The 101493-nt window shown below is 51.1% G+C and overlaps 6 protein-coding genes across 15 annotated transcripts; 3 read left to right on the forward strand and 3 right to left on the reverse strand.

The window, feature by feature from the left end:
* The first annotated feature begins 40849 nt into the window (after positions 1-40849).
* Positions 40850-43426, forward strand: LOC110304399 (carbonyl reductase [NADPH] 2). The gene is made up of 8 exons (XM_021175764.3): positions 40850-41063; positions 41811-41908; positions 42014-42168; positions 42253-42295; positions 42390-42489; positions 42592-42656; positions 42884-43001; positions 43089-43426. The coding sequence occupies exons 1-8, from the start codon at positions 41012-41014 to the stop codon at positions 43190-43192; spliced, it is 735 nt and encodes a 244-aa protein (XP_021031423.1). The 5' UTR covers positions 40850-41011; the 3' UTR covers positions 43193-43426.
* Positions 43427-45798: 2372 nt separating this feature from the next.
* LOC110304398 (L-xylulose reductase) lies at positions 45799-47675 on the forward strand. Its single transcript, XM_021175763.3, has 8 exons — positions 45799-45945; positions 46027-46124; positions 46534-46688; positions 46787-46829; positions 46910-47009; positions 47091-47155; positions 47243-47360; positions 47491-47675. Exons 1-8 carry the CDS (start codon positions 45894-45896, stop codon positions 47592-47594), a joined length of 735 nt encoding a protein of 244 aa, XP_021031422.1. The 5' UTR covers positions 45799-45893; the 3' UTR covers positions 47595-47675.
* A 1449-nt stretch (positions 47676-49124) lies between these two features.
* On the reverse strand, positions 49125-51793 carry Rac3 (Rac family small GTPase 3). 2 transcript variants are annotated; one of them, XM_085829347.1, is made up of 6 exons: positions 51511-51793; positions 50850-50921; positions 50526-50643; positions 50284-50346; positions 49812-49911; positions 49125-49673 (listed from the first exon to the last, which is right to left on the reverse strand). In XM_085829347.1, the coding sequence occupies exons 1-6, from the start codon at positions 51543-51545 to the stop codon at positions 49543-49545; spliced, it is 519 nt and encodes a 172-aa protein (XP_085685473.1). In that variant the 5' UTR covers positions 51546-51793; the 3' UTR covers positions 49125-49542. The 2 variants fall into 2 exon arrangements, with proteins under 2 accessions (XP_085685473.1, XP_021032631.1); XM_021176972.3 differs by having other exon boundaries at positions 49130-49673; positions 49812-49971.
* A 230-nt stretch (positions 51794-52023) lies between these two features.
* Positions 52024-59211, reverse strand: Lrrc45 (leucine rich repeat containing 45). Of its 4 annotated transcripts, none has more exons than XM_029483660.2 (18): positions 59082-59210; positions 58607-58967; positions 58149-58210; positions 57908-57978; positions 57529-57707; positions 57193-57321; positions 55972-56084; positions 55602-55660; positions 55233-55310; positions 54963-55098; positions 54814-54891; positions 54582-54693; positions 54411-54481; positions 53989-54081; positions 53566-53658; positions 53019-53192; positions 52793-52940; positions 52024-52520 (listed from the first exon to the last, which is right to left on the reverse strand). In XM_029483660.2, exons 2-18 carry the CDS (start codon positions 58824-58826, stop codon positions 52324-52326), a joined length of 2013 nt encoding a protein of 670 aa, XP_029339520.1. In that variant the 5' UTR covers positions 58827-58967; positions 59082-59210; the 3' UTR covers positions 52024-52323. The 4 variants fall into 4 exon arrangements, 2 of the variants coding, with proteins under 2 accessions (XP_029339520.1, XP_021032628.1); XM_021176969.3 differs by having other exon boundaries at positions 58607-58862; positions 59082-59209; XR_015044903.1 differs by having other exon boundaries at positions 52384-52520; positions 53019-53287; positions 59082-59211.
* A 148-nt stretch (positions 59212-59359) lies between these two features.
* On the forward strand, positions 59360-62193 carry Cenpx (centromere protein X). Of its 3 annotated transcripts, none has more exons than XM_021176833.3 (5): positions 59360-59442; positions 61244-61295; positions 61378-61431; positions 61637-61748; positions 61832-62193. In XM_021176833.3, exons 1-5 carry the CDS (start codon positions 59416-59418, stop codon positions 61983-61985), a joined length of 399 nt encoding a protein of 132 aa, XP_021032492.1. In that variant the 5' UTR covers positions 59360-59415; the 3' UTR covers positions 61986-62193. The 3 variants fall into 3 exon arrangements, with proteins under 3 accessions (XP_021032492.1, XP_085685475.1, XP_085685474.1); XM_085829349.1 differs by having other exon boundaries at positions 61662-61748; XM_085829348.1 differs by lacking the exon at positions 59360-59442 and adding an exon at positions 59735-60719.
* Positions 62194-63893: 1700 nt separating this feature from the next.
* Aspscr1 (ASPSCR1 tether for SLC2A4, UBX domain containing) lies at positions 63894-100326 on the reverse strand. Of its 4 annotated transcripts, none has more exons than XM_021176863.2 (16): positions 100149-100326; positions 99239-99294; positions 95298-95412; positions 94391-94491; positions 85619-85676; positions 83781-83854; positions 83025-83454; positions 71764-71903; positions 71487-71568; positions 70489-70555; positions 69565-69627; positions 69106-69158; positions 64628-64679; positions 64338-64407; positions 64091-64266; positions 63894-63997 (listed from the first exon to the last, which is right to left on the reverse strand). In XM_021176863.2, exons 1-16 carry the CDS (start codon positions 100248-100250, stop codon positions 63984-63986), a joined length of 1653 nt encoding a protein of 550 aa, XP_021032522.1. In that variant the 5' UTR covers positions 100251-100326; the 3' UTR covers positions 63894-63983. The 4 variants fall into 4 exon arrangements, with proteins under 4 accessions (XP_021032522.1, XP_021032526.1, XP_021032524.1 ...); XM_021176867.3 differs by lacking the exon at positions 100149-100326 and adding an exon at positions 99531-99937; XM_021176865.3 differs by lacking the exons at positions 99239-99294; positions 100149-100326 and adding an exon at positions 95626-95819.
* Between the last annotated feature and the right edge of the window lie 1167 nt (positions 100327-101493).

Genomic DNA, 101493 nt, shown 5'->3' on the forward strand with positions numbered 1-101493 from the left:
GAGTTCCAGAACAGCCAGGGCTACACAGAGAAACCCTGTCTCGAAAAACCAAAAAAAAAAAAAAAAAAAAAAGAGCCAATGAGAAGGAGTGTGCACACACATGTAGAACGTCTGACAAAGCAGTGGAAGCATGTGTGCACACGCATGTGCCTGTGAGAGAGTCTGACACAGCAGTGTAGCGGGATGGAAGGGGCAACCTAAGGAAGGAATCTGAGTTTTCAGCAATGAGATGTGGAGTCTTGAACCCAGGGCCTGAGAGCATACTAAGCCAACGGTGCCCCATCAGTGATGCTCAGTGATGTGAGCCACACCCTCGGCCCAGGGCAGTGAGATTGCTGGGTTTGGAATTATCTAGACAGAAGCATTAGCTTGGGACTTTTTGTTTGTTGTTATAAATGAAGGTAGTGATGTGATCTAGCTGGAGCAGGTACACTGAATTCCAATGCCCAGGGACCCAATAACTCACCATGCCTGCAGTGTGTCTAGAGTCCCCTGGCTGTCCCCTCAATCTGTTCCTCCCAGGTGCCCCTCACTTGCTGCCCCGTACCAGCCAGGAACTCCGCCTTTGGCAGAGACACTGAGGCACCGTCTCTTGTAAATCTAAATATGGATTCTGGGGTTTCCTGCCCCAGTAGCAAACCCTGAGTACCTCTGTGTGTCTCCTCTTCTCTGAGCAGAGACCTGGTTCTTTGGAGCCAGTTAGAAGTAATCAGAGAATATCGTGTCTGGCGATTGTTTGAAGTGTACAGAGGGTCTCTTATCTTGTGTGTCAGGGTTCATGGAACCTGATAGTACTCACTATCTAGCGAGTCATAGCAGGTCACACGGCATCTGGGCCGGGCAGAAGGCTCTGATGCCTCATGAACAGCCCTGGGGAGGAGGTGTGCTCAGACTGTCTGCCACCTTTCCCTTGCTCAGTCCAGGCTCTGCACTGAGACCATGTGAGTCGCTGAAAGGAGGCAGCTGTATCCAGTGCTCTATAGTGCAGGGACAGTAGTATCCTTCTTCTGAGCATTCCTCCACACTGGTCAGAGGGTGCTCTGGGACCTTCCTGTGGCTCAGGGGACAGCGTACACAGTGGGGGCCCAGAGCCCAATGATTTGCTGCTGCCTGGCAGTTTCCTCATAGCTAACAGGGACAGATCATGCCTGCTCACTGTGTCCTTGATCCCAGTCTGAGAAAACCACCAAGTCCTATAGCCAACCTCCAGGTGGCACTGAATACTGGGGTCTGGCCTGATCTATCCAGTAAGATCAAAGCCCTTCCCCTTCTATGACGAATGCTGTGGATTGTGACCAACCTGCTGTCTGGTGGCCATTGGAACTCCTGGGAAATGGTGGCCTTTCAGGGATGCCAGTTGGCCATCAGGCAGGAGGAAGTGGTTTACCAGGAAGGGAGCATCAAGCTCTAATGTCTTGGGAAGACAGTCCTCTGCTAGCCTCACCTTTAGGAGCGCATTTCTCCTAAGATGTCTTCACCCTCCACAGCTCCTGCTCTATCTCCTGTCACCTATGTTGTCTGAAGATTTTTCTATCCAGAGTCATGTGCTGAGCCCTAACTACAACATTATGTGAGGACTGTTGTATAACAGTTTCCTTTGAAATTAAAATACCCCATCCTGTATGGAAGCTCCTTAAGTAGGGATGCAAACAACTCATATAGTTTCAGGAAGTTCCTGAAACTGACCAATTTCACTAGGTCCCTCACTGTCAGGGTAAGCAACAAAAGCTGAGAGTCTCTCTCAGACAAACCAAGCAGCAAAGAAGAAAGACTGCAGATCAGAGCCCAGAAGATGCAAAAGTCAGCTGAGTTACCTACTGTCATCATCTCCACTCCAGGCCGGTGGCGACAAGAACGACACAGACACCAAGTCAGGTTCACGCAGCAACGTCTTTACTTCGGGCTTTTTCTTTTACAGCTCTCTTCCCCAGCAGCTTCTTCTTAGGGCAAGGGCTAAACTACTCACTACTCTACTACTACTCATGACAAGGGCTAAAAAAACTACTCTTATTCACTACTTCTGGCTTCTACCTAGGGCAAGGGCTAAAAAACTCTCTTCACTACTACTGGCTTCTTTTACAACAGCTGGCTTCTACCACTTACAACAGCAGCTTTTACTACATCTTTCTTGCAGCAAGGGCTAAACTCTTCTCACTACTCGCGCCAACTCTGCCTTCTAGCTCCACCCCACCTCATCCAATCAGAATTCACACACACACCAGGCACGAGCTTAGGTCGTTCACAGATAGGCTGACAGGTCTGGATCATGAGGAACTGTCTAGCCTGGCAGGCAGCCCACGCATGCAGCCTCACTGCGCATGCTCGCGCAAGGCAGTAAACAGGTGGGTTTCATGGGGCCTGTGGCCGCACCGCTTCCCGCAACCTACAAGAGGTTTAGACCAACTAAACCACATGAAAGAGATACTCTCCCACCTGTTGAGCTGCTTTCAGGCTATGAATTGTGCTCCGGGTTCCCAGCCTTTGTGAGCTGTCACTGGAGCTGAGCTAGGGTGATTGCCGTCTGATCCTGTAAGAAACTCCTCACCAATACTCCCATAGGTAACCCCAATAAATCTCATGGCTCACCAAGCTGGACTTCGGTGGTGTCTGTACATTGGTCTGTTATGGGCTGCCTAATGGAGAGCGTGGATATGCATGTTGTGTCTCTCCAGGAAAAGTTTTGTCGAACAACAGAAGGAAAGGCCTTTGGGAGGAGTTTAGGGGAAACTAGACCCAGGAAGACAACTGACATTGACCTTTTGGCCTCCAATCATGAGTGCACACACATGCATCTGTCAGCAGACATGCTCACACCTGTGCAGATACACACAGACATTAAAACCCAGTGTCCCAGAGTGTAGTGGTTCCCCCCTACAATTTCAGCCCTTGGAGACAGAATCATAGCTTTAAGTTTGAGGCCAGCCTGGTCTATGTTGTGAGTCCTAGACCACCCAGAGCTACATAGCAATACCCTGTCTCAATCCCACTAGTGGTGATTTATATGAGAATGGTCCCCACAGGCTCATAGTTGAAAGCTTGGTCTCCAGTTGGTGGAACTGTCTGAGAAGGATTAGGAGGTGTGGCCTCACTGGAAGAGGTGTGTCACTGCTGGTAGGCTTTGAGGTTTCAAAAGCCCACCTCATTCCCAGGTGGCTCTTTCTCCCTCTGCCATCTGTGGATCAGATGTAATCTCTCAGCTGCTGCTCCAGCACCATGCCTGCCTGTTTGCTGCCATGCTTCCTGCCATGATGGTCATGGAAACTAACCTTCAGGAGCCATGATCCACCAATGAAATGTTTTCTTCTATGAGTTGCCCTGGTCGTGTCAACAGAAAGGTAACTAAGACACCATTCCTTCACACAATCATCAAACCATGAGTGGACTGTGCTTGGAGCTGACTGAAGCCATGTGCTCTGGCAGGCTGTCTGCCAAAACATGCCGGATGGCAAAGCAGCATGGGCTGCAGCCTGGACCATGCGTGTGTCTTCTCTTTCCCTTGGGCCAACAGAACTGGCACTGACAGGTAGTGTGTGTGTGTGTGTGTGTGTGTGTGTGTGTGTGTGTGTGTGTGGAGAGAGGCATAAGGACAAGGACAGTCTACAGCCCTGTACATGGGAGCTGGAGAGAAGGCTCCATGGTGAGGGCATTTGTTGTTCTTGCAGAGGACCAGGGTTCAGTTCCCAGCACCCACACAGCAGCTCACAACCATCTGTAACTCCAGTCCCAGGAGATAAAGCTCTTTTCTGCTCTCCATAGGCATTGCATCCATGTGGCCCACTAATATACAAGCTGAGAAAACACTCATGCACATCAAATCAAAATAAATAATAGCACATTTCTTTAAGCCCAACACTAGGGAGGCAGGAATAGGCAGATGTCTATGTGTTCGGGGTCATCCTAATCTATATAGAGGGGCCTTGTCTCAAAAAACCAAAACAAAACAAATTCAAAATTAATGTAAAAAATTTCTTAAAATCATGTTTATAATTCTCCATGATCCAAAAAGTCTTAAACAGCACCATTCCCTTTGCATGTTAAGCATTCAGAGGCAGCACCCTAGTTCTGACCACAGTAGGGACATCCCAATTGGTAGCGTCCTGAACATCTGTGGGATTTACTTATGTAATGCTTTGGAAGGCACTAACTATCTAGTTATTTAGTGTGCATGTGTGTGGAGGGGGTAATGTGGTACACACATACCAAAGCACACATGAAGGTCAGAGTATAACGTCAGGAAAGGCTTGGTTCTGTCCACCCTGTAGCCAGGCTGAGCAGCAATCTCTTGTATCAGGTAAACTATCTCTCTGCCCACAGCCAGGGGTGGGGAACCTTGTGCCAGCTCTGTGCAGGTGGTCAAGGACCAGCAGAATATCTTTACTCCTTAAGGCTTATTATCTATTATTTTATGTGTGGAGTGTTTTGTCTACCTGTATATCTGTGTACTCAAGTTGTGAGCTGCCGTAAGGGTGCTGGGAATCGAACCCACGTCCTCTGGAAGAGCAGCCACTGCCCTTAACTACTCTTTTTCAAAGTACATGTGACCATGAGGGTGGGTTCTATAGCTTCAAGGCCTATAATTTTGTGTAGCCTCTGACAGATAGCATGAAGGTTAGCTGGCCATAAAGGACATGTGACATCTCCCCTAAGGATAGTTAGCAGTGTTTTGTAGGAAAGAGTCTGAGATAACTACTCTTGGGAATTTGGGTAAGGTATGCCTCTATAGCCAAAGATAGGAGAGGTCTGCCTCCACAGATAGCAAACGGGTCACCAGGTCATTACGAAAATCCACTCTCAGCCTTGTGGATAGAATGCAGGTGTTTTGTCTCCTTCATCGAGAGGGCCCTGCAACCCTCCCCCCGCCCCCCTCCTGTATGGTTGACATTCCTGTTTTCCCTAGTGATCTGTGGGCACAAGGACCTTTGTGCCCGCAACGCTGAGACATCTCTGCAGCCTCTCCACTTTATCTTCATTAAGATTTATTTTCATAGCCGGGCGTGGTGGCGCACGCCTTTAATCCCAGCACTCGGGAGGCAGAGGCAGGCGGATTTCTGAGTTTGAGGCCAGCCTGGTCTACAAAGTGAGTTCCAGGACAGCCAAGGCTACACAGAGAAACCCTGTCTCGAAAAAACCAAAAAAAAAAAAAAAAAAAAGATTTATTTTCATTTATGTGTGTATGCAGGTGCCCACAGAAGCCAGGAGAGGGTATCAGATCTCTTGGAGGGAGATACAGGCTTTTGGGAACTCCCCTATGTGGGATCTGAACTCTGATAGAGCAGTAAGCACTCTTAACTGCTGAGCCATCTCCCCAGCCCCACTTTTGAATTCTTTAGGACACACAGAGAGAAAACCACATTCCTTTTCACATTAATTCCCGAATTGTCAGTGCAGGTTGAGTCCTGCTGTTTTACTTAGCGTCCAGTTGCTCTGGCAAACTTAGCTGGAAAGGAAGGAAGAGTGCTACTTGGAAATGGTAAAGCTCTGTCTACACAGCTGGCTCTACCCACATGGGTGTGTGTGTGAGAGAGAGAGGGGGGCAGGGAAGGAGAGAGAGAGAGAGAGAGAGAGAGAGAGAGGCTCCTTGGACATTTTGTTTCTAATTCAGAGAGAAACTGTTACAAAGTCTTGGTGTTTCTCTTGGCTTACTGGCCAGGAACTCTTGTCTGGTTTTTGGTTATGATTACAGAGATTTCGAACCAATAATTTTTCTACTTTGATCCAGTCACTCATGTGACTCAGATATTCTGGGAAAGGACTGTAATCATCTCATAACTGAGTCCCTGATGGTCTGGTTAGCTGATGTGGAGCACAGGAAGGCAGGAAGCATAGGAGGGAGACTAAAGGGCAGCTATACAGCCATACAGCTATACAGCTATACGCTTCGAGAGCTGGTAGAGTCTGGAGATGGGAAGGTGGGACTCCAGCTGGCACACCGGAGTAGCCAGGGTAGTGGAAGTAGGTGCTATTAAACCCCAAGGGAGCAAGATGGCTACAAGCATCAGTCACCTGAGGAAGGCATGTTCTGGATTGCCGCAGACCCTTTTGGGTCCCTATGTCTGCGTGGAACGGGTCTCTAGTCGCAGGTGGGCAAAGCGTTGGATGAAATGACAGACAGATGCACACAGGAGAGGTTGTGTAGAATCTGAATGTATTTGTCAGGTCGAGCATCAAACTTTTTATAGTACAGAGAATACAAGGGGTTGGAAATCACAGCAGGCAAGGTACATTGAAGTTACCAGGTACAAAACAAAGGAATGACTTCAAAAGGATTTACAAGAACCAGGTAAATGTTTACAGTAAAGATAAAGCAGTCCTGCCTAGGGTCAGCTTAGTGACAGGCAAGGATTTCACACTCTAGTGCTATACCTTTGAACCTTGTAAAGGCTAGCACCAGGGGGTTCTGCTCTTGGCAGGCCTCAAGAATAATGCAATATCACAACCCCCCTAATTTCCTAGGCCTTGCTAAATTCTTATATGAGTGTAACTTTTAAGTATCTGGAGAATCTCCATTTGTCAGAAGAATATACCAACTTGCTTTTAATATGCAATGTAGCCTTACTGAAGATTTCTATATCAGTGATTTCTATATCAGAAGATTTCTATATCACTATATCAGTGAGATTCCCTGGCTCTTTCTGTAGACCAGTTGAGCCACTGGCTCTGTCTATTGTAATGCTTAATTAGTTACTGAATAGGTTAACTTCCTTACTGCCTTCTCACAGGATTCTAAGCTCTGCGGCTTCTGGGATCTTGGAACACTGGGGAGACTAGCTATAACAGAATTTAATCTTAAAAGGCATTTATAATAAAATATTAAAAGAGAGCTCATAGATCCATACACCAGACTAATGTGGGAATAGAGTATGAGTATATGGATAAATGAGAACGCCAAAACTCCAGGAGGTGAGCTTCCTTGAAACTCTCTGCCTCGTGAGTGGCTTTTAGGCTACAGAGCCTGTCAAGCTGACTCGACCAGAGTGTGTGGCACTGGAAGCTTGCAAAAGTACGTCTGTGATCTTTGGTGACCTCTTTCTACATGTTAACAAGTCTTTTGAGCCTTCTAACAACCCTACCCTTCCTAATGTCCTGCCTTCCCACTACAGGGTTAAAAGGAGCAGAGGCCCTAGAGGAAGGAGTTTGACCAGGCTAATGATAGAGAGATTCACAGCTCAGAAATTGCCTATGGCTGGGTCAGAGCTGGTCCTCTCCACGTGGGGTGGGCACAACCTCCATCTCTGGAGGGAGGAAGGATGGATGATGATAGCACAGGACCATGCACACTGCCAAGAGAGCTGTTTAACCTGTGTTAACATTCCTTCCCTGGGAGTGGTGGCTCATGCCTTTGACCCAAGCACTCAGGGGGCAGAAGGAGGTGGATCTATTTCGAGATCAGCCTCCGATCTCGAGAACAGCCTGGGCTGCAAATCAAGTTCCAGGACAGCCAATGGCTTGAAAAAACTGACTTCCTTGGGGAGTGAGCTATAACATGTGCCCCTCCCCTCAAGGTCTCAACTGACCGAGGTGTGACTTCACCAAGTCCACCTGGGGAACCCCCTGAGCTTCTCAGGCTTACAGAGCAATGGTTGAATGACTCCAAACAGGAACATGGGGCCACACTGGAAGCTCCATACAGAGGGATGGTGGCTTTTCCCCAGGACTGCTCAGACTGAGCCCCTTCCCTGCCTGGGTGGAGGACACTCAGTTGGAGGGTCCCACGACCCACCCCTCCCCCTCCTTTTGTGAGAGACGCTAGACAGTCACTAGGCCAGCTGTGATTATCTTTTGAGGCAGAACTCCTGATAATGGTGGCAGTTAGGTTTGGAGGGTCGTTCAAAGCTTTATAGAGAAAGAGACCAGGAAGAAATTATATCCTCTGTCCTTCCATGATTGTCTCTGAGAAGCAAGAAATTGGTAAAATATTTTTCTCATTTTATTTTGCTGATTACCTGTAATAGACACGGTGAGCATATACTTAATATGTAATCACAAAAATTGAGATATTATGAATGAAAGTTAAATTTTAATTGTGTTGGGGCCCAGGGATGTAGTCCGGTGGTACCACACTTACCTGGCACACACGTCACCAAGAGAAAAGGGTAGTTGTGTACACATGGTCTGGTTCCTCATGTCATATTTTTGAGAATATTTCTTAGGCTTCTATATCTGCCTGATCACCTGGCAGGTGCTGAGGTTAGAGAAGCCACACGGGGCATATTTGGAGGATTGGGGATGAGAGTTTGTTGTTTCTGAGTGAGGGGCTGCTAATTGGCTCCTTCCCATTATTCATAGGTTATTTGAAAACTCACTTCATTCAAATGATAGTGCAAATGTGCAGACTGGGAAAAAAAAAAAGCTGGAGTAGTGGCTGATGCATCCAGAACTTCCCAGTCAGGCTCAGCTCTCGGTGGGCAGGCATACGTATGGAAGGTAGGGGGCGCTGCAATACAGATCGAGAACCTCTGGCTCAGGCCAGTAAGAATGGTTGCAGTCCCCAGTTCTTCCAGCAACGGGGCTGGGTCGGCCTCTAGAAAGTCCCCGAAGCACGTTACTGTCTCCTTTGTGGTTTATGTGAGTGTGTGTTTGAGACAGGGTTTCTCTGTGTAGCCCTGGAGACATGTCCTGAAACTCACTCTGTAGACCAGGCTGGCCTTGAACTCAGAAATCTGTCTGCCTCTGCCTGAGTGCTGGGATTAAAGGTGTGTGCCACCACTGCCTGACCTTTTTTTTTTTTTAAACAAAGAAAAAAAATAAACTGGGTGGTGGTGGCACACTCCTTTAATCCCAGCACTCAGGCAGAGACAGGCAGATTTCTGAGTTTAAGGCCAGCCTGGTCTACAGAGTAAGTTCCAGGACAGCCAGGGCTATACAGAGAAACCCTGTCTCGAAAAACCAAAAAAAAAGAAGAAGAAGAAGAAGAAGAAGAAGAAGAAGAAGAAGAAGAAGAAGAAGAAAAGAGGAGGAGGAGGAGGAAGAAGAAGAAGAAGAAGAAGAAGAAGAAGAAGAAGAAGAAGAAGAAGAAAAGAGGAGGAGGAAGAAGAAGAAGAAGAAGAAGAAGAAGAAGAAGAAGAAGAAAAGAGGAGGAGGAGGAGGAAGAAGAAGAAGAAGAAGAAGAAGAAGAAGAAGAAGAAGAAGAAGAAGAAGAAGAAGAAGAAGAAAAGAGGAGGAGGAGGAAGAAGAAGAAGAAGAAGAAGAAAAGAAGAAGAAGAAGAAGAAGAAGAAGAAGAAGAAAAGAAGAAGAAGAAGAAGAAGAAGAAGAAGAAGAAGAAGAAGAAGAAGAAGAAGAAGAAGAAGAAGAAAATGGAATCCATGGATAGGAGTTATGTGTATGTGTGTTTCCTAGCAACGATGATAGTAACTCAATGTTCTACTTAGTGGACACAACTGACTTATGCACACTCTCACAGTTAGTACCCCCATATTTTACGGAGTGCATTGACATCACAAGGAAAGATTTAAGCACCAGGTGCTCAGAACACAGGTTTTGTGGGACCTACAGTGTGAGCTCACCCAACAGAGAACCCAAGAGAAAGGGGAGGAGCCCCACCCCCAGCCCCACCCCCTTGGTCCCAGTGAGGTGTTTAGAAATGCAACATCTGTGAGAGATTAAGAAATTCTGTCTCAGGTTGGTCAAAGTCTGAGGCTGGGTTCAAACCTGCTGGGGAAAAGCCATAACTGGCTAGTCACAGTGAGGTCAAGGCACGATGGTTGTTAAGGACACAGATACGATGGATGTGGATGTGGTTGGGGGAGCTAGGTAATTCTCAGTGTCACTTGCCAGGGCCTCACAAGGGCATAACACCTTACTACTAAACTATACACAGCTACAAAAATTTAAATTTATTAATAACAAGCCTAAAGACCCGAGCGCTATCCCCCAAAATCCCCATGGTGGAAGGAGAGGATCAAGTTCTGCAAGGCGTTCTCACCTTTACATGTGTACAACAGCACGGGGCGGTCATTGCATACGTGTGCATAGTGTGCATACATGTGCGTATGCACACACAACTAACTGATGATTAATTAATGCATAACTAATAAAGATAAATGTGGAGAGTCTTTGGGGGAGCCACTTGGCAGGAGTGTGACATTGTCCAAGGACAGGGAAATGCGCTTCAGGCAGGAATCTGACATTAGGCCATGACAAGGAAGTAAGCTCAGGCAGGAATCTAACTTTAGGCTAGAACAGGGAAGTAAATTCAAGCAGGAATCTTAATCTTAGGGTGGAACAAAAGAAGTCGGCTTCTGGCAAGATTTTGGGTTTAGGCAAGGAAGTGGGTTTAGGTGTTTTGGCCACTCTGACACGCCCTTGGAAAACACAGTCCTGTCACGTGGCTTTGCTTACTGCCTTGCTTGTTCCTCGTTGTATTGCCCACCCTTAATGCCTGCATGTAATTAAAATGCTATAAAAGTGGATTGGGAAAAATTAAACTTGCCTTCAGTCTCAGACTTGACTGGGGTCATGCTGTAGCATGGTCTAACTGTCTCTTTTCCATCTTCACTCCTGCGCTGGAGAACTTGTTGACTGACTGAGTGGGTTTGGTCAGATAAAATACAAAGTGGCAATAATTCTTGTATTTATTATATGACTCATATTGGTGTGTTTACGGACATATGTGTGTGCATGTTTTGGTATGTGTAGACTCGTAGAGGTCAGAGGTCAACCTTGGGCATCATTCGTCAGAAGCGACTTAGCTTGTGTTTTGAGACAGGGTGGTTCATTGGGAGCAGGGGCTCACTAATTCAGCTAATTATCCAGCTAACTCAGGGGTCTTCCTGTAGCCTTCCCATAACCAGGATTGCAAGCTTGTGGCCTTACAATGGTCTTGGTACATGGGTTCTGGGGATCGAACTCAGAAATCAAGCACTTTACACAGTGATCTATCTCCCCAGGCAAGTGTATGTTTGTGCACACATAAACACAGGCTTTGGGATAGAACCAGGACCTCACAATGCTGCCTAACACCTCACTCCCGAGCTATACCAGAGCTGCAAAACTTCAAATTTACTAATAACAAATGTGTACACAGAAACCCCTGCGATGAACTCCTACTGGTGGCTTGAACCCAACTGTCAGTGAAAGACACTGGACGTTCCTTTTGCTAAAGCCGAGAGTCTTCTCCTGGGCCCACAAGGTGACTGCGTGCAGAATGAAAGTCTGACATGTTTCTGTTCATTGTGTGCCTTTCTCCTTGAATACATTACAAAGGTACCTACTGCCCAGCATGGTGGTGCACGCCTTTAATCCCAGCACTCGGGAGGCAGAGGCAGGCGGATTTCTGAGTTCGAGACCAGCCTGGTCTACAGAGTGAGTTCCAGGACAGCCAGGACTGCACAGAGAAACACTGTCTCGAAAAACAAACAAAAAACAAAAATAAACAAACAAAGGTACCTACCTACACCTTGGATTCCAGGAGCAACAGGACTGATGAACATTCCTAAGTGTTGGTAAACTGACTATTTCAAGTGAGAGCAGTTATCTTTTTTTTAAAGATTTATTTATTTTATGTGAGTACACTGTAGCTGTCTTCAGACACACCAGAAGAGGACGTAAGATATCATTGGTGGTGAGCCACCATGTGGTTGCTGGGAATTGAACTCAGGACCTCTAGAATAACAGTCAGTGCTCTTAACCACAGAGCCATCTCTCCAGCCTGAGAGCACTTATGTTTAGGGTGAGCTTGCGCCTCAGAGCCTGAAGTCATTTAATGAGCGTTAACTCTTCCAATTACCTCGCAGCCAGAATTAATATACAATCAACCAGACCACAGCTTGGCCAGGTCCCATAACGTTTAATACAGCCCCCGCCCCCACACACACTTGACATACCAGTCTACTTTGAGAAGCTGGTGGTGGTGTTTTTTAACTTATAAATAAATAAGCCATCACTTATCATTCTGAGCCTTGTGGGTGACACCTGAGATAGTGTCTACAAATGTCAAAGTACAAAGTCGTCTTTGACATCTGACCTTAAACTGGAGTCACCCAGGGCAAGGCACAGTCTGAAGCCACTGTGTCATACACTACACAGTAGCAGTACAGTTCAGCCATGTCTTAGGAAGCAGCCCAGAGGAGGAGCCAGGTGTCTGGAAGGATCTGATGGGGTCTGAGGACAGAACCAGTCTCTGGTGGAACAGTTTTTAGAAATCTCTGAGCCTCTGTCTGGTTGGAGGGAAGGGCTGCTCCTGTCTGTGTGTTGTAGGAACTGTGTTAGCAAACCAGCAGCGTTTGACAACACCGTGTGACCCAGCCTGCACAGGGGACAGTCCCCTCAAGAACACTGGCCCCAGCAGCAGGGCCTCAGCTCTGTCACAAGTTGGGATCCCACCCTGCAGTCACTGAAGCTTCCATTGCCCTGAGGACAGGGTCAAGAGTGGGGACTTCTTTGGGGCGGGTAATTTGACAATCCCTTCCTTCTTCTCTACCCTGCACTTGTTTGCCTCTCCAGCCACGCTTCTTCTTCTTTTTTTTTCACATTTATTTATTCTTGTCTCACACAATAGATCCTAACCATAGACTCACCTGTCTCACTTCTTAACCTGGAGACTATCTGGGCGGGCTTTTTCCAGCAGTATCTCCTTACTAAGCCTCTCTTGCCTGACACTGCACTGCCCAACCCAGAAGAGCTTAGATTTTGGGAAGGTTCAAGCTTAGGAAAGTCCTTGGTCATGTTTGTGAGCCAGTCCTCTTATAAACTCATTATATAATAAGAAGGTAGGGTACTCGAGGCACTCGGGCCAGTTACTGCCCTGAGGAGATAAAGCTAGATGCTCTTAACCCATTAATGCACAGGCAAAAGAAAATGCAAAAGAAAATGTGACCCTTGGTGTCTTTCCCAGGGCAGGGGCCATGCTCTGCCTCTACCTATTGTCACTACCAAAGGTTCAGGGATGTCTAAACTCCTGACCCTGGTGCAAAATCTGCCTTATCTGACAAGCAGAAGGCCACCCACAGAGTCAGATGGAGATGAGGGACCACCGTGGTGGTGACCCGCAAGTGGAAGCTGACTGAAAACCCATCTTTGAATTTGCATTTCCTTTTCCTGTTTGTTTGTTTTTTTAAAGATTTATTTATTTTATGTATATGAGTACACACTGTAGCTGTACAGATAGTTGTGAGCCTTCACCTAGTTGTTGGGAATTGAATTTAGGACCTTTGCTCGCTCCATTCAACCCTGCTCTCACCCCTGTCATCCCTGCTTGCTCAGTCCCTGCTCCCTCCAGCCCAAAGATTTATTTCTTAATATACATAAGTACACTGTAGCTGTCTTCAGACACATCAGAAGAGGGCGTCAGATCTCATTATGGGTGGATGTGAGCCACCAGGTGGTTGCTGGGATTTGAACTCAGGATCTTTGGAAGAGCAACTCACCAGCCCTTGTTGTTTGTTTTTAAGAGAGGAGGTTGTTGTTGCTGTGAGATGGGGTCTCATTATGCAACCCTGGCTGTCCTGGACCTCACCTTGTAGATTAGGCTGACTTTGAACTCAGAGATCTGCCCACCTCTGGTTTCTGAGTGCCATACTCAGCTCTGATTATTTTGCTTTCAACAACATGCCTCATTCCCACTACTCTCCTTGGTGAGTAAAGAGAACCCCAGGATTCTGCTCCCTGTTTGGGGTGGCCCTCTCCTCCAGTGTGTCATACCAGGATAAGTGTGGGCCAAGCCTGGATCTCCCCCACCCCACCCATGTTGCGCCTTTCAACACCCTGAGTTCAGCAGGAACCTTAGCTTACCCAGCAGGTGCCTCCAAGCTCCCTCCCTTTCTCCTCAAGTCTACTTGTCCCTAACTCTGAAGGGCAGCGCTGATCCAGCTTGGTCCACACCTGGCTGATGTACTTCCTTGTGAACCTGGGAGTCCAGTTTCAAGTTGTTTTGTCAAGGACTCTCTCTACATCTTGAGAGCAGGAAATTCAAATAAAAACTTCCCCCTACAGAGTTCTAAAGAAGGAATTTGAGAGGACTCAGAAGCTTCTAGAAGGATTTTCTTCACTCCAGCTATAACTTGTTTGTGTGTTGGGGGGGGGGGGTCATACTTCTACATACTCACCATGGAAGTTCAACAGACCCTAGGGGCCTCTTGTGACATAGAGTCTCTTTGCTTGTTTGCATACCTGCTGGCCGACCTCTCTGCCCTGACCGTTACACGTGCATACACAGGTGTTCAGAATGACTTTGCAAAGGTAGGCATGTGTCTATGCAGGTGTGTGCCCCCCCCCCTCCAAGCCTTCTCTCTAGGGTGACCCCAGGCTGGTCAGGGCACATTCTAGAGACTCACTCATCCTGCAAGTCAGGACAGGGAACAACACCTAGTTAGCTCAGTGTGACCTGACACAGCCTAAGGCCAACTTGAGTTAGCTCTGCACTGACCAGCAAGGGATTTCCCAGACCTGCTGCCCTTGTAAGGGATGCAGCCACTGTCCTAGTGGCTATCCCTCTGCAGTGGGGAGGACAACAGGAGGCAAAATCACAAAACCAAATGAAGAGCACAAGTAGTCAGCTGCGTGATGCTCCCTCAAGATGTGCTCCCTCAAGATGTGTGCCCTCGGCCCAACAGACACAATCTTACTCAGGGAAAAGGAGTTTGCGGATGAAGCTGAGGAAGGAGCAGATCCCAGAGCCCAGACACTGCCCTGTGAAGAAACCAAGCTCCAGCCGGCTGTCCCTCTTCCAGCTTCTCTCAAAGACACTTGCAGCTTACCTGCCAGGGTAACATGCTCTCCTAGAAGCCAACAGTCCCATTAAATTTCCCTCTGTAGATATTCAGAAGACAAAAATAGCAACCTCAGCTGCCGCTGCCATTGTGAACACCATTTCTTTCACAGTCCAACACTTCTGCTGCTCAGCTGTGGCCCTGCTGGAGGACTCTCCCCTCCGTGGCTGTAGTAAGATCACCAGTGGTGGCCTGTTCTCAGCGACAGACTCATTGGCTGCACTAACACATGTAATTCCTTTGAAAGACCCCCGAAGGGAGACCCTCACTCAAGTCTCGGGAACGTCGAGCACCCAGTAGGACACTGAGACCGACCTGCTGCAATCACACAAGGAAGTTTTATTGAAAGCGAGATAGAACGAAAGCTCAGGCCAGCATGCTGGGGTCGAGACTCATACACCATGCAGGGAGTAGAGGAGTTTTGACCCCGACCTGGAATTGTACAGAGTTTTTAAAGACAAAAACCACAAGACAGGGGGAGGAAAGGGGAGGGACTAGGGGAGGTCCAAAACCATAACTTTACCCAGTAGCTAGACCACATGCTAGTCATATGCTATAATAAGCAACACACCCAGGACATTGTGACATTCCATAGCGGTCAGGGCATTGTGACATTTTATGGTGGTTGGAACATTATGATTATTCTGGGAAAGGACAATTACTCGGCGGGGGGGGGGGGGCTGGTGCTGGAAAAGGACAATCATTTAGCAGGCCGGGGCCCGCGGGAGTGACATTTTTGATTCTTTTAGGCAGCTAGTAATCTTCTATATTTTCTACCCTTCATTCCCCACTTCTTCTAGTAAGTAGCTCTAATCTTAGAGCGATTGTTCTACCTCTTGTAGAGTCTTATATTGTTGTCGTAGGACCATAACTTGAACAGCACTCACTCTTTGTTTTATAAAGTCTACCAACTTATTGAGAATGCACGGCCCAAAGGTCAAAATCAGTATCAGAATGATCAAGGGTCCGACTAGAGTGGACACCAAAGTAGAGAACCAGGGTGACCGGTTATACCAGCTTTCATACCATCCTTGATACGCTTCTCTTTCTTTCTTTCGCTTCTCTAATCTTTCTCTCAGCTTGGTCATGGAGTCCCTAATGACACCAGAATGGTCTACATAGAAACAACACTCTTCTTTTAATGCAGCACAAAGCCCTCCTTCTTTGAGAAAAAGCAGATCTAATCCTCTCCTCTTTTGTAGTACAACTTCAGACAATGAGGTTAAGGACTCTTCTAATTTAGTTATGGACTGTTCTAATGCCCCCAGGTCGGCATCCATAGCAGCTCTCAGTTCATTGTAGTAATAGGGCTTCTGTATAAGGGCAGCCGCCCCAGTTCCAATCCCTGCCGCTACTCCTAGTCCCAGCAGGACAGCTAAGGTCAGGGTCACAGGTTCTCTCTTGTATCGAGTACGGTGGTCAAATTCATCTATAAAGGATTTATCATCATGGTAGATGACCCGGAGTACCAGTTGGATTAGAATGCAAAAATCTCTATTGATATCAAAAATTGAAATGTGAAGGCAGGGGGTCAAGCTGGTGCCACAAGCCCACCACGTATCTGGGGGGGGGCACTAGGTACTGGTCTGAGACATCTGGCAGGGTGTCAATAGTTTTGTTACAGAGGGGCTGGTATTCGGCAGGCACCCTGCCTATGCACAGTCCAGCACCGGATACTGCGGTGAGAGTCAGTTTTCGTTGACTCCCCCAGGGACAGTGTGAATAGTCAGAAGTGACATTATACTTCCGCACCTGAGCTATTCCTTCATAATAAGGGGGATTGGCAGCAAAACACAACCAGCACGATTGGGTAGCGGAAGGGTTGGTGCGGTTCAGGACGGTGAACGCACCATCGAGCAGATTGAATAGGCGGTCCTCTGTCCTCGTGGGGGAAGGAGAGGAGGGAGTGATCAGAGGAGGGTATGGAGCAGTGCTGGAGAAGGGAGTCTTCCCCGGAGGTGGTATATAACCGGGGAGCCTGGGAGTGGGAATAGGAGCAGGTGCGCCATCGAGCGCTGAATTAGGGCCCACAGCCAGTGTGGGTGGACTCTCTATCTTTAACCTGATAGTGAAAATGGACCCAGGGTCTCTTCCTCCAATATATATCCTCCACCCCCAACAGTTTCCTTTTAGCCACTGGCGATCTTGTCTCCCTTTTTCGGTGAACTTTATAAGTAAGGGGTTGCAGTATTTACCCTTGCATGGTCCTGAGGGACTGTTTTTATGAGCACACCCATTTTCTTGGTACTTATAGGGGTCCCTTTCTCCTTGGTTTGACCCATCATGGCCACTACCTCGTTTTACCGTGATTAGGTCCCAGACAGAGGAAGGATTCCAGTAGGCATCTCCCGTTGTTTCACATCCCCACTTGCTGCAAAAGAAACTTGATGCCCCTCCACACTCCTGTCGAAGCCTTCTGTTCTGAACCTGACCCGGGCAAACATAGAAATCTGCAGCTCTGAGATTAGCTCGGTAGAATTGCCCTGAACATCCATACGTACTCCCTATCCCGTTTGGGACACAGCGTTCTTCAGGGGGTGGGTCACTAAGGTCGGTATGATCAGGGAGGTCCCAAGTGAGAGACCCTGCCACTAACTTACAGATGTCAGGTGTGAGGTCAGGCCACCAAGTCCAAAGGGGGTGCACCGCGGTTTGTGACCACACGACACCGCCTTCTTCATTAAGCACCTCCCAACTTAGTTTTTGGGGAGCATGAGGGTTGTTCCCCAGGGTTGTGGCTACAGCAAAGGCGCAGCTTAAGAGGATTGTCAGTAGTTGCCACTGTCCACTCATCTTTAGGGTTGTCTTCATTCTGGACAGGAGCCTTCTTGACGTGGGAGGCGTGGATCCAGGCAGCGATTCCGTCTACCTTCACTGCTGTGGGGGTCGTTAACAGCACTAGATAGGGTCCTTTCCACCGAGGCTCAAGGGTGCCAGTGTGATGTCTTCTGACCAGGACCGAATCTCCAACCTGGAACCCGTGAGGCACTGCTGTGGTTCCTGGCTTGTAAGCTTCCTTAATCTGGTCCCAGATCTGTGTCCGGACAACTTCTAAAGCCTTTAAGTGTGCAAATAAAGCAGAGGGTGAGGAAGAGTCAGCACTGGGATCCAATATCCCACCAGACTTGGTCAAGGGGGCGGTCCCCCATGTAGAATTTCATAAGGAGTAAGGCCAAAACGCCCAGGTGTGTTTTGGACCCTAAGAAGCGCGAAAGGAAGGATGGTCACCCAGTCTCTACCGCCGGTCTCAATGGCTAATTTAGTTAGGGTCTCCTTTAGAGTCCTATTTATTTTTTCTACCTGTCCTGAACTCTGGGGTCTGTAGGCACAATGTAATTTCCAATCCGTCCCCAACTGTGAGGCCAATCCCTGACTTACCTGGGCAACGAAAGCAGGCCTGTTGTCTGAGCCGATTACCTTAGGAATTCCAAACCGGGGTAAGATTTCTTCAAGGATCTTCTTAGCTACCACCTGACCAGTTTCGGATTTTGTGGGGAAGGCCTCCACCCATCCTGAGAAGATATCTATAAAAACTAATAGGTATTTATTACCATATTTTCCAGGCTTTATTTCAGTAAAATCCACTTCGCAGTAGACTCCTGGTAGGTCTCCTCGCCTTCTTTTTCCAGACTCTTGATAGGGCCTAGCAGCATTGGTGAGTGTACAGGCCTGACAATATCTATCACTTGTTTGATTGTTGAGTTTAAATTTAACACATGATATTTAGAGACTTTAACTAGTTGTTTCAGCTTATCTGCCCCCAAATGAGTCAATTGGTGCAGTTTTTGAACATAATCTTTTCCTTCTTTCATTGGCAGGATCACTCGCCCATCTATAGTCTGTGCCACCCCACCAAAGCTGAATTCTTGGGCCTGTTTTCTGCAAATCATATCTTCCAATATCCTAAAATCATCTGCCGAATAAATATGGTTAGGGTTATCAGCAACTTGAGTTTCCACTGGAGCCTGACTCTTTTCTATTAATATTGTTACCTGCTGGGCTACCTGCTTCGCCACGAGTTCGGCCATCTGGTTCCCTTTTGTTATAGGGTCTTGCCCTTTTTGATGACCTGGGCAATGGATAATGGCCACTTTTTTCGGCAAATGTACTGCTTCTAGAAGAGCTAAAAATCTCTTCTTTGTTCTTGATGTCTTTTCCTGCCGAAGTGAGTAATCCCCTCTGCTTGTAGATGGCCCCATGTATGTGGGCTGTAGCAAAGGCATACGGGCTGTCGGTATAGATGTTAATGGCCTTACCTTCCGCTAGTCGTAGGGCTTGAGTCAAAGCCAAGAGTTCGGCCTTCTGAGCTGAAGTCCCCTCTGGAAGACTGCTTGCCCAGATTACCTGTTTTCCTTCTAGCACTGCCGCTCCCGCTCTTCTTTTTCCCTCCACCACAAAGCTGCTACCATCTGTGTACCAATCAGGCACACCTGGCCAAGGTCAATCAGTCAGATCCTTTCTTGTTCCAGTTTCTTCAGCCAGGATATCAGCACATTGATGTATCGGGGTGGAGTCGTCCATTTCAGGGAGGAGGGTGGCAGGATTGAGGATGGCAGGTGTTGCTAAAGTCACTTGCTCATTTAGCAACAAGCTCTGGTAGTGAGTCATCCGGGCATTAGTCATCCACTGGTCAGGGGGCTGCCGTACAATACTCTCCAGAGCATGGGGAGCAATTACAGTCACAAGCTGACCCAGAGTAAGCTTGTCAGCGTCTTTAACAAGCAAGGCTACTGCAGCAATGGCTTTTAGGCAAGAGGGCCAACCACTGGCGACCGGGTCTAACTTTTTAGATAGGTAGGCCACTGGCCGCTTCCAGGGCCCCAGAGTCTGAGTCAGGACTCTGCGGGCTACTCCAGCCCGCTCATCAACATATAAGGTGAAAGGCTTAGTCAAATCTGGCAAGGGGCTGGCAGGGGCTGCAAGTAGAGCAGCCTTTATGCTGTCAAAGGCTCTCTGGTGTTCTTCTGTCCAGATGAACGGGACTTTTTCTTTAGTGAGAGGGTACAGAGGGGCCGCTAGTGTTGCAAACCCCGGTATCCAAAGTCTGCAAAAGCCCACCGTCCCCAGAAACTCATGTACTTGTCGCGGAGTGGTGGGGGTCGGGATTAGCATCACAGTTTTCTTTCGAGCTTCAGTGAGCCACCGCTTTCCTTCTCGGAGGGTGTATCCTAGGTAGGTCACCTCGGTGCGGCATAGCTGAACTTTTTTTAGCAGATACCTGATACCCCAACTCACCCAGTTCATTCAGGAGCTTCTTAGTCCCATCAAGGCACAGTTCCTGAGTTGAGGCAGCAAGCAGTAAGTCATCTACGTACTGTAAGAGAGAAATCTGGGGGTTCTGCACCCTAAAGGGCGCAAGGTCGCAATGGAGCGCCTCATCAAAAAGAGTAGGGGAGTTTTTGAATCCCTGGGGCAGCCATGTCCAGGTTAGCTGGCCCATGTGTCCTCCTTCTGGATCCCTCCACTCAAAAGCAAACAGTGGCTGGCTGCTGGGGTGCAACCGAAGACAGAAAAAGGCATCTTTTAAGTCTAGGACAGTGTACCAAGTCCGCTCTGGTGGGAGGGAACTTAGTAGGTTGTAAGGATTTGGAACGGTAGGGTGGATGTCCTCCACCCTCTTATTAACTTCTCTTAAATCTTGCACTGGGCGATAATCATTAGTCCCTGACTTACGCACAGGCAGGAGGGGAGTGTTCCAAGGGGACCGACAAGGCACTAAGATCCCTTGCTGCAACAATCTCTGAATATGTGACCGGATGCCTTCTTTAGCTTCTTTACTCATAGGGTACTGCCTGACCAAGACGGGGGAGGCATAGGCTTTTAGTTCAACCACCACCGGTGACACTTGCTTGGCTAATTCCATTCCTTTTTTTTTTTTTGGTTTTTCGTTTTTCGAGACAGGGTTTCTCTGTGTAGCCCTGGCTGTCCTGGAACTCACTTTGTAGACCAGGCTGGCCTCGAACTCAGAAATCCTCCTTGCCTCTGCCTCCCGAGTGCTGGGATTAAAGGTGTGCGCCACCACACCCAGTTCGGCTAATCCCATTCCTGCCTGTTCCGCCCAGACTCCGGAAAAAACAGACAGCCATTCAGGGGCCGGCAGGCATCTGGGACCCTGCTCATGGAGGCGATATTCTTCTTCTAGGTTTAGAACCAAACATGCAACAGGGGCTTCTCCCCAGGTGACTTCTGGTCCCTTTGAAGTAAACTGGACTTGAGCCTTAAGCTTGGTCAGCAAGTCCCTTCCCAGTAGGGATGCAGGGCACTCAGGAATCATGAGAAAAGAGTGAGTCACTTGACTTTTTCCTATTTCTAAAACCCGTTTAGTGGTCCAGGGCTAAAATTTACTACCAGTGGCTCCCATTACCATGGTCTTCTTGTTTCCCAATTGTCCCAATGGTTTGGTTAAGACGGAATGTTCCGCTCCTGTGTCTACTAGGAAATTGACAGGAGTCCCCCCCACAGAGAGCGTTACCCTAGGCTCGGGGAGGGGGCCCGAGCCCTGACTACCCTAATCTTCATCAAGGGTCAGCACCTTAAGTCCTCTCTGTTTCTTTTTGGGGCAGTTTCTGGCCCAATGTCCCTTTTCTTTGCAGTATGCACATTGATCATTTCCAAGTGGTGGTCTTTTTTCTCCTGGAGATCTTCTTGCCCTGTTGCCCAGGTACCCTGACTGTCCTTCCTCTAACCTTCTTTCACCTACTACTGCGGCCAAAATCTTAGTTAAGTTCCTCTCCTGCCGGCGATCATGCCAGTTCTCTCTTTCTTCTGCCTCTTTCTTTTCCCTCTCTGGTTTCTCTTCCTCTGTCTCTCTTTTATGATACACTTTCTCAGCTTCCTTCACTAAATCCTTCAAAGTATAATCCTGGAGCCCCTCCAATCTCTGTAACTTCCTCTTGATATTAGAGGCAGACTGACCAATGAAAGCCATAGCTACAGCTGCTTGCTGTCCCTCCGAGGAGGGGTCAAATGGTGTATACCTCCTGTAAGCCTCCATCAGTCGCTCTAAGAAAACAGAGGGCGGCTCCACTGGACCCTGAAGAACCTCTCTTACCTTGGCCAGATTGGTGGGTCGCCATGCAGCCCCTTTGAGCCCCGCCACTAGAGTCTGCCGGTATATTGTGAGATGCTCCCTACCTTCCGCTGTGTTGAAATCCCAATTCGGGTGGACCAAGGGGAAGGCTTCATCTATAAGGTTGGGAAGACTAGTGGGGGTCCCATCTGCTCCTGGGACATTCTTCCTGGCCTCCAACAGGATCTTTTCTTTCTCCTCCGTGGTGAAGAGGACCTGTAGGAGTTGCTGGCAATCATCCCAAGTGGGCTGATGAGAAAACATGAGGGACTCAAGGAGCCCAGTCAGGCCCGAGGGATTTTCTGAAAAGGAAGGGTGATTAGTTTTCCAGTTATATAGATCAGCTGATGAAAAAGGCCAATACTGCAAAGGGGCAAGTTCATTTGGTCCTTGTGGGGGGGCCACCAACATAGGCACGGAGGGGTAAGGCAATGGTGGAATCGGGCCCATATCCCCCCTCCAGACTGCAACCTCTCCGACTCCGTGTTCCCGCTGCGGGCCCTCCCCCTTCGATTCACTCAACAGGGGCTTGAGCATGGGGTGCAGACGACCGTGGCAAAGGATAAGGGGGAAGCTGTGACTCTGCCCACAGGAGGTCTTCGACCTCAGGGTATATCTTCGGGGGTGCTGTCGGACCAAACGACGGTTGGGCCGCCCTGGGTTTGGTGTCTGCGACCGCTACCGTTGTTTCAGAAAGTCCTAAGGCCCAAGGCTTAACCCAAGCTGGGGGATTCTGGACCAAGTCCTGCCATACGATGATATAGGGGACTTGGTCGGGATGTCCTCCGGTTTCCTGAAAAACAAGGCGCTTGACAGCAAAAATGAGAGGCAGGTTAAAGGCTCCCTCTGGTGACCAACCCACCCCAAAGGTCGGCCACTCAGAGGAGCAAAAAGTCTGCCAGGGTCTCTTCTTGACATCTACTGACAGATTGTGGGCCCTAGTCCTTACTTCAGTCCAGTGATCAAGAGTCAAAGTCAAAGGAGTTGTCACTGTCTGTCCCATCTCGAGCTCGACAATACACACCACACAAGCAGACACAAACGTAAAAGAAAACGACGTCGACCAGAGGCACCGAAAAGAGTCAGCCGGCCTAGAGTTAGGACGCTGACACAGATCGTCAAGGAGAAAAACTATCTCTTGACTACCGCGGGGGTCCACCAGGCGTCCCTGGTCCTCCCCCTGTCTTCCCGGGATGTCTCCCAGGGTGAAATACGTCTACCCTTATCCACCCCACTCTCCTTCCTGGAGCGAGGTCTCACTGAGCATCTGCAAAACCAAAACTGCGATCGCACCGAACAGACTCAACACGGAGACTACACAGAGAATCTTACCTCCAAGTGGGTCTAGGACCCCTGGGTGGTCGCGCAAATCCCGGACGAGCCCCCAAATGAAAGACCCCCAAAGGGAGACCCTCACTCAAGTCTCGGGAACGTCGAGCACCCAGTAGGACACTGAGACCGACCTGCTGCAATCACACGAGGAAGTTTTATTGAAAGCGAGATAGAACGAAAGTTCAGGCCAGCATGCTGGGGTCGAGACTCATACACCATGCAGGGAGTAGAGGAGTTTCGACCTCGACCTGGAATTGTACAGAGTTTTTAAAGACAAAAACCACAAGACAGGGGGAGGAAAGGGGAGGGACTAGGGGAGGTCCAAAACCATAACTTTGCTCAGTAGCTAGACCACATGCTAGTCATATGCTATAATAAGCAACACACCCAGGACATTGTGACATTCCATAGCAGTCAGGGCATTGTGACATTTTATGGTGGTTGGAACATTATGATTATTCTGGGAAAGGACAATTACTGGGGGGGGGCTGGTGCTGGGAAAGGACAATCATTTAGCAGGCCGGGGCCCGCGGGAGTGACATTTTTGATTATTTTAGGCAGCTAGTAATCTTCTATATTTTCTACCCTTCACCTTGGCAGCTGTGTTGACTGTCCAGACTGTCCAGTCCTCGGCCACCTTAGGAACCTTGCTGTCTGTCACTCTACGGGACATCATGAAAGTTTGTTGCCACGGTGAAATCATGTTCACTGGACTTGTAGATGTGAAGAAACAGCTCTTCTCACTCCACTATTAAGACACAAAGTTTTTCAAGGTTGGTGAGGTGGTGTTGTGACTGTCCTCTAAGCTAAGTGACAGCCATCTTGAGGAATTCATCTGCGCCCCTTGGGAAGGGACCATCGTCTGGTCTTCATCGCTCACAGCCCCTCGTGGAGGGGTCGGGGAGCCATGAGAGCTTCAACTGGAGGTTGTAGAAGGGCAGGAATTATGTCAGGATGTACACTTGTCCCTGATTGGATGAACAACGCTGAAAGTGCATTGCCTTGGGTTTGGCCTTTATAGGCACCTGACTGATTTAATCCAGTGCCACTCTTTGGGAATCCAGTCCCAGCTAAGGACCTGGCCAGTGTCTGTCTTCCTGGACACTATCAAATAAAGCTTGCTTTAACTATATAGTCATGGACTTGGTCTTTCTTCTAGACAGCTACAGGTTTAACATTTGCTTGCAACTGTGTCTTAGTTGTATGTGGCCTAAGGGAGGGGCCATGGGAGACTAGGATTGGGGAGTGAGGGGATGAGAGGAAACCTCTATCTATGGAGCTACAAGGGAGCCCTCATTCCTGCTGGAGAATGGCCTGTTGCTGAGAAGCAACATCGCCCTATTAGTAACTTCTTGTCTGTGCTCTGGAAGGGAGCCCAGTGCCCTCATTGGTTCCCTGAAGCGTGCTTTGGTGAAATTATGAAATTATGACCTGGTGTGTCCTTGGGACCTTAGAAAGAGAGGAAGACCTTGTTTATGTCCCTTCCAGTCAAGGGCTTTTTTGGGGGGGGTTGTTTTTATGAGACAGGGTTTCTCTGTGCATCCCTGGCTGTCCTGGAACTCTATAGACCAGGCTAGCCTCAAATTCACAGACATCTGCCTGCCTCTGCCTCCTGAGTGCTGGGATTAAAGGGTGTGCCATCACTGCCAGCCTCCCCAGACTAGGAATTTTAGATGGTTTAGCAGGTGATGGTGCTTTCAGGCAAGCCTGACAACCTGAGTTAGATCCCTGGTGTGCACGTGGTAGAAGGGAGAGGGATCAATACTCACAAGTTGTCTTCTGACATCTGTGTTAGTACAACAACACGGGTGTGCAACTGCATGGACATGCAATGTAATACATAATAATAAATAAATGAAAAAATGAAAAGATAGAGAGCAATTGAGGAAGACAATATTGACTTCTGGTATCCACATGCACACACTGGCATCTGCACACACAAACGCACAAAGCCTGGAACATAGACAAGGCAGAGGTGGCCACCAAGAAGCTCCATGCAGTCCCAGCCTGTGCCCTTTATCATTAAATTCCTCACTGGATCTGCCTGCCTCTGCCTCCCAGGTGCTGGGATTTAAGGCATGCGCCACCATGCCCGGCGAGACAGAATTCTAGATTCTAGACCTGTTAAAAAAAAACAAAAACAAAAGTTAAAAAAAAAAAGTGCCATGCACCAGGAGAAAGACTGGATAGTGGATGGTTCTGGGTTTGTTCCCAAAGCAATGTTCTCCCAGGACAAAGGACACATGGTAATTTCACCTGAGAAGCCGACCCATGTTCACACGGGAAGGCACACGTGGAGACGGACACACTTCTGAACATGCTCAGTTGAAGCTCAGGCATCCCGTGTCTGTAAAGGAAAGATGACCATGCTCTGATCAGTAGTATGAGGAGCCAAGTTTGTCTGTTTGGGATGCTTAAAAGACTAAGTCAAAGGACGATCTGTGGGTGCCCAGTACACACCTGCAGCTTGGGGAAGCTGATCTCAAGCTGTAGTAGTCTAGAACCCGATCCACAGCAGCAACTGTTCTCACTCATAGACTCCCAAGGACGCCCTGGAGGGATGCCCATGATAAGAACTTATTACCGAAGTAAGATGTCACTAAGTTTATATAGGATTCTTGGTTGACTTAGATTTCACAGAGAGTAGCTGTTGGCCTGGAGACAGAAGGGGAAGGCTTACATACAACCTGTTTATACCCAGTCTACCCGCCTCAGCCATAACAGGATAAGGGATATCTAAAACATTGTAAAGTGGTCAGGTTTGCTCATGTCTTTACATTGGCCACAGTAGAGGCAAGCTGTCCAATAGTCTATCAGAAAGTTATGTCCAGACCCTCCTAGAAAATGACAGCTGTCTGTCATTTGTGAAAGCATTGTATACTGGTTGGCTTTTGTCAATTTGACACAGAGCTAGATATATCTGGGAAGTGGGATTTAAAAAAAAAAAAAGACCTTTTTTTCTTAAATGTGTACTTGCCTGCATGTATATCTGTGCACTACACATATGCCTGGTCCCTATGGGAGCCAGAAGAGGGCATCAGACTCCCTGGAGCTGGAGTCACCGACAGTTGTGACACACGTGGGTGCTAGAAACTGAATCCAGGTCCTCTACAATAACTGCTGAGGCCCCTGAAGACAGACTCGTAATTGAGAAAATGCCGTAGATTGGGCCGTAAGCAAGTCTGTGAGATGTTGTCTTGATTAATGGTTGGTACAAATGATTGATCCAAAAGTTTCTAGTCCATTTTGAGTAGTGTCATCCCTGGGAAGGTGGTCCTGGGTTGTATACTCAAACAGGTTGTGACAGCATATACCTTCAGTCTCAGCAGTTGTGAGGCAGAGGTTGGTGGATCTCTGAGTTCAAGGCCAGCTGGATCTACACAGTGAGTTCTAGGACAGCAAAGTATATATCTATATCTAGATATATCTATAGATGTAGATATATCAGATTATATCTATATAGAGAGATAGATGATATAGATACATATTAGATATAGATATAGATGCTATAGATAGATATAGGTATAGATAGATATGTATCAAGTAGGTTAAGCAAGCCATGAAGACTAAGCCAGTAAGCACTGTTCCTCCATGCCTCTGCTTTGATTTCTGCCTCCAGTCCTGCTCTCTTAATTTCTCTTAATGATAGACTACAAATGAACAATGAAATAAACCCTTTCCTCCCAAAGTTACTTTTGGTCATTGTACTGGCTAGTTTTGTGCGTCAACTTGACACAGGCTGGAGCTATCACAGAGAAAGGAGCCTCCCTCGGGGAAATGCCTCCATGAAATCCAGTTGTAAGGCATTTTCTCATTAGTGATCAAGGGGGGAGGGCCCATTGTGGGTAGTGCCACCCCTGGGCTGGGAGTCCTGGGTTCTATTAGAAAGCAAGCTGAGGCTGGGCAGTGGTGGCATGATCCTTTAATCCCAGCACTTGGGAGGCAGAGGCTGGCAGATTTCTGAGTTCAAGGCCAGCCTGGTCTACAGAGTGAGTTCCAGGACAGCCAGGGCTACACAGAGAAACCCTGTCTTGAAAAAACAAAAAAAAGAAGAGAGAGAGAGAGAGAGAGAGAGAGAGAGAGAGAGAGAGAGAGAGAAAGCAAGCCAGGGAAAGCAATCCAGTAAGCAGCACACCTCCCCCTCCATGACCTCTGCATCAGCTCCTGCCTCCAGGTTCCGGCCCTGTGTGAGTTCCTGTCCTGAAGTCCTTTGGTGATGAACAGAAATGTGAAAGTGTAAGCTGAATAAACCCTTTCCTTCCCAACTTGTTTCTTGGTCATGATGTTTTGTGCAGGAATACAAACCCTGACTAAGACAAACTAGTACTGGGAGTGGGGTATTCCTGTGACAACCTAATCATGTTTTGAGGAGGATTGTGGAAGGACTTTGAAACTTTGAGCTAGAGGAGCCATTGGATGTTAAGAGTTCTGTGAGATGTTGTGTAGGAGCTTGGAAGATAATGTTGAGAAGAGTGCAGAAGATAGAGGCCTGGCTTGTGAAATTTCAGAGAGATTAAAGACTCTTTTCAGGCCATTGCTATTTTGATTGTGAAGACTCTGTGGTTTTGGTTAGCTGGGACTGAAGAATCAGCTGTGATTAACAAGATACCAGAACTACTAAAACAAAACCTTTGTATTACTGGGACTATTGATGCTGGTTAGCTGGAGTTAAGAAATTAGTGTTTAATAGCCAGAAGCTGGAAAGAACCCAGATGTCCCTCAACAGAGGAATGGATACAGAAATTATGGTACATTTACACAATGGAGTACTACTCAGCTATTAAAAAGAATGAATTTATGAAATTCCTAGCCAAATGGATGGACCTGGAGGGCATCATCTTGAGTGAAGTAACACAATCACAAAAGAACTCACACAATATGTATTCACTGATAAGTGGATATTAGCCCAAAACTTAGGATACCCAAGATTTAAGATACAATTTGCTAAACGCATGAAACTCAAGAAGAATGAAGACCAAAGTGTGGACACTGTGCACCTTCTCAGAATTGGGAACAAAACACCCAGGGAAGGAGTTACAGAGACAAAGTTCGTAGCGGTGATGAAAGGATGGACCATTTAGAGACTGCCGTATCCAGGGATCCATCCCATAATCAACTTCTAAACGCTGACACCATTGCATACACTAGCAAGATTTTGCTGAAAGGACCCAAATATAGCTGTCTCTTGTGAGACGATGCTGGGGCCTAGCAAACACAGGAGTGGATGTTCACAGTCAGCTATTGGATGTATCACAGGGCTCCCAATGGAGAAGCTAGAGTAAGTACCCAAGGAGCTAAAGGGATCTGCAACCCTATTGTTGGAACAACATGATGTACTAACTAGAACCCCGGAGCTCTTGTCTCTAGCTGCATATGTATCGAAAGATGGCCTAGTCTGCCATCAATGGAAAGAGAGGCCCATTGGACTTGCAAACTTTATATGCCCCAATATAGGGGAATGCCAGGGCCAAAAGAATGGGAATGGGTGGATAGGGAAGTGGGGGGGGCGCTATGGGGGACTTTTGGGATAGCATTGGAAACGTAATTGAGGAAAATATGTAATAAAAATATAAAAAAAAAAAAAAGAAATTAGTGTTGATTAAGAAGAGACCAGCATCACTCAGGTGAAATCTTCAGGAAAGTATTTCCTGAGAGCACAGAAGCTGTGTTCAAGAGACAGCCATGGTTGTACCTTGTGTTAGCAGCCAGACTTGGTAATGAATGTGTATAAGAGTCACCCAGGCTGGGCGTGGTGGTGCACGCCTTTAATCCCAGCACTTGAGGGGCAGAGGCAGACAGATTTCTGAGTTCAAGGTCAGCCTGGTCTACAAAGTGACCAGGACAGCCAGAGCTATACAGAGAAACCCTGTCTCGAAAAACCAAAAAAAAAAAAAAAAGAGTCACCCAGATGGCACTGGGTTTGAAACATGAAGTGGTAGCATCTGATGCTTGGCACTGTGAGAGGCCAGGAGAGGCCATTGGTGAAAGTGCAGCCTCAGTGGCAGTAGTTAGTTGAAGGCCCAGAACTGAAGGGGTCATGCAAAGAAGTTGAGTTTTGGCGCCATGATGAGAGCCTATGAGAGGCTATTGGTGCAGCCTGTTTCAGCAGAAGACAGCAGTGTTTTGGAGATGCCAGTACCATGAGATGACCGCCAAGAACAGCAGCAGCAGTGGGGTGTAGTATAGACAACCTGGTCTCTAGTATAGCCTACGTCTTGAACCCTGGTGGGAGCCGAAGGGTGGTAATTTCCACTTACATGGGACAGAAAGCGTTCGACCATGTCTCCTGGACCCCTGGCTCCTGTTGAAGTTACCACACCCACAGCCCGCACAGGAGAGGCGCGTGGCTCATGTAGGAACAGCAGCAAGCCTTCCCACATGCAAATAAAGTTTCCCCCAAACTCTCAGTCCAAGCCATTGAGAGGTGCCTGTTGTCGAACCCTGAATCACCCCCAGAACTGTATATAAATCTATCCAGGGACTTAAAGGTGTGCAAGAACTATTCCTTCGTCTGAGTCTTTTGTTCCAAGAGCTGTATGTAACACTTGGGAAGAGATCTCTCTTGAAGAGCCACCTGAGGTCCTGTCACACTCCTCATTGGATTGTTGGCTTTTCCTTGGCCCAGCCCGACCTGACTCAGTTCAGAGTGGTCGGAGTTACCAAGCGACCTGGAAGGAGCAACCTGGAAGGCACAGCAGAGACTTCTTCCTGCCTGCACTCCCTTCCCTTCACTGGAACCCTCACACCCGGCCTGGACAGAGATCTCCATGGAAAACCTCGGGTACCCAGGCCCACAGTGGGGCACAGGCATCTGAAGTCAAGGTGTGTGCTACAGAGAGTAGAGTTGGAGGAGTCACCCAATCCCGATCTCATACATTGGATAGTTAGTTTGATTTTGCATTTGATTATGATTGTGTCCTGGTATTTTTTTCCTCTTTAAGAAAGTATTATAGTGGAGACCACAGTTAAGAGACTGAGTTGTTAAAAAGACTTTGAATTTCTTTTTTTTTTTTTTTTTTTTTTTTTTTTTTTGGTTTTCGAGACAGAGTTTCTCTGTATAGCCCTGGCTGTCCTGGAACTCACTCTGTAAACCAGGCTGGCCTCAAACTCAGAAATTCGCCTGTCTCTGCCTCCCAAGTGCTGGGATTAAAGGCGTTTGCCACCACACCCGGCAAGACGTTGAATTTCAAGATTGGATATTTTAAAGGGATTAAAATTTTAATATATAAGAATTTGTAAAGACTATGGGACTTTTAAAGTTATTTAGATCTTGGGATGAATAAGAAAGTAAGAGTTGAGGCTTAATAGTGATGTGTTTGTGTGTTCAAGTTGACACAAGCTGGAGTTATCACAGAGAAAGGAGCCTCCCTTGAGGAAATGCCTCCATGAGATCCAGCTGTAAAGAATTTTCTCAATTAGTGATCAAGCAGGTAGGGCCCTGCCCATTGTGGGTGGTGCCATCCCTGGGCTGGTAGTCTTGGGTTCTATAAGAAAGCAAGCTAAGCAAGCCAGGGGAATCAAGCCAGTAAGCAGCATTCCTCCATGCTCTGCATCAGCTCCTGTTTCCTGACCTGCTTGAGTTCCTGTCCTGACTTCCTTTGGTGATGAACAGCAGTATGGAAGTGTAAGCTGAATAAACCCTTTCCTCCCCAACTTGCTTCTTGGTCATGATGTTTTTGTGCAGGAATACATTCTCTGACTAAGTCATAATGTTCATCACAGCAATAAAAAGCAAACTAGAACGAATGAGCTTCTATTTCAGAAATCATCAAGCTTGCTTAGCTGGCCCCTCTCATAAGTTTTCTTTCAGAGTACAAGTAGAATCTATGCTGAATCTAAGTAGAATCCCAGGTAGAATTTATGATGCTAATGTGGGCTTGGCCAAAGATGTGTTCACATGGAGGAGCCTGTGTGCTGCCTCTGCCCCACACACAGCTGCCACAGGGAGCTCATTGTAAACAATCGCTTCTTTTTTTTTTTTTTTTTTTTTTGAGACAGGGTTTCTCTGTATAGCCCTGGCTGTCCTGGAACTCACTTTGTAGACCAGGCTGGCCTCGAACTCAGAAATCCACCTGCCTCTGCCTCCCGAGTGCTGGGACTAAAGGCGTGCGCCACCACGCCCGGCAAACAATCGCTTCTTTTCCTGATTCTAATAAACCTGGAACAAAGTTCAAAGTGTAAAATGCACAAGCGTATTCTAGGTGGCATTACTTTTAAAAGTCTGTTACTGATTCCCGAGCTCAGGAGATGTCAACCCTCTCTTCTTTGTCCCCATGGGGAAACAAAGGAAGATGCCACCCCAGTTCAACTTTGGGGATCAGTGAGTTTATTGGACTTACATATGAAAGTATAGCAAAGTAAAAACAAAATTCTAGGCCTTTAGGTCCAGGCTTGGGAATGTGACCTTTGTGACTCATTGCTCCAAGGTATGCTAATCATACCTTGATAGCAACATTCTTTCCTCCACCCACCTGCTTCCTGGGTTCAAAGAGTGTTCATTCAAAGAAAGTCACCCTGACCAACCCACTATGCAAATGTGCTTTTGTTAGGGGCTCTTAACTGTTAACTCTTAATTGTTAACTCAACTCTGTTGAGAGTTAACAATTACCAGGTAGTCCTTGTAACACTTGTGACTTTGCACTTCCTTGTGACTCTTAACTGGTTAACTGGTACCTTTGGTATTTTCCAACAACGCCCTCCCCACTTCCTTGAGTTGTGGTTTCTTCCTTTAAATACCCCCTTACTCAGCTACTCTGGGCGCTTTGGTCCTCTACCCCTGTGTGGTGTATGACCATGGGCCCGAGAGCGCTCTTGAATAAAAATCCTCTTGCAATTTGCAGCAAGACCGTTTCTTGTGGGTGATTTTGGGGTGTCGCCTCTCCTGAGTCAGAACGTGGGGGAGTCCTCACGTTGTGGGTCTTTCATTTGGTGCATTGGCCGGGAAGCGCGACCACCCCTCACACCCACGACCGAGGTATGGGGATCCCCTCTTGTGTGTGTGCCGGCCGGTGTCTCTGTTTTGAGTGTCTGTTTTCTGAAACGAACATTGGAACATGTGCTTGTTGTGTTGGGTTGTTTGTGTCTTGTCCTATGTTTCTGAAGCATGGCGAAGTCTGAGTTTGGATCCATCTGAGTTTATTGAATTTGTGTCTTGGTTTCAGGGTTACAAGATCGTGGGTTCGAGTCCCACCTCGTGCCTTGGTTTTACATCTGGCAGAGTGAGGAACAAGTGTGCTTCTCTGGTTTTGGTCGTCTAGGTAAAAGTGGACAACGGTGTTTGTAGACGATGGGGTGATGGGGTTTTCTGAAATGCGCGCGGTCGGTATTTGCAGCTGTCCTTTTGGGCCGTAAGGACCGGAGGACTGTGGTCGGCAGACATGCTAGGAGGACCACAGGCTGTGGCCCTGGGGGATGCCCTGGGAGGTAAGGAGAGCCAGGGACGCCTGGCCATCTCCGGATTGGTCAGAGGGACCGAGTTCTGTTGAAGCGGAAGCTTCCCCCTCCAAAATCGTCTAATTCTTTTGCCTGCTTGTGGAGGACAAGAACGGGTCGAGTGTGTCTGGATCTGTTGGTTTCTGTTTTGTGTGTTTTTGTGTATGTGTTTAGAGCTATGTGAAAATGTAGAAAAGCAAAGGTAATTCTCATAGGTGCTTTATACCCTGACTAGAGATAGTTTACACCTGAGATGTGAAAGAATGGGTTTTGAGAAAAGCAGTACTCTCTGACTATCTGGGGATAATTTGGTAAAAAATAAAATAAAATAAAATAAAATAAACAGTATTAATTGGTCTTTGGGGCTCTGCACCTGTAGTTAGGAATCTAGTGTGGCTAGAGAAGCCCTGCTAGGAGCTGATTATAAACGCTGCTCTTAAAGGGATCACCAGCTTCTCAAGTTCTTAAGTTCTATGGTAAGGGAACAAATGGCTGTTTTTCCTACAAAAATCTCTGTGCTTGTGATTATTGGATTCATCAGGTGACAAGGTGCTCCTCTCTTGAAATTATAGCTAGAAAAATTAAGAATTTTGTTTGGTTTAAATGAACAAATGTATGCGGCCATTTCATTTTTGTTTCTAAATAGTTTCAAAAGTATAAATATGTTTTATATGTCTTGGTTATAGATTAGTGGCTCATAAGTTATTGGTTATGATTAAAAATTTGTAACATTGGTAACAAAAAGTTGACTTAAAACTGGTAACTCTGGGTTAGAGTAATTCAGAACACGTGGCATGAGCCAACCCATGGGAACAGGTCTCTAAAGATACGCTTAAATTGTTTTTGTAGTTCATTTAAAAGAAAAAAAGATTGTTTACACTGTTAAAATTGGGTTTTGCTTCTCAAAATCGTGGTTGTACTCTTATGTTACAAGAGAAATTGAAGGCTTCTCCCAAATCGCAGCCACCAGCTAAATTGGCTCCTCCAAAATCTATGAAGCCTCCTGAGTGGCCTAGTCCACAACCTTTGAAGAGCAAAAACTTATAATTTTGGGTCTTATAACATTGTGGTATCTAAGTTCAAGAAATTCGGGGCTAGGGCTGGTGAGATGGCTCAGTGGGTAAGAGCACCAGACTGCTCTTCCGAAGGTCCAGAGTTCAAATCCCAGCAACCACATGGTGGCTCACAACCATCCGTAACGAGATCTGGCGCCCTCTTCTGGAGTGTCTGAAGACAGCTACAGTGTACTTACATATAATAAATAAATCTTTAAAAAAAAAAAAAAAGAAATTCAGGGCTAAAGAATGGACCCAGGCGGGTCCAGACATAGCCTGACCCATCCTGTAACTAAGAATGTCCAGCCATAAAAGATAAAAAAAAAAAAGAGTGCAGGAACTAGCCAGGGCTATCAGGACGGACCAAATGGCCATCTGGCAGGATGGCGCCTCCCGGGCAGCGCCTCCCTATAGCCCACCATAAATCATACATTGACCAGGTATCCTGCTGACCTCGAGAAATCCCAAGCCCTTGTACTGCCCTGTTAATTTGTAATCACCCCTCCGACATTTAAATAAGCCAATCATGTGTAACCGCAAAAGCCTCATGTTGTTACAGCAAGTACGGTCTAAGTGTCCTACTGGGTGCGTGCCTCCCCGAAGAGGGACACCCCGAGGGGGTCTTTCACCTTCCCCTTACCCACAGCCTCAACCCCAGCCGCCAAGGGAACCCCAAACCCCTCGGGGTGTCGAGTGGCGACCGCTGCGGGTACATGGAGCTGCAGAGCACAGAGTCTGGGCGGATTCTGGTAGACCTGCCCAAACTTTAACCCTTCAGTACTGGTCATTTTCCTCTGCTGGTATTTATAACTGGAAAACTAACCACCTCCTTTCTCGGGATCCCCAAGCCTCAAAGGGTTGGTGGAGTTCCTTATGTTCTCTCATCATTGGGATGATCATCAACAGCTGTTGCAGATGCTCTTAACAACCGAAGAGCGAGAGAAAATTCTGTTAGAAGCTAGAAAAATAGCCCGGGAGCCAACAGGCGGTCTATGCAGCTACAAAATGAGATCGACATGGGATTTCCTTTGACTCGCCCCAGTTGGGACTGCGACATGGCTGAAGGTAAGGAGAGCTTAAAAATCTAACGCCAGGCTCTGGTCTCTAAGGTGCCTCAAGACGGGCCCACTAATTTGGCTAAGGTAAGAGGTAATGCAGGGGCCAATCGAACCTCCTTCAATGTTCCTTGAAAGGCTTATGGAAGCCTTCAGGTAGTTCACTCCCTTTAATCTTACCTTGGAAGCCCAGAAGGCCTCAGTGGCCTGGCTGGCCTTCATAAGGCAGTTGGCCCCCGATATCAGAAAAAAACTTCAGAGATTAGAAGGAATATTGCGAGAGAGAGACAGTTATACAATTTAGTAAAAGAGGCAGAAAAAGTGTGTGTGTGAGAGAGAGAGAGAGGCGGGAGGCAGAAGAAAGAAAAAACAAGAGGGATTGTAGACAAGAGAAAAATTTGACTAGAATCTTGGCCGCAGTGATAGAAAAAAAAAAAAAAAAAGACAGGATCTAGACAGAAAACCTGGGCAACTGAAGACCAAGCTGCAGCTAAAAAGGCTCAGATGTGTCAGACTGAAGTTACTTATTTGAGATACACCCTTCGAGACGGGAAGTAGTGGCTAACTACACCAAGGCAAGTAAAAAAATTCTTGGGTACTGCTGGCTTCTACAGACTCTAGATACCCGGATTGGCGACCTTAGCTACCCTGTTGTACCCCCTAACCAAGGAAGGGAAAGTGTTTGTGTGGACCCCAGATCACCTGAAAGCCTTTAGAGAAATAAAAAAGGCCCTACTGATGGCCAGCCTTTGCCTGACCTAACCAAGCCTTTCACTCTTTATGTGAAAGAGAGATCAGGGGTTGCCAGAGGAGTCCTTACTCAGACTTTGGGACTTTAAAAAAGGCCAGTGGCTTACCTATCCAAGAAGTTACACCCTGTTGCCAGCGGGTGGTTTTCTTGCCTGTAAGCTATTGCTGCCATAGCTCTGCTTGTCAAGGATGCTAATAAGCTCACTCTGGGACAGCAAATAACTGTAATGGCATCCCACACTCTTGAAAGCATTATCTGAAAGCCCCCTGACTGATGGATGATGGCCAACGCTCCTGTGACACATCAGAGCTCTTTGTTGACTGAACGAGTGACCTTCACTTCATTCCACCTGCTGTCCCACTGCCTGAGACTGCACCTACTCATCACTGCACTGAGAAACTGGTACTTAAAATGATCTGAAGGATCAGATCAGCCTTGGCCTGAGGGTTCAAGCTGGTACACTGATGATAGTAGCCTCGAGGTTAAAGGTAAGCAGAAGGCGGGGACAGCAGTACGGTGGTGAACAGAAAGCAAGTGATCTAGACCAGCAGCCTCCCTAAAGGGACGTTGGCCCAGAAAGCTGAACTTGTGACAAGCTCTATGAATGGCAAAAGAAAAGTCTACACTGACAGCAGGTATGCTTTTGCCACTGTACGGAGCAATATACAGACAAAGAGGGCTGTTGACATCTGCAGAAAAAGATCTAAGATGCCGTGGCAAAGGAAAATCAGATAGCAGATCTAACCGCCAAACAGGTGGCCCAAAGAGCAATGATCCTGGCAGTCAAGGAGCCTAAAAATTATTATGATGTCAGAGAGACCAGCTTCAGATACACCCCTGAGCACTATCAAGTTATGGACAATATTTGACTCACCTGGGGGCCAAGAAATTAAAAGGTGTGGTTAGGTCCTTTGACTACTATGTTACAGGACTCTCTGACTTGACAGAAGAAATAGTCAAAAGCTGCAAGGCCTGTGCTATGACGAGGTAGAATTTCTAAAAGGAATCTTCCCAAGGTAATTGGGTCCAATAACGGACCTGCCTTTGTTGCCCAGGTAAATCAGGGACTGGCCAAGATATAAGAGATTGGTTAAAAGTTACATTGTGCTTGCAGGCCCCAAAGCTCAGAACAGGTAGAGAAAATAAATAGAACCATTAAGGGACCCTTACCAAATTGACAACAGAGACTGGCGCTAATGATTAAATAGCTCTCCTACCCTTTGTGCTCTTCAGGGATAGAAACACCCCTAGACAGTTTAGACTGACCCCCCCTGTGATGGTTTGTATATCCTTTGACCAGGGAGTGGCATCATCTGAAGGTGTGGCCTTGTTGGAATAGGTGTGACCTGGTTGGAATGGGTATGTCACTGTGGGTGTGGGTATAAGATCCTCACCCTAGTTGCCTGGAAGTCAGTCTTCCACTAGCAGCCTTTGGATGAAGACATAGAACTCTCAGCTCCTCCTGCGCCATGCCTGCCTGGATACTGCCATGCTCCCACCTTGATGATAATGGACTGAACCTCTGAACCTGTAAGCCAGCCCCAATTAAATGTTGTTTTTTTATAAGACTTGCCTTGGTCATAGTGTCTGTTCACAGCAGTAAAACCCTAACTAATACACCCCCCTATAAATTACTCTATGGGGGGCCCCCTCCACTGGTAAAAATAGCCTCTGTACATAGTGCTGACATGCTGCTTTCCCAGCCTTTGTTCTCTAGGCTCAAGGCGCTCGAGTGGGTGAGACAGCGAGCGAAGAAGCAGCTCCAGAAGGCCTGCTCCAGAAGACCTAGAAGCCCCACATCTCTTCCAAGTTAGAGATTCAGTCTACATTAGACGTCTCCACACAGAAAACCTTGAGACTCGGGTGGAAAGACCGTTATCTTGTACTCTTGACCACCCTACTTTCTACCTTTATGGGAGCCCTTTTGATTTTGCTTCTGCTTTTAATTATAGGTCCATGTGTGTTAAATAGACAAGTCACCTTTATTAGAACAAGAATTAGTGCAGTGTGGCTTTTGGTTTTGAGACAACAGTACCATGCCCTAAAGGATCAACTATGTCAGGGAAAAGATAGTGTCTAGTTCTAAGATTAGAATTACTAACAAGTAGAAGGGGGGAATAAAAGTATAGCAAAGTAAAAACAAAATTCTAGGCCTTTAGGTCCAGGCTTGGGAATGTGACCTTTGTGATTCATTGCTCCAAGGTATGCTAATCATACCTTGATAGCAACATTCTTTCCTCCACCCACCTGCTTCCTGGGTTCAAAGAGTGTTCATTCAAAGAAAGTCACCCTGACCAACTCCGGAACCCACTATGCAAATGTGCTTTTGTTAGGGGCTCTTAGAAACTGTGTTGAGAGTTAACCGGAACAATTACCAGGTAGTCCTTGTAACACTTGTGACTTTGCACTTCCTTGTGACCCTTAACTGGTACCTTTGGTATTTTCCAACAACGCCCTCCCCACTTCCTTGAGTTGTGGTTTCTTCCTTTAAATACCCCCTTACTCAGCTACTCGGGGCGCTATGGTCCTCTACCCCTGCGTGGTGTATGACCATGGGCCCGAGAGCGCTCTTGAATAAAAATCCTCTTGCAATTTGCAGCAAGACCGTTTCTTGTGGGTGATTTTGGGGTGTCGCCTCTCCTGAGTCAGAACGTGGGGGAGTCCTCACGTTGTGGGTCTTTCACATACAGAGCATAGGTAAGGGATTATTGACCCCAAAGAGCAGGTGACCCCAAAGCAGCCACACTGGAAAGTCTTCACCTAATACAGACGGCGGCTTTCCAAGAGCTCTGGGTGAAGCCCCATCCTCTAGTTGTTCCAGCTCCTGATTATATACACCTGCTAATGCTTCTGTCCAAAGAAGGCAAAATAGGAGCAGCTGTCTCGAAGATGGCAGCAGTTTGGCACAGTGCACAACACCTTACAACACAGCCCAAATTATGAGCCACTAATATTTAGGGCAGGAGTCTACATACCTTTCTTTGTAAAAGGCTAGAGAGAAAAGGATTGAGACAAGTCATTAGTAGGCCATACTGCCTCTTCTGTAATTTACCAACTCTGTTGTTGGTGACATGAAAACGGCTACAGTCACATAAACACACAGGCGTGACCGTGTTCAAGTACAACTTTATTTACAAATATAGGACCATTATTTACAACCCCCTGGTTGAGGTAGTGAGCAAAACAATATCTGTAAATGGTACATCATGTACTTACTAAAAGTTAATGGTTGGTATTGTAAAAAAGCAAGAAAATGATCTAAAAATGGTAAGACACAGAGTCTACGAATGTGGTCATATCTGCAAAGATATCAAAGTAGACAGTGAATAAAGTTACTAACTGTGGTCTTAGCAGGATAACTGGGCAGTGAGAAGATGTCTTTGTCTATGTTTTAGTTCTTACTAGCATTACTTTTATAATAAAATGTTTTAGTCAGGTGGTGGTGCACGCCTTTAATCCCAGCACTTGGGAGGCAGAGGCAGGCAGATCTCTGAGTTTGAGACCAGCCTGGTCTACAGAGTGAGTTCCAGGGCAGCCAGGGATATACAGAGAAACCTTGTTCTGAGGGGCAGGGCAAGACTAAGCCAATGTGACTTGATGACATTGCTGGTTCCTCCTAAGTTTCTCCTAAATTTTAGCTGAAAAGAAAAATCAGGGCCGAGGAAACGGCTCAGTGATGAATGCTTACTATGCAAGCATGAGGGCTGTCAACCATGTCAGCTTCTCCCTCTGGGTAGTCAGGCTCACTGCCAAGCTGGGCTGGAGGGAGGGAAGTTTAGGAGGGTGTGGTTGGGTTCAATGCAGGATCTTGGTCTGCAATGAGTGCTCAGGAAAAGAACGCACCAGGGCCAGCACTCGGGAGGCAGAGGCAGGCGGATTTCTGAGTTCGAGGCCAGCCTGGTCTACAGAGTGAGTTCCAGGACAGCCAGAGCTACACAGAGAAACCCTGTCTCGAAACACACACACACACACACACACACACACACACACACAAAAAAAAAAAAAAAAAAAAAAAAAAAAAAAAAAGAACGCACCAGGGAACAACCTTGGGGAATTGATTTGGTTTATTGAGGGAAAGGGAGAGATTTATCCCCATGGGAGGTGGTCAGGACGGGGGTGTTGGAGGATGCTGCATCTGCATACCCAGGGGCTTGTAGAGTTGTGTGTGTGCATGTGCCTGTGTGTGTTTGCTTGTGAATATATGTGTGTACACACCTTATAAAGTCAAACAAGGAGTGAAACCTTATTGGGGTTGACAGAGGGCAGTGGACTTTATGGCTCCAGGTTGGGAGGGAGGAGAGAGCCAACTCCTGTGGTCCTCATCTGAGATATTCATGGTTGAATCTCTCCTTGACCCTCCCTCCATAATCCTGAGCCATGATGGTTCCACCGAGGGCACCAAGAACCCACACACGTTTGTAACCCAGCTTCCCTATGGAGCAATGAAAAGCAGGAACAGTCAAAGCCTTGGCAGCTCAAGGGCTGTCTAGCCTGGTCTACCTAGTGCTGAGTACCACCAAAAACATGTCTGTCCTCTTTCTGAGTGTCACTCAGTCTCAGTGTGGAGCCTGGCAGTGGTAGGGAGCTGGAGCACTCCTTCTCCTGGGGCTCTCCCTGGGATGCTCTGTGCATTCAGACCTCCTGCCTTGTGCCCTGCCACGACTCCCCTGGAAGGAAGTGTCCCATTCATGGATTCTGTCACATTAGATCAGGAAGGGCTTGGCAAGGCCTCAGACAACTTCCTAGACACAGAATCAGAATGGACATTTAATCCTCTGGTTGTTTTGCAAAACTTCCCACAAGGGTCCATCCATCTGCTCTGAGAAGGGGAGGTCTACCTCAGAGTGCCTCAGTGTGGTCACCAAGGGCAGAGTCTCTGGGGCAGGTGGAGGTCACCTGGGAGAAGCAGGTAAAGAGAGTAGCAGACTTCAGAAATGCTGGGGTAGGGGTTGGGTGGGAAGAGACTTGCCTTAAGCAGTCTAAGCCACCTGCCCTAGCCAGCCTGGGAATCAGATACTATTCTTGTTCACTGGGTGTCTGCCCTTCCCCAGGAACACAGCCAAACCAGGGTGCTGGATTAACTCCGGGAGCTGCCAGTGCTGAGTGGCTGGCCACTGTCACGTCCATGCGCACAGCGGTCAGCCTGGAGCACCCTCACCTGACTGGAAAGTGCAGCTTCCCTTCCATTAAAACCGTTACCGGCTTATGCTTCTGTGCAAAGAAGGCAAATCAAAAAATCAAAATGTCTATCCTCCTAAATTAGGGGTGTGACCCAGTGGTACAAGGTTTGCCTTGCGTGCCATGAGGGCTCAAGACCAGGCACCAGCCCAAAGAAAACACAATTTCCTTCCCAGGTCTCCGGTTTCACAGCTCCACTGCTGTCAGTCCCTCTCACAGGCATGTTGTGTGCTCAATTTCTTATTTTTTCTTCAAGTCCTAACAAGCAGCTGGATGCCATATTTGGGGAGTGAGAGCTACCCTTGGAGGAAGCGGGTCATGCCACCCTGTCCAGGCCAGTTGGCTCCTAGCCCCACCCACTCCTGCCCCGCCTGCTGCCCAGCCATAAAAGCTGAGCCCATCTCTTGCTGCAGAAGAAGCTGGTGTCAGCAGCATGAAGCTGAATTTCAGTGGCCTGAGGGCCCTGGTGACAGGGGCAGGGAAAGGTGAGTGTGAGCGGGGAAGCGGGTGACTGTGAGCAGAGAAGTGAGGTGAGTGTGAGCAAGGAAGTGAGGTGAGTATGAGTGGGGAAGTTAGTGTGAGGAGGGAAGTGAGTGTGAGCAGGGAAAGGTGAGTGTGAACAGGGAAAGGTGAGTGTGAACAGGGAAAGGGTGTGAGCTAGGAAGTGAGGTGATTGTGAACAAGGAAGTGGGGTAAGTGTGAGCAGTGAAATGAGGTGAGTGTGAGCAGGGAAGTGGGGTGAGTGTGAACAGGGAAGTGGGATGAGTGTGAGCAGTGAAGTGAGGTGTGAGCAGGGAAAGGTGAGTGTGAGCAGGGAAGTGAGGTAAGTGTGAGCAGGGAAGTGGGGTGAGTGTGAGGAGGGAAGAGTGTGAGATGTGTACTGGGGAGAGGAAGGGGACAACTTCAACAATGAGTAGGGGTCCAAGGTGACCTTGTCATAGCTCAGTCCTTCAAAACCTGGCTCGCACTGACTAGGACTTCTGTCACCTGGCTGGAAACCCACCAGGAAAGAATGACAACCCCACCCTGGCCACAGTACCCCTGATGGATGGATGGGTTTAGGTTGGCTGCGGGGTAGCTCCTAGATCCAGGCTGGGCAGTCAGGCACCAGAGGCAGCCTTCCCGGGGCTCATGAGGAGCCAGCTGACCTCTAGAGTCTTTATTTCCACATGGGATCCTGACCCTAGCTGTGACCAGGCATGTAGGGCCCTTGTCCCACCATTCTCCTACAGGGATTGGACGGGACACTGTGAAGGCCCTGCATGCCTCAGGAGCCAAAGTGGTGGCGGTGACTCGGACCAATTCAGACCTGGTCAGCCTTGCCAAAGAGGTAAGGCACACAGCCCTGCCTTACCTGGGCCTGCTCCCCACACTCAGGGATACATCAGAAGGTGTCTAGAACAGTACCTCAGGCCGCCAAACAATGTCCCCACAGTGTCCCGGGATAGAGCCCGTGTGTGTGGACCTGGGTGACTGGGATGCCACAGAGAAAGCTCTGGGCGGTATCGGCCCTGTGGACTTGCTGGTGAACAATGCAGCGCTGGTTATACTGCAGCCCTTCCTGGAAGTTACCAAGGAAGCCTTTGACAGGTGGGCACCTGGAGAGAGTGGGCAGGCCAGGGAGGGTCGCTGAAGACAAGGTGTAGAGGCCATGTATTGTTTTTTTCCTGCCAGGACCTTCAATGTAAATCTTCGCTCTGTGATTCAGGTATCCCAGGTGAGATGGCAGGAGGGCTGTGGCCCATACAGCAACAATGGAGCGGGTGGGGTAGGGACACGCAGGATGACCTACCTGCAACCCTTTCTTCCAGATGGTAGCCAGGGACATGATTAATCGTGGCGTGGCAGGGTCCATTGTCAATGTCTCCAGCATGGTAGCCTATGTCACCTTTCCTAACCTGACCACCTACTGTGAGTGCACCTTCCAAAAACGACGATAGGAGTCTTCAGTTTTTGGTGAGCCTCACAGAAAGTGTAATTAAAGGGTCCTCAGCACTCCCCATCCCCCAACAGGCTCCACCAAGGGAGCGATGACTATGCTGACCAAAGCCATGGCCATGGAACTGGGGCCACACAAGGTAGGCACAGGGGGCCAGGCCACACCTGAGGGACAGGCGATGGGCACCTGGGGCAGGGCTGGGGTTGAAGGTGAGACCTGAGGACTATAGAAGGCTCTGAGCACTGGGCTCAGGGTTCATCTGGACAGAGTAAGCAAGCTCATCAGACCGGTCCCGGGGCGAGTCCTGAGCTGTGCAGGTAGGGCTCGCTCCTCAGCCATGCCACCAGCTGTGGCTTCTGGCCCCAGATCCGGGTAAACGCCGTAAACCCCACTGTGGTGCTGACTGACATGGGCAAGAAAGTCTCTGCAAACCCTGAGTTTGCCAGGAAGCTCAAGGAGCGCCACCCACTGAGGAAGTTCGCAGGTCAGCTGGGGACAGTGGGTGAGGGGAACTGTCTGGTTTGCCAGCAGCCAAGCAAGGGAGAGCCTTGACTGGTCTGTTCTCCTGCAGAGGTTGAAGACGTTGTCAACAGCATCCTCTTCTTGCTCAGCGACAGAAGTGCCTCTACCAGTGGCAGTGGCATCATGGTGGATGCTGGCTACCTGGCCTCCTAGTCTGCTCAGTTGCTGTGGACATCTGAGTGGCCTTCTTAGCCCCACCCTCAGCCAAAGCGTCTATTGATCTCGTGACCCCGCCCTCATGCTACAACCACGCCCACCACGCAGCTCACGGTTCCACCCCCATGTTACTGTCCGATCCCACAACCACTCCAGGCGCAGACCTTGTTCTCTTTGTCCACTTTATTGGGCTCATTTGCCTAAATAAACGGGCCACTGCGTTACCTTTAACTATTGCCATTGCACAGGACTTCTTGTGGGCGGGGTGGGATGGGGTTGGGAGGGGCGTTGTTAAGCTGGACCCTGAATCAAGTCCCGCTGCAGGCATTTTACCTCAAAGCCAGCTCTCTTCCAATACCTACTGAGTCTTGTGATCAACGATATCAAAGGACAGTGTTTTTCTGAAAAGAAGGGGTCTGTATAGTTGTGCCCTTTTCCCTAGCACCCGCACCGTTCTGTTACTGGATTCGGTGCCTCCTGGTGCTCTGACCCTGGCCCGGCAATCAGGGGAAGGGGACGGGAGGTATTCTGGACTAGGACACTCCTAAACCTGTGGTCTCTTTGTGCAGAAGGAGAGGAGCCATTGGGTGGGGATCGGAATCGCGCCTTCCTCTCCGGGGAGCCCACTTCCCTGGCCTGGTTCACACATAAGATAGTGCTAAGAAGGCCGCCCAAATGGGTTGAGGTTTTCACAGCTAGCTAGCTGGTCTATCACCCTGACCTGAAGCAGCACGACAACCCTGCAACCCAGACTCCTCACACAGCCTTGGAGGCCTGGCAGGGTCTCATGTGCTTGGTTATATTGGCCCATGGGATCTGGTAGTTTGTTGAGCTTGAGGTGGCCAACCATTTGAATTGACTGAGGTCCCTCTTAGGGCAAGTGGCAGAGTGGAGGAGTATACGCTCAGTCAAGACCTTCTAAGGAGAGCACAGGGCATAGGGCACAGGACATAGGGCACTTCTCTTCAGAGAGCAAGGCCTGAGCAGCTGTGTGCGTGCACCAAGGACCACAGAACAGTGACTGAGACTTGTACATGTCCTGAATCACTTAGCCACTAGTGAGCTCTAAGCAGCTGTGTCTAGGTGTCGGGCGGGCTGCCTCTGTCTCCTGGTTTCTTTTTTTTTTTTTTTTTAAGATTTATTTATGTATTACATGTAAGTACACTGTAGCTGTCTTCAGACACTCCCAGAAGAGGGAGTCAGATCTCATTACGGATGGTTGTGAGCCACCATGTGGTTGCTGGGATTTGAACTTTGGACCTTAGGAAAAGCAGTTAGGTGCTCTGACCCACTGAGCCATCTCACCAGCCGGTCTCCTGGTTTCTGGCAGAGTTCAGGGTTAGGAGGGGATGGCAGTATTCACAGAATGGCCTGACAGTGGTGGTGAGTGGATCAAAACTTCGGAAGGCACATTGGGCTGCCTAGTCTCCAGTGCTTTTCTTTCCATGGATTTTATAAAATTACTATTATTTTATATGTTTGGGTTTTGTCTGCCTGTATATCTGTGCACCATGTGTAGCCTACACAGGCCAAGAGAGGGCATGGATTGCCCTAGAGCAGATGGTTGTGAGCTGCCATTTGGGTGCTGGGGATCAAACCCATGTCCTTTGGAAGAGCATGCAGTGTTTTTAATCACTGAGTGTCCTGCAGTTGGTTTTCAAAACAGTCAGCCCATGGACGCACCTCTCCAAGCCCAAAGCCCCACATCACTCGGGGCCCTGCAATCACCGGATCCCTACCACTGGCCAGAGTAGGTCCTCAGAGCAATTGCTTTGGTCTTCCTCACCACGACTCTAAAAACAAAATATTTTTATAGGGAGACCCAGTGCACACGTGGACATTAATCTGTAACTGACTCTTAAGCCTTGGAAAGCAATGTTTGTCTGGCCAGTTCTCACATAGATCTCCAAATCCAATCCAACCTCTTATTGTTCTGCATACTATCTATAAGGGGCCACTCACCCAATGCAAGCTGGGTAAGGTGACCTTGGGCTTCAGGTTTCCTTGATGCCAACTTGGGGCTTTATTGGTAACAGTGTCTTCTTCAGACTTACCTGCATGTCTGATTTTTTTTTTTTTTCTTTTTCTTTTTCTTTTCGAGACAGGGTTTCTCTGTGTATGTAGCTGACCTGGAACTTTCTCTGTAGACCAGGCTGGCCTTGAATTAAAGAGATCTGCCTGCCTCTGCCTCCGGAGTGCTGGGATTAAAGTGTGTGTCACTATGTGTGTCACTACCATTCGGCTTTGAATGTCCATTCTGCGCCCCCCCCCCCAACCCCCCAGTATTACTTATTAGCTATCTTGATCCACTCCCGGGCCTGGGAATAGAGCACACAGAAACGGTTTTAGACATGTCTCTCAGGTTCACGGGTATCCATGAAACCTCTGGAATAACTACTATATGTTTTTAATGGAAATCTTGGTAGTAGAAACCATGCTGACCAGAGCTCGCTAAGCAGATTCCGCCCTCTATAGTTGGGTCAGTCTGGTGCAGTTTGGGAAGCTGTCCCTTGGTTAGGACAGCCTTTCCTCGGTCACGCCCACTCCCATTCAGCCAATCAGCACCACAGAAGGCACTTTTATTTTAATATCCTCGCCCTTTTCAAGACACAGCCCATGTGATTGGCTCTCCTCGCCACCACCCTCGATTCCGGAACTCCAGATCCATCTTGCCCAGGCAGGACCAGGCTCGAGCACCATGGACCTGGGGCTTGCAGGTCGGCGGGCGCTGGTCACCGGCGCGGGCAAAGGTGAGGCGGCAGGCGAGTGGCACTGTCGGGGTTGGGCTGGTTTGAAAAGGGGGTACCGGCACTAATCCTCGCTTGCCTCAGGCATCGGTCGCAGCACTGTGCTGGCGTTGAAGGCGGCTGGTGCACAGGTTGTGGCGGTGAGTCGGACGCAAGAGGACCTGGACGACCTGGTCCGCGAGGTAGGCACTGTGTCCAGAGGTGAGGAGGCGGTCGCTGAGGGAGACGCAGTGTGATCTTCACCTGCCGTGTCTGGTGTACCCCTTCCTAGGCCAGAGGCCCTGTGCAGTTAGTCGAGGGTCCATGAGGATACCCTGGCTCCCTGAGTTTGGAAGAAACGGCTGAGAGAGCAGACCTGGGTCTAAGAATGCTGAGCCGAGAGGAAGTGAACTGCTTGGGGGGCGGGGGGGGGGGGGCGGATGCTGTGTCTCTCTCGCAATTTGCTGCTGCAGCGGGAACTCTTGACCCTTCAGTTGAAAGTTCCTTTCCAGGTCCAGTTTTCCCAGACTGCCTTTCTTCTGCTGGCAGAGGCAAACAAAGCCACCTTAGGACACAATTGCCCACAGCCTTGCTTTCTTTCCAATAACGCAGTGTCCTGGTGTGGAGCCTGTGTGTGTGGACCTGGCCGACTGGGAGGCCACAGAGCAGGCCCTAAGCAATGTGGGACCCGTGGACCTTCTGGTGAACAATGCTGCTGTGGCTCTGTTGCAGCCCTTCCTGGAGGTCACCAAAGAGGCCTGTGACACGTAAGCCAGCAGGGGTTGGAGGAAACAAATCACACCCCCCACCCCCATTGCAGCCTCAGCCCTGCCCCTGACCAGGCCGTCCATTCATTCACTCCTAGATCCTTCAATGTGAATTTTCGGGCTGTCATCCAGGTGTCTCAGGTGAGCTGCCCTACCCGGCTGGCTGGCGCAGGAACTCGAAGAAGAGTGTTAGTTCTGCTTCATGTCCCTCAAAATTTCAGATTGTGGCCAAGGGCATGATAGCTCGGGGAGTTCCAGGAGCCATTGTGAATGTCTCCAGCCAGGCCTCCCAACGTGCACTGACCAACCATACTGTCTACTGTGAGTAATTCCAGCTGAGCCCCATCCCCACCCCACTCCCATTCTTGGCCAGCTTGGGCTCCACGACAACCCTCCTCACAGGTTCCACCAAGGGTGCTCTGGACATGTTGACCAAGATGATGGCCCTAGAGCTTGGGCCCCACAAGGTACACAAGGCTGGGGCAACTCCTCCAAATCTCTCCTTCTGCTCAGAGTCCCCTCCCATGTTGTTTACCTTGCTGGCATCTCTGCAGATCCGTGTGAATGCAGTCAACCCCACAGTAGTGATGACACCCATGGGCCGGACCAACTGGAGTGACCCCCACAAAGCTAAGGCCATGCTGGATCGTATCCCACTGGGCAAGTTCGCTGGTAAGTTAGGCAGGAGTCCAGACTAGAACTACACCACCTGCCCTGGTGCGTGCCTGGGCCTGGGGCTTGGCTGTGGTTGGAAGGATGAGGCAAGCCTCCCTCTATGCGTCTGACCTCTGCCTGTCTGCAGAGGTGGAGAACGTCGTGGACACCATTCTCTTCCTGCTGAGCAACCGGAGTGGCATGATCACTGGCTCCACTTTGCCAGTGGATGGGGGCTTCCTGGCTACCTGAGCCCCCTGTCTGCCAACACTCTGCTCAGCTCTCTGCTCAGGACACTGTGCCCTCCACCCCTGCAATAAAACTCTCTGCTCAGCCTGTGTGCTGATTCTCCAGGAGGCACAGATCTGCTATCTGTGACCCAAAGCAGGTTCCCACACTTTCAGCCTTGACAGCTTGGGGTGGAAAGTAGTAGGGGTCTTCCAGAAGGCTGGATCCTCACGAGGTTGGTCAACTTGTCTAAAGATAGCCTGTCCAGAAGTTGTGGATTTTTGGTAAGAACGAAACCAACAGCTCCATGTGTTTTTGACATGGCTTCCAGGTGACTCTGCTTACACATCAGCGACAACCCCACACACCAGGAGAAGATAGGTGGTAGATAATACTCATTTGCCAATGAGCTAAATAACTCTGTGGGGCTGGAGGCAGAGCTGTTTCGAACACGCGAACATTCCCACAACTTCTTTCTGTGCTATTTACAACATGGTGAGGGTCCTGGTGTATTCAGTTTGCAATCTCTCACTTCCAACAGCCTGGGCCACTGAAGGTCCAGCCCTGGTTGGTTTGCTGCACCCCACGGTGTGGAACTCCCACCAGAGCTGACTTTTTGTTTTATTTTGTTTTGTTTTGTTCGAGACAGGGTTTCTCTGTGCAGTCCTGGCTGTCCTGGAACTCACTTTGTAGACCAGGCAGACCTCGAACTCAGAAATCCACCTGGCTCTGCCTCCCGAGTGCTGGGATTAAAGGTGTGCACCACCATGCCTGGCCAGAGCTGACATTTAAACTGTTCATCTGACATCATTTGATGAGGAGTTGAGGGGGACATGGAGCTGAGGGGGTCCATAGTAGCACCCCATACACACACTGTCATGAGGTATAGAGGCTAGCGACATATATTAATCAAGGAAGTAAAGAATTTGTTAATTTTGTTCTCAGCACAACTAATTATAAACTGATATGATTTCATTATTAATAAGAGCTGTTTCACTGGCTGGCAAACTTCCTGAAAACAAACAAACATAAAAACAAACCAAAAACCTAACAACCAGCCCTCTCAGTCAGCACAAACCACTTGGGTACATCTCCGGGAGAAGAATGTCCCTGCAGGGCGTCCTCTGGTCCCATGTGCACTCCAGGGATGGCCTATAGCCTCTGAGATGAAGTTCGAGTTGCCAGACCATAACTTTGGGCCCTCCTGGGCTTCCCCCACCCCCGCCCACCCCATCTCATACTAGCCAGAGTTAGGTCAACCTCTTTACAGACTGGTCTGGTCAGCTCAATGAGAGGGGCTGAAGCCCCCTCCCCCCAGCCCCCACTCAGTTCCCACCAGGCCCCAGGTTTGCACATGGAGACCATCCTGTATGCAGCGAAGTATGCCTGCTCCCTCACCTAGGGTGTGTTAAGCTCAAGAGTTCCTTTGGAAATGTATAGTCCGAGGCACCGTTTAGGGATTCCAGACTCTTTTGCCCCCCACCCCTTTAGGGAAATGGCTGGGGCAAGCACCAGGGCAGAAAGTAGGGCAGACAGCGAGACAAAGGAGGTGGTGAATGTTTATTGTATAAAATAAGAAGGGGCCGCCCTTTCCTGGGACGTGATGAACAAAACCACCCCCACCCTTCCCTCCAGGGAAGCCCATCCTGGGGCTGCCCTGGACCCACCCCTGCAACCCTGAGGGAGACCCCGCTCCCTCCTGGCCTCCCATAGGGACCAGGGAAGGCTGGAGCTATATCCCAGAAAAAGGAGGCCTAGGGGACAGGACCCCATCACCCCAGCCTTGTCCTCATGCTTCCCCTGCCCACCCATACCACTCCCCACAGCAGACTCAGGGACATCACACAGCTCAACACGAGCGCATACTTGAGCCAGCGCTCTGCAGCCAGGCTGGCCAGGCAAGGCTCTAGAACACAGTACAGGCTCTAGAACACAGGCTCTAGAACACAGTGCAGGCTCTAGAACATAGGCTCTAGAACACAGTGCACTTCTTGCCTGGCTTTTTCACTGGAGGTGGGCAGAGCACAGCCCGGATGGCCTCGTCGAACACTGTCTTCAGACCTCTCTGGGTCAGAGCTGAGCACTCCAGGTACTTGACAGAACCTAGTAGCATTGTGGGGAGGGCAGACTGTGAGGAAGGGCACAGCAGAGGGGTAGCTGTGGATGGCGGGGGTGGGGAGGGTGGGGTGGGGAAGGGCATAAGAAAGGAATAATCCCAACCTTAGGTCCATGCTTTCTCACCGATCTCTCGGGCCATGGCCAGGCCTTGGGGGTAGGTGATGGGTGCCAGCTTCTTGTCCCGCAGCCGTTCAATCGTATCCTTGTCATCACGGAGGTCCAGCTTGGTGCCCACCAGAAGGATGGGTGTGTGTGGGCAGTGGTGCCGCACCTCTGGGTACCACTGTGGGAACGGAGGTTCTGACCCTACAGGCCTGGGGGCGGGGCCTCCAATCTGCCCAAAGAAGGCCTCAGCTCCTGAACCTTTTTCTCTGACACACTTGGCTCTTCCCGCTTTACAGAGTGACTAGGAGTCTGTAGGGTTTGGCAGTAAACAAAGATACCCACCCAGGGAGGCTTGAGACTGCCCACAGTTCCTGTCAGGGCCCAAGGCCAGAGGTGAGCTGTCCTCCCCAATACCCTGATGTTTTCAGTGCCTCCCTCAGCAGAAGAGATCCCTAGCAGAGGGGTGTGCCTTCTGCCTAGACCCACCTACCTTGGCACGGACGTTCTCAAAGGAGGCTGGGCTCACCAGCGAGAAGCAGATCAGAAAGACATCCTTCAGAGGGAGGGACAGACAGAACTGACCAAAGGATGTCCTTGCAGCTAGACAAGGCTAGCTCCCCATTCCATTCGGGAAGCACCCTACACCCAGAGTTCGAGGCTAGTTCCAAGGCTAGCTCCCGACTCCATTTTGGGAACCACCCCACTCCCAGAGTCGGCCCTCTTGCCACCTACTGTTTGAGGATAGGAGAGTGGCCGAAGCCTATCGTAGTCTTCCTGGCCAGCAGTGTCCCACAGCCCCAGGTTAACTGGCTTCCCATCCACCATCACGTTGGCTGAGTAGTTGTCGAAACTGCGAAGTAGAAAGGCTAGGCTGGGCAGGGATGCCAGGCTACTGGTGCCCAGACAGAACCCAAACTCTAGCCAGCACCCCACCTCACCACGGAAACCCAGAACCAGGATCACTTGAACCAGCCCTGGAACCTTGGGAGGTCCCATGCACGTGTGCCTGGCCTCTAGTGGCCAGCCCCGGCTACCTCCCGATCTCCATGCACTCACACTGTGGGGATATATTCTCCTGGGAAGGCGTTGGTCGTGTAGCTGATCAGCAGGCACGTCTTCCCCACGGCACTGTAGAAAGAGGTTCAGCCCACGTGGATCCAGGACCGAGCCTCCGCCCCTTCTTCCCCCACCCCCGGCAAGGACAGTACGCTCCTACAGAGCTAGAGGTTACTTTGGGTGACTGGGGTGGGGTGGATAGGTCGTAGCTCGGTAGATCTGCGGCCACCTGGGGCTAATAGAAAACGACCAGAGCAGACTAGCCTACGAGGGAGCACAGTAGTGGGCGCGGCTGCAAGGGCTCACAACCCTGGATAGGGCACGCCGCAACGCACAGGGGCGTCAGAGCTCCAGCACCTTGGGTGGCTGGCGCGAGGGTGGAGCCACCCAGGAATCAGCACAGGTGAGGCACCCGCCCCACCCACTGAGAGCACCGGGCAGAGGCCGGGCAGCATCAGGTGTGCCCGGGCTGGAAGAAGTGGACAGCTTCAGCTTGACCCCACCCCATCAGTCCCTGGACGCACGCGGCCGAGCTGTGGTGGGGGCGCGGCGGAGCTGCCTCGCCTGGACCCCGCGCGTCTGTCTGCCCCGCCCCGCCGAGCCGCACCCGGTAGCCGCCTACCAGCCTCTCCGCCCCTGCGGCTCGGGACAGCAAACTCACCCATCGCCAACCACCACGCACTTGATGGCCTGCATGGGCGCGGGGCCGGGCGGCGGCGGGCGCGGCCGCGAGCCGAGCTGCGGAGAAATGCCCGGCGCCGCAGCGGCCGCGGACCCGAACGCCGAGCGAGAGGCCGGAGACAGCCGAGCACCGCCGAGTGTCGGGTGCGAAGACAGCCGAGTGCGCGCAGGCGGGGCGGGGCAAGGGGCGAGCTGCGGCGGGGGCGGAGCCCCAGCCAGTCCTTGGACCCCGAAGGCTCAAGCTAAGGGTCCGCACCCAGGAACAAGAACGTGCCACGGTGTAGCTCAGGTTGGCGACGCCACAGAAATGGATGCGCCGGGGCGGCCGAGACTGATGCTTCCCAGGGACACCAGCCCACCCTGAAGCCGAGAAACCCTCGTGTCTACGACCCACTACAGAGGTGGTCTTCCTAGTTGTCTGATAGCACTCAGAGCGACCCAGTAGTCATTCTCGCGGTTGGGGCAACTGGTGCAGAAAGGAACTGGACGAGAATTTATCACCAAGTACAAACGTTCTGTATTTCCACCCTGCCACTGGGGAGTCTGCTCCCTCCCACTGCTGTCCTGTCCTGTTTGTGGTTCCAGGTCGCGATCCTGTATGCTTCATCGCGCCTATGCTAACGGTGAACTGTGGATGAAGTCCCTTGGACGGGCAGGTGTGCCGTTGAGCACCGATGTTGACAGAACCCAGCCCTGCAACTGCAGCTGATGTTTTTTGGACCCCGGGCCTGCCCTTGAGAATGGGATGCAGCATTTCTACCCTCGCTGGGCGCTTCGGTTCTCCCGCTTCCCTTCATTTAGGGGGACTCAAGGCTCTCAGAGGGGACCCCTGCACGTAAGCCAAGATAGCGTTTTGCAGGAAGCTTGCCCTCTGGGCCTCTTCGTCCCTGATACGGGAGATTTCTGCCTCTTTGAGCCGCAGCTTCTCTCTGAGAGATGCGTTCTCACTCTCTCTGTCCAACAGCGCCTCCCGGTGTTCACTCCCGATCACTGCAAGAGAGAGGCTCAATAAGTAGGTGTCTTGCCTTCCTGTAGCCATGAGGTGGTGCAGCACACCTATAATAATAATAGCTCTTGGGAGGCAGAGGCAGGCAGATCTCTGAGTTTGAAGGCCAGCCTGGTCTACAGAGTGTGTTATAGGGCAGCCAGGGCTACACAGAGAAACCCTGTCTCAAAAAAAAGGGGGGGGCTGGGTCTTTAGAGAGGAGATTCCCCCACCTTTACCCCTGCCAAACTCAGCTGCCCAGGTGACATGAGCTAACCTTTCAGTTGACGCTCCAGGGCTGCCACCTTCTCCCTCAGCGCTTCCTGGGCCACCAGGTCAGCCTGCATACGGCCCATCTGTTCCTGCAGGTCTACTCTGACCCTGGCCACTTCGGCCACTTTTTCTTGGTCTTTGTTGCTCAGCTCCTGGAATGGGGTTGGGGAGGGTGAGATCACGGCCTGGACGCAAACCCCTGATGTCTGTGCCCCTTGATGCATGGCTACCTGTTGCAGCTCCTCCAGACGCCGCTGCTGCCCCTCCATCTGCAGGTTCAGCTGGCTGACCCGTGCCTGGGACTCAGCTACCATCTGCTTCTGCTGCACGCAGGTGCCCTGAGCCTCGTCCCTTGCTTGTGCCAACAGCCGGATCTTCTCCTCCAGATGAGCAAGGCGGTGTTGCTGTGGGTGTGGGAATCGTTGCTACACATGAAGGGCTCCCAGTCTGAGCTCAAGATTGGAGGGACAGATGGTCTGCCAGTGGACTGGCCACTTCTCTGCAGGGACCGAGGACAGGGCTGCATGGTGCCATACAATTACCAGTAATAAACTCATCCTGCATCCAGAAGCGTTTCCCACTGAACTCCTGGACCTTGAGTCGACTCTACGTCAGCTCTACTAACTCGTTTCTAGCCTTCCTCTTGACTGTGAAGTATTGGAAGCACCACAGCCCCAATGACTCCTGGAATCTCTCTGAATTCCAGGCCTGAGGCCCACAGCCCCGGTCTCGCCCTCGTACTACGGTTAGCCCTGCCTACCTGTGGCCCACGCTCACCTCCTCCAAGCGGGCCTGGTTCTTGGCTTTGATGAGCTCCTCCTCAGCTTGGCCACGCTCGCTGAGCACCGCGGCCTTCATGCGGCTCAGCTCCTGCATGGCAGATGGCTGTCACTAGCCCATCCTCCTGACCCCTACACACACACCTACACACACACACACACACACACACACACACTGACCCAGGGCTCCTTCCAGGCTACTGAGCAGCCAGGCTGGGGAAACTTCTCCACAAGCCTCCTCAGAACCACACAGACATTCCTTGCTCAGGCCCGAATGTCACTTTTAGTCCCTGACCTTGTAGGGACACTCATGGGTGGATCCTCACATTGAGACCTAGCAAGGCTGAGACTATGGGATATCCTAGGGTCCTGAGGCCATGAATACCATGCTGCACTGCACCCAGGGTCCATGTGGCCTTACCTCCTCCAGAGACAGCCGCAGGGCCTCTAGTCTCTGAACCCTCTCCTGCATGGCCCTCTCACTCTCCTCCAGGTGACGAGTCATATGATCCACCTGTCCAAGTGAGAGAGTCAGGGCTAGCCGACACCAGCTCCCCTGGCCCTCACCCCATGGAATCCCTACCCAGGATGTCGGGTATCAGTCACTTGGCAAAGGCCTGCCCTGAGGGTCCTGGTGGGCACCAAGGACAGAGGCTCTGACCGGGGAGCACAAACAGCAAGTCCACCGCTGCCTGAACTATGGGTACCGTTGCCTACAACTGCGGCCTCACCACCTAGAGGTCTGCTGGCCAGGGGCATGCACTGGGAGTACTGCGCCACACAGGGCCAGTCTGCAGGCCCCAAGTGGAGGCAGGAGCGCCAAGGGCATCTATAAGACAGCACCTCCTTGGAGTGTAGCTTTTCCAAGTCTTCCATGTTCTGTTTGGCTCTCCTCTTCTCCACATCCAAGCGCTCTGGAGGCCCAGTGGAGAAGTAGTACTGTGAGTCTGCTCTGAAGGCGTCTTGTCCCTGGAGCTCCTTGACCCCCTTAGTGCCAAGCCCGTCCATGCTTACCCTCAGCCTGAATAGCACGGATCTTCAACTCGGCCGACGTGTTAGTCAGCTCCTGCTTGGTCAGAAACAGCTGCTCCTGCTGTGACCGCGCCTTCCGCTCCAACTCATCCACCTGAGCAGCAGGCAACACTAGAGGAAGCTTCACCTAGCCCTGCTACACCACCCTGGGCTCTCTGGGTAGCTGGCTCTATCCCCATTTTGGCCATACCTCTCATATCCGTGCCCCTCATACCTGGCTTCTAAGCAGCAGGTTCTTTTCATTGGCAGCAGACAGGTCCCTGAGTAACTTGGACTCCCGATCTGCAGCTTCCTGGGAGAGAAGGGCAAGGGTTAGGCCGCTGTCATACACTTCCATCCACCAACCAATGCAACACAACGCACCTGCCGCTCCAGCTTGCGTTCCTTCTCATGTCTTTGGGACAGGCTCTGCCGTTCCTGGTCTCCGGCAACTAGCAGTTCCCCCAGGTCCCGGACCTTCTGTTCTGACAGAGCCAGAGCAGCCTCTGTCATCTGCAGTCTACAAAGAGGAAGCTCACCCTCAGTCCAGCTCCATCAAGAATGCCACCTGCTTGGCAAAGGTCTTCTGCTCTCACTCCTACCAAGCCTCTAGTCAAATCCCAGGAAGCACTGTCCCTCCCTCCTCTGCCTTACTTGGCTTTGAGGGCATTGATGATGGACTGCCTCTCGTTGAGGGCTTCCTGAAGCTGCCCAACCCGTACTGCCGATGCCCTGTAGACAGAGAAGCAGTTCTGGGAAATCTAAACTCCGGAGCCGCCGTGTGGCTTCCCTCAGCCTCGGCGGCAACTGTTGTTCTCCACACCATCCCCGGTTCACCAGGTACAGAGCCAAGCGTCTGCCACCAACTGCCAGCCCACTTGCTTGAAAGCAATGACCTTGTTCTCAGGCCTGTAACACACAGGGCTCAGGGGAGGTCAGGCTCCAGCCAGAAGCCAGGCACCGAGACGCAGGTACCCAAGCTGAGCTGTGGTCCTGCTTCCTGCAGCTCCAGAGCTCACTCACCGGCTATCTCTGGCCATCTCTTCTCGTTGCTTGTCTATTGTCTCCATCAAATCCAGAAACTGGGGACAAAGTCAGTCAAACGCCATTAGAAGCAGAGCCTACCCTGATCAGGGACAGGACCTGCATCGACACAGTCCCGGTGCAAGGGACTCAGTTGTCTTGACCTCACTACATTCAGAGGGAGGGTGGACCAACAGAGCGAGGCCTGAAAGTTAGGACTCCTGTTGGCTCTCAGCTCTGAGGTGATGTCAGCATATAGGAGGTGGGCCAGGAGGCCACCTCGGCCCTGTCTAGTCTTGTCTCAGAGGCCTGGAGGATAGATATACCACAAGGAGAAGGCAGCCAGCCCAGGGCTAGTGAGGGCACTCACCTGCTTGGACTTCTCTTCCTGGAGGTGTTGAACTTCCTTGCTAAGGATCTTGGTGCGTGCTTGGTTCTCCCGAAAGGCAGTGAGTCGGTCCTGGTTGTGGTCCATGGCTTGCTCTGTCAGAAAGTGTCATGTTATCTGCTGGACTCAATATTAGGGTCATTGGCTAACCCAGTCCTGTGCTGCCTGTGTCTGGAAGTTGGTCATTGGGGAGCCCACCCTAGAACAGCAACACACCCACAGCACATCAGAAACCCCTGTCCAGTTCCCCTCAGGTGAAGCACTTCAGTGTGTCAAGGCAGGACCAGGCTGTACAGGGTCTTGGGATGCCCTGGTATCTTTTGCACATATGGGGAATTTACTGTACTACCCACAAAAGATGGACATTTCCTGGATCATCTGCCCCCACAAAAAGGGCAAGGGGTGTATGACTTTAAGAGCTGGTGCTATCTCCTGAAAAGACGGACACCTCTGGGTCCCATAGGCTCCTGAGGCAGGGGGATTATGTGGTCAAAGCCAACCTGGGCTACATAGCAAGGCTATCTTTCACACACACACACAAAAGAAGCTCAAATATAAAACAATTATAAGGACTGAGTCCACAAAGACACAGGGCTGGGAACAAGACATTGGAGATGACAGAAGATTCAGGCACAGCCAGCAGGAGGCAGTGACTCTCCAGCAGGAAGCATGAAAAAGGCTGGCATCCAGGACCCCAGTTCTGAAAGCCCAGGCTTTAGAGGGTGACACCATGTGATAAACTTCTGAGCCTGAGGCCAAGATATCATTTATAAGGACTTGAGATTCATAGGCAGAAGTGAAAGTGAATTCTGACATAAATCAGCACAGCCCTGGCACCCCTACCACATTTACTTTCTACACAGCACGTGTACACGTACACACACACACACACACACACACACACGGGAGGGGCTGGGGAAAGTACCAGGAAGCTTCCCTAGCTGAGTTTCTGGCCACCTGATGGCTGTCAGGGCCTTAGGCTGTTACCTGTGAAGTCTGCACTCCTGACTGCATGTGTGCTAAGGTATCAGTGAACATATAGAAGCCTTGTGTAAGCACCAAGAAAGCTGCCTACCTTCAGCTGCTTCCCCTTGACCTAGGCTAGCAACGTGTATCCTGAGCCACCATGCCTTAGGGCTCCTGTTAAAGGGCTTCATGCCTTGCTCCGACTTGTAAGAAGCTAGCAGCCCTGAGTGCCCATACCCACGGCTCTCAAGATGTCACCAGGGATGTTGTTCCCAGCCAGGTCCAGCTTCCACAGGGTTCTGTTGCTGGGGAGACAGTTCACCAGAGCCCGGCCCCCCAGGAGGCCAATGTTATTCCAGCGCAGGTCTGGAAGGAAACCTGCTGTCATTCAGTTGTATGGAAGTGCTGGCCCAGCAGAGGATACTTTCTCTGGTGCTTCACTGCCCGTGGTGGCTGCCAGTATAGCCAGGAGCCCAGGCTAACCTCTCCATCAGCAGAGGGACAGGGTGCAACTTAATACAGCCCAATGGACCTAGGTCTCATGGGCGTACAGCAGAATTCAGGAGACCTCACCCAGCTGTTGGAGGGTAGTGTTGCCCTTCAGGGCCAGGGCCAGCTCCTCTGCTCCCTTGTGACTGATCTGGTTGTTTCGGAGGTCCAGCTGCCGCAGGGCACTATTGGCTGCCAGACCCCCACAGAAGGTGGCAAAGGCATCTTCCCATGTGCCAAGGTTGTTCCACTCCAGCGTGAGGCTACAGGAAGGGTGGACACGGGTTTTTGGCTCAGCAGAACACTCCTCCCACAGAGCCCAGGGTACGTGGAAGGCCAGGATTAACCAGGTTATTCACTACTCATGGGGGCAGAACCTTGGTAGGTGGTGGGAAGTGAGCTGATTACAGGACCCTAGGCCACACAGGGAGGAAGCTGTGCGGTGCAGGCGAGGCCTACCTACCTCTGAATAGACTTGTTCTGTCGAAGGAGCTTTCCCAGAGCCTCAGCTCCTGTAGCTCGGAGGTTGTTGCCCTAGAAAAGGAACATCCTGGCCAGTCAGTTCTTGTTACCCTGGCTCTGAATACCATATTTGAGCCACAGAGACTCCAGGTGGTGGGAGAGGCTAGGAGATAGCTCTAGGCAACATTGTGGTGGCCAGATCCTAGTTTTCCTGACTTTAGCAGCATCCCAAGCCCGCTCACCTTTAGATCCAGATGCTGCACACTGGTGTTGGCACACAGCCCTTGGAACAGCAGTATGGACCCTGTGTAAAGGTAGTTGGAAGAGAAGGCTGTCACTGGAGCTGGTGCTGCTACTCAGTGACATCAGGGCTGCTACTCAGACAGCGGTACCACTGTTCTGGCTTGCTGTAAGGCCACGTCAGAAACAGTTTTTGAGCTTGCCAGACCTGACCTTTCTCAAGCCGGCATGGGGAACCGTGAAAGCTGGGAACATTAAGGCTTCTCTATTACAGTGACACTGACCTCTGTTCCCAGGTTTTGGAAAAGATGCAGGAAGAGAGGAGAGAGCAGAGAAGCTCTTTGCCTGGACACGCAAAGACTTTCCTGCTCACAGACACCCGCTCTGAGGCTAGCCCCGAGGAAAAGTGTTTGATTGAACCCCACTCTGACGTTTCAGGTGCGGAGGCCACTGGCCTCACCTTCCTCACTCAGCATGCAGTCGCTGAGGACAAGCTCCTTCAACAGCGTCTCCTTATGCAGCAGCTTGCCGAGGGCCCTGCAGGTCTCCACCGTCAGGCTCTGAGTAGTCAGGTCCAGTCCGCCCTTCGGAAGCTGGTGCAGTTGCTGCAGAACAGCCTCCTGGGGCTCAGCCCCACTCTCCTCGCAGAGGCGGTTGTAGGAGCGCCGGAACTCCTCCATGTCCCCGAATGCTGACAGAGCCTTGCAAGCATGCCCCTGGAGACAGGATACACTTTAGCTTGCTAGGCCGATGGCTGGGAGCCCCTTTCCCTAGGGCGTGTACGCGGAGATGAGCTGAGCTGGCCCTATATAAGGGGAGGCCTAGAAATGTGGAATAGAAAGGAGGTTGGAATGGCTCGAGGAAGGGGTTTGGAGATAGAGTTGGAGCGCAGCAGAACACTGGCCTAGAAGAGCAGGTAGACGCGTTGCACATACCCTAGTCTGGCCCTGTGGCCCCCAGCCCGCCCTCGCGACGCAGCCTCGGGTCGCTGGTGAGGCAGGACGCGGTTCCTCGCGCCTCAGTATCCAGGAAGAGTGTGGTGCGCCGGGAAGGATAGGAACTACAACTCCCAGGAGGCATTGCGGAAGGCATGGCTATCCGTAGACCAATGAAAGTGAAAGGCGGGCTTGAGCTGAAACTCAAGTCCCAGCGAGGGGAACGCTTGGATGATTGGCTACTGGGATTGGAGGCGGGACCTCAGGGTCGCGTTCCACATTCATTGGTTGGGATGTGGGAGGGTTCCGGAGAGCGCACTTCGAGACTGTGGCCATGGAGGAAAACAGTGGCTTCCGGAAGGTGAGACCTCTGGAATAGTGGCAGGCACACTCGGGCGTTGCGGATCCCCGCGTGACAGTCGTGCATGCTCGAAGTCAGCCTCGTCGACGTGTTACTGTGTCTTTGGTGGGGGCCTGGCAGCAGGGTTGGAGCAGCCCGCGCGCTCTGCGGTTGGACTGAGCGGGTCTGTAGATTAACAGGCTGGACGACCAGTGGCACATCCAGGCTGGCTACAAGGGGTCTTCCCGGGAGGGACCACAGGGCCTTTCCAACTCGGCCGATGGGAGTGCGCGAGGCACACTGATGCGAGCCTTCACTGCTCGGGCCGAGGCCATCTCTCAGTGACAGATTTGGGAGGACTCGCCCACGTGCTCGAAATTTAAGCGGAGGCGCTCCATTCCACGATAAGTGGTGCCACCTGAGGGGTCGGCTCTTGACATCAGGCCAATGCGCGCCCTGTGCAGAGTTCAGCCTGGCCTTCGCACTCCGTTCAGGACTTGAGTAGAGTTTTGGGGGCTTTGACCGTGACCGGAGTTGTGATAGTTCACTGAACTATGGGGAGTGGGCTGTCTCAGGAAAGAGTGACAGGAAGGGAGGGGCTTACATTTCTTGCTGTGGCCTTCTGGACAGGAACAGGAGTTTGAGGTGCCTAATTAGGTTTACCCTAATCCTACCCTCCAGCAGTCACATCCACTCTTCCATGAAACAGCCTGCGGAGCTGTAGTCCAGCCCTGTTTTCGCTGGCTCTGACATGGGCTTCTGCCCAGGTGCTGTCTGTCTGTCAGTCAGTCTGCTGTTGGGGTTCCTGGGACTGGGGCCCTGTTCTCGCACCTCTGGTAGCGAGCGGGGGCGGGGGGACCAGCAGGTGGCACTGCTCTCACGTAGTCGTTCATGGACCCTCCTCGCCCAACTAACAAGTTCACCTGTGCCTGTGTCCATTCCCACCCGCGCCCCTCTGCAGCGAGTGGGTATCAAGGCTTTTCTGTGGCTGACGCTCGTGAATCCAAACTCACCTTCCTTTGTAGGCCATCCATTTCGAGGGTCGTGGGTGCCTGTCACTGCCTACCTTTTGCCTTTTCTCAGCCGTTCCCCATTCTGTTCTGGACTAGGCAAACTTGAGTGGTCTCAGCTTCACAAACTGCACAGATGCTCAGGGGCTCCTCATGGTTCACCTTTGGTGTTCTCACGGGATTCCTAGGCCTCTGGATTCTCCCTCTCATCTCCACCTCACAAACTACCACCAACCTTTCAGTTCTCAAGCCATTCCAGATGCCTGGCCAATCTGCCGCCACCACCTGGTACTCATCATTACAGCTAGGTCTCTCCAGACCTTGTCTACAAGTGTCTTCCCCAAACTAGTGCTGTGTCTCCATTCACAACTAGAACCGACTTCAAACTTCTTGCCAAAGAAAGCTCAAGGGTTCTTGGTTATCAGTCCACCCAGCCCTCCAGCCACAGCCCAGCTTAACATGCTGGGTGTCCCGTGTGTGTGGCAGTAGATCCAAGCCAGGACTGCCAAAGGGGCCAGCGTTCTTCAAGGTTGTCTGCCCCCACCCTCCATCTGCTGCCGCATTAGCTCCCTGCAGTAAAGGTGCAGCATTGCCTCTCAGCTCCCAGAATTGGAGGTGACCGTCACTGGGGGCTACATCCTCCCCTCCAAGCACAGCTGGCTTCATCCTCTCAACATAGGAAATGGCCCAGGATAGCAGTTTCTAGCTGGGAAGTCACAACCATGCCCCATTCAGAGCTGATACTCGGGAGGGGCAGGGGGTGGACAATGGCAGCCTTGTGAGGAATGGCACTGACTCTGCCCTCCTTCCAGGAACTGGTGAGCAGACTACTGCATTTGCACTTCAGGGATCGCAAGACCAAAGGTTTGGGGCACCAGTGGGGTGGGGAATATGTGGGGCACAGGGAGGGAGGCTGTCCTGTGACACCCTCCCCCCCTCCCTTCAGTCAGCGGGGATGCACTGCAGCTCATGGCAGAGTTCCTGAGGATCTTCGTACTAGGTGAGCCAAGGGTTCCCACAACACCAGAAAGATGACAATTTCTTGTTAGGCTTGATTGTAGCTGAGAAAAGCCTTAGTTTACTGACAAACCAAAGTCCTCTACCTGAAACACTTACCCAAGAGCCACCTAGGCCCCCTCTGAGGGCTGACAATGGGTGCAGGGGACCTAACAAGGGCAGGGTTAGAGCTGCCCCGTTTTCCCCAGCTCACTTCATGACATTCCACCAGAGGCTGCTGTCCGTGGGGTCTGGCAGGCCCAGGCAGAAGACCTGGATGTTGTGGAAGTGGATCAGCTGGAGAAAGTGCTCCCTCAGCTGGTATGTGGGATGCAGGTGGGGCAGTCTGCAGCTCTCCAGAATGGTGCCTGTGTGGTCACTTTGAGCCCGTTTCTCCTCCATAGCTCCTGGACTTCTAGAGTTCCCTCCTGTGGCCTGCAAGGTCTAGTGAATCCACACCAGCATCAACTCCTGAGCTCTCCAGCTTCAGGAGGATGGGAAGATCCCAGCAGCTGTTACCTCCTAGAGTCCTTGCGAGACAGGTGCAGGGAAAGGTGAACCAGCCTGCCTCCAGACACAGCCCTCCTCCCGCCCCCAGCCTTGCATTATAAATAAACCAGCTGCTGGCAGTGCCTCCTTCTTGCCACCCTACATCAAAGCTGCTGTGTAGCCTTTTAACCACCTGACCCCCACCCCCAGGATGCCTCCCTGAGCTGTAAATTTGTTCTTACAAAGCAACATCAATAAATCAACACCATCTCTCTGAGGCCTGCTTTCTCTTTGCCATTAATCACCCAAAGTCTAGTTGCTTCAAAGCCTGAGCCCCGTGCTCCCTTCCATCCATCTCAGTGGGACAAATGCAGAGCTCTCAGAAAGGACAGGATAACAAACAGCATGTGTGCACATGCTGCAATAAAACTGGAGCCTTCACACATGTGGCAGGATCTGCCACAGCAACTGCCACTTGTAGGCAATGGAGTCCAAGCATGTTTCTGTGAACCAGTAACGGCCCACTGGTGGAGGCGGGACTTGGATACACAAGGTGAGAAGGCCTGCTGCCTGGGCCAGTCTGCAGAAAGGTTTTCCTTTAATCCTGCCCTGCCTGATTGCAGGCTGCGTATAGGTAAGGGCCAGGATGTACCCTCAGAGAGGCATAGCTGTGGGGCCTTCCTGGAAGCCCGCCCAGTCTAGGCTTGAGCCCTCTGATGATCATCAGGCCTCGGCAGGCCAATTCTCAGAAAACATGCTGGGTGTCTGGCTAGGCGGTGGTGGCACACGCCTTTAATCCCAGCACTCAGCAGGCAGAGGCAGACGGATCTCTGTGAGTTCGGATCTCTGAGTTCGAGGACAGTCTGATCTGCATAAATGAGTCCAGGACAGCCAGGGCTTTGTTACACACAGAAACCCTGTCTCAAAAAACAAATCAAGGGCTGGTGAGATGGCTCAGTGGGTAAGAGCACCCGACTGCTCCTCCAAAGGTCCAGAGTTCAAATCCCAGCAACCACATGGTGGCTCACAACCATCCGCAACGAGACCTGGCGCCCTCTTCTGGAGTGTCTGAAGACAGCTACAGTGTACTTACATATAATAAATAAATAAATCTTTAAAAAAAAAAAAAACAAATCAAAATAAGCAATCATGTGGGATGATTTGCTACCTGCTACACATAGTACCCCTGTAGGTCTTCAAAGTCCCTTACTGGAGCTTGTCAGAGTCCAGTGTGGAAACACCGTGGTAAGCTCAGGAGTTAGGAGCCGGCTACCCAGTACTGAGGACCATGTGAGTCCGGGTGGGAGATCAAGCAGAGAAGGCATATAATATGAAGAGACAACTCTCACAGGGCCTAGAACAGATTTGAGGGCAACCTCTGAAGGCAATGGCTAGCCTGGATTGAGCTGGGTAGAGAGCTGCTCTTGAGTGCCTGCAACCCCCAAACACCCCACCCCCGCCCCCCCACACAGGGTAAGTTTCTGGGTTCGTCCCAAGCACTGAGGAGAGGGTGGGAAATGAAAGACCTTCAGGAAGGAGCTGGCTGATGGGACACAGGTCTCCAACCAGCTTAGGTGCTAGAACTAGACTTGCAGTCCCCAGCTGAAGGCATGGAGAAAGGGTTACCAGAACACCCCAGGCCAGACAGTCAAAGGTGGCTCTGTGGTAAGCAAGCCCCTGAGTCGTCCTCTTCTGGCTGTGTGCCAAAAGCGCGATGTGGCCCCAGGTTGCAGGTAATTTGCAAAGGAGACTTCCTCCTACACTTCCAATCTATAAAGGGGCTAAAGAGGTCAGATATAAAGGAAGAGAAGCTAGCCTGCCCAGGGTTCTGGCCTCAGGCCCTTCAGAGATACCCCAGCTTTTTAAAAAACACTAACACCCTGTGGTCCAGCCAAACTCCCAGGGTTCTTTGGGAAGCAGTGGATGAGAGAGCTTGAGGGAGGCCTGAGGGCCTTTTCTGCAGAAAAGAAACTCAGCTTTGAGAGAAGCGCGACTCTTTATTCCTGCTCGGGGTGGGTGGGGGTAGGGTCCTGTGGCTGGTGATGGGCATCTCCAGGCTGGTAGCTCTCACCTCTTGCTGGCTGTGATGCAAACACAAGAATGATCACAAACCCCTGAGTTCCTGCCCAGCCACCCTGCCCCACCCAGCTAGTCCATGGCAGGCAGGAAGGCACCTGGCAGCTTCAGCCACTTGGGCACTTTGCCCAGACTTCTCTTCACAGGCTGGGCTGTCCCTTGGATGGGCTCTGGGGGCCCCAGTGCCCCATCCTCAGCAATTGGCTCAGACTCCAGGGACACAGGGTCAGGGGCTGGCAGCAGAGGTGGGGACCCGGCAGCCCGGGACATACACCTAGAGGTGAGAGGCCAAGGCCAGGTGGTGGGCACAGCCTTGGAGGGGCTCCCAACCCCTCATGAACTTACCTGGCCACCAGCACATCAGCAGTAGATGGGGAGACGGTGTGTTCTAGCAGCCCAGGTTCCAGATAGAGACCTTCAGAAGCCAGAGCCTACCCTCAGCCACAGATGAAACCTGCACTTCCACTCACATGCTGCCAGTGAGTGTGCTAGGCAGGTACTCCCCACCAAGGAGATGGGTCCTGGGATGCAGCCCCCCCAACCCACTTAAGGACCTCAGAGCGAACACCTAAGGCATCTTGCTTCGGGCATCAGAGAAAGCAGGATTCAGGGAGGGTCCTGCTGGCCTCACTCACCTGTTGGTTCTTCAGCTCCAAAGTGCACAAGCGCAGCAGGGAAGAGGTTTGCCTGCAAGGAGGGCAGGGAGGCTCAGAGGGCCAGACAGGCAGGCAGTGTTCAGCAGGTTCCAGTCTTCCAGAGGCAAGTCTACCCCTTTTCTCTAGCACTCCACCCATCATGGACCACAGCAGAGCACCAGTTGGGAGCCCTACTTCTCATGTGAGAACTGTGTCCTTCAGTCCCACTGCCCAGCTATAGCACCAGCAAACTGTCAATGTCAGTTTATGACTGAGGAGACATAAGGCTGTTGTGGGGAGGGGTGTCTGGGTCTTCCAGACTGATACTGTCTATGGACAGAAGTGGGAAAGAGACCTGTATTCCTGTCCCATGGACACACAACCCCTCCCTCTGCTTATGCAAGCAAACAAACAAACAAACAAACAACCCACAGTGAAGGGGCTGTGGGTAGGAGTGTCTCTAAGGTTAAGAATTTAAGCAGAGCCACTTGCAGACAGGAGTGTCCTAAGAGAACAGGCCCGGGCACGCGGCAAAGGGGCTGGCTCTCAGAATCAAGCTGCTTTAGAGATGCCATGAGCGAGAGATGCTTCCTTGTGAGATACACCAGTCCAGGCAGAGTTGTTAACACTAAGAAGGAAGTCAGAGCCAGGACCAGCCCAAGCTCCTTCTGTCCCACCCAGACAAGGATAGCCAGTGCTTTGAAAACACACCTGAATGCCTGGGATCAAAGGCTCCTAAGCCACACCTACCCAAAACCACACCAGCCCCAAATCTGCTGGTGCTCTGCTGTCCTGTGGCCCACCTATCCAAAGAGGGCAGAGGGTGTGGGATTTTGTGCAGGGACTGGTCCTACTTTCTTGGGCAAGGTATGGGGTGGGAGCATGAAGCAGACAAGGTCGCTTCCTCTCTGACGCCACTGGACACTCGGCTTTGAGCCTCCCTTACAGCCCAGGATTGTAGAGGTCAGAGAGGCCCGAGTATCACACATCCACATCCGAATGTTTTTCTTTTTCAGAGGTTGTGCCCAAGGGAGCTGGGGCTGGGGCTGGGGCTGGCTGACGTGGCCAAAAGCTGAGGGCAGCCAGGAGTCTGGCAGGACCTAAGAAGGGGCTGCAGCTGCAGGCTGAGGGCATTCTTTCCGAGCTCCAGGCTCCTGTGAGTGCCACAGGCTGGAGGGGTGGGCGGGGTGGGTGGGGTTGGGGGATGTTAAAAGATTAATAAGAGCAAGCTTCAAAGGCCAGGCCTAGGAACGCTGAAACCTCAGCCTCCAGCCGGCAACAGAGGGACACAAACAAGGGCGGTGAATGCTTTGAAACGCAATTGTGAGGTCTGCGATCAAAGCAGCATGAGAAGAGGCCTGTGGGGTGGGCGGGGGCTCCTCTAGTGCCCCTGGGAGGGTGCCTGTGGGGTGGGCGGGGGGGCTGCTCTAGTGCCCCTGGGAGGGCGCCTGTGGGGTGGGGGTGGGGCTGCCCCCAGTGCCCCTGGGAGGAGGCCAGAAGGCAGCCAGGGATCCAAGCAGGGACATGGGAGGACAGTGCTAGGGCCTTCCTTGGCCCATAATGGCTCACCTCCCACCATAATGGCTTACTTAGCCTTTCGAGTAGCCAGAGCCACCTTCTATACTCCTGCCAGCAACTGGGTGGTGTTCATATGTAGCCTGTGGCACACTCTTTCTAACACCTCTGGGAGCCTGGCTGGCATGCCCACAAGGTCTTGTCTGTTGTCTACCACCACCAGTCAAGGGGGCTCCCTTGGGAAGTGACTGAGAGGCAGTTGCCATGTGGCAGCTCCAAGGCTGGACCCTTCCTTACCAAGCAGTGCCTGGGGAGCTCAGATGAGGTCAGGGAGAACCCAGAACAACATGAGAGGCAAGGCCAGCTGTGGGCTCTGTCCCTAGCCCCAGATGGAGGAGAGTTGAGGGCAGGGGATTGCTAACATCAAGGTTCATCAGTTTTCAGAGGAGGCTGTGCCTTAATATGAACCCACGCATGAACTTCTCTCTAGCATCTCCCTCTCCAATTGTGGAGCCCCTGCTGCTCGGTCACCTGGGACAGTAAGAGCTTCTGCCCTCTTTAGCAGCAATGGCACAGCCCAGCAATGTTGTTCAACTCCCAAAGGCAAGGCTGCCTGCCACCTTCTTCTTTCTCCCCAGGACCAAACGATCCTCTAAGAGTCCAAGGCTGCCTTTTGTGGGCCTTTGAATTCTTTGAAGCTGCCTGCCTGCTCTAAGCAAATACCAGGCATTGCCAGGACCAAGCCTGTCCAAGGGAGAGCAGGCTACACTCCAACGGCAGGGGACAGGGAAGTGCCCTTTCCCTCCAGGCTGAGCCTCACCTGACTCAGCTGGATATGAGGCACACTCTGCCATTGTTCTGTTCTGTCTGCAGCAGAGTCCAGGGCCTACCTCATTCCTTACCTCTTTCTCTCAACTTGAAGATAAGATACCCTGAGCTTGGGGCAGGAAGTCAGGAAAGTACGGGGAAGGAATCCTCTTCTACAAAGGGGTCTTCTAGGCCCCTAGGACCAGCTCGTCCTCAGGAACTCAGCCTTCATTCAGTGCCTGCCAGAAGCTGAAACCCTTGCCCACTTGCTTGAGGTCCCAATGGAACATGGGAAGGTGCACAGAAGACCAATCAATAAATGAGATTCCACCCTCTGCTCACTGCACAGCCCCCCACTGGGCCACCCTGCCCCACACGGGAGCTGACACCGGCTGGGATGCCAGGCTAGAACCCATTCTCCCTACCCCTACCACAGACAACAGAAAAAGCAGTGAACACACTTGACCGCCTGACCACCAGGTTCAAGCTACATCCCTCCCCTTAGGCTCCCAGGACCACTTAGAGCCCAGGGGGAGGGATGAGGGTGGCAACTGATCAGCAATTCCCAGAATACACCTACAGGACATGGAAGGCAAGACCTCGCCAAGCTTCAGAAAGCACAGCAGGCCAGGTGGGGCTGGGCATAGGACCATAGGCTTTTCCCTGCCTTGCCCTTCTTCCTTCCCTATGGCACCAACAAAATACTACTACTCATCTCCTAAACCTTGAGCAAGGGGGTGGCTGGGGACAGCGGGGAGCCTAGGGCACAGGCCCAGAAAATTCACAGTGCAGGTGGGGCTCTGCACCCTACCTCTCTGTGATTTAGTTCTCCCTGCCTCCATGCCCTCCGAAAGCCCCTGCTCTCCTGGGCCACCGGCATCCCACATAATGTAGACCACCCCTGGGCAGCAGAGCCCAGCCCTGCCCAAGACAGAGCTGTGAAAGCTGCAGCTTCAAGGGCTGCTGCCTGCTCACCTACCGGAGGGGAGCAGGCTTCTTTCCCTCAGCAGCAGGAAGGGATGCCACCCCTTGGGAGGCCCTGTGGCTCCAGACAGAGCTGACGGATGAAAGGAGACGGCTGCTGGTAGCAGGGGCAGAGTGTCACCAGGAATCAGGCTGAGGCGGGTGAGAGGCACCCAGGAGCTTGGGGAGGGGGCATGTGAACCCAGACTAGGGGAGGGGCCTGGGCACTGGCCTCAATCCCAAAGCATCTTACAGATTCAGTGTTTATCAACACACTGGCCAGGGAGGTAGGGAGGGGCAGAGATGAAGAAAGAGAGCTGGCGCCTGGCAGTTCATAAGCCAAGAAGGGGATCACGGGGTCACAGGCCTGCTCTGGGATACCTCCCTGCTTTCCCTTACAGCAGAGCCATGTGGCTGCACTTCCCTAAATGTACAGTCCCTGGTGAGCTTCCAGCTTGTTCCCTGCCCTGTCTCACCCCAATGGTGGCAGTTCTAGGCAGCCAGTGGAGCCTGTCACCCCCAACCCAGACTTTTGTAGAGGCCTTCAGGCACCTCTGTTGTTAATTAAAATATCTAAAGACTTTGAAAAGGAAACCATTAGACTAGAGGGGCTAAGGAGGTCCCAGATGCTGGGGGGGGGGGGATGGGAAGACAAGGCATTCATTCCAGTTGACTCTGCAGGGTGCAGGGTCAAGTAGCCTCTGCCTCTGGAGGCCCCATGGAAAAGCCTGGGGCCAACCACACACTCCTACAGGCAGGAGGTCTAGGGAAAGAGGCAGAGATGACAGCCAAAGACAGCTAAGGACCCTAAGAGACCCCAGCTCTCCTGAGGCCCAGTACCACTCTTTGACCAGGCTGCCAGGCCTCTTCCTCACCTAGAGGCTAAGGAGCTGGTGTCATACAGCAGCCCAGGGGCCAGGACCTCCAGGCGGCCCCAGCTGAGGACAGCAGGCCAGCTAGTTGGGCAGGCCCATCCCCACCCCGGGGCCAGGCAGGAAGCGGAGGAGGCTGGAAAGCCCTGTCAGAAACAACTTCAGAGGCGCACTGCTCCCTCTGAATTCACCGGCTCTAAAAGGCTTTATTACCCACCGCAGCGCCTGCCAGGGCACTCCTTCCCAACCCGACCGCAGCATGGCGCCCTGCCCTCCCAGTACAGTCAGCCCAGCAACGCCCTCCCGTGAGGAAAGCGGTACCTGAAAGAGAGTCAGCGTGTGGTCATCCAGGACCATTTTGGGTGGAGCGATGACTGTGGAGAGAGGGGGCTGTCTTTTAGGACACTGGTAGGCCCCATGTGTCAGGGCAGACAGACCTTAGTAGGACTTGTGAATCATGTCTCAGGTCACAGGCTTTCCACCCACCTCTGCTGCTCACAGGGGTCCTCGTCACCCTGGTGACAACCCTGTTCCTGGATCCAGTCCCCCTTGCAGCTTGAGTCATAGGGTGAGACTGGGAAAGAGGCCAAACTGGGGAGCTGGGCACTGATATCAGCTCCCTGCAAGGGACCCAGGGTTGGAGAGCTAGACAACTTGGCTCCTAGAGCAAAAACTATCTTAAGTCCCATCCCAGAGAGAAGGTCACACTTTGCAGACTAAAACGAGGGACAAAGGGTCGTGCCAGATGGAGGCAGGGCCAGCTGAGGAGTAGAGACTTACATAGGTAAAAGGAGAGCTCAGGGTTCCCCAGGTGGCTCCTAACAAAGTCTCGAAGATCCCCCACTGTGGAGAAAGGGGAACACCACTCATTGTTCAAGGTCCTGCTGGGAACCTAGGGACAATGAGCACCAAGGCTGTCCCCAGCAATGCAGGCTCAGCAGCCACCCTGTTGGTGGTAGATGCTAAGCCCTGGATGTGAGGACTCCGCAGTGCATCCCACTATCCTACATGTTCAGCAAGGTGGGGACCACAGTACAGACCACTTCTAGGATCCCCATCCTGATGCAAGTGAGGCCTGCCTACTGACAGCATCCCTGGTCCCTCTTGAGGACCCAACTCCTCAACCTGAACCCTGCCAGGATAGGAACCCCTCAGGCCTAGAACTACTTCATCTTCACTGTCTTAAAACAGACCACCAGCAGGGTGTGGTGGTGCACGCCTTCAATCCCAGCACTCGGGAGGCAGAGGCAGGCAGATTTCTGAGTTCGAGGCCAGCCTGGTCTACAAAGTGAGTTCCAGGACAGCCAGGGCTACACAGAGAAACCATGTCTTGAAAAACCAAAAAAAAAAAAAAAAAAAAAAGGCAAAAAAAGAAACAAAAAAACCCAGACCACCAAGGTCCGCTCCATCTCTGCTGGCTTTGATGGCTCCTTCTCAGAGGCTTTCCTACCTACTTGTGTCCCAATCACTCAGACTCACGAGCTCTGGGGACAGGACTGAACCCTCTGAGAAGCAGCCCAAGTCCTGAACTGGACCTGGAGGACCCACAAATGCTGCAACCTCAGAGCCACCTGCATGTCACATGGTGAGGATGGCAGCCTGCCACTACCCCATTTTCCAAGCTCCAAGGGCAGGAACTGCAGTCCTGTGGTGTAGAACAACCAACAGGGCACAGTAGCCCTCCCAGGTACTGCAGGCACTCACCTGTCTCGCTGGGGCGGAAGAAGCCCTGCAGGATGTAGCGGTCAGGGAATAGGACCCGCAGTGCCACCTGTTGAAGAGCAAGTGAGAGAGAAGTCAGAGCTACACTCAGCACAAGGAGGGGTCTCCCTGTTCTGTTCCTACTACAGGAATCATCAGCTACCCCAGGCCTGGTTTTCCCTGTCCTCCTAAATAAATACATCTGAGCTACAAGAAGGAGTCAAGGGGCTGCAGAGATGGCTCAGTGGTTAAGAGCATTGACTGCTCTTCCAAAAGTCCTGAGTTTAAAATCCCAGCAACCACATGATGGGCTCACAACCATCTGTAATGAGATATGACACCCTCTATTGGTGTGTCTGAAGACAGCTACACTGTACTGACATATAATAATAAATAAATCTTAAAAAAAAAAAAAAAAAGGAGGAGTCAAGAGCCCAGAACGTGTGCACCCTAAAAGCTCATATAGGACTGTGTATGCGGCACACTCCTGTAACTCTCCTGTCAGGAAGTCACAGTCATCTCTGCCTATAAAGTACATTTGAAGCCAGCCTGGATTACATAAGCCCCTGTCTAAATGAATGAACAAACGGATGGACTAGTGAACAAACGTAACATCCTGTGTATGTTTTCCAATCTGTTCTGTTGGCTGGGTGTGGTGCTGTAGACTTGAAATCCAATGCTCAGGAGGTGGAGACAGAACACTAAGTTCTGAACCCACCAAACAACAACAAAAACAACAACAAAGCAAACAAATAAGGGTTTTTTCCATCCTAGGGTCAGTGGCAAAGCAGCACTTGCCTAGTGCAGCAGACAAAGCCAAGTTCAATTCAATACCCAGGCCTACCATGACACCTGCTCAGCCAAGGAGAAGGTCCCACGTGGTGGTGCTACGTGAGCCTGGGGCTGCCTAATCTATGAACTGACTTAACTACCTGTGTGGATGTCACAGTCACTTTCTGGGGAAGTCTGCCCCACAGGAACTTAAGGAAGCCATTGCTGACCTTTGGGTAACGTTCCAGTTTCTCCTTCATCTGAGCCTCCCTGAAAGCCTTGGTCACCAAGGGGGCTTCTTCCAGACGCTTCCTGTGGTGAAGAGAGCCAGGTCCCAATCTCAGCAGAAAAGCTGCTTACTCTGGAGCCCAAAACCCAACCGCCCTCCCCCACTCTCCAAGGCCCTAAGGGCTCTTCTCCCCCTAGGAGGGGAGGACAGTAGGAAGGTACCAGGGTGAAGCCACAGAGGAAAGCCACTGAGATGACCACAGGGCCAGGGGCACCCACCGCTCACTCTTGAGCTGGGCCAAGCGTCTCCTCACATCATCCACAGTCACCTCAAAGAACTCGTCAGGCACCTCTGCTGGCCAGGGCTGTAGCAAGTCCTCTAGGTCAGGGTGGTATACCACAGGATCTCGGTCAACGGGCTGTGAACAGACGAATTCAGCCGATATGGCTTCAGCACGGATGTGCACGTGCATGTAAATGTGTCCCCACAGTTGGGACAGTCATGAAGACTCTCCATTCCAGCAAACTATCTCACAACCAGAGGGCCAGAGTAGGGCTCGAGACGGTAGCACTTAGAAGCCTTGCTGTGGTGAAGCTCAGCCCTCTGTGGGCGTCAGTGCTGCCCACGGGCACTCAACTTCAGGGCAGCCCCAAAGTGTCCTAACACACTTCTTGCCTCAGTGGAAGAACCTCAAGTCCAGGAAGCCAACTTAGGGAGCTGCACCCCTGTTCCTGGAGGCCACGTCAGGGGTTCCAGAAAGGAGGAACAGTGGAAGCCACCAAATTAGAGTGTTGGCAAAAACCCCAGCCAGCTGCCCCTACTGCCCTCTCACAGTCACAGCCCCAAAGCCAGGCTGACTCCACCTCTCCCTCCCTGGGGAGCAAGCTGGCCTTCCCTCTGCCCACCCAGGGACAGAGGAAGGGACAACGTCACTCCTAATTGGCATCAATGGCAATGAAAATTACAAGGCAGACCCAGTCCATTTGCGGTACCCAGGAGGGAGGGATACCTCCTCTGTGCTGGGGCCACCCCATGGAGCCAGGCCTGACCAAGGTGCCAGTTGGGCTGGCAGAACCCATGTTGGGTCCTGTCCTGCAGACAAAACAGCTGTAATACCACAAGCCAAGCCCTGCAATGCTGACAACTTGGGGACAGGTTGTCTGGCTCTAAGAACAAGCTTCCCCTTGCCCTCCAGCAGCCTTCCACAAGTCAGGGCCAAGCTGCAGTGCCATCATTCTGAAGACGTCTTCAGGCTCAGGGAGGCTGACCCTTGCCAGGACAAGGTACTCGCCCACGGTACTCCCACACTGGCTGTACTCTGATGCATACCTGTCCCAGATGTCTCCCTGGAAGTCCCCTCACTTGCCCCTGTCCATGGACACCATATCCCTACAACTACTAAGCTTCACTATATTGTTCTAACCATGGAGCCCATCTGACCTTGGGCTATATACCTAGGAAAGGCTGGCTCAGGCCTGGGCAGGGGCCATGGGTGGCTAACCATGGACCCAGGGGGCTGCCCCTTCAAAGCCACAGTCACAGAGCAGCCACCATAGGCAGTCTGCCCCAGAGCTAGGCTGCCCCCGTAGCCACAGTGCCTACATTCCAGCGGGGCCATGAGCCTGCCCAGGCTCTAGTGGGAGGGCAGAATGTAGCACATCCTGAACTCTAAGCAACAGTCTCCGTGGACAGCTGGGCCAGGCCAAGTGGTTGCAATCTGGGATCTGAAAGCGCATGTAGCCTCAGGTACTCAGGTTCAAAAACCAGAGGTACTCAGGCAGACTCTCTTGCTGCTAGTTCAGGGGGCATCAGGGAGGATGGTGGCTTGCTAGCTGCTTCCATGGGTACTTTTCATTATTTGGGACCCCTTCATGCTCTACTCAGGAAAACTGTCTACCACAAAGCCCCAGGAGCCCAGGGACCAGAAGGACAGGACACAGAGCCTACTCAGGACAGCTGTGCTACAAGAGAGACGCACTAAGGTAAAAGGGTCTACTAGAACCTCCTGGCAAAGATCAGGTCAAGTGGGCTGCTACAGAGGGTCCAAGGCTCCAGAATCTTCCATGACACCTTGCAAGGCCTGCAGCTAGCCGACAGGAAGCATCACGCTGCCACCAGAAGCAGCGGGGGAAGCCAGGGAACTCAGAGTGAAGAAGCTCCACCAGCCTCACAGTCTTCCCTCACAGCTTCCATCCAGGGCCACCGGACAGGGAGGGGCTGCAGCAGGGCAGTCAGCAGCACAGAGGCCAACAGCTGTCCCCCAGCCATGCCTGCCCCTGTTTACTCAGGATGCTCTCTCTGCCAGAGCCTGGCTCCCATCTGCCATCCCGACAGTCTTACACACGACTCCCACCCTAGGTACTTATGGAGATGTTTCTGGATATAGAGCTCATATCTGGAGATGAGACATGAGGACAAAGAGAAGGACACAGGAACAGCTGTGAGGAACAGTCAAGCCTGAGAAGCCAGAGAGACAGCCAGAGCACCACTGGTACCTGAAGGAGAGAAAAGCCTCTCCTGCCATTCCTCCAACAGAAAACGGTTGGAACCCAAGATAACGTCCTAGAACCCTCCTGTGCTGTGGGAGGACACAAAAGGCTCAGCCACTGGGCTGAGGCTGCAAAGCTCAAGGGCTCCTAGGAAGCACAATGAGAAGCCTGGGCAAGAGACTCCCAAGGACAAGCCAGTTCCTTCAGAACAGGGGCTCAGGGTGAAGGTCATCTTAAAGAGCCTTTCCCCAGGAGGCTCATGCATGTCGGGCCCAAATCCTCAAAATAAGCCTTCAGGGTCAGGGCATATGACAGTTGCTATGTGAATGCTGAGAGAGTGCCTTAGGAAGAGCTGGCATGAAGGTGTACAGGTAAAGGTAGGTGGCCTGCCTTCCCTACCTGTGGGGCTGTGATGGACTGACACTGGGGTGAAAGAGCCCTTACTAAAGCCTGCACAGGGCTCTGACTCTAGGGAACCTAGGAACACAACAGATTCTGAGTCCTGGCTAGCAGTGAGGATCTTGCACTCTGACCAGAAAAGAGGCAAGGGGAGCAGGAAACAGCCAGGAAGAGCTGACCGGGACAGAAAGCAGTAGTCTCCCATATCCCACGTCCATAAATTCCACCACATCTGACCCCAAGCAATTGAGAACTAGGGCACAGGAGGCACGTAGAACAGCGCCCCTGCGAGGCAGGTGGGCACTGCTGTAAGCAATCTCCAAGCTGGAGCCACCCCAGGGTCAGTGGGAAGTAGAGGTTAAAGGACCACTCCAAGCAGAGAAGGAAGAGAACTCCAAGAAGCCTGGCCTGGCCAGCCCCACAGGGCCTCGTGGCCGCAGGATGCCCTACTCATATCAGAAATGGGCCTGCTCGAGTTTCCTCTTTTGACAGTGATTTTCCAGGATGAGATGACAGATGAAGAAAACATGGGAACACTCTTCAGAGGTGACCTCAATCTCAGAGTTTCCAGTTTCCCCATCGACAGCCGCCTGCTCCCTTTGCTTGCAGTGCTGACAAGGGCTTTGGTGAGGGGAATGTGAAGCCTTTCCCCTGAGGCTTTGAGCTTACATGAATCACTACAAGAGGGATGCAGGCCAAACCTCCTGTTACTCACAGGGCTCAGCCACCCTTGGAAGGGAGGGCGGGAGGGTGGGAGGCGCCTGAGCACATGGACACCATCAAACGCCCTGGACAGCACAGCAGGACACAGTTGTGCCAGACTGACTCAGGCTTGGGGCAGCTCAGAGCAGCGCTGCTCCTCTCTAAGACACCTACCTCCAGGGAGCTCCACCCCAGCACACTAACACACCCACTCCTAGGCAGGTTCCCATTTTCATGTCTATTGTTCCTCACTGTTTGGCTTCTCTACTATGGATATAAATTACTTCCTTCTCAAAAAAGTGACCAAAGTCTTTTTTAAAAGAAGAGAGCACAGCCAGGCATGGTGCACATCTTTAATTCCAGCACTCTGGAGGCAGAGGCGGGTGAATATCTAAGTTTGAGGCCAGCCTGGTCTGCAAAGCAAGTTCCAGGACCTCCCTAAAGGTAACGGCTATACCAGGGACGGGATGGCAGGGCCTGGCCAGGCTGGCAGCTGCTCCTGGGGGCTCAGGAAAGATAAACCTCCACGTTGGGTCTAGTGGTACATGTCTATAATCCTAGCACTCAGGAAGCAAAGGCAAAAGGACCCCTCTGAGTCAAGGCGACCTGCTCTACATAGTAAGTTCCAGGCCAGCCAAGGCCACGTAAAAGTTTAAAAGTCAAAACAAACAATAAAGGATAAATATTCAAGACAGAACAGAACACTGGAACACTCTCACAGTACAAACTGGGAGCCCAGGTGAGGTGGAACAAGTGGGGGTCTTTGCACTACGACACCTGCCTAATGAGCAGGAGGCCCTGGAGTCTCTCAGTGAAGCCTCAGCACCTGTAAAACAACCAGAAAGGAACTCGGAGGGAGAGCGCAAGCACAGCACGCACTGCTCTTACAGAAAACTCAAGTTCAGTCTCCAGAACTCACAACCTCCTGGAACCCCAGCTCCACGGACCCAACGCCCTCTTCTGGCATGTGTGGGTACTGCACTGATGTACATATACCTACACACAGTTATACACATATACATATTATTGAAAATAGAGATAACATGGTAACACGTGCCTTTAATTCCAGCACTCAGGAGGTAGAGACAAGTAGATCTCTGTGAGTTTGATACTAGCTTGGTCTACATAGCAAGTTCCAGGCCAGCCAAGGCTACATAGTAAGACCCTAGTCCCAAAACAAACAAGCAAGCAAGCAAACAAATAAATACAAATAAAAAACTTTAAAACAAAACAAACAAAAGACCAGATACTCAGTTGGCCACTGCAAAGCCACAGTGGACTTTCCAATGAAGGAGTGGCCTGTAGCTCTCAAAAGAAGTGAGTTTGGTCCTCAGAGCCTGAGGCTATCCATAAAGACCCAAGCCCAGCAGGCCCACAGCCAGTCTCTGAAGAAAGATAACAGAAACAGAAACCCCTAGGGCAGAAAAGAGCAAACAGAATCACAGCGTCCAAGACTCCAGCCATCACAGACACCTGTCACTCTGCCCTGCCCTGCTCCACATTCAGTGGTCCAGGTGGGTATTCTCACTAAGTTTGGCACAACAACCTCATGCCACACCCAAGACAGGCCCCTTCCAGTCCCATTAGTCCTAACCAGTCACCAGCCCAGGGTGCAGAGGGTGAGGGCCAGTCTGTGTGAGCAGGTATGAGGGGCAGACAAGGAGGAAATCCCGAGGGGGAGGAACAAACTGGCCAGGGGCAGCCAGACCTGCCCAGGAGGACCAGGAGCTTTGATCAGGGCTGGCCCCTGTGCCAGCTGCTGGAGAGGCTACAGGCATGGTGTGTGTGTGTGCGCGCGCGCACACACTCACTATGTCAGCCTGCAAGTGAACTAGAGCTACAAGACGGCCTCCTGGGCTGTGGAGGGACTTCAAAGGACATGGCCAGGGGGCGCCGGGCAGCCCCAGCCTCTCCCAGAGCCCGGTTCTGATCGCCAGTAAAACTACCTTCTAATAATTAATGTCTGACATCAAAGGCAGGAACCGCCAGGCTCTGTGAACCATCCCGGGCCTCAGCGAGGACCTGCCTGTATTTTATCCTGTCTCTTTCTTCTGAGTCTTTATTTAAATCCAAAAACCACACACAGGCAAAACATTAATGGGAAACTTGGAAACTCTTTTTGATTACTAAAGTGTACCTTTGAAGTTCCCCAAAAAAGTTCTGTTTTGTTCCCGCCCCCCTCCCCCCAAGACTGAGTAGGGACACAAAGCAGATGCATGTGGCCAGCCAGCCCTCTGGGTGTGGGGCTGCTGGTGACAAGAAGCACAGGGGGGTGGGGGGGACACGACACACGCTCCACAATCAATCAGCTGCCCAGGCTCCCAGATCAAAGGCTGGAGGAGCATAACAGTGCATGCACACCCTCTATGGAACAAGCTGGCTGGCTAGGGGCCCTGCGTTCAGTGCTTAGGGCTATGTTGGGATCCCGACACTGGGACAGTGACTGCTTGCCTGGCAAGCTGACCAGACAGGCTGCTCTGACTGCTGCACCCCCATATACAGTCCAGGAAGTGGAAATGGAGGGAGCAAGAGGCTGAGAACTGGCACCTTCAACATAAGAGAAAGACACAGTTGCCCTGCCCCTTAAACAGACATGGCCAAGGCTCTGGAACCAGCTACCCCTAACCACATAGATCAGGAATCTGGGCAGGAATTAGGGCAGGAATCAGCGAGGATAAAGGAGACAGCAGGCACTTCTACCTTCTCTATCCCAGGATGCTCCACGAGGACAGTTCTGGGGTTCAGGGCCACGAGCAAATAATCAAGGCACTAAAGAGGTACACAAGAGCAACCACTCACCCGCCATGGACATAGGTAACCAGACTCCCCCTCAGGTGTGAAGACAGGGGCAGGAGTGAGAGCCCTAAGCAGAGGTGTCTAGATGACCAGCACTATGACCTGCCACTGGCTACCAACAGTGTCAGCCCCACAGTGGTGGGCTCAATGCACCTTGCCCTGTATTCTAACACACACTATCATACCCTCAGCCGCAGCCTTATGAACTGTCCAGAGTCGCTAGGTGAGGGTCCCAAGAAGTTCCTTGGGGTGGGTCCTCTGCATGATGGCGACCAGGACCAAAACATCATATCACAGCTCCCACAGTCATGGGCACAGGAGCTAAGCAGGTGAGATTTGGGCTACGCAGGATATACAGGGAGTCCTTGCCTCAATACACACCACCCACCTCAGCAGCACACATAGCAAAGGAGTGGGAAGCAAGTATTAGCCGTAAAGACTCTGAGAAAGGCACAGCATCAGACGAAGTGCTTTCTGAGAAGTGGGGAGGTTTGCTTTTTAAATAAAGCTTCATGAGGCCAGGAGTGGAGGTGCACCTGGGAAGCAGAGGCAGGAGGATCTCTGAGTTTGAGGCCAGCTGGGTCTACAGAAAGAGTCCAGGACAGCTGGGACTACAGAGAGAAACCCTGTCTCAAAAAACCCAAAAAGTCCAAATAAAAAACAAAGCTTCCTAGACAGGAAAATCACAAGTATGATAAAGTCACCCTTACCCAAATTACAGCGAGGACCCGTCAGTATCCTAACACCAGCAGGAGAGTCAGGAAAGGAAGGCAGGTACTACAGTTAGGCCTGCCTTACCTGGCACACTTGCTGGCCTGGCCCTAGGTCAACGGGGCCGTTATCACTTCCTCCCCATGTCCAATACTGGATTCCTTTGGTCTCCAGTCTGTACTAGGGCTGTCCATGGCCTCATCTACCTCCTCCAAAGTCTAAAGGTGCTGCGGACACTTCCATACAGGACATTGAGGCTTAACCAGCCTAGCTATGGGGCTCTACATATGGTGAGAAGATGCATGCAGGCAGAGTCCAGGGCAGGGACGGCCAAGACAAGTCAGCCAAAGGCTCAGAGAGCCCGCCAGAGGTAGGGCTTACAGAAGCCAAGACATGATGCCATAGAGTGAGTTCCAGGACAGCAGCTAGGGCTACACAGAGAAACCCTGTCTGCCCCTCCCCCCAATCAAATACTTTCTTGATCCCAGGCTTGTCCTAGGCTGGATAAAGAGTGAGGAAGGAAGGGAGGGAGGGAAAGTGAGCAAGGCTATCCACCTATCTCCCCTATGACTACAAAAGCAAAGGTCAGAAGTAAACTGTTAGTTAAGCATCACTGGCCCTGAAAGCAGGAATAGCCCCACCCACTCTCACCCAAAATCTCAACTACAAGGCTAAGAAGACAGCGCTCACTGGCCCATCACCAAGACAGAAAAGCACCTAGATCTGAAGATAAAAAATTTAGAAATCTCAGGAATAAAGGCCTTTGCCTAATAACGCTCTAGAGTATTTCCCTAAGGCCAAGGCAAGGCCTCCACTAGGAGTGCCATGACTCAAAGAACACTGGACACTCAGAGACAAGTAAGATCTGATACTGAAAACATCAAGCTTAGGTGACCCCAACAAAAATCAGACAAGACTTCCTGGAGCTAATACAGGTGCCACTGGTGACTGCGTAGCAGGAACCCTGATACTACTCCACATTTACAAAAGTAACCTCAAGTGTCCACACCCTACATTAAAGGACAGAAGACGACAAGTGCGTGGAAGAACATGTGAGGTCCACACGAGGGAACGCAGCACAACTGATTCTCCCGAAGCAAACAGAGACTCCAAAGAGCTTCACAAAGGTCCAACAGCCGTTTCTCAGGAACTTGGCTAACATCCTGAAAACGACTTGAAGGGATAAAGTCCCTGAAGAGACATGTCACTTTTGGCAAAGAGAGGTAAGGAGGAGACCCTGCTGGCAGCCATTCCAAGACAAGCCTCACCAGCAGGGAGCCACTGGAGGAAGACCAGCTCCACAGACTGGGACGCCACTGGGACAGAGCAAGTGGGAAGCTAAAGACAGCGCTGTAAAACTGGCTAGAACCAAGCACTGAGGGGAAACCCAGGAATATCTATCTCATATTCTATACATAGAACAAAAATTAACCCATCGAGTCAAAGGAACGCAAAAGTCAGAAGACATCACCTGATCACTCAGAAAGCACAAAATCAGGAACAGATTCCACAGGTCCACATGGCTTCCTGTGCAATAAGGGACTCATGCCAGCATCTCAGGCACAGTGACTCAACTGACACAACCCAACCCACCAGGAGCTCTACAGTGGCTGAAGGACATCCACAGGACAGCGGCAAAGCTCAGGTGCCAAGAACTCAGGAGGGTGCGTTCAGTCACAATAAGCAAAGACAAAGTGCTATAAAACACAACTCTGCGCTCTCGGCAGTCTACAATGCTCACTGCTCTTGGACGGTACCCAAGTCTGATTACCAGCACCCAGATCAAATGGCTTACAACCATCTACACCACCAGCTCCAGAGAATCCAATGCTCTCTTCTAGCCTCCATGGGTACTTACACTCAAGCACACATACACGTACACACACACAATAAATAAAATACAGTTTTAACGCATTCTCAGTCCCTCTCCCTCTCTCTCCACCCACCTCACTGGCGATTGTTAGAGGCAGCAACAGCACAAGGCACCGAGGAGCCATGAGGCTGCAGGCTGCTGTGAAACATGTCAGCCTGCACAGCAGTACTGGGATCTAAATGTATGCTGGGTGGGACGGAGATAAGCAATGGGGAGGGTCAAACTTCAGACAGTATATCAGTAAACCATGAGATGGAGAGACCCTGCCCTAAAAACACAGAAAATGCTGGAGGAGGCCTGGCCTGGTGGCACTGGATGGATGAGAGAGAAGGGTTACAAGTTCAAGGTCGTCTGGCTACATTCTAAAGACGCATATCTCAAACAAGGAGGCTAAGGAGATGCCTCAGTGGTTACAGCAAGCATAAGGATGGGCTCTCAGGTTCCCCAAGCCCACTTAAGTGCCAGATGTGAGCCAGGCAGTGGTGGCCATGCCTTTAATCCCAGAACTTGGAAGGCAGAGGCAGGTGGATTTCTATGAATTCAAGGCCAACCTGGTCTACAAAGTAAGTTCCAGGGCTACACAGAGATACCCTGTCTTGGGGAGCAGGAGGAGAAAGGTGTGTGCCTGACAGCCCACCTATGATTCTAGCATCCAAAAGCAGAGACAAGGAATCCCCAGAGCAAGCTAATTAACAAGATCAGCCACATGGGTCAACTCTGATTTGACTGAGAGGCTGCCTCAATGAATATGGTGAAAAGTTGACCAAGGATGACTGACATCAGCCTCAGGCTTCCATATACCTGTGTTCACATGTTCACTACATTCCCATACCCACACCATGCACACAGGAGCCTACACACTTGTAAAACATGCATAAATACATGCACACTCATGAAAATGTTAAAACAGCTGGGTGTGGTGGCAATGCCATTAATCCCAGTTCTCAGGAGGCAGAGACTGGGAGATAGTTCTCTGTGAGTGAAGTGGCCAGATGGATCTCCAGAGCCAATTGCATATTAGCCAAGGCTGCAGGGTGATACCTTGTCTTTAAAACAAAAATAATAATTTTTAACATTTTAAGGAAAATAAAGAAATCATCCTCCTTCTGGAACAGCTGCCTTCCTTTAAGACACCGGACCAGCCTCAGAGCTCCAGGCCATGGTCAACTTACAACCTGCTCTAGACTTCAGGCAATGTGCTGGCCAGAGAAAGACCCTCTCCAGCCCTAGGCCAGAAACCACAGGTCCTGCTGAACCAAGTCCTGCTTGGCTGGACTCTGGAAGACTGGGCTCTTCCCAGGAACACACTCATATAGGAGCAGAGCTGACAGTCCAGGAACTTCCCATGTTTCCTGAGGAAACCCTCAGTGAGGTTATTCATACAGGGTACTTGGGTTGCTCAAAGGCCCTGGGGGGCAAGCAAACGCCTCACCTGGAACCCAGAAATGGGTGCATGGGGAACACCCATGGCACCCAACAATGGCCACACCACGTCCTCCTGAGTCTCCTGCTGGAGTGCCACCTAGGGTTGGAAAAGGTGCTCACGAGGCCATGCCCTGGCCTATCAACTGACCATAAAGAGTGATCCAAAATAAAAGTACCTTTCTATTCCTTGAGTGGTGGCAGGAATAAGTCATTACCAGGATGGTAGGATGAGAATCAGAGACAAATGGGGTCAGGGTGACAATAACTGAAGCTCAAAAACAGATCCAGAATTAAGACAAAGCTATGCCAAGCATGGTGGTGTACACCTTTAATTCTAGCACTCGGAAGAATCAGACAGATCACTGTGTGTTCAAGGCCAGCCTGAACTACAAAATAAGACCCTGTCTCAAACAAACAAACAAAACCAAAAATAACACAACAACAACAACCAAAAAAAAAAAAAAAAACAGGAAAAAAATGAAGAGCTATTTTGCAAACTGTTTAAATGGGTGTGCACTGCAATGGGAACACACAGTGCATAGTGATTAGCTCCACGTCAAGAAAGCCAGCCAGTAACACAGTAACACAGCACAGGTCACGCTGGACCAGGGACCACTGGGTAGGCCATTTTCTAAGGGCTCAAGAATACCCGTTGCTCCATCTCAAGCTAAGATGAGTCGCAGCACTTCGCACAGCAAAGCCATCCCTACAGCTCAAGTCCCCCACTTAAACTTCCAATAAAGTCAGGGAGATCCTGACCCACAGACAAATTCACTGTCATTCTTACACAATCTCCATCTAGGCCTCAAACCCACTGCCCAGTGACAAGAAGATGACAGGAAGGCTGCCTGGCATGGGACTTCCATACTATCAAAACCTCCCAACCAGGCACAAGGTAGACAGCTGCTATCTTGTGTCCTCAGTCTCCCTGTGGCAGTAGGCCAGGCTGAAAGCCCCATGAGGACTACTCTAGGTAGCACAGACACACTGCTGCTGGTGGTCTGGGCAGTTCCTACTTCCACATGCTGAAATGGGAAGTTCAGACAGAACAAGTCTTTCCCAGGAGGCGCCCACCACCCGTGGACATCAGGGTCAGCACAGCCATAGCTCAGCCCTGGTCCCTGGGGCCCAGTATATGCCTTACCGGTTCAGGCTCCTGCTGGGGCTCCTCACCAGGCTTTGGCTTCTTGGGCTTAGAAGGGCCCCCAGGGCCAGAGAAAGACTTGGATGAATTGGCCGAAGGTGATGTTAGAGGTCTCAAGGACGCAGACGGGCCCCCCAGCCGCTGGCCCCCCCCAGAGAAGGGAACAAAGGGGGCCGATGCAGGCTCACTGGTGCTTTGCTTTGTTTGAGCATCCGCTGGTTTGGGGCCACCCTCAAGGCCGGTCCCTGAGGTGCTTGCATCACCCTGATGGTTTAGGTCTCCCCTGCTGAACTCCCCAGAGTTCAGAGGAAGCAATGGGCTACTGGATGCCTGGTCGGCTGACAAGGAGGAGACCGGACTTCCCGGGGCCTTGCTCTTGACGGCTATGGACTCCTGTTTGCCAGCGGTGTCACACTGCTTTATGACAAACCTGGGGAGAGCACAAAAGTGAGTCTAACACCACAGACTGGTCCTTCACTCCTTCAGGGTCCCTTCTTAGATCCATGTCTTCTCTCTACAGAGAAGACATGAGAAAACGGCTGGAAGGAGTAGTCCTTGAAGGCACAGTAGGGACTGTACTACCTACATTCCCACTTCCAGGAACCTTTTCCACACCCCTGCCCAGGCCCCCAACTCCAGGCTCTCCCACCTCAGTCTCTGAAGTTCTAGGGTTACAGACATGTGCCATACCAACCCCCAGCCCGCCTTTTTTAAAATTAAACTGATCCGAAAGCCTATAGACTCTGACATCCCTACCTGATGGTGGCACTACCACCTGTCAGGCCCAGTGACTGAAGTGTTGTGTTCTGTAAGGCAGCTCTACCAGTCACCTGCAGAAAAACAAAGGACATGTAGGCCCTGCCTAGATCTTCAAGCCTGGAACAACTCCCTCTACCTACTGAGCCCTGGTTGGTAAAAATCTCCCAAGCCAAGGCCCACGAGGGATTCTCTTTCCACACACCTCAGCTATCCCTAAAAGTCCCATATTCTGTGAGGACAAGTATGCAACTGGTCTGCAGCGGCTGAGAACCCGCAAACCATCCGTCTCCTGACCTGGTCTGGTCTCCTCAGTGGTGCACTCAGCCCACTACCTCTGGAGAGGGCAGACTAAGGATGCCCAGAAACCAAGACTCTTGTGCTCAGCCTCTAGCTATGCTCAGGGTCAGGAGACTGAGGATCTCTTGGCCAGCATCTTGGAAACAGGCTTGCAGACTGCAAGCCCCATCCATACTCCAGACTGCAAGCCCCATACTCCATAGCTCCCTGAGAGTGCAGACTGCAAGCCCCTTACTCCATAGCTCCCTGAGAGTGCAGACTGCAAGCCCCATACTCCATAGCTCCCTGAGAGTGCAGACTGCAAGCCCCATACTCCATAGCTTCCTGAGCACCGGCTCCAGAGCCCCTGCTGGCCAGCTATCCACTGTGCCTCCCCAGTGCCTACATGTCTTTCTACATTCTCACGGCTGCCATAGCTCCAGGCCACCACATCCCAGTCATCCCAGTGGCCCTCTAGAACAATGGGCAAGAGACAGCAGGCAACCTGAGCTCAGGGGCTCCAGATGCCAGAGTCCAGACAGATAGGTCCCTACATCAGGTTCTTCTCAGTACCACACAGATGTCTGCCAGGCCACAGAGAGAGTCCACCCTGTCAGGTGGACAGAAAGTGAGACGGTGGCACCCACTCTTCTGTAAGAGTCCCCAGATCAGAATGCACTGTCTCATGGGTTCTTCTGTCCTGTCCTGCCCTGTCCTGTCGTGTGCAGGGTGACAAAACCTTCTCAGTGTACTATCTGCGGCCACACACCAGCCTCAGCTACTTCCCAGCCGTGCCCACTGGACCAAAGGTAGGCCTCTGAGGAGCTGCCCTCAAGGGCAGACAGTCAGATACAGCACGAGACCTAGAGTGTGCAGCCAAACAGGATGATCAGGCTGGGTCTCTGTGGTCCTGTGGTCCATCTCTTCATTGCAGGAAGAATGTGATCAGAGCAGCTTCCTACACCCCTCGTAGACCCTCATAGCCCCTCACAGCCCCTCACAGCCTTGGGTTGAAGAGTCTCAAATGGGGATCACAGAGAAAGTCCTATCCCACCCCAGGACCTTCCTGCGGACCTGCAGAAACAGCATGCCTCCACCTAAACCAGGACAAGGCACTGGGCCAGGGAAGAAACAAAAAGCCCCTGTGAGGTCAGGGGACCCAGGGCTAGGAGGGTCCTCGAGGTAGCAGGCGGGGCTGGCGGGCCAGCACGGCCTCACTGCCAGCTTTGCCTGAGACACGCTGCACTCAGTTTTGAAAAAGATCAAAACACAGAGCAAAGCAAATATTTACTAAAATGAAACCACTTTTGTGACTCTCCAGCTTTGAGAGAAGCTGAAAAAACAAACAGGGCACTGAGGGAGGTTTCAGGAGCAGCCCGGGCGGCCGTGGTCGGCTTCCAGTGGAGCCGGCTGTTCCGCTTTTTTCCACAGAACACATAATGCTTTCAGGGGCTGGGGCTCCCGCCACTGCTTTGAAGACTCAAGGCAGTGAAGTTTCCAGGCTGGAAAGTGGGCTGGGCCACTCAAGTGTAGGAAGGAGTCTGGCGGCCAACACCTACCTCGTTCCTCATGTACACGCAGACAGGGGTCTTCTCACCCAGCTGCTGCAGACGCTCCCTAGAAAGAAAAGAAGGAAAACATCAGGAGCCACCACAGGAGACAGCAGAGACCCCAGGCTTCCTGATTCCCTCCTGGACTCCATAGCCATCAACAGGAGGCAATCAAGGGCTGCATGGAGCCCCAAGAAGGGCCTCAGCCATCAGACACAGCCAGGGATTAACTCCTCCTACCCGCTTCAGCCAGAAGGCCACCACAAGGCACAAGACCCAAAGGGGATCAGCAGCCCTATCCCCATGCTGAACATTGCCGACATCAGCACAAGCCATCGAGGACCCTGGGTCCAGCCCTGACACCCAAGCCCGCCCAGCTCAGGACACAACCCCATTCAGCAGACTCTTAAGCAGCCGGGGCTCTCGAGGCCATAAGCACCACCGTGAGCTGTTCTCTTACCCAGACCCACTGAGGGAGGGTAGCAGACCCCTGGAAGGGTGAAAGACACCAGTTCTTAACCCATAGGCAGCTTGAAGTAATGGCCTACAACTGTCCTTGACCCAGGACCCCAAAGGACAAGTGTCCCTTTTGTGCTTGGACACAAAGAATGAGAGCAGTGCCCTCTTGGGAAGCATACCCAGATGTCTACAGAGGTAGCTTTCTGAGGTGATGGTCACCCAAAACAGAATGAGAGAGAGACCTGTCTCCCCATCATAGATGGCAGTCCCAGGCAGTACTCAGATCCACTGAGGCAGAGAGCAAGAAAGCGACGAGAAATCCCACAGACAGATGCCATTCTCCGCCCTCCATCATTCTTACCCACCTTTCAAATAATGTCCCTAGGGGCTAAGCATCTGTCCCTCTCCACACAGAAGCCCTAAGGAGCATTCAGCGGGCACTGGTAGACCTAAGCATAAGTCACACAGCGACACCTCCCCCCACCTCCAACACACAAATAGCCTACCTTTTGCTGACATATGAGGTGACTAATGGGGGCCAGATGACTGGCTGGCCCTGAAACATTTCCTCTGCTGATGGACTGACTGGAAGTTTAGTGCCTACATTTCCTAACACTGAGACCCCCATCTCAGACCTTAGTGCAACCATGCTAAGGTCAGCTCTTCTCCAAAGGAAAAAAAACAGTTGAGCCCATGGGCAAAGGAGAAGACCCAGCTAGGCCTCGTGATCATTATGGCCCAGATAGAAAGGCAGAGTCAGAGCAGGAATTGAGCTGGTGGCCAAAGTGAGGATACAAGGAATAGGTAAGTGTTGAACTTGGACAGGGCAGGACAGGGAGAGCTAGAAGCCAGTATCCAAGGATCATCTAGATATGAGACATGCACCATGATCAACCCCACGTGCTCAAAGGACCTGTGGGACACACATGTGGCAAACACAGCTCCAATGAGTAGGGGTCCACAGGAGTGAGCCTGGCACTGGTAGCATGGAGTAAGTCTATTAGAGAAGGGCTGAGCGTCAGCCCACAGGCCCATGGTCCAGCTCAGGAACACTGAGCACTTATGTCTGAAGCCACCATCAGACCTCTGTGGCCTGTGCGCAGAGCACACTTGCCTTTGGTATTCTGCACTTCTGCCCTTGAATGTTCCCTACTCTAGAACACAGTCCTGAGGGCCCAGCACTCCAGCTTCACCTACTCCCAGAGGGCCTTGTCAGGACAGCAAAACATAGCTTAAGGAGACCACAAAGCCCAACCTGCAAGACAGGCTTCTGGCCCCATGGGATCTATGAGGTTCTCAGCTGGTTTACTCTCCATGAAAGGCCAGCACCATCCACACAGGTCATTGTGCAACTGTGTATTGGAACTGCCCTTACTGCCCAAGAAGATAGGCCAGGGGACAAGGGGACAGTCAGGGAAGGAAGACGAGAACACAAGAGACTTTGCCTCCCAGATAGCAGACATGGAACACACTTCTACAAGAAGGCTACCTGACCCAGCACAAGGGAAAGGCCAATGCAGTGCCCTGACTACAAGCCCTTGCTTGGGACATTATAGGATAACAAATTACAAAAGGAACAGAGCCCACCCGACATCAAATTATTAGACAGTGGCCAGCTTTGATGTGTGGCTTCTTCAGAGCAAGCAGGCAGATCACATTCCCCCATGCAGCATCTGAGAACAGTGTATAAACACGCCGTGTGGCCACAGGCCCAGGAAGGGGCAAGCCAAAATATCTTCCAGATCTGCCACCCCTGCCTAGCAAGCAGAACTGCCAGTCCTAGCAATGGGACTCAAGACCTCATGTACCCGTGGGTCACCATCACACCCACACAGACCTCTCAGAGCCTACTCCTTTCCCCCAGGCAAGCCTGAGCCACAGGACCTCAAGCTCCAGACGGAGAAATGCACCACCAGGTGGTGGTTAATGGCTTCTATGGAGTCTGCTCACCCACAGGAGGGATGCCCCCAGGAACAAGAGAAGGTGTATGAGTGGTATCCAAGACCAGCAAGCCTTCCCTGGTGGGAGTCAGTGTGGCTGAGCAGGACACAGATGCATGCCTCAATCACCACCAAGCTCACCATTCCCTTAGGGGTGGATAGTCTGGACATTTGGGGCTTAAATCCTTGTGAGGACAGGGGCACTGTACACTGAGGACAAGCACTGTCTACAGCCTCTATACATGTCACCTGTTCAAACTTGACACACAGGACTAGGACTAACACAAGTGCTGCCAAGAAAAGCCTGGCACCACCATGTTTCCAAACAGACAATGACCCACACAGGCAAGACCAGCAAAAACACCAGATCTGTGACTAGAGGTAGTCAGGCTTTTCGTGGTTTAGGTGCCCTCTGAGGATAAGCCCATGTGCTGAGAGGACTAGGAGCCAGTGCCCACTGCTTGGTAACAATGGCGTTCCATGTGTCCAGGTTCCATCTAGAGGGAACAAAGAAGCCCAGACAACTGAGCCTACACAAGTCCAAGGAAGGAAGCCTCTGGACTTCCACAGATAGCTACAGCCAGGAACTGAGCTGGAGCCACTGAGTACACAGACCTACTCTGAATATGGCCATAGGTTTGATCTCAGCCCCAGAGGAGTGCTATCCTCACCCACAGTCTTCTCTATGACCTGTAATACCCTGAGAATCACCTAGCTCTCCTGAGGGTTGCAGCTAGCCACTCAGAGTTAGGAATGGCAGAGAAAGGGCTCGGTGCATACAGCAGCCAGGTGGAACACAGGGGCAGGGGCAGGGGCAGGGGCAGGGGCAGGGGCAGGGGCAGGGGCAGAGGAAGAGGACCCAGTGAAGAAAGAGGCACATCTTAGGACAGGCCAGATGGAGCCAGTAGGGTCCTCGGAGTGTCCAGTGTGCACAGTTGGCACCTCTGAGGGCAAGTCCCCTTTGCAATGAGTTCATGAACTTGACATTTTACAAAAGAAAAAAAGAAAAAGAAAGAACCCACACTGTTCCCAAACAGGCTTCAGAGAACAGCCTGGGGGGTGAGCCCTGAATCCTGGGGTGTCCCAAAGTACACCCTTCAGTTCATGACGCCCGGGCTCCTCTTACCCATCTCATCTCTGTCTTACTCAATACTTCCTGGTGGCCATTCGCCTGATGTAGCCTGCTGGACCCCATCTCATCTCTGTCTTACTCAATACTTCCTGGTGGCCATTCGCCTGATGTAGCCTGCTGGACTGGCCCTACTGACTACACACCCATGTGGGCTGTGTGGATAGCCGCAGGATCTCCGGACATGTGGTAAATCCTGACTCATAGAAGGAGGCACTGGTAACACTACAAAGCCCCAGGGTCCCTGTCTCTCTCTACACATTCTTAAGCTCCACTTCTATAGCCTTTGGACACTGTTATTTCCATTTGTGTCTTGCTTAACCACTGAAGAAACCCTCCATCATATGACCATAAAGAAAGTGCGTAAGTCCAGCCATCAGGGTACGGGACCACAGAGCAGCCCAAAGTCAGCAGCCCCAGCTACTTTCCTGGTCCCAGAGAAGTAGACAGAAGGCCTAGCCAGTCACGAGGCAACTAGAGATGGCCCAAGCTCCAAAGGAGACTCTCCAATTTCAAAATTTTCATACGCAGTCTGGGAAGATGGCTCAGCAGCTAAGAGCCTTGTTACTCATAGCATTGGAAATGTAAATGAAATAAATACCTAATTTAAAAAAAAAAAAAAGCCTTGTTACTCTTGCAGTGACCAGCTCTGGTCCGGCACCCACCTGGTGGTTCACAAGCATCTGTTAGCTCCAGTTCCAGGAGAGCTGGCTCCCTCGCTGGCCTTTGTGGACACAAAGCACATATGCACATACATATATGCAGACAAGCATGAAAACCAGAAATAAATAAATCTTCAAGCCAGACATGATGCCACATGCCCTTAATCCCAGCCCTCAGGAGGCAGGGGCAGATGGAGGCAGGTAGATCCCTGAGTTCAAAGCCAGCATGATCTACAGAGTGAGTTCTATGAGAGCAAAGGATTCACAGAGAAACCCTGTCTCAAAAACCAAAACCAAACCAAACCAAAACAAAACAAAAACAAAAACAAAAACCCAACATCAAAATCCATCAATCAAGCTGGGCATGGTGGTACACGCCTTTAATCCCAGCACTTGGGAGGCAGAGGCAGGCGGATTTCTGAGTTCGAGGCCAGCCTGGTCTACAGAGTGAGTTCCAGGACAGCCAGGGACACACAGAGAAACCCTGTCTCAAAAAACAAAAAACAAACAAACAAAAAAATCAATCAATCAATCAATCATCACAGAGAAACCCCATCTCAAAAAACAAAACAAAATACCAATCAATCTTCAAAAGCCTGATACCACAAATGACAATATGACAATATCATTTTAGATGTACTTAGATAAACATATCAATAAAGTTAATTACACTTCATTTCATTTTTTCACTAACACTGTTACTAGAAAGTTCTGAGGTATGTCCATGACTAGCACAGATGGCCTACAGGCATTCCCAGTAATCTGGGTAGGGTTGGATCTGGCCAGAAAACCACCCATGCCTTCCAAACACATATACACAAAGCATACTTTACATACATATGACAACCTCAACAGAAGCCTTTTGTGGGCTGTGGGCCTCGATGCGTGATCTCTGGCATCCCCACAGGCATGGATGGCATTCAGAGTTCTTGGATGCTTCCATCTTCCAAGAAGCATCAAGGAGGTGACCAGCTTCCTCCATGTACAATTTGGCAGAAATTAAGAATACCTAAAGCCCTGGACTCACCACTTGGAACCTGCTTACCCCTCAGGTTCCCACTGATGAGACTGTTATCTCTGCTACAGAGTCTCCACCCGTCACTGTGAGACTAAAACTGCATCCACTCAGGGGTGTAAGTGGGCACCAGCTCAGGTCTGAAAGTTCAGAGCTGAAATTTATGACCTCTTGATCCACTGAGTCTATCTCTGAATTTATCCTGAGAGAGGAAGTAGGACCTGAGCAGTCCACTCCAGCTCTGCCGACACAGGCCACACAGTGAGGAGCAGGGCCTGTCAGCACAGGTACAAATGGAGGCTATCCACTCAACAGACGGCAACATGCAGAAAGGAACACCATGAGGATCTTAGGAAAATATTTATGACAATCACAATCAAAAAAGGAAGACCTGACAGCACAGGATGACACCATCCAAGCCTTCAGGAGACTGAGGCAAGAAGCCTCTGCGTTCGAGGCCTGCCTGGGCTGCAGAGAAAGTCCAAGGGCAGCCTGGACACAGAAGTGAGACCCTGTCTCACAAGGTAAAAGGAGTGGACAGTGAGAAAATGTCTGCTCCATAAACACGAAGATCTGAGTCCAACACCCCAGAGGTCGCATCAGAAGCTGGCCATAGTGGCACACACCTGTAATACCAGTGCCAGAACACAGAGACAGAAGGCTCCCTGGGGCTTACTGCACAGCCAATCTTCCTGAATTGGCGCATGTATACACAGACACACACAAACAAACACACACACACACACACACACAGAGTAAAAGAATTTAAAAAAATAGGCTAAGGATATATGTAACCCAGTGGCAGAACACATGCTTAGCATGCACAGAGCCCTAGGTTCTGTCCCCAGTACAATGAAAGAAAGGCGGGTATAAATCACCCTGTATCCAATATTCCCATGTTTAAAATTATCTGTAACATCCATGGACAGACCTGACAGCTGTCCTGGGCCCAGAGGCACTGGCCTCAGGGCTGCATAGTCCTCTGGATCATACTATTACTGCCTTCAACTGCACTTCAGGTACAAGTCAGCACATGCTGAGGGATACAAACCCCAGTGCTTCCCCACCTCCTCCATTCCTTCAGCTCCTCCCCAGGAGACACTACAAGATACTCTGGGCCATTTCATCTTCATTCTCCTGTGATGACAGGCACAACACCAAAGGAGAAGCAGCCGGGGTTTGGTGTCTTGATCCTGCAGTGAGCACCATGGCTCTGAGGCCTTTTCTCTGAGCCTTCCATCTTTCCTGACATTTCCCCACAGACATGTACTTTTCTCTGTACCACCCCTGGTGATCCTTGAGGGAAGCTGTCCGGCACCCTAACATCAAGTCTGTGTGCTCCTTCCCAGGAGACCAACAGGTTTTCCTAAGGATATGGATATACAGAGTAAACTTGGGACCATTCACATCCAAGTTTGTCTGTTCTGTCCCCACTCTTCCGTGACAACCTGGGAAGAGCAAATTCTAACACAAGTAGATCTTGAAGGCGCCACTCTGTCCCCACAGGGTCCAGCTCTGCCCTCCCCTGTGAAGGCAGCAGCAGCAGCAGCATTTCTGTTCCCAGACAGTGTATTTCACAACATTCCTTGATACGGGGCTTCTGCCTCCTGTCTGGAACTAAACAAGTCTCTCAGTCAGGATCACTTAGTCTTCAGCTCTGGAAAGTTCTATACAGCAGGGCAAGTCTGGAGTCTCTGCTCTCTGGACCTGCTTTGTAGTGAATGACTTGGCACAGAAGGCTGAACAACCCAACTGACCCTGTGCAACCTGCTCTCTGCCCTCCAAGGATATAGAGATTCTATCCCCAAAGAACTCAACCTTAAGCAGCTCAGCATCGGCCAGCAGCAACATGCCAAGCCAGATGCAAGCATGAGCCCAGGCCTGCGGCAATCTCAACTTCGAAGGCTGTTAGTCAATACCCACAGCCACCATGAGGAGGAGCCCATGTAGCTGTAGTAGTGCTCTGGCCAGGTCACCCATACTTGTGGCTGAGATATAAGCCTTATACTGAGTAGCCCAAACTGCTGCTGTGTTCCTACATTCTCACAACTCCTTCTCACTGTACCTACCAGTCTACTGGCCAGTCAGCCACCCTGCCTCTCTGCCTTCCTTCCTCCCTTGTTTTTGCAGACAAGGTCATACTTATACAGCTTAAGGCCTGTAACTCACTCTGTAGACCTGGCTGGCCTCAAACTCACAAACTCTGTGTCCTGAATTATGGGCATAAGCCATGTCCAGCAGAAGGATGTAGTGTGCCTGTGTATACGTGTGGTACGTGTGTGTGTGTGTGTGTGTGTGTGTGTGTGACCAGTGCTCCCCACTGAAGCCTATGTGATCCTTTCTATCCAATCATGGCTGTCATCTCACCAGCACTCAAAGGGGATGGGCAAGGCCTAGGTTCCCTGCCCAACACTCTCTCTGGCCATCACATGGGCCTAATATTTACACAGCTGCTAACACCAGGCCTAAACTCACTTTTTTTTATTTTAATAATTTATTTTTAGTTTATGTGCATTGGTGTTTGCCTGAATGTATGTCTGTGACATACGTCTGTATAAGGATGTCAGATTCCCTGGGACTGTAATTACTGACGGTTGTGAGCTACCATGTGGGTTCTGGGAATTGAACCTAGAAAAGCAGCCAGTGCTCTTAACCACTGAGCCATCTCTTCAGTCACCTTGACTCATTCTTAAAATCCATTTCAGGGCCGGGCGTGGTGGCGCACGCCTTTAATCCCAGCACTTGGGAGGCAGAGGCAGGCGGATTTCTGAGTTCGAGGCCAGCCTGGGCTACAGAGTGAGTTCCAGGACAGCCACGACTACACAGAGAAACCCTGTCTCGAAAAACCAAAAAAAAAAAAAAAAAAAAATCCATTTCAGACAAAAACTACTTCTTCTATTCTGTTTGCTGAGATCTTGGTGGTGTTGGTGGGTGGACACCCTTACTGTCAGCACTTGAGAAGCAGAGGCACACAGATCTCTGAGTTCAAGGCCAACCTGGTCTACAGAGTGAGTTCCAGGACAGTCAGGGCTACACAGAGAGACCCTGACTCGAAAAACAAACAAACAAAACAAAACAAAAAAATGTAGACAGACTTCCACCTGCAAGAGAACTTAAATACTATTGTGCACACTTCAGAATCACATTTAAACTACTAATCAACAAGAACCAACAGACCCAATATCAGGAAAACTCATCGTATAAGGCAATGTCGCAGTACCAGGCAGTTAATAGCCTTCTGCTCACTCTAATCACGGATTCCCAAACACAAGTCTTACACAGACATGGGGAGACACAGCCTACATCTCATCTCCTGTTGCAGCTCAGCATCAATCCTCGGGGTCTTTTGGGTCCCCACAAAGATGGAGGCATGGCCTTGCTCTTCTTGGAGGACAAGGAGGCTAGCAGGCCAGAAAGCTGAGCTGCCAATACCTCCCAATGCTCATCTCCAGTCAGTCTTCTCAGTCAGGACCGCAAAAGCCAGAGAGGCAGGGCCCTGGCCGGAGCACAGTACAGGTTTCAGACCTCTGCCAGGAGGGGGCGGGGAAGAGCCTGGAGCTGCCCACCAATGCTCACCTGGTCTGTGCAAAATGGCTGAGAAGCTCCCAGAGAGTCTGTCGGGAACAGAAAGCGTCCTGCAACCTGGAGCCATCATCCAGCTGGAACGCGATGCGAACCTGGAGAGAAGAGAACAGCTAATTAGGGAGAACAGCACTGTCCTAGCAGAGCCAGGCTCCAGGGGCGGACCCGCCCCACCTCGAGGAGACAGGTGCTGAGGAGGGGTGTGACGCCCAAGGGCTTCCCAGGAATGCAGTACCACACTGTATGCAGGCTGCATGTGGACCTCAACCCTCCTAACACTGTGACCCTATAAGACAGCTGCTCATGCTGTGGGGACCCCAAACACATTATTCCACTGCTACTAACTATATCTTCGCTACCGTTATGAATCATAATGTAAGTGTCTGATATCTGACCCCCAAGGACGTTGTAACACACTGGACACCCGCTGGTCTAGATGCTATCAGCTGGTGGGCCAAGCTGCAGCAGAGCCACAGCAAGCACCCAAGGAAGGCTGGCTGGGAAGCAACTGTCCAGCCATGGCCACACAGCAACCCGGGATCTCGGACCAGAAACATCTAGCTGGTAGAGAAATGCTACCAATAACCCCCACCAAACCCAAATCACAACACAATTAAAAACAAAACAAAACAAAAACCTCCAAAAACAAAAAACCTGCATAATGGAAAAAAGTTTTCACTTCCAGTCCTGAATTACTCAAGTAGGAAATACAGCTCTAGCTTGATTGACTGAGGAAGACAGAGGATCCCAGGACTTGCTTCAACCTCTCCAGCCCTTCTCAGGCCCATGGGCAAAGCTTTGACACATCTCCCAGTCAGCCCACAGAAGTCCTATCCAATGCTCCACAGACCCAGCAGAGAGAGAGAAGTGGAGCCACTGTGCTTCCCCACTGGACACCTACTATGTTCTCAGGCCCCTCGCGGCTACGGGACACAGGCACCATCTCCAGCTTGGCATTGTTAGGCAGGTTGGCAAATCTCCACTGGAGAGAGAGGTCTAGCACGGTCCTCTGAAACCTGCAGAACAGACACAGCCATAACTGTCCTAAAGACACAGCCCCATGCCTGCTGTTCCCCTGGCTACAAGAGCAGAAAGTCAGGACCTGAAGAAACAAGAGGCAAAGACCTGGACTAGCAGGAGCTTTAGATAGGCACAGGGCTGGCAGGGATGTGAACAGGAAGAGAACAGGATGAGCTATGTGAAAAGGCAAGGGTGAAACCTGCACATACTGTAGCAGATACTGGCCGGCCCACTGATTCTCAGAAAGTTGTAGCGTGGTTGGTGGGGTGCTTGCCTAACATGGACAAGGCCTGGGTTCAGTCACCAGTATTGCACAACCCTGGCATGGTGGCCCATGCCTGTATTCCCAGTTCTCAGGCTCAGGATGAAGACACACAAGTATCAGGAGTTCAAGGTCATCTTGATTACATAGAGATCAGGCCAGCTTGAGTGTAGCAAAACCTTGCTTCATCAGAAGCCATACATAGTAGTGCAAGGGAAGAACTGCAGCAAGTTGTCCTCTGACCTGGACCTCCACAAGCATGCTGGGCACACATGTACCATACATAACTTACGTATAAAATATAAAGAAAAAAAAGGAAAGTTGTCTCAAGCAAGAGCAAGGTGAGTGTAACAGGCTACCCTCTGTCACTGCAACTGTCAAAGCTGCTTGGTCTTAGGCAATATACACCAGCCCAAGAAACCCCATCCCCACAACTGCTGCTCGCTGCTATCCAAAGGAATGTGCGGCAAGCATAGAAGGCAGATCCTACGAAACCACCTCTGGGACAGCCCAGCCCAATGTCCTTAGAGACACTCAGAGTGAGTCCAGAGCAGTCAGTCACATTAGCCGTTACCTCTCTGCTTAAGTCCTGACGGGTTCATGTGCAGAAGGCCTAAAGAGAGCTCAGTGCCCTCCAACCACTAAAGATCAATGCAGCCCCTCCTCCCCACACCTGGAGGACAAGGCAAGCCTGAAAGCCCCTTGGCATCCTGAGCAGTGAGGCTCCAAGGCTTGCAGGGGCTTTAAACATCTGGTTTCTCAGAAACACTAAAGGAGCAAGAGATCTGGAGGTCAGTGAAGGCTCAAGCACATACAGGAAACAGCCTCCAAGATGTCTGCTCCTCGAGACAGCTCAGCCCAGACTAGAGAGCTCAATGACACTTCAGGCCGCACAAGGGCAGCCTTGGACCTTGATGCGTGGCTCCTGGCATCCCCTGATGGGCCAACAGAAAACCAATACCAGCCCCTTGGAAGAGAAGGGAAAGAGGCTCCCTCAGTGCCATCATCACGGTGGGGGGGAGGGGGGACGACAGTTTTTCTACCCAACAGCTTCCTCATCCTTGACCCCTTTAGGTCCCAAGACAATGAGAACTGTAGCAGCTACAGTTCACATGCCCAAGAAAAGCTCCACCCACAGCTCTGACAACACAAAGCTTACTAGACATGCATGGGGGAGGACAACAAGAAACGACAGAACTAGACAGATAAATCTGTGATTTTTTTGTTTGTTGTTTTTGTTTTTGTTTTTCGAGACAGGGTTTCTCTGTATCGCCCTGGCTGTCCTGGAACTCACTCTGTAGACCAGGCTGGCCTCAAACTCAGAAATCCGCCTGCCTCTGCCTCCCACGTGCTGGGATTAAAGGTGTGTGCCACCACTGCCCGGCTGTGAATTTTTAATATATGGTCCATGGTCAACCACTTTGAATATACAAAGTGACTAGCCCAACATTATAAATGCAAGACACTGTTGGAAATAAGAGTTTTCTGGACAGGACCTGTTAATAAAGCCCAAGGGTGTTTGGAAGAGCTGACAATGAGCTGGGTACAGTAGCACACCCTTAATCTCAATACTCAGGAGGCATTGGCAGGAGCTCAAAGCCAGCCTGGTCTAAACAATGCTCCCAGGCCAACCAGGCCTACATAGGTTCTCACAAAAGAAAAAGGAAAGAGGAAAAAGGGGAGGAGAGGTGAGGGGGAGGGAAAGAGGGAGAAACTGAGAACAAGACCACCTCATCAGCTAGTTCTCATTGGCTGACAGGGATCAGCCATGGTTGATCCGAACCCTCAACATAGGTTCAAAACCAGCAAACTGCCTTAGAAAATGCTAGTGGGAACCAGGACATCAGGCCTAAGAGCTGAGAACACTGGGTGGAGAGGAAAGGCCACTCTGTTTACAGCCAGGCACCAGCCAGGGCAATGGGAGCAGTTCTTAAACAAATTACAGTCAGTGGATGGAAAGGGAGACAAGGGCAGAGCTAATGCAGTGTTGTAGAGGAACTGGCTCAAATTATAGTCATTGCTCCAACCAGACACCATTACGTGGACCATGGGCAGGTTAACAGAACAGAGCTGGCACAAAGCTTTGTGGCAGGATATTGTTGGATGGCTTGGCCACTCAAGAGCACATGTTCTGGGATTCTTAGAAGACCAGAAAGGGAGCCGGAGACTGGAATGGCCTGATACCGGTATCTTTTCCAAGAAACTTCTTCCTAGAAAGCCCACAGGACAGCATGGGAAAGGCCAAGAGAGTGGGCTTCTTGTGTTAGGACAATGTTGTGAAAACATGTCTCCAAGAATAAAAGCTCTACTTAAGACAGAAACCTGCATCCCTCCTATGGCCTCAGACCCGAGGACCTGGTGGAGGACTGCTCTCTTTGTCCTGACACAGAGACCCAGACATGGGAGGACTCCAGCAGCTGGGAGGCGAACGATCCCTTTACAGCTTTCTAGCCATTCCTTTGTCCTACCAGGAATTTACAGACAGCCAAAACCCTGCACTGTGGGCTTAGACAGTGCTCCCCAAAAGATACATCCTAAAACCTGTGAAAATGACCTTATTTATCACAGGTACTTATGAATGTAGGTTAAGAGAGTAAATTAGGGCTGGTGAGATGGCTCAGCAGGTAAGAGCACCCGACTGCTCTTCCAAAGGTCCTTAGTTCAAATCCCAGCAACCACATGGTGGCTCACAACCATCTGTAACAAGATCTGACTCCCTCTTCTGGTGTGTCTGAAGACAGCTACAGTGTACTTACATATAATAAATAAATAAATCTTTAAAAAAAAAAAAAAGAGTAAATTAAATGAGGTCACCCTCGACTAACCAGAGGACCCTAAACCCAGTGACTTGTGTCTTCGGGCCATTTGAAGATCAAGGCAGAGGTTGTACTGATGCAGTCACAAGCCAAGGAATACCTAGACAGCCAGAAGCTGATGCAGTCACAAGCCAAGGAATACCTAGACAGCCAGAAGCTGATGCAGTCACAAGCCAAGGAATACCTAGACAGCCAGAAGCTGAAAGAAAGAGATAAGTCCTCTTCCCTAGAACATTCAAGAGTATAGCCACAGGGGTAGGGGTGGGGTCTTTGATCCCAGCATTGTGGAGGCAGAGGCAGGAGGCTCTCTGTGAGTCTGAGACCAGCCTGGTCTACAAAGTGAATTCCAGGACAGTCAGGGCTACACAGAGAATCTGCGGGGGGGGGGGGGGGGGATTGGGGGGCACAGCCATACTCTGGGCACTTTGGACTTTGCCTCCAGAACTGGGCAAGGATAAACTTCTGTTGTATTAAAGTACCTATGGGGGCGCTTCCAAGGCAGAGATAGTATGTGTTGAGAAAAGGACCGCCGGGCGTGGTGGCGCACGCCTTTAATCCCAGCACTCGGGAGGCAGAGGCAGGCGGATTTCTGAGTTCGAGGCCAGCCTGGTCTACAAAGTGAGTGCCAGGACAGCCAGGGCTACACAGAGAAACCCTGTCTCGAAAAACCAAAAAAAAAAAAAAAAAAAAGAGAAAAGGACCAGGTAGACTGAGAAGCCCACAGCTGAGTCCAAGCAAACTCACTTCAGGTCGTATTCACTGGGGTTGAAGTCTTGCCGCCGGCATGTGTCTTCTAGTACCTGTGGGACAAATGGTCGGTAAAACCTACCTCAACTGATAGTAGGCGCACTGGCCAGCCCACCAAACATCTCACTCAACAGCTCCAAGCAAACTACACGCAAATCCTGTCTACTCTCTCCCCTCCTACTGGGGACCCATTATTGACTTAATCCTCCAACTATGGCCAGCCTGTCCACCCCGGTCCCATGTTCTAGGCTCTGCGTGGCCTCTAGCCACAAATAATAATCTGTCTTACTGGAACTACTTTGTGTCCACGACCACTCTGTGGCCTGGCAGTTTTTGTGCAACTGCTCCATGACAACTGCTACATGAGCGCAGCTCCTCTGTATGGCCCTGCCACAGATATGTATCGTGTATGCCTTTGCAACCTAAAAACAGAGGTTTAATAAGCAGGTGTAATTCACACGAGGTCACAAACAGCAACAATCAAAAGCCGTGAGTGACTTAGCAAAATTCACTTCCGGGAACACAGACAGGCCCTAGGGTCCGGAGGGACGCCCCTGAGCTGAGCAGGAAGGAACGCCACTCTTCCCGGTGACCGAGAAGGCTGGATTCGGACAAGCGCCGAAGATTCTGGGGCTCGCATGGCTCGACCCTGTTAGTGGGGTCCACCCCACCCTGTTCAGCAAACGCGCCTCCAAGTATCCCGCCCCGCCCCCGGGACCCAGATCCACCACAGCGCCGGAGGATGGGACGCACAGCCGCGCGAAAGGCGCTCATTGGCTGCCTCAGGCCCCGCCCACCGGGGCCCGGTCCCGCCCTACCGCCCTGGGAGCAACCGCAGGGCGCGGCGACCCGGGCGGCCCGCGGGTCCACCCATCCGCCCGTTCCCCACCCGGGCCGGCGGCCGCACCTGCAGCAGCACGGTGCTCGGCGTCACCTTCACCGTGTGGCGCCGCCCGTTTGGGGCCAGCACTGACACCGCGGAGCCCCCGCCGCCCGCCGGGGCCGCCATCTTCCGCTCACGTGACCGCAGCCGGCTCGCCTCAAACAACTTTATCCGCAACAGCCCGGACGCACAGCCACGCGGCCTCGGGGGCGGGGCCAACTCGCTTCCGGGCCCGCCCCCGACGCCGCCCCCGGCGCTCTGGCTCTGCCTTTCTATTAGGCAGCCCGATGGCGTCCGGACCGCGCGGCCCAAAAGCATCTCCCTGGAAGGAGCACAGTTCTGTCAGGGGCATTGTCTCTTCGTCCCGAGGCACGAGTTCCTGGGAACCTCCACGCTCTGGGGACTGCCTGCAAGAAAGCTATGCTGCCTGGGGCCAGCCTGGGACCCACAGCTACCTGTCTATCACCAAGTACTGAGTATGCACACACCAGAGTTAGCCTTTGTACCTACTCCATTAAGTACTGATCCTGCCTCCCTCACCTTCTCAAGTGTTCCTGTGATCATCATCGTCACATGGCGACAACCTTTTAGAAAAATATTTTAATGAGACAGATGTGCATTAATGCAAGATGCAAGACTTTAATCCCAGTATGTGGGAGGCAAAAACAGATCCCTGAGTTCAAGTCCAGCATGGTCTACAGAGCAACAGTCTTCCAGGACAACCACGGCTACCCAGAGAAACCCTGTCTTGAAAAAAATAACAACAACAACAATAATAATAAAGTTATATTTTATGTTTTTTTTTATTGTGTGTCTGTGGAAGAGCGGGTACAGGCATGCTATGGTACCTGTGTGCATTGTCAGCGAACTTGTCTGTTCTCTCCTTCCACCTTGTGGGACTGAGGGATACATTTGAGGTTACCAGGCTTGGTGGCACCTTTACTTGCTGAGCCATCTTGTTGACTTCAAGCTCTCTCTTAGCTTGTCACCATGACTTCAAGGACAGTGATATACCTATGGTCTTTGGGATTATTGTAAAAATCTCCAAATCTGACAGTGGAGAAGCTGGTATACAGCATCTGTGTCACACATGTGTATTGACAAACATAGGGAAAAGAATGGGAAGAGTTTGCGTGTTCTATGCAACCTTAGACCCTCACTGTGCTGCCCACCTTCCCGGGTCCCCTTTGGTTTTCTTCCTTTTTTTTTTTTTTTTTTTTTTTACACACTGGCATTTAAAATAAAACAAAACAAAACAAAACCTCAAGTTTTGTTTTCTTTCAACTGTCCCACTGTTAGAATCCTCTGGCAGAACATTTAGAGAGGTGCAGTGAGAAAAATGGACGGCCATCAAGAGATACAGTTTGTT

This window comes from Mus caroli, unplaced genomic scaffold (assembly GCF_978045245.1).
Source record: "Mus caroli unplaced genomic scaffold, Mus_caroli_1 scaffold_13, whole genome shotgun sequence".
Taxonomy (NCBI): Eukaryota; Metazoa; Chordata; class Mammalia; order Rodentia; family Muridae; genus Mus; species Mus caroli.

Excerpts from the sequence above, each read along its gene's own strand:
- LOC110304399 (XM_021175764.3), top strand. The coding sequence starts at position 41,012 with ATGAAGCTGAATTTCAGTGGCCTGAGGGCCCTGGTGACAGGGGCAGGG. Across the intron at positions 41,064-41,810 it reads GGTGACAGGGGCAGGGAAAG|GGATTGGACGGGACACTGTG; the intron begins GTGAGTGTGAGC and ends ATTCTCCTACAG. Across the intron at positions 43,002-43,088 it reads CCCACTGAGGAAGTTCGCAG|AGGTTGAAGACGTTGTCAAC; the intron begins GTCAGCTGGGGA and ends GTTCTCCTGCAG.
- LOC110304398 (XM_021175763.3), top strand. The coding sequence starts at position 45,894 with ATGGACCTGGGGCTTGCAGGTCGGCGGGCGCTGGTCACCGGCGCGGGC. Across the intron at positions 47,010-47,090 it reads GACCAACCATACTGTCTACT|GTTCCACCAAGGGTGCTCTG; the intron begins GTGAGTAATTCC and ends CCCTCCTCACAG. Across the intron at positions 47,361-47,490 it reads CCCACTGGGCAAGTTCGCTG|AGGTGGAGAACGTCGTGGAC; the intron begins GTAAGTTAGGCA and ends GCCTGTCTGCAG.
- Rac3 (XM_021176972.3), bottom strand. The coding sequence starts at position 51,545 with ATGCAGGCCATCAAGTGCGTGGTGGTTGGCGATGG. Across the intron at positions 49,972-50,283 it reads TTGAGAACGTCCGTGCCAAG|TGGTACCCAGAGGTGCGGCA; the intron begins GTAGGTGGGTCT and ends CCGTTCCCACAG. Across the intron at positions 49,674-49,811 it reads GGCCATGGCCCGAGAGATCG|GTTCTGTCAAGTACCTGGAG; the intron begins GTGAGAAAGCAT and ends CAATGCTACTAG.
- Lrrc45 (XM_029483660.2), bottom strand. The coding sequence starts at position 58,826 with ATGGAGGAGTTCCGGCGCTCCTACAACCGCCTCTGCGAGGAGAGTGGG. Across the intron at positions 58,211-58,606 it reads CTGCATGCTGAGTGAGGAAG|GGTCCATACTGCTGTTCCAA; the intron begins GTGAGGCCAGTG and ends ACCTTTACACAG. Across the intron at positions 55,661-55,971 it reads AGGAAGAGAAGTCCAAGCAG|TTTCTGGATTTGATGGAGAC; the intron begins GTGAGTGCCCTC and ends CTTTGTCCCCAG.
- Cenpx (XM_085829348.1), top strand. The coding sequence starts at position 60,585 with ATGGTTCACCTTTGGTGTTCTCACGGGATTCCTAGGCCTCTGGATTCT. Across the intron at positions 61,432-61,636 it reads CCTGAGGATCTTCGTACTAG|CTCACTTCATGACATTCCAC; the intron begins GTGAGCCAAGGG and ends CGTTTTCCCCAG. Across the intron at positions 61,749-61,831 it reads AGAAAGTGCTCCCTCAGCTG|CTCCTGGACTTCTAGAGTTC; the intron begins GTATGTGGGATG and ends TCTCCTCCATAG.
- Aspscr1 (XM_021176863.2), bottom strand. The coding sequence starts at position 100,250 with ATGGCGGCCCCGGCGGGCGGCGGGGGCTCCGCGGTGTCAGTGCTGGCC. Across the intron at positions 94,492-95,297 it reads GCGAGGGGCCTGAGAACATA|GTTCGCATCGCGTTCCAGCT; the intron begins GTAGGTGTCCAG and ends TCTTCTCTCCAG. Across the intron at positions 64,267-64,337 it reads GCTGATGTGCTGGTGGCCAG|GTGTATGTCCCGGGCTGCCG; the intron begins GTAAGTTCATGA and ends TCTCACCTCTAG.